At 39.1% G+C, this 115,374-nt stretch overlaps 3 protein-coding genes across 8 annotated transcripts; 2 read left to right on the top strand and 1 right to left on the bottom strand.

The window, feature by feature from the left end:
* Positions 1-4,416: 4,416 nt before the first annotated feature.
* PAK1IP1 (PAK1 interacting protein 1) lies at positions 4,417-14,187 on the top strand. 2 transcript variants are annotated; one of them, XM_058555276.1, is made up of 10 exons: positions 4,417-4,541; positions 6,666-6,828; positions 9,973-10,093; positions 10,169-10,243; positions 10,772-10,824; positions 11,223-11,368; positions 11,450-11,547; positions 12,581-12,680; positions 13,403-13,526; positions 13,681-14,187. In XM_058555276.1, the coding sequence occupies exons 1-10, from the start codon at positions 4,458-4,460 to the stop codon at positions 13,884-13,886; spliced, it is 1,170 nt and encodes a 389-aa protein (XP_058411259.1). In that variant the 5' UTR covers positions 4,417-4,457; the 3' UTR covers positions 13,887-14,187. The 2 variants fall into 2 exon arrangements, with proteins under 2 accessions (XP_058411259.1, XP_058411258.1); XM_058555275.1 differs by having other exon boundaries at positions 6,663-6,828.
* Positions 14,188-28,267: 14,080 nt separating this feature from the next.
* On the top strand, positions 28,268-35,304 carry LOC131414149 (transmembrane protein 14C). 3 transcript variants are annotated; one of them, XM_058555272.1, is made up of 6 exons: positions 28,268-28,358; positions 29,397-29,463; positions 29,780-29,856; positions 30,696-30,797; positions 33,780-33,867; positions 34,788-35,304. In XM_058555272.1, the coding sequence occupies exons 2-6, from the start codon at positions 29,441-29,443 to the stop codon at positions 34,843-34,845; spliced, it is 348 nt and encodes a 115-aa protein (XP_058411255.1). In that variant the 5' UTR covers positions 28,268-28,358; positions 29,397-29,440; the 3' UTR covers positions 34,846-35,304. The 3 variants fall into 3 exon arrangements, with proteins under 3 accessions (XP_058411255.1, XP_058411256.1, XP_058411257.1); XM_058555273.1 differs by lacking the exon at positions 28,268-28,358 and adding an exon at positions 28,390-28,525; XM_058555274.1 differs by lacking the exon at positions 28,268-28,358 and adding an exon at positions 28,548-28,724.
* Positions 35,305-43,265: 7,961 nt separating this feature from the next.
* On the bottom strand, positions 43,266-104,036 carry MAK (male germ cell associated kinase). 3 transcript variants are annotated; one of them, XM_058555268.1, is made up of 14 exons: positions 103,795-104,036; positions 99,051-99,380; positions 85,888-85,942; positions 85,083-85,204; positions 82,370-82,449; positions 79,471-79,603; positions 72,716-72,887; positions 71,567-71,734; positions 67,738-68,049; positions 63,208-63,380; positions 60,201-60,349; positions 53,346-53,477; positions 48,752-48,871; positions 43,266-44,821 (listed from the first exon to the last, which is right to left on the bottom strand). In XM_058555268.1, exons 2-14 carry the CDS (start codon positions 99,149-99,151, stop codon positions 44,667-44,669), a joined length of 1,872 nt encoding a protein of 623 aa, XP_058411251.1. In that variant the 5' UTR covers positions 99,152-99,380; positions 103,795-104,036; the 3' UTR covers positions 43,266-44,666. The 3 variants fall into 3 exon arrangements, with proteins under 3 accessions (XP_058411251.1, XP_058411252.1, XP_058411253.1); XM_058555269.1 differs by lacking the exon at positions 48,752-48,871; XM_058555270.1 differs by lacking the exons at positions 48,752-48,871; positions 53,346-53,477.
* Between the last annotated feature and the right edge of the window lie 11,338 nt (positions 104,037-115,374).

Here is a 115,374-nt window from a genome sequence, read left to right as displayed (position 1 = left end):
TCACAGGATGATAACAAGAGCAGATGTTCAGTAATTAGAGGTTTGCCCTGCCATATAAATAGGTCATAAAAATTTATTTCTGGTAATAACTCTTAATTTGGGCAAGGCCCCAATTTAAATTCTTTAAAGGAGAAGTAAAAGTTTCTTGAGCCTGCAGGGTCTTGATTGCCATTAGCTCAAAATATGTTACATGCCAAAGTGACACAACCTGGGGAGGCCTGTTCTGAACTCCTTCAGTGGTAAGGAGGCTGAGGGAGGGAGAGGCCAAGGAAGCATGTTGAAACCACCCAGGAAGATGGCAGGAGCTGGGCACAGAAGACTGGGAGCAAGGCTCCAGAGATGAAGATGGACGTACATGACAGTGACAAAGGGTTCACAAATGTTGTTTGCTCTCTAAAAGCATCAAATGCTCACTTTTCACATTTCACCTGGATTAATCCCATGAAGCAAGTGAAGCAAATTTATATCAGGGCAGACTCTTGGCCAGTGTCCAGGGGAAGTAGCCCGCTGTCTCTGCTTCCCTTAGCTCTATGTGCAAAGGAGACCGACGTCCTCCGGGAATAGAAGCACACACAATTTCTGCAGTCCTAAAACTTAACAGACTTGCTACTTGTCACATTGAGAAAAGAGGGTAATTGAGCAGGAATATTAGACTCATGATATTTCTAACATGGCTTATTTTTCTCCACTGTATCCTGCTTTTAGCCTAGTATATCCACCTTACCACCACCCTCCCCACCCCCCCAAAAAAAATAAACTGGCTGTTTTTTCTTTAGCAAACAGAGCCAGGCACTCAATAAATATTTGTTGAATGAATGAATAAATCAATGCACGGCTCAAGCATAAAAATCTTTTCAATAATTTAAAAGCAAAACTGAAAATCCTGTTGTGCTTTAGTGTTAATGAACTCAGAACAGTTGGTTGTTTCTTGGCAACTGCAATTTTCACAAGAATAAGATTAAATGGCTTTTTACATCCTCTGTTTGGAAACAGAACAGGAGCTTTTGCAGGAAGTGTGCTCAGTTTGAATCCAGTTGAACAGGTATATAATTTTGTATTGTGTGTTTTTCTTTAGACAATAAAAAACCACTTTTCTTTGTTAAACAGAATGTTTGAGCCCAAGGAAATAGAAAAAGCAGCAGCAGCAGCACTGGGTCTGTTGTTACTCAGCTGTGTGGTTCTGAACTTACAGCCTCAGACTGGATTGGTGTATTTTAACCTTAATGAAGCACTAATTTTTTTGAAAATATAATGAAATTTTATCAACGCTCCCGTCCAAAAATGTACATACACGATTTTGTATATAATTTCAGGGGATTCAAAGCCCCCAAAACATCCATGAACTCCCCTAGATTAGGAACATCTGAACTAGATGCCCTCTAAGGTCTTCTGAGCTCTACGATTGGTTCCACAAATTTCTAACAATTAAAAAAAAAAAGTAAACCACTTACACTATGGTTTTGATTCCAGAATTAACTATATTCTAAAACATTCCTGGTTGGAGCAATAGACTTTTTCAAGCCACAAGGGTCTTCTCTAAAATGTGACAAATACTTAAGCAGGTAAAAGTGTGACAATCTGGTAACAGATGCTGAATATAGTGATTATCCTGTTATAGTGATGTTAAAATTAATTTCAAAAAACTATTAAATGAATATTATTCTTCTCAAACAGCAGTTGAGATTTCCCCGGGGTAATGAGGCAGGGCACCATGGGCATTCCAGAAGCAAGAGAATATGTAATGCATGTGATTTTAAACACAGTTTTATTCAAAGTTTTTTTTTCTTTTTGGATGAGAGAATATTACCTTGACATTAAAATAAACAGGTATGTCATGGAGTAAAATTCAAAAAGTCATACTTTTTAAGATAAAATATGAGACTGCAAAGAAATGTGCTGCTTATTCACTTTGTTCCATGCCCAGGGGACACCCACTCCAGCAATTCTCACTCCTCTGACCTTAGTGGTTCTCTGATGGAAACAGTTAAGAAGCAGTAAATAGGAAAATAATTCAAATACTACAATAACTTGTGACTTTTTGTAACACAATGACGATAACTACCACAAAGTGAAGGAATTACTGTGAAACAGTGAATGACTATACGGGTTTCCAAGAGACTGGCAATTAGTTTGACTTGGGCATTTCAGGGCCTGAGGAAGGCTTACACATGGAGCCGCCAAAGTGCACAGAAGACAAGGCCTTCCTTGTGCTGCAATGACAACCTATGCATCCAAAATAAAATCATTTCTACAAGACCCAAACCAGCATCAACTAAAACAAACCTGAATTGAACATGTACTGACAATTCAGAACACCAGAGAACAAAGGTTCTCGGAAACAAAAGGCTCTTTAAGTGCTACAGGATGTATTACAGTTCAAATGGGGTTGAAGGATCCACATCCAGGTATGCACTAACCTCCTCCTCATCAAATCAACCTGCTATCACATTTATGAAACTAATTGTATGCTTCAAGATTTACTCTATTGGACGGCTTGCAAAGCTGTCATTTCTAACACATCTCTGAATCTCCTTATCTTATGAAAATCTGTTGTATTGGTTCCATATGCTTTCAAACCCACTTGTTTATGACAAAGACACAAAAAGTTGTTTTTAGAAGTTGTTTCTGATATAGGAGTGACATAAGCCGTGTCAGCATATCATCATCTCATCTGTTGTCACTGATAACACTCAGTAGCTCAGCTGACGACCAACACTGCTGAGGAGTTTATCAGTAAAATCATGTGAAGAAGCAACTATGACAAACGGACATTTAGACTATAAATCCTGAAAGACTGTGAGGCCTATTTGAGTTTCGATCTGGGTAAGGTGACTCCTTGTTGACCTAGTCATGTGCTGCATAATAACATCTCCGTCAACGACACTGGACCGCATACGCGACTTGACAGAGTTCCCTTAAGATTAATCCCACATAGCCTAGGTGTGTAGCAGGCTATACCATCTAGGCGTGTGTAAGTACATGCAACGACGTTCGTACATGCAATGATGTTCGCACAAAGACAAAATCACCTAACGATGTTTTTCTCAGAACGCAGCCCCGTCCTTAGGCAGGCTTGACGGTAAGCTCTCTGAAGACCCTTAGGGAATTAGCTACCGCCCTGGTAAAGGCAACTCTTTTACTGGCAGTGGCAAAAGCCAGGCAGCAGCCCCGATAAAATCATCGGGCTGCCAACACCAGCTGTTGCTCCCCAGCAAAGTGCTCGAGCAACAGGGGACTTCTCACTTTCCTTTTGAACTGGCAGCTGGACGCCAGCTCTCGGTTGGCCAAGATGTCTCTCCCCAGTGCCTTACATGTATAATACGGTACCCCTCAACTGATTTTGCACTTTATTTCTGTAATCTCTCCTTGCTTAGAACGATAGTATGATTAATATATCATTGGTTTGCAGTATATATTATGTTATGCTATTATTTTTATTGGCTAAGAGACATTACCCTGTATGCTACTGGCTTGAGAAACTATTATAAATCCCACAGCGAACTTGTGTTAAATGAAATATTGGCCAAGACAATCTCAGTCTCTGAGCATAATTTTCCCCTCCCCCAAACAAAAAAAAAACCTCAAATATAAATTAAGGCTATCTTTGTTTTTATTAACGTTTGACTTTGCACCTAAGCTGGCGAGGTAGTGAAACTGAGAAAAATATTTCTTTCTGGAACGTTCACCAAGGATGACTGTGGCCTTCTTCATCAAGTATTGTCTTTACACCCCTCAAGTAAAGAGTCCTCCTGCCTCCCCAGGATGTGCCATAACATTGGCTAATTGGAACCCAAAGGCAGACAAGCGAAAGAAGCTGGAAAGAAAGGTGTGCCGTGCGGGATCATCTGGCCCCGGGCAGGCAGGAACCGGAAAGCAGACCTCCCGGGACCCGACTTCGCCGCCTGTTCTGGTAACCAGGACCCCTAAATGCCACCCCTCCTTGCCCTGTTATAAGAGAGCATTCCACTGCTCCCTGCACAGAAAACAAACCTAACTCCAGCTCCCTGTACCACAACCCACAACAAGGAAGCCACACCACCAACTCCCAGTACAACAAGCCAGACACCGCCTCATCGCCTCCCGCCCCGGCCGGAAGCTGCCCCACCCCTCCCTCATACGTCACGGAAATGGGCGGCTTCCCCAGAGGATGTCCCGCCCCGCTCCCCTCTGACGCGCCTGGCTCACAGCTTCCTAGAATATGCCTGCTCGCCCCCCATTTTTTTATCCTTGCAATGAGAGCCTTCTCATATGGCATCCTTCCTTATGATCCTCTTGGAAATTCCGCGTGATCTCGAGCGCTGAGGCCATTTCCACGGATGCAGGCGCGTAAAAGGCAGCCCGGCGGTCTTGACGTAATTTGAGCGCCGACGCAGGAAGGACCCCCCCCCTTCCTGCATCCGCTTTCGTCACTTGTCTACGCGGAGCGGTGCTCGCGGAATAGGCACGTGCGCTACTGAATGGAGTTGGTGGCTGGTTGCTACGAGCAGGTCCTTTTTGGGTTCGCTGTACACCCGGAGCCCAAGGCGAGCGGCGACCACGAGGTAAGAGCCCGCGCGCGGAGGACTGACGGAGGGGATCTGGGGAGGGTCAGGTCTCGTTCCCACACGGCCGAGGTAAACACATCACCAGAGGTGAACACACTGTCTGGTCTTTTAGGGATTAATTGATGAATTAAACTCAGAAGACTCAAGTATAAGTTAGCTATTTTAAAACCTGGAGTAGGCGTTTCATAAGACGAGATGATTGATGTCTGTCTGTTACGGTAAACATTCTGACCACGGTGCACGAAGGAAGCTGGCGTTTCTGCAAACGGGCAAATGAGTCGTGGATTATGGAGTCGCTTCCGTAAATAGACGGCCAGTTTAGGTGTTCGGGATTTAATGAAAGAAGAGTTCGCGCTTTCACCGAGTTTCTGTCCTGGAATTTTACAAAATATTAGAGTTGAGTCAGAGTAAACTCCTCGTTGATGAAGTGACACCAGTTCATTATTATTGGGCCCTTATCGTGGGGCCATTATTTGCAGTGAAGGTGCAAAGAAGCCAAAGGCATGGATCCTCCACTGGAGATCTTCCCGACCTAAAGGGGAGACAAATACGTGGAGAAAAAATTACAACAAAATATGATAAGTATTTTACTAGACGTGTGAATAAAAAGGTTAAGTAAATTGCCAGTAGTCAAACAGCTAGTTAGGGCATACCTAGGAGTGGAAATAAGATCTCCTAATTTTTAGCCCAGTACTATTTTTACTCCTAAGCAATGTTAGGTATTGCTTAGAAACCTATTTCATTGGGTACTTTATGAAGTCAAAATGTCAGTCTTGAATTAAGCAGAAAATTGGAGGTATATGACTTGACTAATTGCTTTTGTTTATTTTGTTTTCTACTCTAGTTAGTAATTTTCTACTCTGGTTATTAATCTGCCTTTGGTGGAAAGGTGACATGTTTTGAATACTTAAGGATGATGGTACTGCTTGTGTTCTCTTTGGAATAATGTTGCTTATTATGTTCCAGATATATGGTAGTCCTGACAGCAACCCTCTGAGGCGGGTACAGTTATCCTCATTTTACAGATGAGGAACCTAAAGTTGAGATAGGTCAAGTGACCTGCGCAAGGCCACACAGCTAATAGTTGGCACACCTGGGGCTCAAATCGCCAGGTGTCTCTGACAATTGAGGCTCTTAACTGTTAGCTAATGCTGCTTCTAAACCTAGACAGACAGTAGCGCAGAGAACCGGCATTCCTTCTGTAATATGCACAAGCAAAGGGTATTCTTTGACTTATGGCCATAGTAGCCGATCGAGAGTGTTGTGGCTTGACTCAGAAGCAGCTCCTTTGGTCCTCATTGATGGAAAGACTATTGTTGTGTAGGAATTAATTTGCATAACACATCTTAAGTGTGTTCAAAGAAGTTTGGTGGGGCCTTGGTTTGTTTGTTTTTCTGATACTTCTTGATGCATCTCCTTCAATTTGAGGTGTAAATGTGTTTGTGTGTATATGTATTAAGCTGTCATTCTTTGCATTCAACCAGTCACACTTATCTGATCCGAAAGTTACAAGTCAGTAAACATAGAGTTCTTGAGACCTCATCGTTGGTCATTCTCTAGGGCTTATAGTAGTATTAATGAAAACATACTCTTATCTTGTTTATTTTTCTCTGTAGGACTTGACATTATACTTATCTCTATGTCACATCATATTAATGTGTTTATTGTCTATCTCTGCCACAGGAATGGCAGCTCCATTAGAATAAGGACTTTTGGTTTTTTTTTTGTTCGCTGCTATATATTAACTTACCTAAAATGATGCCAAGCACATAGTAATCATTCAGTATTTGAGTGAATAAATTCAAATCAAAATTTAAACATTTGAATGAATGAACAGTATGGAAGTCTCACATATAAGTAACTATAATAAGGAGTTAAAGATTTGAGTGGGACCTTTTAAGTCCCTGTAGTCCAGTCCCTGTAATTATTTTGGAGTCATGATACTCAGTGTTACCTTCCTTATTCAATTCTCAGTTTCTTTGTTTGAATCTACGTATCATTGCTTTGTTTTTTCTCCTTTTGTAGGACCCATTGGTAGTCATACATCGTGACACCACTTATGTGTTTCTAGAGAAGTATGATATGATTGTAGCATTGACTGTGTGTTTTATTCTTCAGCAGAAATGGACTGCTGTGGCTGACTTCACTCACCATGCCCACACTGCCTCTTTGTCCGCGGTGGCTGTAAATAGTCGTTTTGTAGTCACTGGGAGCAAAGATGAAACGATTCAGATTTATGACATGAAAAAGAAGGTAGACCATGGGGCTCTAGTACATCACAATGGTAAGAAAATTGTGTCCTTTAAGACAATAGTGTTGAAGTGTTCTTACTTTACAATTGGACTTCAGTTGAATGAGTCATTAGGTATCTATTATGTAACAGTCTGTGCTAGGAAATACAGAAATGAAAAAAACAATGTGGTTCTTTGGTCCTTAAGTTGTTCATAGTCTGTATTGGGAGACAGAATGGACACACTTAAGTCAGTCTAGGGGGAGAAGGGAGAAAGTGAGTTTTCACTGAAGACTTCCTTAAAATGACATCTGAATTATCTTAAAAGAAGTATCAGTTGTTAGCCAGGTGAAGTTTGCAAGGAGGGAGAAAGGGCAGAGCAGGCAGCGTGAGGAGCACAAGGAGCAGCATCATATAGTTAACTTGATTGAGGGTGTATCATGTACCCAGCATTGTGCCAAGAAGGTCAATTGTATCTTTAGTTCATAGAAGAGAAAACCTAACTGCAGAGATGTTCCGTGACTCGCCCAAGGTCACAAAACAGTGGAACTGGAATTTGAGCCTAGGTCTAGAGCCTGTATTTTTAACCGCTGGTGTGCATGAGAAACTGTAGGCAGGTTAATATTATGAGGTTAAAATGGAGATTGGGGTGGCTGGAGAAGTGGATGGTGCCGAATCCTGGTGGTCCTTGAGAGGAGGAGGTAAGGGATTGAATGGGAGGGAGAGAGCAGTGCCAGCTTGAGGAAAGTGCTGGCAGTTTGGATATGGGAGAGGTGCTGACTAAGAACAAGCAAAAGGACTGATGAGAGCCCGCCTGATTGAAGTTGGAGGCTATGGGTTGAGTAACATCAGTTTGCAATAAGCTACAGGCGTTTCTCTAGAGAGGGGAAAATTACTTGGTTTGTGCAATAGAAGGATTGATTTACAAGGGAATTGAGGATTGTGGTGAAAGAATAGTTTAGGTTGTCAGCCGAGAAAATGGGATGTCAAGGATCCACAGGTCTGAGATAAAATAGCGGGCGGAGTGTGAGTCATGAAAGGGTGGGAACGATGTGAGATTGCAATCAAGAGAACAGATTCTTCAAGTTCCTGAGTTCTAATGTGGAGCAGCTCTAGTTGGTAACAGTGTCTGGGCTGTAGGTGTGAGGGACTAAAATACAGAAGAGGCGAAGGTCACTGGAGTTGAGGAGGTCAGAGAGTAGTGATTCTGAAGTCCCAGCTGGGTTTTCCATGCTAATGGTGAAGTTGCCCAGGATAGTGGCACGACCAAGGGATAGAAAGACTAAGCAGGTCATTGTTTTCATTGCATTTTCCCAGGGGACAGAGAAGGGGGTTAACATGTGTTGGAGAAGGAGGAAAAGGGAAAGGAAGAACTGAAAATAGAAGCATCAGTTTAGATAAGTACTTAGTTTGGGAAACTCACCTAAGGCAGTTGGTTCCCTGCATGAAAGGCAGTTAAGACAGGTGCCCTTTTTCCTACTCTCTCCTCATGTATTTCAGAAGTTCCACAGGAAGCATTGATTTCTAGCAGTAAATTGGGAGTGGTCAGTGTCTGTCTTCTATTGGGTGGTCCTTACTTATTTTCACAAGTGTCTCTTCAACAGAAGCTGGGCTTTGAGTGATTTCCACATACCTTCCTTTCCCTCTGTCTCCTAATCCGAGTTCATACAAAGAAGCCTTCTGTCTCCCTTAGGCTTGGGAGGCATAAGTTAAACAAATCCGGTCTGTCCATACCCATTGGTACAGGTGTTCAACAATAAGAAAAGGACTTACTTAGAAGCAGTCTGGATGGGAGGTGAATGAAGTAGGGTTCCTGATTTCCTTCATTCTTTGTATAAATCCTGTTTTTCTAACAGTCAGTTATAGATAAGCTCTTTTCTGGGGAGCAGATGGAGTCATGGGCAGAAGGAATAGAAGATGTGGGAAAGCAAAATTTATGAAGTAAGAAATAGGATAATAGGGAAAGAGGAAAACATGGGCAAAGATGACTAACGTCTCCCACTTTGAGAAGGCCGTACCTAAGCCGACGTATTATTAGTGCTTTTTTTTTGGGTGCAGAAGTATTCAAAGATCTTTGGCTCTTGCACTATAAAGGGCAATGTAAAGGATTGACCAGGAAGTGTGCAGGTGGACAATAATGACCCAGGGGTTCACGTTCTTATTCTGTAAAGGACAAAATAGTAAATATTTAGGCTTTTTGGCCATATGGTCTCAGTTACAATTACTCAGCTCTGCTGTTGTAGTACAAAAGCAGCCATAGACATTTTTAAATGAGCAAGGCTGTGTTCCAGTAAGAGTGCATTTACAAAACAGGCCACCAGCCAGATGTAGCCTGCAGACGTAGTTTGTCGACCCCTGAGCTATAAGGTAGTTATGCTGGGTGACACAAGCTTCAAAGGCGAGGGAATTTTCCTTGAGGGTACATGTATAATGGCATGGACTGCTTTTGGGAGCTAGAAGAATGCTGGGTTCTTCCATCTTCTCACCTCCCTCCAGCCTTTTAATATTTGAGGACAATGAACACATCTCCCAGTCTCAGTAGCTGTAGGGGAAAGTCATGGGAGATGCAGGCTTCGGTGTGGGCAGAGGTGAGTGGAGTGTTTTGTAAACTTTGTGAAAAGGTATAGGAAAATTGTTAACCATGGGAAGGAGATTACAGAGAGCCTAGTTGATGAGTGTAACATTTTATAAAATTGTTCTGATAAATTCTTATGACTTGAGAGTGAATGATAACTGTGTAGAAGTTGAAAGAAAAAAAAAAAACCCAGCTCTGGAGTAATAATAATTGGATTGTGGATGATTGGGTAGCTAACTCATTGTAGAAAGTAGAAGTCATGTGGCTGTACATCTCGGTTTGTTCCCCAGATTAGTTGGTTAACCAGTTAGTTTGACTTCTGCTTAAACAATCCTAGCCAGCCGTCTCCTAAATTTATGATTATGGAAACACAGAGCAAGAAAGTGAATTGATTAGTTCAAGTCTATATCTACAACTAGAGAAACTGTCTACTGAAAATATTTGCATAAACTTGAAACTATGTTCTAATATGAAAAATTAATTTCTTCACCTAAGACTTTATGGTATATTTCAGTTATACTAAGACATTGGATGTTTTACTTATCACAGCATAGCCTTCAAATCAGAAGTGGAATTTGCATTCAAGATAAATATTAATTTTGCCTATTTTGGTTTTTCCACAGGCACAGTAACTTGCCTGAAATTCTACGGCAACAGGCACTTAATCAGTGGGGCAGAGGACGGACTCATTTGTGTCTGGGATGCAAGGAAATGGGAGTGCCTGAAGTCAATTAAAGCTCACAAGTGAGTCCAGCCCTCTCCCACTGGTGGTCTCCAGGTGCCAGTCAAGCTAGGGGCTAACTGTTGGTTTCCTTTTAGAGGACATGTGACCTTCCTGTCTATTCACCCATCTGGCAAGTTGGCCCTGTCTGTGGGTACAGATAAGACATTAAGGTGAGTCATTAATGCCCAAAGAGCATCTTTACTAAGTTAAGGTCTTTGTTTTCCGAGGACAACAAGAACCCACCACCAAGGTATCTTTTACTACAATAGTTAGATAGTGTTTCTGTGTTGTTTCATGGCTGTCAGCCACTTAAAGATATTGTGATGCAAGGAAAGGTTGGAAGCTAGCAAACCTTTTCATAATGGTAGGAAGATATCTAACAAGCTCTGTGTTCAAACATGCACATTACATTCCAGTCATTGTAAGCTGTGAAGAGGAGGGTCATCCTAAAAAGCAATATTTTAGGAGGTGAAACCTTTTGAAGATATGTTAAACATATTCAGTATAGGAAAGGGGCGTGGGAATGGAATGAGTTAATCTTGCTTGATAATAAATATTTCAGATATTGCTATAAGAAATGGCAGTTCTAAATACCAGCGTATTTAGTAAATTGTAATTTGAGAAAGTCTTCGTTATGCTCACCTTTACACCTAGTAAAAGTTAGTGATCATGCCATAAGTGAGCTTCCTGTTTTGCAGGACATGGAATCTTGTGGAAGGAAGATCGGCATTCATAAAAAATATAAAACAAAGTGAGTATTTTTGTTCGGAATGTATTTTCTAATAACTTGATGGAATATGAATATATGTACACACACATTCTTGTTTGTATCCATTTACACGTGTATTTCCCTGCATGATGGTGGTTACCTCTGAGAGCAAATGCTTCAGGTTACTTTCTTTTCCCATTTTAGATCAGGATTCTTGTTATGGCTCTGCCACTTACTAGCTGTATGACCTTTAATGATTCTTTGAGCTCATTTTATTGTCTAAAATTTAACTTGCAAAATATACATCATAAGTTTGTTGTGAAGAAAAAAGGATAGAGAAGGTGAAAATGTATAGTATAAATATTTGCTATTTTTATCACTACCCTGATCATTTTATTTTTTATTTATGAAATAAAATAGCTTTGTTTTTTAACTTACAGATGCTCACATAGTGGAGTGGTCCCCAAGAGGAGAGAAATATGTAGTTGTCATAGTGAATAAAATAGATGTCTATCAACTTGACACTGCTTCTGTTAGTGGCACCATCACAAACCAGAAGAGAGTATCTTCTGTTACATTTCTTTCAGTAAGTGATCAGAAATCAGTGGTGGAAGTCCAGAGTGTATGGTGATGACATTCTGGATGTTGTTATTTTCCTCTCTTCTAGGAGACTGTCCTTGCAGTGGCTGGAGATGAAGAAGTTGTAAAGTTCTTTGACTGTGATTCGCTGATGTGCCTCTGTGAATTTAAAGCTCATGAAAACAGGTATTTTTTGCCAGTCTTTGTGTGTATGTATGTGTAGAGTCTTGGTAAATGTTATATATGCAGTACTTTCATGAATCAGGGTATATGTTTTTTATGAGCAACTGCAGAGAGAGACATTTCTACATATATGTGATTTCTGACGTCTTGAGAGGATGGTGGAAATGTTGTCGTCTTAGCCCTAGTAATGCAAAAGTGGTGAAGTTGTCATCAGGACTAGTGATTTGCACAAGGTATTTTCCCAATAATTTTGTTCGACTTGGGGCCTGAAATCAACCATATTTGCACAGGAAGATAATAATAATCTTGAGCTTTGCCCCTGACAACTCTTGTCCTTTTACTTTATTTGGTTTTGTTTATTATTATGGAAAAATTTAAAGCAGGCAGATGACTTTAAGGAAGCAACCGCCGTAGACCCACCACCCAGCTTTAGCAGTTGTCAGTTTATGGCCAGTCTTGCTTCATATGTATCCCCAGCCGCTTCCTCCTCTCCCATGTTATTTGAGAGCAGATCCCAGCTTTGTTGGATTTAAGCCTGGGAGTAACATGATTTGGTTGACATTTTTAGAAGTTGTTAGGGGGCAAAAATGGAAGCAGAGAGGCCAGTCAGGCTACTCTGTAATCCAGAAGAAAAATGATAGGAGCTTAGACTAGGGCTGGTATCACTGGAGATGAGGGAAATGGATGCAAGGAGGAGGGCTTGATTCATCTCTGTCGTCTTACTTTTCTCTCCATACAGAACTTGTAGTTTCTGGAGGTGAGGGCTTTGTTTTAAGTATCTTTGTAGTTATCATCATCATCTTTTCAGCTTTTTCTTAAGATAGGATAAGAGTCAATTTTATCTTGGAGTTTAGACCCCAAAAATGACTGACTGACTCAGGAATGTGAAGCATAGTTACATGTTAGCACCGTTCATGGAGCAGTTTGGAAGCACTTAAAACAATGAAAAATCAAGAGACTGTGTACATAGAAGCTTTATAACAGTAGCGTACTATTTGGAAGAAAGGATCTTTTATGATGTTAATGTTTACCTTAGGGTAAAAGACATCTTCAGTTTTGAAATTGCAGAGCATCATGTTGTTGTCACAGCATCGAGTGATGGTTTCATCAAAATGTGGAAGCTTAAACAGGATAAGGTCAGTGACTTAACACAATATCAATACACTCTAACGCAAGTCTTACTTAATCAGTATTGCTTTAACTGAGGTGGAATTTTTCTTACGAGTCATAAGGCAGAGATCTTTAAATAAACTTTTTAAATCTCTTTCAGGCATGATTGCTATTCATAGTTTTAAAGTTAGGGTTCCACAGTATTGGTATTGGTGAGTCTGAGTTGGCAGGATCCCAGACTCTTGGGCACTTCAATCAGAAGTGCTTTCTTTTTTTTATATTGATGGCCTTTCTAAGATTTTGTTAGATAAAAATACTGCCGTTACTAAAAAAAAAAATTTGAAAATTCCTGATTGATTATGAAACTAACAGTAGTTTTGAACCAGATGATTGGACAATTTCCTTCAGTAGTCTCCCTCTTATAGATTCTTGGTTTATTATTTTTACTTCTCTCATAAACATATTCTGTGAATATGGCTTGTTGAGTATCTCCTTTGTGCAAGGTTCTTTGTTAAAACCTAGAAATGAACAAGACAGGGTCCCTTTCCTCATTGAATTTATAATTTCTGAGTATTCAGAAATTGGCTCTGCGAAGGACATAGTCAAACTAATCATATCTTAACAGCATATTTTATTCTCAAGAAAATACAATAAGTTTTAAATTAAGGCAACTTGATTATAGAAAAATAAAAGTAATTATTTAAAATTATCCTCAGTTAGTATGAATTTTTCTTTCCTCTCTTTTTAGAAAGCTCCCCCATCTTTACTCTGTGCAGTGAACACTAACGCCAGGCTGACATGTCTTGGAGTGTGGCTAGACAGAGAGACAGACACGAAAGAAAGCCTTCCTCCAGCTGCAGAGCCTTCTCCCGGTAAATGAAAGTGGTCATTTTAAAAAACTGAGTAATCGGTTATCTCTTGAATTGTTGAAGTGGAAGAGATCCACGTAATTTCACTTTGTTGTCAGCCTGTGTTTATTTCAAAGGGGAAAAACCGTCTTTAAATACACTGTCTGTTATCTTTTAGTAAGTAAAGAAGAACAGTCCAAAATGAACAAAAAGGAATCTGGTGATGTAGTGCAGGAAGAAGAAAGGCAGTCAAAACCCAACACGAAGAAATGTGCTGTAAGGGGTGACGGTAATAAGCCAACGAGAGGAAATAGCCTGGTGTCGACCAAGAAGAGGAAAGTGGTAGAAATGTTGGAAAAAAAGAAGAGAAAGAAGAAAATATGAATGATGTGAATCTCAGGTTTCTCCTAAGAGAAAAACTTTTTAGATAGATTGATTCTTTTCAAATGTGCCTAAATTTTTTTCATCTTTCTCTGTAAAAGCTAGGGAACTACTTCTTTTGAAGAAAATGTACAATTTAAAAAAAATCACTTTTAGGTGTGTGTTGTTTTTGTGTTTTTTTAAACAGTGGTAAAACTATCTTTGGTAAGCAACATTTTATTAAATATGGTGATATATAGTATGTTAATGTGTAATATATAGTTTTTACTGTTGTGTAAAGCAAATAAAGGTCTTTTTAAAAATATTGTGGTTTAAAATAATACAACATCTTGAACACATTCTTTCTCAGGGGTGGATAAAAGAGTTGTTTTTCAGATTTTTCTCCTAAATGGAGGAAGAATGAAAAATTTCCTTACTTTGGCTTCTTCGAATGGTTCTAGTAATTTTAATGCAGATTTTGTTCATTTTGGAAACAAACAGATTTTCGTTCCAGAAAATTTTTAAGACAAACTTAAAAATTAGACATATAAAATATGTATGTATAAAGCATATGCTTAAGTTTAGGGCTACATGCATAAGAAGATAATTAGATTGCTGAACTTTTAACTATTCTGCTTCCAAGGTGTGGATGACAAGATAATTTAAGGGGAATGACATAATTAAAGGGAAATGATATTTCCAATTGTTTTTTATTTCAAGCCATCAAAAAAATTCATTTAGCTAATCTAACAAAGGTAGTCTTAAATTCAGCCTATTGATTATAATCTTGTCATCTCTTCACACCTTGGCTTTCCTCAATAGATTACTCAGTGTTTTAAGAGATACATTAGTAGGGGATTCATAGGTTTGAATTAGCTGGGCAGATGCCGAGTACCTGAGACCATCAGGGGAATCCCTCCTGATTAGGCTAAATAAGACATCTGACACTCCAACTCTGGAGACACCCCTCACTTCATAGGAGGAAATTATCCATGGAAGTGAACCAAATTATGTCTAACATTTCAGTCTACCTCTTTGTTAACTTACTTCAGGCCCATAAACAACGATGAATATAGGTTTGGTTTTTTTGTTTTAAGACTTGGGGTTTTTTTAGAGCAGTTTTAGGTTTATAACAAAATTGAGAGGAAGGTACAGAGATTTCCCATACACCCCCTGCCCCCACACATGCCTAGCCTCTCCCATTATCAACGTCATTCCCAAGAGCGGTACGCTTTTTACGAAGGATGAACCATCGTAGACACATCGTAATCACCCAAAGTCCGTGGTTGGCCTTAGGGGTCCCTCTTGGCGTTGTACATTCTGTGGGTTTGGACAAATGTATACTGACACATACAGGCATACCTTGTTGTATTGCACTTTGCTTTATCGAGCTTCACAGATACTGTGTTTTTTACAAGACCCTTCACCAGCAAAAAGATAACTCGTTGAGGGCTCAGATAATGATTAGGATTTTATTTATTTAAACAATTTTTTTGTGTGTGTGAGGAAGACCAGCCCTGAGCTAACATCCGATGCCAATCCTCCTCTTTATTGCTGAGGAAGACTGGCCCTGGGCTAACATCCATGCCCATCTTCCTCTACTTTATATGGGACGCAGCCACAGCATGGCTTAACAAGTGGTGTGTTGGTGCACGCCGGGGATCCCAACTGGCAGACCCCGGGCCGCCACAGCAGAGTGCGCGCACGTAAGTGCTTGCGCCACCTGGCTGGCCCCCAAACAATTTTTTTTTAATTAAGGTATGTAGTGTTTTTTTTTTCTTTTTTTTGTGAGGAAGATCAGCCCCGAGCTAACATCAGCCAATCCTCTTTTTTAGCCGAGAAAGACTGGCCCTGGGCTAATATCCATGCCCACCTTCCTCCATTTTATATGGGACGCCACCACAGCATGGCTTGACAAGCAGTGCGTCAGTGCGCGCCTGGGATCCTAACCGGGGAACCCGGGCCGCCACAACAGAGTGTGCGCACTTAACCGCTTGTGCCACCGGGTCAGCCCCTGTAGTTTTCTTTTTTAGATGTAATGCTATTGTACACTTAATAGACTACAGTATAGTGTAAACTTTTCTATGCACTGGGAATCAAAAATGTCATGTGACTCGCTGTATTGTGATAGTCACTTTATTACAGTGGTCTGGAACTGACCCTGCCACATCTCTGAGGTGTGACTAAAGGTCTCCCCCACTATCTGAAAGTTTGCTTTACGCCACTTCACTTTACGAGAGACCTACGTTAATACCTGTTTTTGCTAACTGAAAGAAATCTGAAGCGACACATGACTAATATACAGTGTTTTCACTGCCCTAGAACAATTTTGTTATGCCTATTCATCTCTCCCCTGCCCTGACCCCAACAATCACTGATCTTTTTCTTGTCTCCATAGTTTTGCCTTTTCCAGTATGTCCTGTAGTTAGAATCATACAGTATTTTAGCCATTTCAGATTGGCTTCTTTCACTTAGTAATATGCATTTAAGGTTCCTCTATGTCTTTTTATAGCTTAATAGCTCATTTCTTTTTAGTGCTGAATAATATTCCATTGTATGTATGTACCACAGTTTACCACTCACCTGCGAGAGGACATATTGGTTGCCTCCAAGTTTTGGCAGTTGTGTGTAAAATTGCTGTAAACATACAGGTGCGTGTTTTTGTGTGGGCGTAAGTTTTCACCTCCTTTGGGTTGGGCTAAAGCTAAGGAGCACAATCACTGGATTGTATGGTAAAGTATGTTTAGTTTTGTAAGAAGCTGCCAAACTGTCTTCCAAAGTGGCTATACCATTTTTCATCCCCATCAGCTATGTATCAGTGCCCGTTGCTCCACATCCTCACCAGCGTTAGGTGTTCCGGATTTTGGCCAATCTAATAGGTGTGTAGTGGTATCTCATTGTTTTAATTTGCGTTTCCCTGATGACATGTGATATGGAGCATCTTTTCATATGCTTGTTTGCCATCTGTGTATCTTTGGTGAGGTGTCTGTGAAAGTAATTGGCCCATTTTTTATTTTGATTGTTTTCTCATTGTTGAGTTTTAAAATTACTTTATATATTTTGGATAACAATCTTTTATCAGATATGTCTTTTGCAAATATTTTCTCCCAGTCTGTGGCTTGTCTTCTCCTTCTCTTTATCTTTTGCAGAGCAGAAGTTTTTGATTTTAATGAAGTCCAGCTTATCAATTATTTCTTTCACAGATCATGTCTTTGGTGTGTCTAAAAAGGCTTCACCGTACCCAAGGTCATCTAGGTTTTCTCCTGTGTTTTATAGTTTTGTGTTTTATATTTAGGTCTATTATCCATTTCAAGTTAATTTTTGTGAAAGGTGTAAAGTCTGTGTTTAGATACTTTTTACTTTTTTTTTGCATGTGGATGTCCAGTTGTTCCAGCACCATTTGTCAAAAAGACTGTCTTTGCTTCATTGTATTTTTGCTCTTTTGTCAAAGATCAGTTGACTATTTTTGTGATGGTCTATTCCTGGACTGTCTGTTCCATTGATCTATTTGTCTGATTTTTTTTTTTTTTTTTTTTTTTTGCCAGTACCACACTGTCTTGATGGCATAGACTGTAGCATAGTAAGTCTTGAAGTCAAGAAGCATCAGTCCTCCAATTTTTTTCTTCTCTTTGATATTATGTTGGGTATTCTGGGTCTTTAGCCTCTCCATATAAACTTTATATCCATAAAATAGCTTGCTGAGATTTCAACTGGGATAGTATTGTCTCTGTGGATCAAGTTTGGGAGAACTGACATCTGGACAGTATTGACTCTTCCTTTGCGTGAACGTGGAATATCTCTCCATTCATTTAGTTCTTTGATTTCATTTATCAGAGTTTTGTAGTTTTCTTCATATAGATCTTGACATATTTTGTTGGATTTATACCTAAGTATTTCATTTTTGGGGGAGCTAATATAAATGTTATTGTGTTTTTAATTTCAAATTCCATTTGTTCATTGCTGGTATGTAGGAAAACAGTTGACTTGTGTGTATTAACCTTGTATCCTGCAACTGTGCTGTAATCACTTCTTAATTCTAGGAGATTTTGTGTTGATTCTTTCATATTTTTTAATAGACGATCATGTCAAATGCAAACAAAAATGGTTTTGTGTCTTTCTTCCCGATCTGTGTATCTTATTTCCTTTCCTTGCCTTTTTACATTAGCAAATACTCCTTAAAAAGGAGTAGTGGGTTTGTTTTTTAATTTTACTTTTTATTTTGAGATAATTGTAGATTCACATGCAGTTATAAGAAATAATACATAGAAATCCCATGTACCCGTTACCAAGTTTCCCCAATGGTAACATCTTGGAAAACAGTAGTAAAATATCATACCCAGGATATAGAAAATGATACAATCAAAATACAGAATATTTCCTTCACCACAAGGATCCCTCATGTTGCCCTTCTATAGCTACACCCCACCCTCTCCTTAACCCTTGACAACCACTAATCTGTTTTTCATCTCTATAATTTTGACAAAATTATAATAAATGGGGTTATACATTTTTGGAGAATGCCTTTTTTCACTCAGCATAATTTTCTGAGGATTGAGCCAGGTGGTTGCATATTCTAAGATTTTATTACTGAGTGGTATGTTATGGTATGGATGTACCACAGTTTAATCATCTATTGAAGGACATCTGATTGTTTCCAGTTTTTAGATGTTATGAACAAAGCCACTATAAATATTCCTGTACAGGTTTGGGAGAGCTCACCACTGCAGGGTGGGGGTGGGAGCTCTGGCTCCCCATGTGGTCTCCACTGACACGGTGGTGGAGAGGGCACTGGTTATCAGCCAATGAGGATGAAAGAGCAGGCTCCCTACTTGGTCTTTTCTGATACCACCCAGCAGGAGTGTTGGGAGCCTCATTATAGCCTTGTGACGATGGAAGTCGAGACTTCCACTAGGCCTTTCTGGCATGGTTTGGAGTGGGGCCACAGTTTTTTCTGTGGTGTTTGGCTTGAGTAGAAGGGTTATTGTCCAAAAATTTTCTATCTTGCAAGCCTGCCAGTTTCCTGCTCCTTTGGCTAGACAGAGCTGGATTTTGTTGGGGCTTTTTTTGTCTCTACCATTGTTGTTTCCAGGCTGCCAGCTTCTTCAGGTCTGAATCTGGAATATATAGGGGGGAAAATTTAGGGAACTCACTACCATGTTGTTCCTCTGATCCTGAAGTCCCTAGTTGGTTTGCCTTCTCTCTACCTTTCAGAATCTTACGTGTGATCTGTATCCAAGGTCCATGGTTTCTGGGTGTACTCAGGAAGAATAGAGGAAATTATGTCTACTCTATCTTCCCAGAAATGGACATCCCTGAATATAGTTTTTAGATTGAGTAAAAATAGATACAGATAGTTCCCCTATGCCATTCTCCTTAGAATCAATGATGTGGGATCAGCTTATTATAAAGAAGCTACTTGAGGAAGCTTCCATGTATTTAATTCCAGAGTCTAGGAGATGCATATGACAACATTCCTATAAGCTGTTAAAAATTCTTGATGGGAGCATTTGACTGAAAGGATGAAACTGGACACTTTAGCCTCTTCAACTCATTTTCATTAAGCTTAGGGTAAGACCTTAAATACTTACGTTGTATATTGTATGTTTGTGTTCTTAAAAAATATCGTATCTTGAAATCTTCAAAGTATCCTACTGTTATCTTTGCTTTTGCATAACATCATTGGACCTGGGATCCTTGTGAGTAATTCTAGTTACCTTATTTAGCTCATCTCATCCAAAGTGAAGACTTTTGATTAGGAGGATATAACTAGAAGGGTGACTGTGTTAAGCTCCCCAAAGAGAGTTTTTAATAAGCCTAGGAGAGGGCATTGGGAGACCTGTGTTTTAGTCCTCACTGTATCACCAAACTGCCTCCCTAACCCTGAGCGCTTTCTCTTTTCAGACCTCAGAACTTGACATTTATTCTATGAAATTTTGTCTTGTTGGTTGCTAGCCATCCCAACATATTAGCATGTTCCCATTTGTACTTCCCACCACCATCCATAAATTTGAGTCATTCGGCTTAGCAAGTTGTTAATGAAAGTAATAGATGTCACTGTCGGTGCAGCAGCATCTCCCTTTAGGTTGATGTTGATCCATGAAGCTTGTTATTAAAATATCTATTCTCATAGAGTGTACATATTTTTATATTCTAGTTAAATAGCCTATGTTAACTTGCTTCTTGATTTATATGGTAAAGTCAACTTAAGCTTTGAAATTTCACTTATTTATTTTGCCAATCCTTGACCTTTAAAAAATTTGTCAGTTTCAAAATAGGTTAGAGATTTGGGGATATTATAGGTGTTTTTTTTTTTTTTTAATTTGTTTTGTTTAGAAACACTTCCTGGGAGTGTTTCTCACAACTGGGGAGTTGCTGGCTTTGGAATTCCTACCCTCATGCCTAATCTCTGATACAGGATGTGGGATATAGGGAGAGTTGCCTAGTGATTAAGGGCAGGGGCCCTGGAGCTAGGTAGCCTGGATTCAAACCTTCGCTCTTCTATTTACTACTGTGTGCCTTGGTTTCCCCATCTGTATGAATATAACCATCTTTCCCTGCTTTATAGGATTGTCGTGAGGACCAAATGCGTCAACATGTTTAAAGGCTTTAAAACAATGCTTGGCATATTATCAGTGCTCAGTAAAGGCCAGCTATTACTACCATTATCATCTTAGTAGTAGAAGCATATTTTGTCATTTGGACAACAGATGTTAATAGATGTCACTTACCTTGATGTCTGAGATATCGAAGGGAAGGGAGCCTCAAAGGGGAGGAGTGGTATAAATAGAAATCAAAAGGAGATAAAATCTATGATAAAGTATGGTATAGTTATAAAAGGTGAGCCTGACTTTGAGAGGGGTTATTATAATAAACTTGCGGATTTTTCAGTATGTTAACATATAATGTAAATTGGAATCTCTGTAGTGCCAAAATCTTTGTAGCAATTGAGGATGGTAACTTCTTTGTGGTTTCACTGCAGCTTGGAGCCTTGACCTCTTCCTGGTGCATAGACGTGAGCTGCACCTTCCATCTGATTCCAGTTTATTTAGGGGATCCTTTGATTCCCGGTTTCCGGAATCTTGGTGCTGTCAGCCACCATCACATCCATGGTGGCAAAGAGGGGTGGTCTACCTAGAAATTAGATGCTGGTGAGAACAATATGAGATTGGTCTAAAAATAGGAGTTCAAGGCTCAGTGGAGGATGTTAAAGACTAAGGAATAAGTCTCCTCTCCACTTTCTGTCCCACTGGCATTGATTCTGAGTGTTGGAGAAAGGAAAGTTGGGGGGAGAGTAAGCGGGGGGGGAGGAGACATTAAGAGGAGAGAAATTATTCTTTTTAATACTTTACTTACCTCCTGCCCGTTCCTCACATAGCTTTGACTTGTAGCTTTTGGTTTTTGAGAGACCTCGGCACCTGTGCATAGCTTTAAAGAACAAGTAAAGGTGGCGTTATGGATCAGAATCATAGGCTGCCAGAGCTGGCAGGGGCATTAAAGTTCACCCAGTCTAGCCCTGTCCTTTTTTTTTCCCCTTAACTTTTTATTTTGGAATAATTTTAAGTTTATAGACAAGTTGCAGAGATCACACAGAAAGTCCCCATAGACCCTTCACCCAGCCCCCTCTAATGTTAACATCTTACATAACCATGGTACAATTTTCAAAACTAAGAAATTAACATTGCTGCAATACTTAACTAAACTTTTAGATTTCACAGGTATTACATTAATGTGCTTTTTCTGTTCCAGGATCCAATCCATGATGCTGCCTTGCATTTAGTTGTCACGTTTCTTTAGTCTCCTTCCACCTGTGACATTTTTTTCAGTCTCTCCTTGTTTTTCATGACCTTGACAATTTTTCTATTTTTTTATTTCAGTTATATATAACATAAAATTTGCCATTTAAACCTTTTTTTTTTTTTTTGGTGCAGAACATTGGCCCTGAGCTAACATCTGTGGCAATCTTCCTCTACCTTTTTTTTTTTATATGTGGGACGCTGCCACAACGTGGCTTGAGGAGTGGTATGTAGGGTCACGCCTGGGATCCAAACCTGCGGACCTCGGGCCGCTGAAGCAGAGCATGTGAACTTAACCGCTACACCACTGGGCCAGGCCTAAACCATTTTTAAGTGTACAATTCAGTGGCATTAATTATCAATGTTGTGCAATCACCACTAATATGTCCAAAATTTATTCATCACCCCAGACAGAAATTCTGTACCCATTAAGCAGTAACTCCCCATTCCCCTCTCCCTTAAGTCTCTGGTAACTGCTGTTCGACTTTCTGTTTCTATGGATTTGCCTATTCTGAACATTTTGTATAAATGGAACCATACAATATTGTTATTTTGTGTCTGGCTTATTTCATTTAGCATAATGTCTTCAAGCTTCATCCATATTGTAGCATGTATCAGAACTTCATCATTTTTTGTGGCTAAATAATATTTCATTGTATGTCTATAGCATATTTTGTTTATCCATTCATCTGTTGATGGACACGTGTGTTGTTTTCACCTTTTGGCTATTGTGAATAATGCTGCAATGAATATTGGCATACAAGTCTCTGTTTGAGTCCCTGCTTTCAATTCTTTTGGGTCTAGACCTAGGAGTGGAGTTGCTGGGTCATATGGTAATTCTATGTTTAGCTTTTTTTTTTGTGAGGAAGATCAGCCCTGAGCTAATGTCCATGCAAATCCTTCTCTTTTTGCTGAGGAAGACTGGCCCCTGGGCTAACATCCGTGCCCATCTTCCTCTACTTTATATGGGACACCACCACAGTACAACTTGACAAGTTGTGTGTTGGTGCGCGCCTGGGATCCGAACCCGGGCTGCCAGCAGCGGAGCGCGTGCACTAACCACTACACCATGGGGCCAGCCCGATGTTTAGCTTTTTGAGGAACCGACAAACTGTTTTCCACAGTGGCTACAACTTTTATATTCCCATCAGCAAGGCATAAGGATTCCAATTTCTCCACATCCTCACTAATGTAGTTTTTATTATTATTATTATTCTAGCAATCCTCGTAGATGTGAAGTAGTATCTCATTGTGCTTTTGATTTGCATTTCCTTAATGACTAATGGTGTTAACATCTTTTCATGTGCTTATTGGCCTTATGCATATCATTCTTTGGAGAAATGTCTATATAATTCTTTGCCCATATTTTAACTGGGCTGTTTGTCTTTTTGTTATTGAGTTGTAGGAATTCTTTATATGTTCTGGATATTAAGCTATTATCAGATATATCATTTGCAAATATTTTTTCCCCTATCACATGTTTTTAAGGCAACTCACTTATAAACTGTTTTGGTTCTTTTTCACACTTGTTTCCCAAGATAGCCCCATTGCCATTGCCCTCCTCTCTTGCCCCTTCCAGCTATGTGGCACATGGTTAGTCTGATGAAACCTGTTCCTCCTTTGACGGTAGCAGCATTAGGGGCAGGAGCATGCTGCCCTCCCTGGGCTCACACCTAATAATAAGAGCACTTCACCTTCTACCTCAAGCCACAAGAATGTGCAAATCTCAGGCACTAAATGTATTTGTTTCTCTTTTCTCACTTAAATACCTCTACTAGGAATTCTATTTTGCTCCTGAATAAGAGTGTTTGATGGTCTAATTAAGTGGCTCAGATTGCACCATCCAACTTGGACTTCGACAAAGGTAGCAGGGTTTTTTACGTGGCACTGAAAAAAAGAAGAGTTGGAATGAAATATTCAATTCTACTAAAGAAGATTAATGCATTTGTAAAACTTAGGGGAAAGCTTTTAGGATGAAAGGATAAGTAGTTAGTAAACAGAGTTTGTTAAACATAAGCGGAATTCATAAGGTGGGTTAAGATAGGTAGCTAGTAAATAAAGCAGGTGTTAAACATAGATAGAAAGGAATAGAAGGTCTGAGATATCCACTATTCCTAGGCACTAAATATACATGCGACATCTGAGCACTAAATATACAAGAGGCACGATACAGTCACAACACACGAAATACACATGAGTATGCACTGGTCATAAGGCTTAATTAGGCCACTCATTCTGTCCCCATGTGTCCCTGGCCCAAGAAACACAGTAAAACTCATGGCTGTTCTGCAGGCCAACTGGCAAAGTTGTCTTATTTGTACCTGCATCTCTTTGCTGGAACAGGTGTGTGTCACAGCTCATGGCGCCTTCCCCCTGCGGCTCTCCTTGCTCAAACCCCTGGTCTTCAGAACCACCATCAGCAGGAAGGCTGATGTTGCAGAGAGGAGTGGGGGACATGAACATCGTGTGATGCAGGATTTAGACAGCACGTTCTTCCAGCTGGCTCGCAGCCTCTCCTAATGGCGTTTGCTTATCCTGTCTCTTTCTCATTGCTTCTCTCTGGCTGTTTTAAATTAATTTAATAAACCATGTGATTCAAGCATTTTAATTTGGTCTGTGAGCCTTTCTGCTCCATGACCTCTGGCAGAGCTTGCCTGATAGTGTACCTGGAGGCCACTGCATTTCCCATATGACAATAATTCATATTGAAAAATATAATTCATTTTGGGAGAAGCAGGTTGATTTTGTTTCCTTTTTTTTCCTAGGAATGTATAGTTTACATACAGTCTCAACCATCTTATCTGTTGAATTTTCTATTTTGATAGTTATATATGAGCAGATTCTCATCACAAATTCACTTCTCAATATTTAGAATGCTCAAATGCCACCTATATCGCCCCCCTCCATTTGTTTATTCAGTTGAGCACTCACCTTGTGCCAGGCACTTGCCTAGATTCTGTGGGCAGAAAGGAAAAACATGGTCCCTGCCCAAAGGACAAAAGCTTTAGTAAATAATTTATTGCATGCAATCGCTGGGGGTGGTCAGGGGCAGCTTGACTGATGACTTGAGTAAAAGACGAGATCGAGCTTTTGGACAAGGCAAAAAAGGCACTTCTGGCAGAGGGAACAGGGTGCTATCTCAGTTAAGAAAGACGCTAAGTGTCAAGAAACAGGCAACTGGCTAACCAGAGGGAGTGGATTTATGATAAGCAAACAAGTGTGTCAGAAGCCAGGGCAGGAGGAGAACCAGAACTCAGAAAGGGGCAGGGTGCAGCCAGGGCAACGTCTCCCTCTTATCTCTGACACGCTGCAAGCTGTCTTGTTTTCTCTTTGCAGACCAGCCTCTCACTTCTTACTCCACCTCCACTCATCGGTTTAGCATGCTTATGCACTGTTCTAAGTGCTGCATAAAAATCCTCACTCGCAAAGAACTCACATGCTAGAGTGGGGAGGTGACTATACAATTAGTAAGTTATATAGCACGTTAGGAGGTAAGTGGCATGGAGAAAATTAAGCTGTGGAGGGAAATGCAGATAAGTTGCAGTTTTAAATAAGATGATCCAGGAAGGCCTGGCTGAGGTGACATTTCAATAAAAACTTAAAGGAGGTGAGGAGTGAGCCGGGAGATTATCTGGGGAGAGGGTGCCAGGCAGATGAAGTGGCACAGACGAGTACTCAGAGGTGGAGCAAGGAGGCTAGAGGAGCGTGAGCAAAGGCCAGAGAGGAAAAGGAGCTGAGGTCTGGGAAGTAGGTGTGTAGGCCTTTGCAGTCATTGCAGGAGATAAGGGAGCCACTGGGGGTTTTGAGCTGAGGAATGACACTTGTCGGACTTGTAACAGGAGTGTTCTGGTCACTGTAATGAGAACAGACTAAAGGAGTTAGGGCAGCTCTGCCATTTACTGTGTGACTTTATACCAGTTAGATAACCTCTCTCTCCTTTAATGTCCTCCGTGTGTAAAAGTGGGAGATCTAACAGTCTTTACTGCATAGGGTTGGTATGAAGATTAAATGCGTCATCTAAGTAAAGCACTTCAAACAGTGGCATATAATCATGTTTTAGCTGATATTATTATTATGGCTCTAACATATGAGGTCCTAGAAACATGGCAGATAGGGTAGGTTGAGAAAATAGGAGATTTTTTTCATAAGTTCATTTATTAATTTCTTGGAGAAAGGTTTATTGAATGGATGATGTCACTCTTCAAACAAAGCTATAAACTACTCCTAAAGACCTAAAAATTGGTATTGTGGATACTCGGTAGACATTAATTGACTTGAAACACTGCAACCTGGTATTTGCTTTTGATGTTTTTGTTTGGGGGATCTGTTAAAGTGTAAAGTCAACACAAATAAGGCTCCAAAATGATAAAACAATGCTTACATTGAAGCACTCTTCTTCACGAGGTCTTCTGTTGTGCCAGATCTTTACTGCTCTGGTTATGTGTGTGTACATGTGTGTTTAGCAGACACAGTCCTGACTTACAGCCTCTACAAAAAAGACAACAAACAAACAAAATAAATTGTTGATAGGCCCCAGTGACCAGAGACTAAAAACTTCTTCCCTCACACAATCTTCCTTACACCCATTGACACGTCTGTGGTTCTCAGTGGGTTCGTAGTTAGGAGCTGAGCTTTTGTGACTGGGAACCAGGCAAGGAAATGGTCATTGCGACTCTGATCAATAACTAACATGGTCTGTCAAGTGTTTTCCAGACAAGGAGAAAAATAAATGTGCTGTTTTTCAGAGGTTGATGTCCCTGTTTTTGCAGATGTTGTCATCCTACAGTGAAACTCACATGATTGCAGCAAGACCCCTGCAGTTTGCTCCAGCTCTAAGTGTCCATAAGTTACCACGGATCCGTTATGTAATGGCATGTTACATTGAACTCGTTATGTATTGGTACCTTGAACTCGTAACGTAATGGCCCACACATGCGCCTTGGTTGGGCCCAGTTGTTCAACAGTTGTAACATAGCCTCTGCACTCTCATGTAGAAGGTCTCCACCAGCACTAGGCTATGTTAATGCCAACTAGAAACATTACTAAACACAAATCATTGTGTGGAATTAATGGGATAGAGCAGAAACCAGCTCCTTTCACTTACTTTATGATATATTTTATGATGGATTACACATACAGAAGAGCTCTGTGTTTTGGTCGAGGAATGATACTGTAAGAGGCAACATAATATACAGTTAAGGGTGTAGGATAGACCTTATTTCAAATAACAGCTCTACCAAGGCCTAGGACTGCAGGTAATTTACTTAATTCTCTGTGGTTAATTTCTGTAAGTCTAAAGGGCAGGGGGAGGATCATGGTGGATATGACAAAGGTTTGAAGCTTGTACCTGCACAGGGAAGGATGAATCCCAAAATCCATTCCCAGCTGGTTAAGACAAGTCCCAGCTTTGGATGTTCAAGAGAGTCTTTCATTATGCTGGTGAGGGTCTGGCATACTGGAATTGCTCAAAGTTCTTAGTTATTATCAGCTTTGGCTGGTTAGAATCAGCTATGGTAAACACAGGCTTCAGTTTTGCTATTTCGGATGCAGGAGCTGCTGCAAGTGGAAAGTTTTTCTTTTAGAGTACGTATGTGCTGCAATTTCCTTTTCACTCAAGATTGTATTCATTTTTTTAAAATTTTATTTATTTATTTTTTCCCCCAAAGCCCCAGTAGATAGTTGTATATCATAGCTGCACATCCTTCTAGTTGCTGTGTGTGGGACGCAGCCTCAGCATGGCCGGAGAAGCTGTGTGTTGGTGCGCGCCTGGGATCCGAACCCCTGTCGCCAGTAGCGGAGCGCGTGCACTTAACCGCTAAGCCACGGGGCCACCAAGATTGTATTTATAAGATGTATTTATGTTGATACTTTTAGGGGATGAAGGAGCGACCTCAAGGATGACACCCAAACTTTGGTGAACAAGTTTTTTCACTTTTTTCACTTTCTGAGTGAATGGTGGCGCAGGAAAAGCAGGGAAGAGAAGCAGATCTGCAGTGGGAGTGGAGATAATGTCTTGTGGGCACCGGGGCATAGCAGAGATAGTTGCAAATTATATTTAACTTACCCTCTCTCCCCTTTAAGATGCTTCTCAAGTAGCCTAACTCCCTAAAACAAACATTGAAGTGAACCACATCGGTCTAGCCTGTGGCCACCATCTTCTCTGCAGGTAGAAAGTAGTGCCTTCCCTTTACAGGCAAACAACGTGACGGGGCTAGAGGGACAACCATCCCGGACGGCCTGCATCTGCTTTACACCTGGTAATGAATCCCTCCATTAATGAGGTCCTTCAGAATCCAGCCTCAGAAGCCCTCCTCCCGCTTCGATGACCTCCACCTCCGGCCTGCTCCAACTCGGCCTCTTGCAATACCGGACTCAAACTCTGGGTTTTCGCCTTTCGGCCAGACTGGCTTGGAGCTGGGAACGGAGCTGGTCGGTCCAGTTCAAGCCCCGCCCCCGAGACTCAGGGCGCGCGCTACGCCGCAAGCCCCGCCCCATGCCCCACCCCGCCCCGCCCCGCCCCCAGGACGCAGAGCGCGCGCCGCGGCGTTCCGCCGCAAGCCCTGCCCCATGCCCCGCCCCCGCCCCCCGCCCGCCCCCAGGACGCAGAGCGCGCGCCGTGACATTTCCGGCGGGACCGGGACTCTCAGCGGCACGGGTTGCACGCCATCGTCGACCAGCGCAGGCCTTCAGGAAAGCAGCTCGGGTATTCGGAAGTTATTATTATTGTTATTTTATACCAGTTTTGACTTTGGAGAATTATGTAAGAGGCTTTGCTGCCGCCTGCTCTTCGTCACTCGGATCGAAGCGGGGGCTTTAGGCTGCGTCGGAGTTGCTTTTCTAGTCGCGCATTTTCTGTTTTCCTTAAAATAGGTGGGGAATCCTGCGGGCACCTTGAGCTCTTGAGGCGAATGCTTACCGATGTAGCGTAGTGTCGTTTAGTTTTCTGGGATGTTATTGCTCTGTCTCCTTAAAAATGTCGACAACTGAATGCTACTTCGAACTAATGACTTTGGCACTATTCCAACAGCCCCCTTTTTTATAGACTTAATAATTTAACCAAAACAAAGAGGTATGTATTGCTTTCACGCTTAGCCTTAGTGGATACCAAATGCATTGCTTTAAGGAAGTAGGAGTTAGGCTTTGCTGAGGGTATAGTGTCCCACGTAATTATGACTCGGGCTTTCCATTATTTTATCCTCCCACCCTCCCCAATCTAACAAGAAATATGAGTTGGATGCAGAAGTAAATGACCGTCTACAAGTTTTACAAACGTTCAGTATTGAAATTATTCAATTCTTTGTCCGGAGTGAAAAGCAGCAACCCTCCCCCGCAAAAGGTGCAATTAAAATAGTTGAAAGGGCACGAGAGATATTTATTTTCCGATTAATAATAACTTGGTTAGCTGGTAAAAAGGTTAACTCATTACTTATACAGAGCTGGTCAGTGCATTTTGCTCAGTTTCCTGTGGGCCTTTGTGACTAGAATTGAGGTTGTTACCAAAATGCTTGGTGTCTGTCCAGCATTTACTTTGTTCCAAGCACTTTTGCCTGTTACCCCATTTAATGCCCACGACAGCCCTAGGAAATTTGTCCCATTGTGATCTGCATGGTACGATGAAGGAATCTGAGGCTTAGAGAGGTTGGGTAGCTTGCCATTACTTGAGCTGAAACTTGGACCCACTTCTCTCTGACTGCTGGAGTGCTGTGCTGTTAATCACTTTTGATCAACCCCTCCTCGGCAGGTGCCGGCCTGGTGTAGTCTTCTGTCCGCAGGAAGTGAAAGAACATGCAGAAGGACTCCGGCCCGCTGTAAGTGCACAGTGAATGAGCGTGGAATGGCCAGGAGCTTCTTAAAACCCGCGTTTCTTTCCTCATCTGCAAAGGGCCCTAAGAGTAGATTGCCGGGCAGCATGGGGTTTAGGATGGACATGTAGGCCGGGGACCTTGGTTTGAGGCCTAGCTCTGCCACTGACTCTCAGAGAGTCACCTAACCTCTCTTGGGTTTATTTTCATTTGTACGGTGATAGGATTCTTCTGGAATGCTGACCTTTTAGTCTCATCCTATGATTGTTATTATTATTTTTAACATGGTTGGTACTGATTTCTTACTTTTTTTTTGTTTCAGAGTGCCTTTACACTGGATTGGCTTTGGCTATGCAGCGCTGGTTGCTTCTGGTGGGATCATTGGTTATGTGAAAGCAGGTATGGTTTGTAGTTACTTAACCTGTTAGGATCTTCACATTGTTCCTAGTGAAGAGTGAGTCTCTAGGTCCCAAAGCGCAATCTTGTTTTGAGCCAAGTTTGTGTAAAGGCCGTCTAGCCTGAGTGCAGGCTGATTGTCAGTCCCAGTGCCTCCTGCACCTGCCCTTTGCTTATCTGGCTGAGCTAAGCCAGGCTTTTTATCGAATCACTTGTTTTTGCCTCTTTATCTAAAGATGCTGGGCAGGGGTGGTAGTAGATTGTTATTATCATCGACTGCCATACATCAGCCTTGACCCCAAAACGCCATCTCTGTGTTCTTCAGAGAGGGGGAAATCTCTAGTCTTCGCATACTCATTTTTTGAAGTAAATTAAACGGGTAATTAACTAGTAATTAAGCCTCATTAGACTAGGTTTGGGTGTGTTAGTGCACATGCTCATTTCTACCCTGTTCCTTGCCTGCATTCCCACCCCAACACACTCACCAGAATTCTTATTCTCCGCATCTTTTTTTGACTCACTGACTCTTTCCCTCTCCTTTTGGGATTTGCCCAAGGTCCCTCCCGTGGACAGTTCTAGCACTTGATGGGTTAATCGGGCCTGGTTAGGAGCCCTTCTTTTCTCTTTAGAGGAAGGAGGAGTGGTGTGGTGTGACGCTACCTTCTCTGGGGAAATAGCAAATGCCCAAAAACTTTTCCTGCTTGAGAACTCTTTGGTTAAGAGCTGTGTTGAGAGAAGTTCTCTTTGCTGGCTTCCTCCGTAGATGAGGGAGGTCTGGTGGATGCTGCTGGTTAAGCGAGTGTTTGGCGTGACTGCACAGCAGTGTGTTTGCTTCCATCTAGGCAGTGTCCCGTCCCTGGCTGCTGGGCTCCTCTTCGGTGGTTTAGCGGGCCTGGGTGCCCATCAGCTGTCTCAGGATCCGAGGAACATTTGGGTTTTCCTAGGTATGTCAGCCTCACTGTCTCCCTAGTGTAATTATCTATCCAGAATACTCTGCCAGAAGGCCCTGGTGTGGTGGGATGTGGCAGGTTCTTCACATTAAGACAGTTTCACTGCTTCTGCCGAGTCCTAGGGAAGTTTTAAAATAGGGGGTGTTTGTGCTGGTTTCTGTTTATCCTTTATATACAGAATATGGAAAGGTTTTCACACCTCATGAATTTAGATTTACCCAGTAAAATTAGTATTAAACTTGTACAAGGCGGGTACATGTCTGTTAACCATTGTGGTTGTCCACTGAAGACTGTGCTGAGCGTTACTAAAGGATCACGTGTCTGGGTTAGGTTTGCATCAATATTGCCTTTTTGCCAGTTGAAAATCATTAGCCCTTTAGCAGTAAGCTAAATGTGTAAGACGTAGGTTTGCCTTCAAGGAGCCTTCACCTTAATTGGGAACATAAAAAGTGACTCTGGGATTGTGGAGAAGTACCCTGTGAGCAGCACACAGAGGAGCTCAGGGAAGGGAAGATTACTTCTTATCAGGGTGGCTTTGGGTGCATTTTTCTTGAGTTCCACCCATGTGTCAGACACTGCTAGGAGTGTGGGCCTCTCACTGTCTCCACAAACCCACAGTGGGAGAAAACATGCAGTTCTGGCCCTTACAAGTGTGGTGGGGAGAACAAGCGTGTCAACAGAGTGGTTTGCACAAGTTAGCGTGGGCTGGGAAGGGATGGCTGATTTGGGGTGTGCTGGGGAGGGAGGGGGCGCCCAGCTCTCAGCTCTGCCTAACAGCTCCCTCACTTGAGCTCCGGAATGGAACGCCTTCAGACCTTTTTTTTTCCCTCTGATCCCACTCCTCCACTCTAGTGAATGACCTCACTGCCTCCTTAAAGGAAAAGCAGCCGCTGTCGTGTGGGGACTCCCTTCATGCGGTCAGCCTCCAGCCCTTCCCTTGTCCTGTTTCTCTGCTCTCCAAGGCCAGTCCCTCCACCCAGGCTTTGGGGTCTCCTCTCCCCTGCCTCCTCAGAGCTTCACACTGTCAGCCATCCTGTCTCTTACTTGCGTCCGTCTTTCAGATGGATTGATGTTCAAATGTGCTCATCTCTCACCTATTTAGAAAGAAAAAGGACGTCTCATGATCCCACTTCCTTCTCCAGTTGCTGCCCTTCTTCCCCTTCAGAAACTTCTCTAAAAACATCGTTATACTCCCTGTCTCCATTTCCCCATCTCTCACATTCTCAGCCCACTTTGGTCTCCATTTCTGTCCCCTTAGTCCACAGAAATAGCTCTTCCTGAGGCTGCCAGTGACCTGGATTTTTCAAAATCCAGTGTACATTTTTTAGTCCTCATTTTATTTGGCCTGTTAGCTGTTCTCAGCACGGTACACGGATCCATTTTCCACTCTCTTCGTTTTCCTTTTTATTTTCTCATTCTCTTTTGTCAACCAGTCTTCCCTTTGAGCCATTACATACTGTCAGGTGCCGCGTAATGACGTCTCGGTCAGTGACGGATGGCATGTATGACAGCAGTCCCATAAGATTAGTCCCATATAGCCTAGGTGTGTGGTAGGCTGTACCATCCAGGTTTGTGTGAGTACACTGTGATGTTCACACAACGAAATCGCCAAAGGGTGCACTTCTCAGAATGTATCCCCGTCGTTAAGCAACGCGTGACTGTACTGCAGTTCTTGAGGCCTGGCTCTTTTTATCTTCTTTATACTCTCTTGTTGACAGTGTCCTTGAGGCCCAGGCCTTAAATTACCACCAATACACAAATGACTCACAAACTGATTTCTCCTCCAAGCTTTAGTCTTATATATATACACATGTCTACTTGAAATCCTTTAGGTATTGCAAGGCATCTGCCCAAACCTGACTCCTGTCCTCCTGCACGTTCAGTCTTGTATTCTCCGTCTGTTCGGGTCTCAGTTGCTCTCTTCCTCTCCATCTTTATGTCTAATTCATCAGCAAGTCCTGTCAACACTACCACCAGCACATATCCTAAATTATCGCCTTCTCTGTCTCCACAGCCACCATCCTCGTCCCAGTCATTCCTCTCTCTTGCCTGCATTCCTGAGGAAGTTTCTTAATTTGGTTTCCCTACATGCTCCCTGGTTTCCCTGAAGTTCTCCATGGTACAGCTAGAATTATATTTTCAAAATGCAACTCGCTTTACATATCCCTCTGCTTAATATCCTTTAATGGCCTCTCATTGCTCTTAGGATGAAGACCACAATCCCTAATCTGGCCTTCACGGCTCTGGATGGTCTGGCCCCTCTTCCTCGCTAGCCTTATCTTGATTTCTGTGCCACACTGGCCTTCACCCCGGGGCCCCGCAGACATTGTTCCTTCTGCTTGGAATGTGCTTTCCTCTCCCTTTAGCTTATTAACTGCTGCTCTTCAGACCTCAGCTCTGTCTTCGCTTCCTCAGCAAATCCTTTCCTGATCTACCTGAATAGGCTGGATCCCCTATTTATTATGTTATTTGTATTGCATTAGTTGTACCTGTAGCACAAATTATACTTTACTTGTGTGATTCTTTCAAGTCTGTTCCATCAAACTTGAAACCCTGTTAGGGCAAAGACCTTTTTTGATGACGGTTGTGTTCTCCAGCTTCTAGTGCAGTGCATGGCATATGATGGGTATTTTAACATATTTGAGTGGGAAGAGCATACAGGGTAAACAGAATTGGCAAGGAGTAGGAAAAAAAAACTACAGCAAGTTTGGAGAAAATTAAAAAATTTATGTCTGAAGAGTGGAAGGAGATGAGTCTGGAAAGGCAGGCTGGGCTCAGACTGTGAGGGCCTTATATTTCAGTAATTGTACTTGGTCCTATAGGATGTGGGTGCCGTGAGGCTCCCCCAACTTGAGGAGGGAGGAGCTATGAGGTGGGGTCTGGCCCCTGAAAGAAGGGTTGGACTTCGGTCACTTCTTTTAGTTCTCCCTATTATAAGATATAATGGGCTTTGACTCTCTTGATCTTTCCCATCAGCTACATCTGGAACCTTGGCTGGCATTATGGGAATGAGATTCTACCACTCTGGAAAATTTATGCCTGCAGGCTTAATTGCGGGTGCCAGGTACTTTCTTTCTATTGCTGTTTTTGTCTAGTGGGGAGTTTAGTTTAATGCCCCAAATACTTTGTACATCCAAATATTTACTTGTTTTAGTATACTTGATGGGCATCAACTGAAATGATTTAATTTATATACAAATAGAGAAGGCTGCTAAAACAGTAGCTGAGTTAATGTCAAAATAAGTGTATTCATTCACTAAGGAAACAGTTTGCTCTCACATTTGCACTCGGGTCCGTCCTGGCTCCTCCCTGCAGTGGAAGAAGCCTCAGTGCAAAGCCGTGGCAGCAGCTCTTGTGTGACTGTCAGCATCGGTTCCATGTTTCTTAGTTGTGTGGGTGTCCTTTATTATTGACAATTTTGCTAGAAGAGAATTTTGATTGAATCCTGTTTTCTAATTAACTCAAATTATAAAACCCAAACCAGATTGTTATAAAAAAGGTAGTCCTTAAGTATAATAAAGAGATCCTGAAGATAAGGGAATTTTTAAAAATCTGTTTTGGAAAAAGATTACTTACCCAACTTTGACCGTAGTGATGATGCTGTCCAGCATAATGGTTTGTAGTCATGTAGACCAGGGTCAAGAACAGTGAACTGGGAGGCCGCTGACCTGCCGTTAAGTAGCTCTGACGTGGGGAGGCCTTGGTATCTCCAGCCTTCCGTTTTCTCATCCCTGAGTTGTTGCCCATTAGAGTAGGAGCTCCAACTCACGTGTACTGTTTTGAGGCCTCAGTACAAGACAGCTCGTTGGCATGGTTTTTCTTTTGTGCCTCCAGGGATGGAAGCTCCATCTCTGCGTGCTGTGCCTTGGCACCTCCTCCCCATGCGGTGAGGGACCTGCAGAGTCCTAGTCCCTTAAAACAATAGTCAAGTGCCTATTCTGTCCTTTACCTGACGTTGTTTGTTTATGTGTTTTTTTTGAACAGTTTGCTGATGGTCGCCAAACTTGGAATTAGTTTGTTCAGTAGACCCCATCAATCGTAGTCATGTCCCAGCTTGGACTCGAAGAATTTTAAAACTTCCACTATTCTTAGTGTATTAAGAGAAATAAGTGCAGCATTTTCACATATTCTGACACTTTACTTAAAAATAAAGACACTGAACTTTGCAGAGGAAAAAAATTAGTCATTATCATTACAGTCCTAAAGAAATGGGTAGTATGTAACACAAGAGCTTATTATTCTAATACCGTCTCACAGTTTGATTCTTGTATGTTGATGTTATCTCTTCTTTCTGTGTCTGTAGGTAAAATCTCAAGGGGTAAAATGTTAGGTATCAACACTGGGGGTCCTGAAAGCCCATGCCCTGCTCAAAGGAACAGTGTGAAAAAAATCTCTGGTGAGATTTAGGATATCTGTTCTTTTGCTCATCTTAGAGCACAGCCCTACTTTGAAATTATGTTAAATGAAATATCAATGAAAATAAAGTTTACTATAAATAATATTTTCCACGGTGTCTTCGTTGCCAGAGCTGTCTAGAACATAGAATGAGATGTGAATAGCAGGAAGATATAGGAACGCGGAAGTGTTTTGTTAATATTTTATTTAGTAATTACTTACTTTGAATAATTTAAGGACCAAGGAGAGTTGTTATTTGATTATACATTGCATTGAAGCTTGTTTTCATAATGATCCGTAGTGAGGATTTTTAAGATTAGGACTGTGTAGCCAAAAGAAAGAATGAAATTTTGGTTAACTAGTTAATCTGTAAAGGTGAAACTTTAAGACCTGTCTGGAACTTGAACCTGGTCTCTACATTGGACACATTAACGCCACACTGACACATTTTCACTTCACTTTATTGTTTTTTTCAGCATTGAGAATTAACTCATTCTGGTACTCCTTACTTCAGTTTTCCCCTCTTTAAAAAGGGAGGGATACTTGCTACTTAACTCCAGTCTAAGGAGTAGTATAAGTAATAAAGTAGTATAACCAATAAGTGGTATTGGTTGAATTTAGAATATAATTTAGGCACTTACTAAGTAATTTTATGTATTTGCTTAATCTCCTTGAGAGGAGTCCTAGTTTTCTCATGCTTGTTTTATATGACATAGTTTTGACATGTCTTACAGGGCCAATCTTAAGGCATAATACCCAGAGCTCTACACAAGGGGTGTGACCAGGGTACTGTATACTAGATTATGTATTTCTGTTAATTCTGCAACCAGAATCAAAGTAAGATTTTTGGACAGCTCCGTCACAGCAGTGACTCTTTAAGCTTTTGGTCTACTGAGACCACAGGTCTTTTTCTTGCATACTGCTATTAGTAATAACTACTCATAGATAGTGAAAGGGTTGGTGCTTGATATCATATACTTGCAAATACTTTGATTAAATGAAAAATTGTTCCATAGTTACTGGCATAGTCAATGATTGTCTTTTATCTTAATAGTTGTACCAGATTCATGATTTAAATAATAAAGACAAATATATTTACAAGTAGCTCATTGGTATGTGGTTTTATTTCATGCCGTGATGAATTGGATTATCATGATCTTCTAACCACGAGTCTTGTACAGTCTAAAGGAAAATGGACAAAGAAAATCAAGTAGGCAGAACATGTCATTGTCTTTTTGATATTTTAAAAATTTATTTTCATGGGAATGTGTTTGGGAAAAAAGAAACTACTAGTTGTAGTTACACAGTGTTACAAAGGTCCGAACACCCACAAGTGGCCTGGGTGTTCTCTTGAGCAGTGAAGAGCTGTCTGTGTATTACATATGATTACAGAGCTAACCTTCATCTTTATGCTTGTTTCCCCAAACCCTGCTGCTGTGTGAGGGCCAGGGAGAAGTGAACATCAGTTGTGACTTCTTGTTCCCCAGATGTTTGAATCATATGAATTGTAAGGGCAGAGGCACAGGAAAAGATTGTTCTAAACAAGAAAGCAGTACTAATTCTATATTAAATCAGACACATTTTGGGTTCTAAGCTAGCCCTTGGGTGATTATCATAATAGATCCTTTGTCACCTAATCCTTTCCTCATTGCTTTGAAATGCCACCTTTACCATGTACCAAATTTCCATATTTAGGACTGATTCTGGGTTTTCTAGTCTCTTCCATAGATCTACTTCTGTTTCAGTGCCAAATTGTATTAGTTACTGTAGATTTGTACCCATATTTTGATATTTGATAGGGCAAGTCTGTCATTGTTACTTTTCAGATTTTTCTTGACAAATTTATTTCCCAGATAAATCTAGAACTAGCTTTTTAATTTTCAAATGTATTTGAGATTTTGATTATGATTGCATGAATTGTAGATAAATTTGGCAGGAATTGAAAGTTTTAAAATACTAACTCTTCAATCCAGGAACACTGTATGTCCCTTCATTTAATTCAGTTTTTTTTTAATGTCTTAAAACAATATTTTAAAGCTTTATTTCTTTAGTTATTTGCATTTCTGTTAAGATCATTGCAGGATATTTTATATTTATGTTATTATGAATGGGAACTTTTCATACATATTTTCTACTTAGGTATCAGTCTGATCAAAATGAATTTCTGACATTAATGTAAATGCTTCTATCTACTCACTCAAGCATATTATTTGCCTTAGGTTTTTGTCAGCTACCCTTTATCTAGTCCCCTGGCTTTATCTTCAAGTTAGAAATAATAGGATGTTTGCTATCACTGATGAGATTCAACATCGTTCTAGAGACAGCAATTGTTCTAGACAAAGCAATAAAATGAGAAATAGATGAAGTATAAATTAGTAGTGAAAAAGGAAAGAAATTAAACATTTTATATAGATAATATAATTGTCTAGAAAATCCAAGACAAGCAACTAAAAACCTATTACAACTAATGAGAAAGTTCTATAAAGCAGCAAGAAACAAGATCAACACCAAAAACCAGTAGCTTCCTATCAACAGCCATAATCAATTCTCTTCCATATCATTGCTGATATCCAAGTCCAAGCCTTACCATCTTTGAAGCTTCTTATAGGACTCCTTGTTTTCATGCTTTGGCCCAACAATTCATTCTCTCCCTAGCAGGCAGAGGCATATTTCAAGTAGAAACTCCTGGACTTAAAAATCATTGTCATCTCTCACTACATTTATAGCCATTAGTCTCTCTGTAACATCCTGTTCTTAATAGCACCCATCATAATTTGAAAATATACAATTTTGTGTGTGTTTATTTAAAGTGTCTCCAGAACGTATGTACTATGAGATCAGGGAAGAATTACTCATTTGTTACTACCATATAAACTATACTTAGTAATAGTAGGCACTTAATATTTGCTGAATACATAGATTGATCAAATCTTTTTTTAAAAATAGACTTTATTTTTTAGAACAGTTTTGAGAATACAGTGCAGAGAGTTGCCCATACTCTATTAGTAACGTCTTACATTAGCATGATACATTTGTTACAACTAATGAACCAATATTGATACATTATCATTAGCTCCAGTCCATACTTATTAAGATTTCCATAGATTTTCACTAATATCCTTTTACTATCCCAGGATCTCATGTAGGACACCACATTACATTTAGTTGTCATGTCTTCTCAGGCTCCTTGTGGCTGTGACTGTTTCTTACATTTTTCTTGCTATTGATGACTGACAGTTGTGAGGACTACTGAGCAGGTATTTTGTATAACGTACTTCTATTGGAATTTGTCTAGTGTATTTCTCATGGTTTTAGGAGGAAAACTTCGGAGGTCAAGTGCTGTTTTCATCTCATCATTTCAGGTTACAGATATCCACATGATATTACTGTTGAAGTTGACCTTGATCATCTGGCTGAGGTTGTGTTCGCCAGGCTCCTCCACTGTGAAGTTAGTCCTTTTTTCCCCTTCCCTTACTGGACTCTCCAAAAGGAAGTCACTGCACATTCCACACTTCAGGAAGGGGGAGTTCTGCTCTACCTCCTCAAGGGCAGAGTGTCTACATAAATTAGTTTGGAATTCTGCTGCATGGAGATTTGTCTCTTCTTCCTCATTCATTCATTTATTTGTTTATTCCTATCAGTATGGACTCATGTATGTTTATTTCTACTTTGGGTTGTAATCCAATATTTCTTTATTGATTTTCTTGCTCAAACAGTTGCAGTTTTGGCCATTGGGAGCTCTTTCAGTTGGTTCCTGTGACCCTTTGACATAGCCCATCCATGTAGGCTTTTTTTTTTTTTTAAGAACTTCCTTACTTTCCGGCACTGTAAGGTGCTGCAGGCTCATCTTGTATATTTCATGCCCCAGTACTAGAATCAACCATTTCTCCAAGGAGCCGTTCCTTTTATTGGACAGTGGTATTAGAAACCCAGATCTGGTTGCTAGATAATACTCATTGCTGCTGGGGTGAAATCTTTTATCTCATTTTCATATTTTATTTCATTATATTCATATAGTTTTATCTTTAATTCCTTTTTACTTTTTAAGTTGTTACTCTTTTTTCTAGTTTCTTAAGCTAAGTGCTCAAATTCAGCATATTTTCAGAGCTCATTTTTTTCATAAATACATCAAGTGCATAATTTTTTTCTCTGCGATCTGTTTTGGCTGAGTTTTACAAGTTTTAATACAGTGGTCTATCCTTGTCCATTTCTAAAGGGTGTATATTTCATTTTGGATTTTTTCCTTTTTGACTTATTGTTTAGAACAACATTTTAAAATTTTTAAGTGATAGATTTTGGGGGCATACCTTTTTATTGTTATATTCTACTTTTATTACACTGTGGAAAGAAGTTGTGGCTTACATATTTCTACATTTGAGAATTTGAGATTTTCTTTGTGGCTTAATATAAACTCAATTTTTTGTGCATGTTACATGTATTTGAGAAGAGTGTATGTTTTTCCTTATTGGTCAAAGTTCTATATGGTATACTTATTGGATAAACTGTGTTTACTGTTTTATTTGAAGACTCATTTACCTATTTTTGGCCTCTAGGTCTGTTTTCTGAGAAAAACCTCCCACTCAGAATCAATAACCATTGATTCAATAACCATTGATTCTGGTTATATCAGTTTCTTCTTGTATTTGTGATAAATCTTTGCTTCCTATATTTATGTTGTTCTGTTTTGTTTTTTTTTTTGTGAGGAAGATCAGCCCTGAGCTACCATCCGATGCCAATCCTCCTCTTTTTTTGCTGAGGAAGACTGGCCCTGGGCTGACATCTGTGCCCATCTTCCTCCACTTTATATGGGACGCCGCCACAGCATGGCTCGACAAGCAGCGCGTCGGTGTGTGCCCGGGATCCGAACCAGCGAACCCCAGGGCCGCCTCAGCGGAGCACGTGCACTTAACTGCTGCGCCACCGGTCCCCCCCCATGTTGTTTTGTGTTAACATTTTATTTTGAAAATTTTCAAATCTACGGAAAAGTTTTAATAATACTCATGAGCATTCCTATACCCGTTATCTAGTTTCACCGATTCACCAGTTAACATTAGGTGCTCTACCTCCTCTCCCCCCCATACACACACACACACACACGCACACGTATGAATACAGGTGTAAAAGTCCTCAATGAGATATTAGCAAATCAAATCCAATAATATATAGAAAGAATTAATATACCTCGACCAAGTATAGGATTTATTCCAGGTATACAAAGCTAGTTCATCCTTTGAAAATCAATCAGTATAATCCATTACATCAACAGGCTAAATAACAAAACTCATATGATCAATGATTATATCAATAGATACAGAAAAAGCATTTGACAAAATCTAATACTCATTCATAATAAAAACTGAGCAGGGGCTGGCCCTGTGGCTTAGCAGTTAAGTGTGCACACTCTGCTACTGGCGGCCTGGGTTCGGATCCTGGGTGCGCACCAACGCGCTGCTTTTCTGACCATGCTGAGGCGGCGTCCCACATACAGCAACTAGAAGGATGTGCAACTATGACATACAACTATCTACTGGGGCTTTGGGGAGAAAAAGGGGAAAAAAAGAGGAGGATTAGCAATAGATGTTAGCGCAGGGCTGGTCTTCCTCAGCAAAAAGAGGAGGATTGGCCTGGATGTTAGCTCAGGGCTGATCTTCCTCACACAAAAAAAAAAAAAACAGCAAATTAGGAATAGAGAGGCACTTCCTCAACTTGATAAAGAACATCAACAAATAAGCTACAGCTAACATATGTAATGGAGAGAAACTAGTTGTTTTCCTGGTAAGATCAGGAACGAAACAAGGATGTTCATTCTCTCCACTTCTATTCAACGTTGTACTGAAAGTCCTAGTTAGTGCAAGAAGACAAGAGAAGTAAAAAAGGTATACTGATGAGGAAGGAAGAAATAAAACTGTTTTTGTTTGCAGATGACATGCTTTTCTGTGTAGAAAATGTCAAAGAATCAACAAACTCCGGGATTTAATAAGTGATTATAACAGGTATTAGGATACAAAAGTCAGTTGCTTTCTTATATATGAGCAATGAACAATTGAAATTTGAAATTAAAAATACCATTCACCATTAGCACTAAAAACAGAAACACTTAGGTATAAATCAAACAAATAAGCATGAGATCTATATGAGGAAAACTACAAAACACTGATAAAAGAAGTCAAAGAAGATGTAAATAAATACATAGTCCATGTACACGGATAGGAAGACTCAGTACTGTCAAGCTGTCAGTTCTTCCCAACTTGATCTAGATTCAACACAATCCCAATCAAAATCCAGTAAGTTATTTTGTGAATATTTGCAAACTGATTCTAGAATTTGTGTGCAGAGGTAAATGACCCACAATAGCCAACACAATATTGGAGGAGAGAAACAGAGTTGGAGGACTGATACTACCTGACTTTAGAACTTTTATAAAACTATAGTAATTAAGTGTGGTAATACAGTGTGGTATTGGTGAGAAAATAGACACATAGATCAGTGGAACAGAATAGAGAGTCCAGAAATAGACCCACACAAATAGAGTCAACTGATCTTTGACAAAGCAGCAAAGGAAATTCAATGGAGAAAGGAGAGTCTTTTCAACAAATAATGCTGGAACAACTGGACATAAACATGAGAAAATAAAAAGAATCTAGACACAGACCTTACACCTTTCACAAAAATCAACTCAAAATGGATCATAGATCTAAATGTAAAATGCAAAACTGTAAAACTCCTAGAAGATAACATAGGAGAAAATCATAGGTGATATTGAGTTTGGTGATGACTTTTTAGATACAACACCAAAAGCATGATCCGTGAGAGAAAAATTTATAAGTTGGACTTCATTAAAATTAAAAACTGCTCTGTGAAAAACACTGTTAAGAGAATGAAAAGACAAGTCACAGACTGGGAGGAAATATTTGCAAAAGACATATCTGTTAAAGGTCTTTTATCTAAAATATACAAAGAACCATTAAAACTCAACAATAAGAAAATGAACAATCCAATTTAAAAATGGGCAAAAGATCTGAACAGATAGTTCACCAGGGGATATATACAGATGGCAAATAAGCATCTGAAAAGATGCCAACATCATATGTCATTACGGAATTGCAAATTAAAAAACTACACCACTACACACTTATTAGAATGGCCAAAATCCAAAACATTGACACCACCAAATGCTGGCCAGGATGTGGAGCAACAGGAACTATAATTCATTGCTGGTGGGGATGCAAAGTGGTACACTTTGGAACACAGTCTGGCGCTTTCTTACAAAATTAAACATACTCCTACCACATGACCCAGCCATTATGCTCCCTAGAATTTACCCAAATGAGGTGAAAACTGATGTCCACACAAAAACATGCACGTGAATGTTTATCGCAGCTTTATTCATAATTGCCCAAACAACCAAGATGTCTGTCAGTGGGAGAATGGATAAACTGTGGTACATATAGACAATGGAATATTCTTCAGTGATAAACAGAAATGAGATATCAATAAAAGACATGGAGGAACCTTAAATGCATATTACTAAATGAAAGAAGCCAATCTGAAAAGGCTACATACTGCATGATTCCAACTTTATGACATCTGTAAAAGGAGAAACTATGAAGACTCAATAAAAAGATCAATGGTTGCTAGAGGATTGGGGGAGGGAGGGAGAGATAAAGGGGTAGGGATAAAGGGGTAGAGCACGGGATTTTTAGGGCAGTGAAAATGCTCTGTATGATACTGTAATGGTAGACACGTGTCATTATACATTTTGTCAAAACCTAAAATGTACAACACAAAGAGTGAACCCTAATGTAAACTATGGACTTTAGTTAATAATAATGTATCAATATTGGCTCATCAGTTATAACAAATGTCCCACACTAATGCAAGATGTTAATAATACGGAAAATTCAGGAGGGGGAGATGAGGTAGTATATGGAAACTCTCTGTACTTGCCAATCAATTTTTCCATAAACCTAAAACCACAAAAAATGACTAATGAAGAGAACAACAAATAGGCCTCAGAGTATAAATATAAAGTTTAAAAATGTAAAGAAAACACACTAGTTAACCAGATTAATTTTAATGTCTATTTGGAGTTTAAAAGTTTCCCAGCAACACAAAAGAATTTTTTAGCTTTAAGACATTAAAACTGTACAAATATATATATATAAAACCATTAATATATATATATGTAACCAACATAAATTACTCTTTAGATTTTAACATTTTTCAACAAGGTGCGCTGAATTTCTGTACAAAAATAACCATATTATTTTATAATGTGCCTTTGGATCATGTCCACAAGTTGATACCAATTGCATTAGCATTTGTTACAAAGTCATAAAATACATAAAAATATCTGCAGTTGATAACATTATTCTTTAGAAAGAATATACAGTACTAATGTCTGGTCCATAAAATGGCAGGTTTAAATAGAGTAGTCCTCAGTTTAAAATGTCTATTTTAAATACAAATTTAGAAATAAAAATAAGAAAAAAAATGTAGTAAGTGAAATCACTGCTATAGCAACTAAATGCATTTGCTCTCCTGAGCAAATGTGGTCAGAGCTGAGTCAGGGATCTGCAGCAGCAACAGTGTGCTTTGGGGAACCAGCTGGCACACCCCATCTTTATGTCTGCTAGGAATGAGAAACAGCATATTTTGAAAGTCTGATGAACACACATCACAGTTTCAAGAAGTTTCTTAATGATGTGAAGATGAGACAACCTTGACTTGGTTAATGGAAGTCATCAAGCCATTGGGTTTGACAGTCACCATGAATTCACAGCAGTTGTATTGGTCAAAATCAAACAATAGACTCTCCACTAAAATCAGGTGGCATAATTTTGAAATCTCTATGTTAAAGATAAATTTATTTCTAAGAAAGACATCCTGCTCAAGATTGGCATTACCATTGTTTTCATAATTACAAAGTAGGAAAACAAATGATAAATTACCACCTTTCTGCCATTGCCAAAGTGGCAGAGTAGAGCCTTAGCCAAACAAGAACCATAACTGACAGCCTGCAGAGATCTACCTAATTGCTGTAAAAAACCAAACCAAAACAAACCTGAGGTCAATCAATGAAATATTAAATAGTTTAGGCAAATACACAACAAACGAAAACTAAAACACTCTAAACACTTACTTTCTGGAGGCATTTTTTCAAAAGCTTCTTTTCGTACTTAGTATTTATTAATTTGTAGATGAAATACTTGATACTTTGGCAAATAGTTTATTCAATACTTTATAAAGTCCTACCCATATATTAGTACTGTGGGCAATGATGCTAAGAAAATGCATTTCATTTCTAGGAAAGAAATAAAATAGGAGATGATTTTTGCTCTTCAAAGTACCCACTATCACATATTTCTTCCAGAACTCAGCAGAAATAGACATCTGTAGACATTTCCCAGGGTCAGGGGACTTGCACGGACTCTATGGAGCAATGCTGTGGGGCTTCACACCAGACTCCTACCGGTGACCTCCGTACTTGGCTACCCAGTCTGTCCTCCCGTGCACTGAGGAAACGGGCTGTGCGCGGTTCACAATATTTAGATTCTTGGCTGTAGGATTGTAAGTAGGTCCTGAAAACTGCCCCCGACCAGTTTTTGTGTTCCAGGTGTATTCTGGAAGAAATCAGAATTAGAAATTAGAATGTTATTCATTTGATTATCAAAATCAAAATAAAGCAATTCATCCTCTCATTTTATGGGGAACTTTTGAATTTATATTTAAAAGATTAATTCAGTGGTCTCTAAGGTTTTTTTTTTAATATTAAAACCAAAAATTCTAGTGTAGTATTATATTGACACAAATTAGAATTTTCTAATTAGTAGCTTAAGAGCCAATATTGCTGGTTTATAGTTCTGACACTGCTATTTCTTCTTTGAGTTCACTGAAATGCCTATCACATTTGGATAGGCCACACCAACTAGGATGACCAAGAACATTCTTGGTTCAAGTTCCATGGGCAAAACCCACAGTGTACGTGACTGTAAAATCACACTGTGGTTACATCTAAACAATACTCAGAGTATCACTACAGACAATATATTCAGAATTGTGAATCCTATAAAGCTCTGGCTTCTTGGAGCTACACAGATGGGGTCCCATAATAGATTTCTTTTAAATGTGAAAATGTGGTTTTTAGAGTCAAGAAATTTCATTTTTTATTGGGAAAATGATGGGTGGTAACAGAATCTCTTTAAAAGGTGAGCCATTCCCAGGATCCCAAACCTTTCATCACAAGGTTTTGTTTTATTCATACATTTGGCTGGTTAAGTATTCATAAAAATTTTAATTTGTTAAACATTTATTGTTATCCGAACAATTTACAAGCTAAAATTGCTTAAACATCTCCAATGACAAAGCAGTAAATCATTTCAGAGAGAACATGAACATCTTCAATCCTTCCTTCACCCCCTCCTCACTTCAGATTGATAGCTAAGTATCACAGGTATTCTGAGGAGGGATGTTTGATCTTTCCATTTGGAGTTTAAATGTCTTTCCACACTGTGTGGTAGCTGTCATTCTTGGATTAAACTCTAAGTGTCAATTTTGAAATGAGTCTGACCATTTTGTACACTTAACACTAGCTGTACCATATTTACTTGCATGAGCTTCCCTGTTTTTTTCTTACAGTTTCACTGTAAAATTGGGAATATAGGGGGAAATTATTGGGAGCATGTGGGTCCGGATGTGCTGCTAACTTCAGCTTAAAGAGGACAAAGCATGAAGTGAGGAACTGCCTGGTAACAGTCACCCTGATGCTGTGCAGTTTGGCTGTGTCAGGGAAGCCAAGAGCTCTCCCCCTTAGTGGTTCAACAGGCCATAAAATTCTCAACGGTAAAGCCAATAAAAAGGTACCTAACAAAGGCAGGGACAAAGTGTCTAGAAGGGCCAGTTAACCCTTAACTGTTAAGAAACAGTTAAGGAAACACGGGTTAAACAGTTAACCATGTTCTCCAGGAACAGCCCTTTAGGTATAACCTACTGGAATACAGACAGGCATCAGTCTGTTATATTAGTGAGCTCACACATGAGGTCTGCAGGTCAAAATGGCCCCGTGGGCAGAGGAGAGAGCCTGGGAAGGGATTGGAGTTGAGCGAGGGAGGAGAAAGGCAGTAAGCCCTGGTGATTCAGAGAAGGGGAGAGGAAACACAGTCTTAAAGAAACAATAGGGGAGGCTCTTGGGGTGAGAAGTGAGGAGTTTGGGGAGGAACAAACAGAGAAGCTTTTTTCCAGGTCATGACAGTCAAGTCCTAAAACCATTTGAAGGAAATTGTGTCCAGGCCAATATTTGTCAAACCTTCTTTGAAGAGGGGATCATTTTGCCAAGAAGGTGGTAGTGTTGACTTTTAGGATTCCCTTCTGAGAAATAATAGAGTTTTAGGACTCAAGCACCCTTGGTGAAGAACTTCGTAGCTGACAAAAGAGCCAAGATCTCATGGCAGGGCAAGAAATGCTTTTGTCCCTTAGTGGGGCCATGACGGCACGTCACCACTCCCCAGAGCGGAGCAGGCAGCCCTGTAATGCTTACTGTGCATTTATTTGAAAAACTGCTTGTGTCCTATCCAAGACATTTAATTTCTTGTAGAAAATGTTTGCTAAAGGAAAGGCGTTTGCCTCTAGTTAAGAATTTAATCAATGCCACTACTATATAACTTTTAGCAAGATACAAAACCTCAGTAAAATGGAGATCATAAGAGTACCTTCTGTCACAGAGCCATTGAGGGGTTACATGAGTTAATGTATGCAGAGCTCCTCGACCAGGGCCCTGGACTTCTAAAGGGCAGCTGTGTATGAAAGAAGTCACTCCTCAAAGTCCTTGTTACTGTCAGAGCAGGGGGTGAGGGGTATTGGGAAGTTTGGGATGAGAGATTATATGTGGAGAAAGAAATTAATTTGACTCTTCTCCTCAAAACTTGAGGGTGAGGAAGAAGAGTGGAGAGGAAGACTGTGAGAGAAGGGGAAATAGTTGAGTAAATACGGTAATGACCTGGTTTTGTTTTCTTGTGGGAAACTGTCACACAAGTGGCAGGACTGGAAGACACATCTCTCACAGAACAGTGTTTACCTAAGGATTTGCATTGACCACTTGAGAATGATTAATGTGTGCTTTTTTTTTTACCTTTTCTCCTATCTCCACCTGTAGGAAAATCTGATAAGCAGAGTAAATGAAGAGATGAAAAGTTATGAGAAAGCATTTAGTTGAAAAAAATGAAAACAGGAATATGCATGCTAATCTGACAGAATAATTAATAATATAAAGGCCTTCAATATCTTATAAAATATGTTTAAAAATACCTACTTGCACTTTCTAAGAGCAGGTACTCAGATAAAAGAATTTGAAACATTATGATTTTCTGCTTTTATGTTAAAAATTGCTAAGCCATGGCTAATGGCTCATTGTAAGGTTGCCTTAAAATATTTGCGGCTTTATAAAAATTATTGCTGTATATAAAATGTTTATTAACATATTTTGTTTCAGCAGAGAGATGATAAAGCAATTCTTTTCACAGATAAGCTTAACTCAGTTTAAGTACTCAGTACTCAAACAGTACTCAAACTGAGTACTGTTTAAGCAGTTCTACTGTGGTAAGAAATAAAAAATTACAGGAGTCCAGTGCTTTTTACAATTTTAGCTTTAATACTGTGAACTTTAAAGATGGGCACCTCTAATCAGGAGTTTTAATATAAGATCCTTGTAGGACAGGCTATGAGAATACTTTTGGAGTCAACTTTTAAATTAAACTATAACTGGGTATCTTACCATACTCTTCTGATTATCTGCCTTAATGTTTACTTTAGGTGCTTTAATAAAGAAATCAGATTAAAATAATCTGGTTATCTCAAGTACAGAATCATTACCCTCAATTTCAAGACCTTGAACGTGGCTGTCACATGCCACGCCACTGCAGAACAGGCGACCTAATTAGTCACAACATTGGAGGGTGAGGAATAAACCCCTTCACCACCTAATACCTACCATTGCAAAGCACAAGCCAGTGCAGGTTATGCCACAGTTTAGTTCCACACTCTACAATAGAACCGTAGAGGACCCGCCTGTTAACTGCTACATAACAGCCTATCAACCTTGATTAAGTTTTCACTGTGCCAGGTACTGGGCAGGAAACTGAAAAATGCACCTCCTCACATCTCATTGTGTAGCACAGCACACTCGGTGGAATTAGACAAACCGAGTTTCTTTCCTGGCTCCACTGTACTAGGCGTGTGACCCCAGGTAAATTACTTAGTGTCAATTCCCTCATCTGTAAGAGATCTACCTCACCAGGTCATCGTCAGGATTAAATGGCACATCCACGTGTTTGGCAAAGAGTAAGCACTTAATTAGAGGTAGCTCTTCTTATAATTGTTAGACTCTCAAACCACATCTTTGGTAGAAAAACAGGACATTTTGCCAAAAACAATTAGAATTCTTATTACTAAAGTGAGACTAATTTAAAAGTCATCACTCGGGGAAAGTGACTGTATAAATTTAACAGAGCTCCTTTCTGATCAGAATGCTCAAAACCTGTATCTAAGGTTGTTCTTACCTGAGGCTGTTGCACCGAGAGGTGCTAAGTGTATCCTCTGGCCAGCTGACCCCACTTCTTTTTTGAGAAAGGAAGGAATATATCCTGACTGATTGTAAGTAGCATAGTTTCCAAGATTTCCTGGTGACGCATCATAAAGTTTCATAGTCAGAAGGTGAATATTTTAAAGCACTGAAGAGTAACTTTGAATACTCCCCCTACTAATTCTAAAGTCTGTTTTTTGGCATCTACTATATTTCAGGTGCAGCACTACAGTTTTACAGATATGCCTACTCAGTCCATATAACAACCCTCTTAGAGGCATATTGTTATCCACACTTTGTGGCTCTTAGAACTTGCCTGAGTTCTCACAGTAAGTGAGCGAGCTAGAATCTGAACCCAAGGCCGAGTTCACCCTGAACAGACCAGGTTTCTTATGATTCCAGTTCTTAACGTGAGAGTGTATTTCCTGCCAGGAAGTCCCTATCCCTGTGGGCTCTCTGTGCTCTTCTTAAGTTTGTAAAATCACTATATAAGTGAACCTGTTCTCATAGGGTTGTTTTAGGGACTGAATGAGATATAAGCAAAGAACTTAGCCTAGAATCTGGTGTTCAAGAAAGTCAGCTGTCATCCTCCTCCTCCCCATCACTATTAGTGAATGATCACTCTGGGTCAATACAGGGATGGGTTGACCGGGGGGGGGGAATCTAAAGGCAGGAGACCAGTCAGGAGGCCACTGCTATGGCTGAAATGAGAGCCTATGAGGGTCTGAACTAAGACCATCACAGGGGGATGGAGACGGGAACTGAGTAGGTGTACCGGGTGGGAGGGGTAGGGAAAGAGAGGACTATATACCCCTGAGTTTGTATCTTAGAACAGCAGTACAGGAGGAGAATCACGTTTGGGGGAAAGACATGGTGCCTGTGGGATAGTCAAGTCTCAGAGGTCGAGCAGGCCTGGAGGCTGGGAATTATCAGGGTATGGCAGTTATGGAGCTGTGGGCTTGGAGGAGCCAGCTCAGAGGGATCACAGGGATCTGCAAAGACCCAGAATAGAACCCCAGGGAACACCTGCATGAAGAGAAAGAAAAGAGACAGAATAGAGAGGTTGATGATAGGAAGAGCAGGGTCTGAAAATTCAAGAGAATACAGCGTGTGAAGAAAGAAGGCATAGCAAACGCGACAGAGAGGTCTGGTGGGGTTAGTGCTGCCATTGGACCTCGCCACCAGGATAATGTTGGGACCAGCAGGAGCTGAGGCAAGTGAGGGACAACCTACAGTAAGTTGAGGAGCAAACTGGAAATAAGGAAAAATGAATATAACTGCTCTTTCAAAGAGCCTAGCTATGCCAGAAAGGAGACTAGTTTGTCAGCAAGAAGGTGTAACAGGGCTCTGATCGCCTTGGTAGTTTCAAAGAACTGTTTATCTGGCAGCTAGAACTGAAGCATTTTTCACCAGGTGTTATTTGTTCACAAGTCTGGACTCTGAGCTCCTGGTCTCTGATGTCTGTCACGGTGCTATGCACAGTAGGCTCTCAGTAAGTGTTTGCTCCTGACACTTAAACAGCAATACTATTTATCAGAACCTGAAGGATTTTACAGAGCAAACACGTTGTCAGTTTATATAATTTTTAACACTACTGAATTTTGCCTAATTTGGCCTTTCTTTCCACCTCGAGTACCCATTCTAAATCAAGAATCAGCCCTTTACTTCAAAAGACTTTTTTTTTGTGTGTGTGAGGAGATCAGCCCTGAGCTAACATCCGCCAATCCTCCTCTTTTTTTGCTGAGGAAGACGGCCCCGGGCCAACATCTGTGCCCATCTTCCTCCACTCTACATGGGACGCCGCCACAGCATGGCTCACCAAGCAGTGCGTCGGTGCGCGCCCGGGATCCGAACCAGCGAACCCCGGGCCGCCGCAGCGGAGCGCGCGCACTCAACCGCTTGCGCCACCAGGCCGGCCCCTCAAAAGACTTTTTGAAAGGAAGTTCAAGGCAGTGATCACAATCAGTAGCAGCCTTAACATATCTCTTGCTCTCTTCTTTATCATCAGAGCAAACACTTATTAAATGCTTACTGTATGAGAAAAATCCTAGGTATGGTTATACAACAATACCTAGGTAAATATGATTTCCTCCATTTTATAGATGGAGAAATTGATGTAGGGAGCCTATGTGATTTGTCCAAAATCACAAAGCTAGTGAGTGACAGAATAGGGATATGTCCGAGTTTAAAAGCCATGTGCTGAAGAGTAATAGGATGTTGCTTCCTATTAGGGGAAGAAGTTGCTAAGAAAAAATGCATAGAAAATTAGGTCTTCTTAAATTATTTGGCTTTATCATTTGAAGTATCTTGTGAGCTGCAAATTTTTAGGTTGGAGTCAATAGTTAGCACTGTTGAAATCAGCGACATCGAACCTCAAGGAAATCCACCTTCTCTATTAACCTGGTTAACTTTTTCTTTTAAATGATTGTTAATGCTTAATAAATGAGTTTCAGAACTTTATAAAAAAATTTCCAGAAATATTAACTACAAAATTAGAAAATATTCTTTTAATTCTTTTCAGTAGATTTGCTTGATTTCTGTAAGTGGTCATAATTAATTTAAGAAGACGAGTATAGAGCTTTTTGAGAGCAAATTAGTCTTAGAGTCCCAACTACTGAAGAACGATGTTCTTGATGCCGTGGAATGCCCTTCTTTCTCTTAGTCCTGACCTGACTCCTAAAATCAGGTGACCTTGGCCTCCATAGTGGCTTTTTGTGACAAGATCTGGGGTAAATGTTGAGAAGAAAATTGGACAAGAGATTCAAAGAACAAGGTGTACTCATCAATAATGCCCAGAAATTACCTTGTGGGTCCTCTAATTTTTCAGGCAAACTTTCATTGCATGATAGTTTTTCAATTGGTTTAATTATACTTTCTTCTAAAGAAAAGGCAGATGGAAAGAAAGAATGAATAATAAGGAGAATGTTTTAGCAAAAGCAGAGAAAAAATGGATTAGCTGATTAATGAAAAGATCCAGAAGGAACAGTGAGACAGTGTTCTCATGTGTGGTCACAGCTTTTGTTTGATGCTGATTGCATAGTCCCTTGGGACTCAAAGTAGGAGTCGCATCATTTGAACTGATTTGTATTTAACCAGTTGATTCAGTGGATATTATTTTAAAATAACTGAGAATAAATAAGTAAATTATAGTGCTGCAGTGTTTGACATCTCAGCACTATTAGATGGATAAGTTGAGTCTTCAAAGCACCTGGACAACTTGTCCAAAGTGTGTTGATGTCACATCAGAACACCGCAGTCAACTACTCAACTGCTACACAGTGAGCATCAAACTTTTTTGATCCAATACCACCTACATTTAAAAAAAAAGAACTCTTTACCACTTCACACTCTTTAAGCTGCTATCTAAAATTTTTCATGTTTTACAGTTCTGAAGGATGTAATTTCTGGCATACTGTAATTACAGACATAAAAAAATACTATTACGTCTCTCCTTTAAATATAATAAGTGGAATCTAAATACCATAGTGATTTTATGCCCATCAATATCGACTTAAGAAATAAATGAAATTCCTTTTTAACAGTTGGAAATGTCACATTAATCCCTTTTCTCTCTAAAATTTTATTTTCATTCATATCTCAGCTCCCAAAGTTTATCCAAATATAATTTTAGGCTTAAAAGTCTTTAAATTGATCACTCAAAAATGTGTATAAATTGAAACCTTTAAAAAAATTTCTTATAACCATAAATATATTAAAATACTTTTTTTCTGGATTAAGTTATAATTACAAGTCATTGTATATAATTAATCAAAAACGATGAATATTATAAATTTTGATTACTAAACATGGTAAGTCAGTTGTTTTGGAAATGCCTCTCTTAATGAGAAAGATGGGATCTTTTTCAAGTAGTTCATGTATACACAAATGAATACTACTTATTGCTAAAATCAGGATTCAGCATCAATTTTCTTTTTTTTTTTTTTTTCATTTTTGGAGATGGAAGCAGTGAGAAACCTTGTTAACATAAGCAGAGCTGGGAATGAAAGATGCTTTCTTACAGCTTTGCCACTATCATCTCTGAACTCTATTCAAAGTTATAGACCAAAAATCATAGTGATCTCATAAAAAATGATTTTTAATTATCTGTCAGCTAATAACCCAACTAGGTTCTTCAGTTTTTTTGAAAGTTAAGAACTGGAAACCACTTAACCTAAAAAGGATTTGTTTCCCAATCATCAGAGTTACTCACTTGCTCAACATGACACCAACATATCAAATTGTCCCTTTGACTGGCACCCCAGATACTTTACACTTTGAGGAAATAGGAAACACGCCACAGTAAACAGTGAGAAGTCTTCTTTTCTCTGGTAAAGTAGGAGAATAGAGACACCTTGCTCAGGCAGATCCACTTTAGGAAAGAATCACTATGGAAGTTGATGTCTGGCAAATGATTCCTGTAAAACTATCTGTACTCAAGAACCAGTTGGAAAACCTTTGTGTACCCTTAAGGGGATCTTGGTTGGAAGAAGGTAACTGCAAGATATTTAAAAATAAAAATCTGCAGAAGGAAAACAAGGTAAATTTATACTTTAAATGTATTCTTGCTTTACCTGCATTACTCCTTTTGAAAGCAAGTTCTGCCCCAATGGGTCCCAGTGACTTGGGAAATAACTGATTATTCCACGTATACTGGTTTATATCCTTTCCACTGGCTACCAAGGACACGTTCTTAGGATTTACACCTTAAAGAACAAAACAGTCATTTCAGAGGTGAAAGTGTGATCATAAACTTGAAGGAAAAATATATTCTACATTCAAACCAAGACCAGAAATAACTTGGCAGAGGAGAATGGAAAAAAATTTAGGTTATAGTGTAGCAAATACTTGCTTTTTAATGAAGCTAACACGATCCTAAGCCCTAAGCACAATAAGCTGGAATCCTCACAGTATATTTTATAAACATAAGATGTTTTCTATAATGCAAGTAACAATAAACATTGGACATTTCTTGCTAAATGTCTTGTAAAAATTGAGGTGGCACAAAAATTTTCTTCAGAAAGCTATTTCCATGTCATTCACTTATTTTGAGTGTCTCTGTGCCAGACCTTGAGGAACACTTAGTGTAGCCAGGAAAACGGACATGTGACCAAGAGCTCAGGGGAACCTGAGAAGTTCGGAATAGCTGGGTAAAGACTCAGCTGTAAGGCTTACTTGTATATTAGCTATAGTAAAATCTAAATAGTTACATTATTTACAATTTTCTGAAATCTGTGAAATGTGGAGTCAGCTTTGGACTTTGGTACTAGTGGTCCAAGGGAGTTGTTTTAACCTATCCTTAAGAAATTTGAAAACTTCCTGAACTTGCCTTCCTTTTACTGATAATTAAATTGGATTCAACTTATGAGACGCTAAAGACATCACACAGTCTACGTTCCTGGGTCATACACGTAGTGTTGTCTTTAGTTAGACTAGGAAAGATCCTCACTGAGGACCACCATCGCTGTAGGAAGTTAGCAACTGTTTCCAGGCACTATGAGCTTATGCTTTTCACATTTATAAAGCATATAATAATATCTCTTGTTTTGAAGCCAGAAACAAGCCTCATCGTTCTGTACCAAGCCTCAAGGTTACCAGTCCTCTAAGGAAACACTCCATCAGGTAAATAGTTTCCCTTTCTTATAGGATATAGCTCCTTATGGATTTTAGTTTCTAACAAAACACCTACAAATAGAACTATAATAAGCAATTACCTGATGATAAAGAAGATGCACTAGGTAGCAATTACTCATATTAAGAACATCTTTAAAAAAAAATTTATACAAAGAGGAAGTGCAAGGTAAGGGAAAAAACTAAAAATCTCTTTAAATGAACAGTTTTCATAAATATGGTTCAACAAAGAATGGGCCCTGAATACTTAAATTATTTTGTTAATCCAGTTAGCCTTGCAGTATCCCTAGTGTTTTTTAAGTAAATATATACACTATTGAAGATAATTGCTTTAATTCTTTCTCTTTTTAAAGATTCCAGTTTTCTTGGAAATAGACACAATCTGGAATTTTAAATTATTTACGCATTAGTTTACAAGCTTTTATTGGGTGCCTTCTATATACCAAGCACTGTGTTAGAGAGAAATAGAAATTAATATACTTCCATCCCTCGCTTCAAAGGACATTAAAAAGTCAGTTAGCAAATATTTGTTGAGCACCTGCCCACATGCCAGGTGGTGTGTGTGGCACTGGAGAAAAAGTGGTGGAAAAAACAGACCAGTTCCTACCCTTTTGGCTCTTACAGTCTGCTCTAATGAGAAGGGAGACTTGAGTAGTTGTAAATAATTAGGTGAGTAGTAGCGATGTACAAATTGTTTAGAAGAATCTGGTGCTGAGGGGGTAAATAACAGAAGCAACTAAGCCAGTCTTTCTTTAAAAAACATAATTTTAAGCTGCAGTGTGACTCATGATTAGGACTGGATGGGGGTGGGGAGGTGTGTTCCTGGGAGAGGCAACAGTGCCCGCAGCAACCCTGAGATGGGAAAGAACTCCGAGACAGTCAGCATGGACGGAGCAAGAACAAGGACTGGCACACAGTGAGGCTGGAGAGGGGACTAGGGGTCAGATCACGCAGGAATTTGTGAGTCATGTTAAGAAATTTAAAATGCAGTAGGACAGGCAAGTATAGAAATGACACAAGACATTGAAGACACAGGTGGAAGGAAGGACCGTAGTGATAAATGGGGCTCGAGAAGGAACCACAGACTAGGGTTTCAAAAGTGCTATGGAGTGAGCCCCTCCTCCTGAGCCAGCTTGGTGGCATCAATTCACGCAAGAGTCCTGGTTCTGGGAGCAGGGAGTGAGACCAGAGGGCACCACTGAGAGGTCGTTAGTGCTTCCATTGCATACTGTGTTTGCAACCACCTTGCGATAATTAAGTACCTAAGGCTTACAGGGTTAGCTGATAGATGACTGCAGTCCCATTGTAAGTAACAGAAAACAGAGTCTCAAAGTCTTGCTCCAGTACACAGCTGGTCAGTAGCAGGTCAGTAACTATGACTCTTGCATCTGTCTCCCTGAAGGCCAGTGTCACAGATCTGCCAATCCTTGTAGTATAATGTCATGCTGCCCTGAAATTATATGGTACATTTCTAGAGCTCCCATGATCCTAAAGGTTGATGCTTTTTTTTAATTTTTTTTTTTGCTGAGGAAGACCGGCTCTGAGCTAACATCTATGGCCAATCCTTCTCCTTTTTTTTTCCCCTTTTTCTCCCCAAAGCCCCAGTAGATAGTTGTATGTCATAGCTGCACATCCTTCTAGTTGCTGTATGTGGGACGCGGCCTCAGCATGGCCGGACAAGTGGTGTGGCAGTGCGCACCTGGGATCCAAACCCAGGCCGCCAGTAGTGGAGCGCGTGTACTTAACCGCCAAGCCACAGGGCGGGCCCCAAGGTTGATGCTTAATAAGACCTTTTATGCTTGGCTTTATGGCAAAAAAGAGAGCCCCCAAAGATATTATTCTTTTTTATTCCTAAAGATATACAATTATAAAAGTAACTTTGGATAGCAAAAGTCAAGGATCACTTCTTATTTGGGTCTCTATCCTCTGCATTCGCTGGGTCATGATAGGTACTCAATAAATGTTTGTCCAAGTGACGGAACTGAGCTCAATTCTGGTTTCAAATCTCACCTCGCTCTAGAGGGCCATCTTCAAGTCAAAAAATGCCAGTAGGGTAACAGGAAGGCTCAAGTTTAGGTTTCAAACCATTCTTTCTCATTTTGAGTCTATTTCTTAAGTCTCCAACACAGCCATGCTTCTGATCCAAAGTAATTTGCAGAATTTGTTAGATCTTTCTGGTTAAAAAGGTAATGATCAGATGGGTCTCAAATATCCAGAAATATGTTCCTGAAAACCCCATTAGGGAGCAGAACTATGAAAGCAGTGCGCTTTGGATCCATTTATCCTCTGACAAAAATTTCCAGTAGCCTTTTCCACCACCAGAGGGCTCACTTCTACAGGTTAGGTAAAATACTGATTTGCAACATTTCAGTGAGTGAAATGTACTTGATTTTTTTGTTGTTGTTAAATAGGGAAAAGTGTCCCTCATGAATCTGTGTTTTGGAAACTTTCTTACATCCCTACTTTTGCAGTCAGGTCAGAACTCCCTCATGGTTTCAACACCAAAATTTACAAACCTACTGGTATCTAGACAGAGATTACAACACAAGTATCTTTGCTCTTTTCAAAAGTGCACCCCATCTCTTACAGTCTTAATTCCAACGCTTCTCACCTTCTGAAGGACTTCAATCCCTCATCCATTCCCCTCCTCTCCTGCACGATCAATCCCTCCCTCTGAAAGCGATCATTCCTATCCACATGCAAACCTGCTCCACAGTCCCAGAGTCACCACTGTTGAAGCGTCCCCCTGAACCCCGCTCCACTGTGGCTCCATTTCTAACCTCCTCTTCCCAGCACAATGCCTCCAGAGAGTGGTCGACATTGTCAGTCACCAGTTTCTCACTTCTCACCACTTTTCAACCCACTCCAACCTAGACCTCCCTCACCATTCCAGACGGAAACTGCCCATCGAGGTCAGGATGTCTCCACTGTCACACTTAATCAGACTTTTCTATCCCTTCTTATCCAGCTGCTCAGCAGCAAACAACTCTTTCAGGTAAACTCTCCCTTCTCGACCCCTGGAAACCACCTTTCCTCGTTCCCCCTCATCTGTCTGACTGCTTCCTTTCCCCTTTCTGAGCTCCTTCTCCCTACCGGTACCACTGCTCCCTCACAGTCTCTCCACAGGGGATACTATTCAATCCATAGATTTGAATACTGTCTGGGGGTCAGCTGGAGTCTCCCAAATCTGCTACCTTGGGCCAGATCCCTCCTCAGCATTCCTGGTTCTTCCCTCCGACTGCCTGCTTGGCTTCTCCACACTGGAATGTTCACAAGCATCTCAAATGTAACAGCCCCCAGACAGCACTGACTACCTCTTCCCCACCCAATCCTCTTCCTCCTAAGTCTTCCCTGTCTCAGAACACAGCACCACCATCCACCCAGGATTCAAGCCCCAAACTTACTTTTCCCTTATTTTCCACCAACATCCATCAGCAAGTCCATTTCCAAAATATATCAAGAGCCCATCTCCCTCTAAATCATCATTATCTTTTCCCTGGAGGACTGCAGGAGCTTCCCAACCAGCCTCCCCACTTCTAGCCTTGCCCTCATGTAATCCATTCTTTACACAAAGAGTCTTTTTAACACACAAGTCACGTTTCACTCACCTCCTGAAGTCCTCCCCAAGGCCTCCATTGGACACAGGATAAAACCCACGTTCCGTCCCCTGCCCTCAAGGTGTGTATCATCTGAACCCTGCCAGCTTTCCCCACCTCATCTTACACCACTCTCCCCCGAGCCCATTAAACTCCGAACGTGCAGCCTTTCGTTCTGTTTCTCAAATAAGCCAACGTCTTTTCCACCTCTGTGTGAAACATCTTTTCTCAGCTCCTCACATGACTTCCTCCTTCTCATCTTTCCAGTATCAGCCCAAATGTTATGTAATCAAGGATGCCCCCCCCGCCCCTCCAAGTAGTCATACTCAAGTTCATCTCCCTGTAATAGTGATAAATAGCACTTATCACTACCTGCCAATTTTCTTTTTCTCTGTCTCCACTAGAACGTAAGCGCCTGGAGAGCAGGGACCTCATCTGTCTTGTTCAATGCTATATATATATATAATCAATGCCTAGACTAGTAAGTACCTGGCACATATTAGGTAATAATATTACTGAGTGAATGAATAAAGCAAATGAATGAATCAACAGAATCAACAAATGAATGCTCATGCTACCCACGGGTCCTAGAATGTTTTCCCTCTTCTTCTGCATGGGGAAATGCTGCTCATCCATTAAAAAACAGCTGACTCACCTCCTCTGTAAAGGCTTTAAAAAAACCAAAACAAACATTTAACCCACTTAGATCTGTGGATACCCAGGGTCATGGTTTTAGCTCTGCCCTTGATACTTCATGCCAGTCTCTTCAACTTCTCTTAAATAGGATAGTATCATCCTCCTTACTAACCAGCAGAGAAGTGCAGTCCTAAAAGCTTGATTTGTGCTTCCTAAGTTTATTTCAACTTAGTCAACACCTGTGGCTACACCTCTGCACCACTATGCCTTCTGTTTTCTATCCCAGTCATTTCTAAACCCTTTCGTCAGTTTCATTTTGTTCTCACTTCAATTATTTACAACAGGAGTGGATCCCTATTAGATTCCTAGAACTGAAATTTATATGGTTGCCTAAAAGGTATACAGAAAAATGTGTTATGCATCACCCTCTTGCTAACAATCCAGTCTCAACCTTTTCTCTCATCTTCCTTATCCCTTCTCCCAAACAAGCTCCTGGGAAATGAAGACTAGGGCTTACTTTTGGAGACTCAGATGTGAAAAGCAAATCTTTCTCAGATGAATGCAATGGCCTGCTTCCTACATTCAGAAAGCTGTAAATGACCATGCCCACAAAAGCACAAGAGAAAAAGATCATTTCCTCCTCTTGTTGGACTAAAGATATATCTGTACAGATAGTTTAGAACATGATGATTTAAAAATTGATTCCCTTTTAGAGCAACTTGAATTTTAAACTTTTCTTTTTAAAGTGGATTTTGAGGAGAAAATTCTACTTGCAGGCACAATATAACTCCCCACCATCTGTCTAGATCTTTCTCCTAAGCTCCAGATTCACGTGTCCAATTGTCCATTAGATAGATCAACTCAGAGGTTTCATAGGCATCCCAACCTCAACTCCTGGTTCTCTACCTCCTATCCTCTCCTAATCTTCCCTTTCTCAGTTAAAGTCACCACCATCCACTTGATTGCCAAGTCAAAAACCCAGATGCCAACACTGATTCATTCCATCTTTACCATCACCCATGCTAATCTATCAGCAAGTCCTATCAGTTCCACTACCAGATACATCTAGATTTTATCTGCTTCTATCTACGCTTTCTATCTACTATGGAACAAGCCATTACTCTCTCTATCTGGACATATGCAGTGGCCTCTTGACCAGTCTCCTTGTCTCTCTTGAGCACCTAGCATGCTCTACCCAGCAGCCAGAATGATCTCTCAAAAATGGAAATCAGATCATTTACGAAACAGTATAAAATTCTACAATTTTATAAACTGTTGTAATGGGGATGCAGAATTGTTTTAATAAAATTTAGCATTTACTAAAGGCATAGCTTTGGTGGGTGAGGGTGGCATTTTTTTGAAGCACATTCTTCCTCTTGATTTGGGGCTACAGGCTTCACAGACGCAGGAGGTCCAGAAAAGCACTTGGTGACAAGGCTGAGCCAGCAAAGAGCACTGTGATTGTCCTTTTCATTTCACTGGTGCCCTTTCTGCAGATTCCAAGATACTTGAGCCTGGCCTATCTCTATTCTAGTTAGCAGTAAACACTTGATTTTCTCTACTTACCTGGAAGGTATCTTGATTGTTTCAAGTAGTACTGTTTAGCTGTTGAAGCAGTTGACAATTCAGAATCAGATTTTAGGGAAATAGCAGCAGGTACGCTCTTGTTTTCCCCTGGTGAGTGGTTGGAGCCTGAGGGGACTGACTCTGGAAGCCTTGAAAGTCAACATAAGGTAGCATTACAGCATGAAGAATGAGAAGATGACAGGTACCATGTTCTCACCCACCCTCTGCACATCTTTTCAAATGTGGTCAAGGTGACCTCACTTCAGTGGTTTCCATCAGAGTCCTTTGACTGATAGGAACACTAAATGACAACCTTTCTCCCCAGTAGATATTAGGCAGTGCATAAAATCATTTCTAATTTAGATATTATGTGACAGACAGCTTTGTCACAGAGCAGCAAGTTGCCTGTGTGTGTTTCTATCTTTCCTGCAACTGGTGCAGTTGTGGATTTATAATGTGGAAGATGGCATGTTGAAAGGGAAGACAATCATAGCCCCTTCACCTGTCTACTAAAGCAATGGATAAACAGGAAGGTTGTTTGGGACCCCCTTGGGGACTGACACTGGCTTGGTTGGCCCTCCGAACTGCTGGCTAGCCCAATCCGCTTTGTGGTAGCCCTAGACACAGGTAGGCCCCCTTCATTAGAAACAGCCGCACCCATTTCTGGTTTCTTTCCCTTCCCCTCAGCCCATTGTAGTTATACCAATTGTGGAAATTCTACCCATTTTCAAAACTGCTCACTCTAAAAAGACTTTCCTGTCCTCCTCAAAGTGGTCTGCCCATAAACCGACTCTTAGAGCTCCTTGCAGCTCCTTCATTAGTGGCACTTAATACACACTGTCTTGTGTTATAGGTACTTGAAGTCTTATTACTGCTGCTGTACATTTGATGGGCTCAAGACTGACCATGTCATGTTCATACCTTTGCTTAATACCAACTAGGTGTGTAGTAAATATCTACCGAGTATGAATATAAATAGCTAGCTTTTGTTCACTTAAAAAAAGACAATGTTAAGTAAAGGTTTTACATTTAGTATTTGGTACTTTGTATTCTTTATGGGGAAGCCCAGGCTGCCTGAGAAACTGAGCAGAGAATTGCAGAGTTCATTCAGTTCACCAAGTATTTGACCTCCTATAGCTTAAGTGGTAGTGTGGTGCAGATGAGAGAGAGAGCATTTGAATTAAGCCTCATCTGACCTTGAGCAACCTATTTATTCAACCTGAGTCTCAGTGTCCTATTCTGCAGATACTTTTATTGGAGTATGAAGATTATAAATAAAATTTACATAGGTGCTTAATAAGTGGTAGTATATTAATAATAATTATTATTATGTGTCTATATTGTATAAGGACATTTAATGATATCAAAAAATAAAAATAAAAGAAATATCTACATTAAAAATTCATTGTCAAACAGGTTTTCTAAAGAAATTTCAAGAGAAAAGGAATAATTGATGTTGAAGAAGTTTACCAATTGTTCCCTTGCCAGAACCAAATACATAGACTACAAACTGGATCTTAACTATAGGTTTTGATTCAAACCTCTTCCTTCCCTAAAAATATACGATAAAGTTCAGCTGGAATTAGAATGACATGGGTTTAAAAAAAAAGTTTTCAAGTCATCTACATACTACACCAACGGTCTTCAAATTCTTGCTCCCAGATGCAAAGAATTGTTTGGAAAAAAACACAACTGTGTAGCTCCCTGCACATATTTAAGTTGACATCTATCGTTTTTCATCATAAATTAAATAATTCTATTTCTTGTTTTTTGTTAATAGCAGATAGAAAACAGTAAATAATTTATAAGATGAAACATTATGAGGATTGACTGTAATTGGGGTATTTCTTGGTATGACTTGATAAAGTAAGCTGTAACTACCTTATTCTGTAAAACACTCTGAATCTTAAAAAAGTCATGTATAATTTATATCCGTAGGTTTTGAAAAATCAGGTGGTTTTACAGAACATTCTAGTAATTTTAAAAGAATAAGTATCACTAGGCTCTGGTGCTTCAGTGGTTCTGAATCTCCATGTTTTCCAACACAGGCTAATATACCCTATTTCTAAAGCAAGGTTTTCCCCTTAAGAAAAATATGTATATGACAAGGAACAACAGAAAGCCTTTGAGTTGAAGGTGCCAGTCTTCTGATTTCTCCCTTTTGTTTAACACCTCAAAGGTTGTTACATCCGAATGCCATGCAAGAGGTGTAACTTTCTGGCATGAAGTGGGAGGGGGATTAAGCAGGTTTGTTCTCAAGTTCAGTACCTATGGAACTTGAGGATCTGGAAACTGACTGACTAAGAATTATCTGAGCTTGTGTACTGCTTAGAGTCTTCATGTACCTTCAAAAGTATGTGTACCACAAAGTGAAGACTTCTGCACTATACAGTGCCCAACAGCTATTAGATACATAGATACTCATGCCACATCTTTTCTCCCTCTTCTCTTCTGTTCCAAAGAGGAAAAAAAATGAAAATATTTTTCCAAAATGTTCACCAAGAATTAACCCACCCTCACTTCAAAGTTGAATAATGTACTAATGATGATTCAACTTATAAAAAGAAAAGGTACTGCTAGAGATATTAAACTTCCAGAAAAAGTTCAGGAAATGATCAGAAAAGTTTAGAATAGCAAGCAAACAAATAATTGAATCTGAACACCATCAGAGGAAACCATCACTTTTGTAGATTGTGCTTTGCTTGCTGCAAACAGGCAAGTGAATTTCAAAATGGTGATCATAATTCAACAGGGCACACTAAAAATTTAACAAGAACCCCTCCCTCCACACACATGCAACACTCAACCACTAGTACTGAGAATCACTACTGTGAGAAGTAAAGATTCTTACCTTTTCAGAGGTTTGCATAGAGATTTGGGTTTTGTGGAAAAAAACAATATTAAGCTACTTATTATCTTTTAATATCTACATTCATTTATATTTAATGAGGAAAATAAAGTTGATACATGATAAAAATACATTTTCCCGAGGAATTTGAAATCTTACCGAAATGGAGAATCTTTTTTCCTCTTTTCTTTGAAAACACCCATGCTTGGCTTCTTGGAATGGGAAGCTCCAAAGTCACAGTCTTCAAACTCTTCCCAACCTTCTCCAGACTTGAACACAGTCTGACCCCAACGCCTCCTAGCAGTTTTATGACCCAGTGTGCCATTTGGCTTCTGTAGTGGAAAATCATTACCATCTTTAATCATCTGCTGAATGCCTTTAATGCACAAGCTATTATATTTGATACCAAGAGTCTCCATTCTCAAGGAGCCTTCCATATAGTTAAGAAGATAACATATATACACATTTAAAAGTATTAACAAAAATAGGTAGCACATGCTAAAAATACAATAGGAGTTCAGAGGGAGCAGAGCTCTCTGTGAACTTGGGCTGGGGGGAGACTTGAACACTTAGGAACAGAACTGACTCTTCATTGATGTGTAATTTAGAAAACTGCCATGTGTGACACTGTCTCTTTGAGCAAGTGATTTAATTTCTCAAAGCCTTAGTTTCCTCCTCCTTAAATGGGGATATGCAGTATTTATCTAAATATCTAACTTAGCGTTTCTGAATTTAATAGTAAAATATATTGAAAGTCCTTAGGACAGGGCCTAGCACGAGTTACTAAATGTTAGGTAGTATTGTTATTATTTTGATTGTTATTATTATTATTCTAGAGTTTGGAAGAGGAAATGTATAAACTATAGCTTTTTAATACAAAAGTGCCAGAGTATGTTCCAGGAAGAAAGAAGAGACTAAGTTTATCAAAGCAGACGGTCGTGCTGGGAGTAGTGGAGGATAGGATTGCAAAGACAGACTAATGCTAGAGTCTGAAGGGCCTTCAATGTCTGCCTAAGGGGTTGCAGCTACCCTATGGGCAATGGAGAGCACTGGATGTTTCTGAGCTAAAAAGTGATGAGCTAAAGGCAGCATTCTAGAAAGGTCAGGCTCTTCAGATAGGAGTCCTTTGCAGTTATAGTGGCATGCAGTGACAAGGGCAACAGATTCTTAGTGGTTGGAATGCTCACGGAAGAATACATTTGCTATTAACAAGGAATAAAAGGCCTGGACTTTGTATCTATCTGAACAGAGGTCAAAGGAGAGTGTGGCAGACACTGCCAGGTGCCCACTCAATAGCCCTTCTCCCCTGCTTCCTTACTAATAGATTTTGTTCAGTGCAACAATGTACCCAGTTAAAACACCTGAAATCCCAGCCTCCTTTGCAGCTATATGTAGCCATGTGACACGATCTGGCCAGTGAGCTGTCAGTGTGAGTCTATTGGGAGGGGCTTCCTGGAGAGCCATTTTTAGACTCCGCTGGCATGCGCCAGTTGTCTTTTACTCCTCCCCCTTCCAGAATGTAGATGCAACCCCAAAGGAGAAGCAGCCATCCTGTGGCCACAGGAATAAAAGCTGCCTGCTAAGGGTGGTGGAACAGGAAGACTGAGGCAGTCTGGTTCCTTTTACAAGCAGTACCATGGCGGGCTTGCCCACCACCTGACTTCTTGTTATGTGAGAAAAACAATCCCTATTGTTTAAGCCACAGTGGTCAAGTTTCTGTCAAAAATCACTGAATATAATTCTAATGGACACAGAGAAGGAAAGGCAGGGATGACTTTAAAAATTTGAGCCTGATTATCTCAGAATGGTGGCTCTATCAACAGAAATAAGGAATGAGGAAGAAGACCTGGCTGGTGGCAGACAATGAGATGGTTTTCTACAAATTTACATGGGGTGGTTTTGGGGCATGTAATATGAAAAATCCAAAAGGCAATTGACAATTAGGGAATTTGGAAGCAAAGTCAGCAGATACAGCTATGTTTGGAGCAAGATGATGCTTTAAGAATGGATATGCTATTGCTTGCAGCTGATCGTGTCATGATGGATGATGACAAAAAGTAGTATCTGCCAACTTCTATTATACTATTGTTTTATTTGTCTGGAAGAATGAGCTCTAGGCTAAGGAGAAAAAAAAAGACCTAAAGTCCCAGATGAGAAGAGTTAATCAAAAGTTATCTACTGAGCTGAGTTCAAGACTCTTATTTCAGTTGAAGTGTATTTTAGGGCACCGATGCTGTATGCTGCTGAACAATGCCAGTAATGTCAAGTAGTCTTGTATATCTGAGAAGACCAGAAAAGGGCAAATATAAATAATTTTTAAAGTAGAAGGTGGATTTTTGCAAACTCCACATTAATAGGTTTGGTATAGGATGAGGGCCAAAATTCTAAAATCAGTCATTAAAGGGAAAGTTTTTGAGCACTAAGGGAAAAAAAGTGGTAGATCATATAGGCCACCATTTTTCATAAAGGGCAATGAATACATGTAGTCTATATGGACTTTAGCAAAGTAGGTGACAGGGTCTTTCATGCTATCAATGAAATGAAGTAATGAAAGGACAACATAGGTGGATCAGTACTGCAATGGACTGAATATTTGTGTCCCCCAAAATTTATATGTTGAAATTTATATGACCCCCCCCCACAAAATTTATACCCCAACTCCAATGTGTTGGTATTTGGAGATGGGGCCTTTGGGAGGTAGTTGGGGATTAGATGAGGTCATGAGGCCCTCATGATGGGATTAGTGCCCTCATAAAGAGAAACCCCAGAGAGCTTGGTTTCTCTCTCCACCATGTGAGGACGAAGCAAGAAGGTGCTGTCTACAAACCAGGAAGAGGGCTCTCACCAGGAATCAACTTCCCAGCCTCCAGAACTGGGAGAAAATAAATTTCTGTTGTTTAAGTCTATGGAATTTTGTTATGGCAGCCCAAGCAGACTAAGACAAATACATAGTTCAAAAATCTGACCAGGAGTACTGATTAATGGATCAGTGTCAATCTAGAAGGTTCTAGTGGCCTGCTCAAGGGCTCTGTGCTATTGTTCATCATGAAGATACAGGAGAAAAAAACAAAGGAACAACTAAACGAATCCACAGCTGGCAACAAGCTGGACAGAGTGGTTAGTTAAACTGAGAAGACAAAATAAGGGTTCAGAAATACTTATTAGAAACTTGAGAGGTAAAAGTAAGGTCTTGCAACTTTTTGAATCCTAGAGCTCAGATATATGAGAGGTACAGAATATGTGATTTGGCAGAAGCACTTGTAAAAAGATTTAGTAATTTTAGTTGACAGAATGCTCAATCCCAACTCTGGAATTGACTGGCTATCTAAAAATTTAGGGCTAGGTTACTGGGTACTTTAACTTAGTGAATGTATACAGGGGACCTAGTATAGTGCATGGCACTTAGTAGCTATTCAATAAATATTAACTTCCTTTTCTTCCCTCTCAATATGAGTCAACATTTGATGTGCCTTCCAAGAAAAAACAAAAACAAAAATGTGATCCTTGGTGGTACAAGTGAACATATGGCTCTGGAATGTTGGAGGTGATTCATCCTGTTTTATGCTCCCTACCCACTGTCTGCTGTTAACTCTGGCAGCTTCATTCTAAGTGGGGAGCAGGTTGTGAGGGGACTCAAAGGCTCCTTCAGACTTGACTCATTCATTGGTGAATGATGTCATATGTGGAGCACGTGAGGGAATAGGAGATGTTTCTCTTAGAGTAAAAAGGGAGATAATACAGGGGCTATTTTCAAATATTTGAAAGGTTGCCTTTCTAGAAGACTTACAGGAAACTACAGAACACCAGATTTTAGCTCAGTATAAGGAAGAACTTTCTAACAGTGAGAACTGCCCCAAAGATGATGTGGACTCCTCAGGACCCTGTAGTTCAGAAATAGTGTGGACAATTACTCATTCATTCAACAGATATTTGCTGAGAATTTACCATGTACCAGGCACTGTTCTGGGCTCTGGGTCTATACTGATAAACAAAACAGACAAACATACCTGACCTCGTGGAGCTTACATTCTAGTAGGAAGAACCAGATGATAAACAATACACATAAGAAACAAGTAATTAACGGTATGTTAGAATGCAATTAGTGCTATTGGGGGCAGGGCTTACTTCTATGAGGATGGCAGGACTGGATAAGGAATTAGACACAGTTTCTTTAAGATCTCTTTCAGTCCTAAAATTCCCATAATGCAAATACACTTGGGAGTATACATCTCGAGGAGACAGCTAAAATAATACGGCACTTGACAAGCTCCCTGAACTGAACAAAAGAAATAGGAAGTTTTATACTATGCCTGACACTTAAAAAACCCATTCTGTTCATGTTCGTTAGCATTTAAAAACAGTATAAAATTACTGTTAAAATCCTTAAGATTTAGGATCAGTTCTTTTAAGTACCAGATTCTTTTCAATTCTTTCTTTGAATTCTTTTGCATCCAAGTAACTGTTAAAGTCCATAGCATGCAAACTTGATTACTTTCATTCTGAAAGTTTTTCTTTTTATAAATCATATTAGAGTTTTAATTTATCTCATGCCAAGCTCCTGCCAGAGGAAGCAGGAGCTTTAATGTAGAATAATCTTTTATATCTTCCCAACATTTTTAGAAATGCCTAGAAAGAAAATTCTAACTGAACCAAACTGTTGCCTCTAAAGAGTTACTGTGGGCTACTTACGGCTGGCACGTTTTTGACGATACTTGGAAATAGTGTCTGCGGCTGTTTCTGTTGACTCTGCTGCTTTGGCGCTGGCTGGGTGCTTACGTTCTGCGGCGGCTGGATACACTGCAGTGGCTGGTGGCTGTTTTTCAGCTGGGGCTGTCCGACAGTCTGATCATTTATGTCTGGCAGAGGCTTAGGTTCTAGATCAACTAAAGACGGCTTCAAGTCTAGGGGTCGCACCTGCTTAGTTAAAGACGGTTTCGATTCCAGATGATGTGAGGAAGGGCCTAATACTTGACCAACTTGAAAATACGGGTGTTTCAATGCCTATAAAAGCATGGAAATAACAAATGGAAAATGATTTCTTTTAAATATACTGCACATAGACTACTGTCAGGCGCTGGGCTAGGCATGTATCACTAGCCTAGGTTAGCTTCAAAGAGTTAGAGAACATCCAGTTTTCCCTTTATGTGGGGACTGTAAAAAGATAACCAGGAAAAAATGATGTGAGAAATAAATTTCATTCAAAAAAGTTAAAAAGTACGTTAATAGGAAGAATGTAAAACTCACTTGTCATTTTAAGATTCAGGCAAAGCAACTGTTCTACTTATTTAAAGCTTTTATATGGAAAAATCTAACTTATCAGCATTTGCTAAATTTGATGTGATTAATTCAGACTGAAATGCTAGATCCCGATAATGAGAGTCCATCCAAAGGCACTAAGAAATGAATTAAGAAAACCTTCTACATAGTTTATTTAAAATGATTAACTATAACATTATGTAAAATTCAGGGCTACTCTTAGCCTAAGTATAACAACATACCTACCAGCAACAAAATATTCTAAGAAAGGAGATTACAAACACATATGTGTATCGATATACCAGCAAAGAGCAGATATTTATGAGAAGAAAATATAAAAATACTAATTAAAAACAATCACTGTTTGAGTTTTAACTAGACCAGTCACCCAAGTGGTGCTATTGCATGGAGGGACCCTGATGACTGTCTGGTGACACGTCTAGAGCAGTGTGGTTCTCAACTGGGGGTGATTCTGCCCCTCAGGGGACATTTGACAATGTCTGGAGACATTTGTTATTATCACAACTTGGGGGGTGGGAGGTGCTACGGGCATCTAGGCATGCTGCCGGAAACACTGCTCAACATCTTACAGTGCACAGGACAGCCCTCCAACAAAGTGTCTGGTCAAAAATGTCAGTAGTGCCGAGGTTGATGAAACTTTGTCTAGAGAAGTTCTGAAGCCTTCTGTGCAGCTCAGCTGTGGATATTGATCCCCTTATCAGTATCATATGCCCGGAGAGAAGAGGGACGTTCCCAGTCCTGCTGTTTTTTTAGGGAGGTGGGGAAGAGGGGGGCTCCTTAAGATAGCCAAACCCTGTTCCCCTGCACCACCTGCCCTGAGCCAGTTCCCACCTATGTGTGAGCATAGCCCTGATCTACAGGTACCTTATTCTCAGGTGTGTAAGGGCAGATTCTAGAGGGACAGAGGCAGCTCTGTACATGGTCCCTGTATCCTACAACTTCACCTCTCCCTAGCTAGGTCTCCTTGCTTCCACTAAAAAGTAGGGCTATGAAACAGTGGACAAAAAAGAGGTTAAGGGCAGAGAGCTATATTTTGGCGAGGTGGTAAGAGTTTTTATTCTAAGATGTCTCCTACCACAACTGATGTATGTGCTAATTACATTAATATTGCTAAGAGGAACTTGACCAATATAGACGATTTAAATACATCAGTACCTGACACACAGAAGGCACTTAAATTCTAAATTAAGTCACATTAATCAATAATCCTAAATTAATAATGCATATTTTGGAGCTAGAACCTTCATGAATGTGTTTTGTAATTTCAAACCTTCATCTGTAACAACTTTTCCCCTTTAAGATATCAGCTATTATCCTTCAAGAAGAAGAGAATCTTTAAAAAAATGATAATTTGTTTTCCTGTTTATTAAGGAAATATTTGATCATTGCATAGGGTAAAGAATGTATAGAAAGTTCTCAAGAAGAAATTAAAATCATCTCTAATACCAACACCAAGAGATAACCACTGCTCACATTTTGATGTTTTTCTTTTCAGTATTTCTTTCTAGTCATATAACATGTATATATTTTTAATAAAGTCATAGCATAGGTATATAGTATTATAGCCTATTTTTAAACTTAGCATTTGAGCTTGAGAAATCTTGAAATGGTTACTTTAGTTTTAAAAATTACATTTTTAATGGTGGCAAAATAGTCCATATTAAGGATGTATATACTTTGTTTCCTTGAAAAGATTTAGGTTTATACTTCCAATAGCTTTGAACATCTTTGGGCATAAATCTTTATCCAACTTTCTGATTCTTTTAAAGTTTCTTTATATACATTGCAAAACTGCTTTCCATTACTTAGAGAAATAGCCTGTAAAGTGTTTTTGCTTTTTGCTAATTTGATGGATAAAAAATAGTATTTCATTTTTATTTGCATTTTATGATAATGAACAAGGGTTGAACATTTAAAAAATATTTTTAGTAATTTTTGTTTCTTTTTCTGTGATTTTTTTTCATGTCTCATGCCCACTTATCTTTTTAAGGTAAATTTTAAAGACTTTTATTATATTTTTATTACAAAAGTAATAAATGTTTAGAAACATTAGAAAATAGCTGTCATACTTGTTAAAAAGAATTCTCACTTTGTCTTTTCAATTTTAAGATTTTGATATAAGAGAAAAATTAATTTTTATGTGATCAAATCTTCTGAGTTTTCCTTTTGTGGTTTCTTCTCTACTGTTATACCCATCTGTTTCTTACCTTGAGATCAAATATTCACCTGTGCTTTCTTTACTTTTTAATAGTTTAGTCCTCCTTCTCATTATTTGAACCTTCTATGATTTATTTGTAAAGTGTAGTGAGAGGTAAGAACCTAAATTTACTTTTTCCCTAAGAGTTAACTCAGTGTCCCAGGAACATTCACTGTCCCCTCCCCGCAATGTGTGGTGCCATGTTTACCTTACGCTCACTTAACAGCTTCTGCAACCCTGAGCTATTTGTCAATTTGTATGCTAGTACCTTCACTGTTGTAATTACTATCACTTTACAGATTATTTTAATATTTGATAGGGCAAGCTGTCAGCCCCTACCACCATCCTCCAATTACTTATTCAAACCTGTCCTGAATATTCTTTCCCATTTGTTCTTCCAGATGACCTTTAGAAAACATTTTCTCAAGTTAAATTTTTAAAAAGCCAAATAAGTTTTTGGTAATTTTAATACTGAATTTATATTTAAATAATAACAATACAACAAAGCTTATTATGACTTTTGAAATTAAGCTCTTTTTAATTTAAGCCCATGGTTTTAGTTGAAAACCATGGTGTTTTAAAGACCATGAGAATTGAGATACATTTGAGGTCTAGTCAGTCACAAAGGAGCCAGCATGGGTGCCACGTGCTGCCCTCTTGTGGGAGCCCGAGAGTGAACAAGAGTCCCCAAACCATCAGGAAAGAAAGCTTCAGAAAGTCAACTGTATTGTATAATTGAAGAAATGCGTTTTTCCTGCCCATGACAAGTTTCTTCCTAACTAGCTTGTCACATGCCTGCATTTTTATCATTAGAGATGTGTTCCTTTCAGCTTCACCTTCATAGGTTACTCATGTGAAACACAACACACGGAAAATCATTGGATTGCTATTTTTGCAATTCTCCCAAGGGTCTAATATGCCTAGAAATTAATTCATTATATATACTGGATGCCTTGGAGCTTTAGGGCTTTACAAATGAAAATGTCCCTAATATTGTAAAACCTCAAAATTTAGAAAAAAGTATACCAAGGAGATTCATTTTACCTGGCTTGCTGTTGGGCGTTTCTTTGGATCCCAATTCAGCATTTCAGTCATAAGCTGAATAGCTTCATTACTGGCATTGGGAATAAGGGTTTTTAAGTTTATAGGAACACACTGGGGAAAGCGGAAATTCATAGAGGATGCAAGCTGGTACCCTTCTGGCCAGTCACTCTGTTTAAGGAATACGGGGGGGGGGGGGGCAAAAAGAGAATTGGTTTTAGTAATCAATTTAAAAACATAATAATATAAAAATCATTTGTGTGTGAAAATTTTAATGTTGATTCACATAAATAAATGTGAGAATGAAATACCAGATCACATATACAATTTAGTGCTACAAACAGTATAGAAAGAACATTGAACTGAGGGTTAGGAAAAAACGAGAAAGCACTTCTATAAAGTTCAAAATGTTAAGCTCTTGTCTGGTATTTGGATCTTGATGATGATGATGATTCCCAGGTGACTTTGAACGAATAAGGACAAGTGCTTTACAAAGAGGCTGATTATTACAAAGATCCTCATTCTATGGTGTGCATTGCATCCAGTGTTAAAAACTGCACAGAGCCAGGAAATGACAATTATGTTAAAACTTTAATAGCTATATTTACTTTTCTAATGTTAACTATAAGGCACATACTAATTTAATTAGAATGTAATTATATATACTTAAATATATTAAGTACATCTCAGAAAGTAAGGTCTAGCTGAATGCAGTAGTTGAAAAGTACTCAGTTCAAGAAATCAAATATCCACGGCAGAGGTATATAAAAGGAAACGAGAAAATAAGGCCTAGGACACCTGAGGTTAATGAGCTGATGCCAACGGACATTCACAGAGCAAGTAGGAAAGAGTCTAACCAAGGGTGTCTACATAGGCATCAGCTGGTCATCAACTCAAAGTTAAATACTATATAGAATCCCAAATATAGAGTATTTTTCCTTAGGTTCTTAAAGAAAGGTAAACACCTTTCTTCTTCAGTCTGGTGGGATTCTGGCTTCTTGTAATCCTCATCCCACCCAATAAAAAAAAATTAAGGATTATAAGAAAATTAACCATTAAATCATAAGGCTATTTGAAAATGAAAATATCAGATAGCTAGGCAAAAGTTATAAATAATCAAAAGTTATAACCAGGTAAGACAAGAGTACTTACTTTTTTGGGAGTCCCTAAAACTTGGCAAATCTTAAAGATTTCATCGACCTCACTTGTCCCTGGGAAAAGTGGTCTTAATGTATACAGTTCAGCCATTATACTCCCAACAGCCCACACATCAATGGGAGAGCTATAAACTGAGGATCTCAATAAAACTTCAGGAGCACGATACCTATGAAAATAAAAACAAAACAGGCTATTTTGATTGTCGTTTCAAAGATGGAGTGGCAGCAGGATTCTGTTCTGTTGGGTCATGCATTTCAATCAAGGAACAGGTATTAAGTGCCTTCTGTGCATCAGGCATTTGTACAACGTGCTGGGGTTAAACTGGACATAACACATTTTTCCTGACTACAAACACTTAGTGGGGCTGGAAACAAAGTCATGCACCACATAACAATGTTTCAATCAATGACGATCTGCATATACGCCGGTGGTCCCATAAGATTAGTACCATACAGCCTAGGTGTATGGTAAACTATACCATCTAGGTTTGTGTAAGCACTGCAGGGGAGAAAGAAATTTTCCTCTACCCTTGGGTTCTTCTGGCTGATCTGAGAATTCAGTTGACATGAGATAGACTAATAGGAGAAAAACAAACAAAAGTTTAGTAACTTGTACACATAAGAGAAACCCAGGAAAACCAAGTAACTCACCAAAATGGCCAAAGCCCTCACCTCAAATACCATCCTCAGCTAAAGACAAAAGATGTTGGGGGTGGGGACAGTCAGGGACTTCAAAGGGAAGGAAAGCAATTCACAGGTAGGTGAAAAGGAGCAAATGTTTCAGAAAACAAGTGTTTGGCCAACAGAAACAGAAGAACACAGAGGGGACCCCAACAAACAGGCTTTTCTGGGTTCCTCCCTGTCTACCACCTAGTTCATGTGATGCTAGGGTGATAGCTCACTTCCTGAGACAGGTTTTATTATCTGAATTCTTTCAGGCAGTTGAGGGGGAGGTAACAAGAAAAACTTTTTTGAGTCTCTTGTTTCTTAAAAATAATCAGCCTAAAATAATCCTCATGTTAAAGAGACACATTATGGGTGGCAAATTTTGTTCCCCTTTAGTACACTCTGTGATGTTCACACAACGCAAAAATCACATAAGGAAGCATTTCTCAGAACATATCCCCATTGTTAAGTGACACATGACCATATAAATGAAATATCCAAGTAGCCTAAGATAGGAACTCAAATTAACAAATATGGAAATAAATGCTATATGATATTAAGAAAAAGGGGTAGGGGGAACTCTGAATGGAAGCAGATATATTCTGAATGAGAATGGTTGTATAATGTTACAAAGCATTATATCCATAATATATTCATATGAACAACAGAAAACAAAAGATTAACAAAGATTATTCCTGAGTAGTAGATTTTTTTCCTTCTTTTTGCTTATCAGTTTGAAAGTGCTGATTCCCTCAATTGACAATATTTTTAATTGAGAAAAATACTCTATTTACAAGAGCAAAGGTACTTGGTGGAGGATATTCTTAATTCTAACTTTTTTCACATTGAAATGTGTAAGTATTTCAGCCCAAAAGTTTCAAGGTATTGTCTTTTTGCTTCCATTCAGAGTACCTTTCTCTGACAGCTTTACTGAGAATATAATTCACATGATATACAGTTCAACCATTTAAAAGTGTAAGATTCAGTGGCTTTAACTATATTCACAGAGTTGTGCATCCATCATCACAATTTTAGAACATTTTCATTACCCCCAAAAGAAAACCCACACCTCTCCAATATCCCTATGCCCCTAGCACTAATTTTCTTTCTGTCTCTATAGATTTGCCTATTCTGGACATTTCATATCAAAGGAACCATATACTATCTAGTCCTTTGTGACTGGCTGCTTTCACTTAACATGTTTTCAAGGTTCATCCATGCTGTAGCATGTATCAGTATTTCATTCTTTTTATTGCTGAATAGTATTTTCATTGTATGGATATACCATATTTTGTTTATCCATTTGTCACTTGATGGACAGTTGGGTTGTTTCCACTTTTTGGCTGTTGTAAATAATGCTGTTATGAACATTCATGTACAAGTTTTTGTGTAGATATGTGTTTTCATTTCTCTTGAGTATATACTTAGGTGTGGAATTGCTGGATAACATGGTAATTATGTGTTTAACCATTGAGGAACTGCCAGACTGTTTTGCACCATTTTACACTCCCACCAGCAATGTATAAGGGTTCCAATTTCTCCACATTTTTATCAACACTTGTTATTATCTGTTTTGACAATTTTTTTTTTTCCTGAGGAAGATTCACCCTGAGCTAACATCCATGCCTATCTTCCTCTATTTTTTAGTATGTGGGCCACCAGCACAGCATGGACACTAACAGAGTGATATAGGTCCATGCCCGGGAACCGAACTCAGGCCACCAAAGCAGAGCGCACTGAACTTAACCACTAGGCCACTAGGGCTCGCCCTTGACAAATATTTTTATGAGACAAAATTAATTGTTTTGAATATTTTGCCAAATTTAGATGCTAAAAACAAGTCTTCTCAATTTCATTCCATTTCAGCGTTGAATCTAAATTTACCTGATGAAAAATAGAAGCTCCTTCAAAAGATTCTTCCTGCAAGAGGAGATTTTCCAAATCTAATTATACCTTTAAAAAATAAAACTAGTACACTGAGCTCTTATCATTTAATTTGTTCAGTTCCTCCTTTCCTTTTGTGGGGATAAATATCATTGTCTTCTTATTTTTAATAATCACAATTGGCTGTGAGCTTCAAGATCTTTGGGTTTTTGGCACTCCATTTATCAAAAATTCTGATTGAAGATTTTCAAGTGATTTGGAACAAAATGGAACCACAGTGTAAAGGACTTGTTTACAAAGAAGCTAGATACCACTGTAAATCACTTAAATTGATTTACAAAGTAATTCTTCAGAGGCTCAAACAATTCTAAAATTCAACTGACAGACAGAAAAGAGAGAAAGCACATACTGCCACGCAGAAGTATTTTTTGTAGTCAACATCAATGCCATCATAAAAATTTTATAGTCCAGTTACACTCTGTATATCTATATGTGTAATTTGTAAATTCTGACAACTACAACTTGTATTTTGATTGGGACAATACAAATCAACTGCTTATCCCAATACAAATCAACTGCTTATTTAGATACAGTTACAAAATAGATATACATCTTAACTGATCCAAATACATTTCTACTTTCCAGGTTTCTTAATTTAGTAAGAACACTGTTTTATGATGCTATGCTGTGCTCCACTAAAATCTATACTTGTATTGTCACCAGAAAAACAATAATTTTACCTTCAATTTTGAACTTTTTAACTGAAATTACAATAGCATTTGTGGTAATATTAGAAATTTCACCTTTCACAGCATGAACTTTCAGAAGCTTGACTTTGTTTCTATGCATTGTGATAAAAAAATCAAACCATTATTAGAAATAAGGTAACTGATTTTTCTCTTTGAAGCATTTGATGACTCTCATTTAAAATTGGCATCATTGAATTGTGAAGTCCTTCCTCTGCTAAAGAAGCCTACACATTCATAGCCAATTGCTTTACTTTTCATACCTGCATAAGAAAACTTGGAATTAAAAAAGAGTGAAATTAATTTAGAATATTCATTTCATCTAAATGAAAAGCAATGCCTCACAGAGTAATGTGTAAACCCATCTTCTAAAGCTGCACTTGCTAGTAGCTGTCTTGGGCATAGTCTTCTTAAAATAGCTGCTAACTTCTGAAACAGGTGCCGGTGCTGCTTCGGCAGATTTGTGTGTTCTGGTTTCCATCAGGTCAGTGACTTATGGCCCCTGTGGTGGATGGCAAATGCCACTGAACATTTTAGGTAAGTTCTCCAGCAACCTCTCTTTAGAAAAAGAAAAATACTTAATCTTTCACTAAATATGCACTTTTGTTTTTTGGAGGTCATTGTTGATAAAAGAGTTCATTGCAAAATAATTTTTTTAAAAAGCATTACCAAATGGGTTAGTTTCCTAGGGCTGCTGTAACAAAGTGCCACAAACTGAATGGTTTAAACCAAGACAAACATATTCTCTCACAGTTCTGGAGGCTGGAAGTCTGAAAGCAAGGGGTGGGTAGGCATGTTCTCTCTGGAGGCTGTAGGGGACAATCTGTTCTGAGCCTGTCTCCTAGCTTCCGGTGTTGCTGGCAACCCTTGGCGTTCTTTGACTTGTAGATGCATCAGTCCAATCTCGGCTTCCACCATCGCACAGCCTTCTCCCTGTGTGTCTTCGCATGTCTCCCCCTGTGTGTCTGTCTCTGTGTCTCTCCTCTTCTTATAAGGACACTAGTCATACTGGATTAGGGCCCACCCTAATGACCTCATCTTAACTTGATTACATCTGCAAAGACTCTATTTCCAAATGAGGTCACATTCACAGGTACTGGGACCAGGACTTCAACACATCTTTTTTGGGGACATAATTCAACCCATAACACCAAACAGCAAAATAGTTGTAGATTTATACTATGTAATAATCACTATAAAAAGAATATTCAGACTACTACTTTCTATATGCCCTACAAGTACACTGCTGAGAGTTTGTCTCCCACACATATTTCCTGTACGCCTAACCTGTGACTTCTGTTTCCCATGGCCCCACTAACTGGTATCTCAAAGGTTATGGCAAAGGACTTTGCACAAGTGGTGCTTGTATGTATACCAGCATAGCTGGTATGCTATGTGCCTGGCAGGGGGAACAGTATCAAATACTACTCCTGTCAGCACCCAGGATGAATGAGTTGGCTGAGGACCACTCCTGTCTAAGGACATTTTGTTACATCGCTTCAGGAAAAGAGTTGGAGAAAGAGACAGGAAATCTCCGAATTAGCCATGGTTCACTGTTCATGTGTGTCTCACATAACCAGGTAAGACCTCAGAGGAGGCAGGAAGCATACAGGGGGCGTCTATCGGACCTGTTCCAGCTCATTTTATTGATGACGGGCATCAGCTGAGACTGTCCTGGGCAAACTGGGACATATGGTCCCTCTATCTAGGCTCAGTCCTCGGACCTCTTCTCTACACTCGCTCTCTTACTGACTTAATCCAATCTTGTGATTTTTGACACTGAGGTCTAAGTGTACACCTTCAGCCCAGCCCTGTCCCCTGTACTCCAGATCATACATACAGGGGCTGACTTTGACATATCCCCTTGCTTGTCTCAGAGACATTCACTCAACCTAAAATGGAACTGTGCTTCCCCCAGAGCTCCACAGCACCCCCATCCCAATTAGTGCTGACTCCATCCTTCTGGGTGCTTGGGAAAAACCTTGGGGTCTTTGACTCCTTTGTCTTATACCCCACATCTGATCATCAGGAAATCACGTTTGCTCTACCTTAAAAACACAGCGAGCATTCTACACCTCTCACCACCTCCACGGCCAGCAGATCCAAATCACTATCATTTCCTGCCCGAATTATTGTAATAGCCTTCTACCTGGTCTCCCTGCCCTGCCCTTGCTCCTCTAAAATCTATTTTCAATACAGCAGCAAGAGTGATGCTTTTAAAACATGTCAGATCTCGTCATACTTCTCAAAACCTCCAGGGGCTCCCTAGTTCGCTCAGATTTAAAAAGCCACCACAGTCCTTACCAGGACCTATGAAATCTGGCCACCCTGTAAACCCTCTGGCCTCATTTCCTACTACTGCCCTCCTTATCTCTGCAGAATTCACACGTGGCGCTCCTGTCTCAAGGCCTTCGCACTCAGCATTTGTGCAGCCTGAAAAGCTCCTGCTTGCCCCAGCATCTCCTCCCTGGCTCTTGTCAGTGAGACCCTCTATTTAAAATAGCAACACTCCCTCTCCCTACCCTATCTCTTCCAACTCCCTGTGCCTTTCTATATTGTATTTTTCCCAATAATAACGTATCACCATCTGATGTACATATATTCTTAACTTGTTTTTATTGGAGTATAATATACGTACAGAAAAATGCACCTATCGTAAGAGTACAGCTTGATGAATTTTCACAAACAGAACACACCCATGGACCCAGCACCCAGATCAAGAAACTGCTTGTTATCAGCATCCCAGAAAGCCCCCTCCTGCACTCTTCTAGTGCGCACCTACCCTCCACCCACCTGTCATGTAACTGCTATCCTGACTGACCAGCATAGATTAGTTTTGTCTATTTTTGCACTTTATGTAAATGGAATCATACAGTGTACGCTCTTCTTCTGTTTGGCTTCTTGCTCTCAACATATCTGTGAGATTCATCCAGATTGCTGCCTGTAGTTGTAGATCATTCCTTCTCATCTCTGTAAAGCATTCCACTGGGTGACTATTTTATGCCACTGGGGATGGACATTTGGGTAGTCTGCAGTTTTGGACTATTACATGTCTTTTGATGAACATGTGTGTGTCTTTCTGTTGGTGACTCAGGATACTTTTACCTTGTTTATTGTGTATTACATGTTGTCATGTAAGCAGCATGAGGCAGAGATTTTTTTCCCTTTAGTTCATTTCTGTGTTCCCCAGTGCCTAAAATAGTATCAGCACACGGTATGTGTTCAATAAATATTTGTTGCATGAATGAATGAATGAAATCCTTTCTCCTTCTCTTATTTCATTAATCAGTATAGTCATGACCAGTCCTTCTTTTTCTCCAAAGAATACAAAATTCACTTATATACTTTGTTTTAAATACTCGATATGGAACCTCTAGAAGGATATGTCACAATCCATCATAGGAAAACTTCAACATAGACATATGCCTCTGGAGAGTCACATGAAACTACTCACCATCTGGTAGATACATAATCAGTATATGGTGGCTGTGACCTTAATTCTCTCGCAAGTCCAAAATCAGCAATTTTGACAAGTTCTGGACCCATACAAAGCAAGTTTTCTGGTTTCATATCCCTATGAAAAAAACCTTGGTAATAAAAAGAGGAAAAACAATAATAAATCATCATGTTTAAATATATTTGATTTATAAACAAGATATAACTGAGCCTCTCTGTTGTAATTAGGAATGTGAACTTGGGGAAAAAATAAACTATATTTAAATAATTGACAAGAAAGTTCATGCATCATTAAAAATAACTATCCACTTAACACGTATTTTTATTTGTGAATCCAGTAAGTTCAGGTCCTGGGCTAGATACTGCCATATGATGATTATCTCCATTAATTTGCACAACAACCTTAAGGAAGTATCATGGTCACTATTGTGTAACAGATGAGGAGGCTGAGGCCGGAGAGAAGGAGCCTAATTAAACCTGAGGAGGGCTTCGTGATCAGACTTGCGTCAATGCAGCTGGTCTTATACTACCCTATCACGTTGTGGGGTTTTTTTTTTTTGTGAGGAAGATCAGCCCTGAGCTAACATCCGTGCTAATCCTCCTCTTTTTGCTGAGGAAGACCGGCTGTGAGCTAACATCTATTGCCAATCCTCCTCCCTTTTTTTTTCCCCAAAGCCCCAGTAGATAGCTGTATGTCATAGTTGCACATCCTTCTAGTTGCTGGTCACGTTGCGGTTTAACATGAGATTCCTTGAGTATAATCACTTGTTTGAAAAGTCCATTAAACAAATATGGAACTCGACACATTTTAACTAATCCCTTCATTTAAAATTATTTTACTTAACAGCTCACTTCTCCCCTGGCAGCTGCTTTATTGAAAAATCCAATAATTATAATGCTTATATTACCAATTCAATATATAAAACAAATGGTTAGTTACAGACGCTAAAGGGCAGCCCAAAGAAAATGAGGCAGAAAACCCAGGAAGAAACACGTAAAAGCTTCCTTGCAGATTTCTATGGGAGATCTAAAGCACACTAATTGTGCACAGATGGCTTGTATTCCAATGACCTTGCAAAGAACAGGCCTGGTCATGGGTCGTAGGTGATCATCATGAGAGGGTTTTCATACTTTAGGTTACGAAGACTTTCTAAGCCTAAACTTTTTTAATCCCTTCAAAGCCAGTGTGGGCTCTATGCTTGTGACATCTACAACAGTTCTGTACTCAGTTTCCTGGTATTTGTTACTCAAAATAGCTGTTGAGATCCATTTCACTAACTTTCAAGAGAAATACATTGCATTTTCACAATATGAAGACAAGAATGGGAACATATGTGATGGTAAAGTGACTTAATCTATAAAATCTTAGAGAATTAAACCAATTACATATTTGTACAGTGGAAGTTTTCCCATTCTCACTAATATAAATATATTGGTAACTTGGTCCATTTTAACTAAAATACTAGTCTCCTTTTTTGACAGCTACTATTTTAAAAATACCTATTTTCTCAAAGTGTTACATCTGAGATCAACTATAGAAGAATAATTTAGCTTTTATAAAAATGTCTATTGTTCTCGGGGTCTGGTTTCCCAAATCACTATGCAGTCAATTATAAAGCCAACTCCAGATTATTCATACGTTATTTACTTTCAGCAACAATTTTTAAATCCCAAACTAACTTCTTCCTTCAATCCCTTATGCTCTGAAGTTGCTGATAGTTGACATACATCCAAAGAATCTAAACCAATTTTATTACTAGCCTAAAGAGTATTAGTAAAACACAAAGCTGTTTCCAAAAATCAAAGAATTCACAAGGCTTTTAATTTTCCACATCACACTTGCTTCATTAGTATAAACTAACGCAGGCAAATAGCAAGAGTCACCACGCTGACCAGAGTTTACAGATGGGCTGAAGATCAGGAATCCATTATGAACAATTAAAATAGCATGTATCATTTATTTCCATGTAAAAGTCCAATAAATGACTTTTACCAATGGATTGTAATATATTATCATGGGTTTTATACTTTCAAAGACCTTGATAGTGTATATAAGACAAAAAACTGGGGATTCAGGAATGTTCTGACAATGCTTATATGGAATTCTGCATAGCATTTTTAGAAAATAAATTATTTCCTATAGCAGTTAAAGGAGAAAAGAGAAAAGAAAATATAAAATATAGGATGAAACACAAAAGGAGACTAATGATGGTGATTTTTGACTGACTGTGTTCAGAATGCAGCAATGGTATGGCACAAACTTTTCTGATTTAATATCTAAACATCTAGTGATTCTAAATGAATGTTTGCTAAACATTTTCATAATAATCATATTAACTTTTTGAACTAATTATTTTGGTTTGATATGCAAAAAACTATATAAATTAAGATTACATAAATAAGAAATTCATAAAAATAAGTACAAGCACTTGCTTTAATTTCACTCAAATAGAAAGAACTAAATGTAAATACTAACGAAAACTATAAAATACCGTAGCATGGGTGCTTTAAACTATTTAAACGTTAATAATTGGTCATGGTAGATCAGAGCATTCCAATCTTTTCCAAAAGAGCGGCCTTATTATTTTTTTCATTTCCATGGTAAAATTAGGGGGAATGAGGTTGCAGCATGGGTTTATGATGACTGAGACTAAAGGCTGATGATGATATTGTTAGAAAAATTCTGCTACAAAGATAGTTATAGATTATAGAAATTCTATTTTATACAGAATTATAGAAATTCTAAATTTTTAAAATAAAAATGTCAGTGTGTATAGGCACATACTCCAAACTTGTACTTATCCAAGATAACTTTATTTAAGTTTATATACAACTCCTGTGCATGATCCTGACGATAATCTAAAGAGGCAGAGAAATGACACATAAAAGAAACCTACCATGTTTGTGGATAAATGCCAGCCCTTGCAATATTTGATACATAATATTTCTGATGACTGACTCAGGGAACAACTTGTTTCTGTAAAGAAATGAACAAATAAACAGTCATATAATTCTGTTAACCAACCAACCAACCAACCAAAACAAACAAGAAGCTAGGTGTTCCTCCTCCCTTGGAGCCTGTGGCCTCATGAGACTGGCTAAAGGTATGATTTATAGCTTCATAGTGTTAAAGGTCATACATTTAAAATGTGACAATTATAATTTATTTTTTGGTGTTTGGTAAAAACTCAAATCCAATACTGAAGTATTGCACAAATATTCAATAGCTAAATTCTAAACTGTCCCAAGAGGAGCAAAGTAAATTGGAAAACTGATAAATATCAGATAAGCCAAGTGTGCAAATCTGTATTATATAGGCTTTAAGAGTCTTAGGGACAAAACTGCTTCAGTTCGGCACTGCATATAGAAATATGTCCAATAGAAATATACTAAGAGCCATAAATGAGAGCCACTTATGTATTTAAAATTTTTCTGGTAACCACATTAAAAAAAGGAAATGAAACAGGTGAAATTAATTTTTAACAATCTATTCTATTTAACCCAATATATATCAAATATTATTTCAAAATGTAATCAATATAAAATATTATTAGTGAATTTACCTTTTTTTGTACCAAGTTTTCAAAATCTGATATGCAATTTATTTTACATTTACAGCATAGCTCAATCCAGACTAGCCACATTTCAAGACTCAACAGCCAAGTGTGACTAGTAGCTACTGTACTGAATAGTGCAGATTTATATGTATTTACATAAAGCCTAAAGTAAGATCCTAACAAGGGCTATATTAAGGCTGAAAAATATTAATCTCTAGCATGCCACAAATTAATGTGATCAATACATTAATTCTTTGACCCTGAAGCCATTCCATGTTTTGGAAGTATTCATTTTAAGTTTTTAAACTTAATCATAATTTCAACATTTTCTAACATCTTTATTTCAGCATGATTGATTGGATTAATTTAGCATGTTTATTCAAGATGTTTTCAACATACGAAAAATGGCCTATTTTTCAATATTATATTGTTAATTATATGCTGATATAATGTTCTAAAATGTCCCACCAAACGGGCTAGAAACACACAAGAGAAGATAAACACTGGTCTTATATCAAATTTGAAAATAGTATTGATCATATATTATTGAAATATTTTTAAAACTCACTTTTGTAAACTATAAATAAATTTTCAAAGAAACAAAATATTTTTATGCTTGACAACAATTTAAATTTGTAAAAAGAATGCTATATGCTGAAGGTACAGTTAGTATCAGAGCAAAGGTTTAGGTATATTGGTCTTCAATGGAAATGGAAAAGAAGTTTACAGTCATGCATTGCTTAACAACGGGCATACGTTCTGAGAAATGCATCGTTAGTCAGTTTCATCATTGTGCAAACATCATAGAGTGACATACACAAACCTAGATGGTATAGCCTACTAGACACCTAGGTATATGGTACTAATATAGGATTCACCATCATATATGCGGTCTGTGGTTGACTGAAATGTCATTATGCCTATAATTACTAACCTATTCTCCCACTGATAGTTATTTCTTTTAAATAGTTCAGAGAGATAAGTGAAGCTTGGTATAGTCATTTAACAGAATATAGTAACTATGGTAACTATGAATATTATGTATCAGCATTAAAAAATGCTTTTAAGTGAATTAATCAAATAAAAAAATTTATCACCACTAAAATTACAGCTATGTAAAAAGCATGCATGCCTGTATACAAGGGCTAGAAAGAATGCTAGAGAAATAAACATTATTTTGTGGGGTAGAAACTTTCTTTACTTTTATTTTAATTGTTATTAATGTTATAATGATATCAGCCTGGAACATAACAGGCATTTAATAAGTATTTTTTGAAAGAAGAAAAAATAGGATTAAAGAAAAATTAATCACCATCCTTAGACGTTGAGTTTGTATGTGTGTGTGTATGAAAGAAATTCAGAGAGAGAAATAAACGTCATTCCACTGGGAAATTTACTTCTAAAGTATTTTAGGATCTTTTGTTGAACAACTCTAGCTTTAAAAGCAGACAGAATGGACATTAATCTCCCAGATGTGACCAGCAGTTACCACCGAAATATTATCTTCTCTAAGCTCATGGCAGATGACTGAAGCTCTCTCTCTTTAGAGATTCTGTTCACAGGTTTAAAAATTAAAATGAGAATTTCCTTGGGATTGGTAACACATTACGTTTTATCATTCACTTATGCATTCTAATGAACGAGTGTATTAGATCCTTTCTTGAAAGCTACTTTATTTCTTCCTCCATTCTTTCATTAACTTTCACGAGATGCTTGGGAGAACAACGAAGATAATTTTCTCAATTTTAGCCAAGGCCACCTTTATTACTGAGTATTAAACTATAGATAGATCTACTATGATAGATAGTATGTATGTTTATATGAAATATTTATCTTGACTTTTAAGAGATTACAACAGAAAAACAGTGGCTATGTCGTAGCTGGTTCTTCTTCAATGTTAGATGTTATCCTTTGATAAAGATAACTCATTTAAATCCACCCCTTGGAATGATAAATCTGTATATTGTAAAGTGTGACAGTTTGAAGGGATCCCAGGAACTATGGAGGAGATAACAGGGAAAAAAATTACAGTTTTCATAAAATAAAGACATACCTGTCTTTCATTAATTGATAGAGGTTTTCTTTCATATATTCAAATATAAAATAAAGATGGTCATTTTCTCTGATAACTTCTTTTAGTTTAATCACATTGGCATGATTAAGTTTCTTCAGAGACTGCAACACAGCAAATAAGCTTTAAAATTCTTAAAGAAAAGTTATAGAAGTTGGCAAAATCTCATCAATGCTAGGTATGATAATTATCGTAATTTTCCAATTCTTATGAATTCATTAAGGAAGTTTTAATATATATATTTTACATGTCTAAAACATCTTAGAACACCTATCTAAAATAAGCAGTAACTGTTTTAAGTAATGAATGTAAGTACAAAAATAAACCAGTCAACAATAGCTACCAAACATTTCAATATGTCACTTTTTTTTTCCTCAGTCTATTAAATAGGTCTAACTTTTTTTCTGACTCAACTATGTACAATTCAATGCAAAAGTCTCCAAAAATTTATCCAAGTCATACAGCATAAAATATAAAGAAATGGTATGTAGTAATTTAAAAAGTTGTCTTTCCTTTGATAATATGAATTAAAATGCTCTTTTAAAAGTGAGGGCATACTTTCAAATATGAAGGTATGATTATTTTCTATTCTCCACTGATGTTCTGATGAAAAATGAGAAATTACTTTACTTTAGGAAGATAAAGGAAAAACATAAGAAACATAAGTATCTTTCTACTGCTTCCCACAGAGAATGGAATCATCTCCTTGGCCACAGTCCTCAGAAATGAGACAGGCGTGAGGTAGAGTTAAGGCCTTCTTGGGTTCTTTTCATCTCTAGGATTTTACCTTAACTTCTCTCAAGTTCATACATTCATCCCAAGAATAGAACTTTCTCTTCATCCTGAAGATAAAAGAAAAATTTAGTGCAGAAGGACTGAGGATTTGAGAACACAAATTACACTGTTGGCTTCCTTACTCTATTATTAGTTTACTTGGGGCAAGACATGATATCTCTCTTCCCTCCTCCTTAAAAAGAAATCACCTTCCTCCTGTAAATCTCAAGGCTATGTGGTACAGGTTCACGACTATGTCATATCTGAAATTCTGCTTTAACACAAAGGTAAAAGAATCTGGGTGAGTTCTTACATTTCTCGAATCAGTTGAATTGTGTTTTTATAAAAGGGTCCCTTCCAAATTTCCTCTTTCTAAAACTTAAAAGATAAATATGAAACACTATACTTAGGTGGAGTGGGGAAAGAAATCACAAATTTGGGTAGCCAATTTAGTGAAATGATTTGATCTGACAGCTTCTATATCATTACCTCAGCTTTAAACAAGAGGTCCGCAAAGTTAAGTAATTTAAGTCAGCAAAAATTCAGTAGTGGGGCCGGCCCCGTGGCGCAAGTGGTTAAGTGCACGCGCTCTGCTGCGGCGGCCTGGGGTTCCCTGGTTTGGATCCCAGGTGCGCACTGACGCACTGCTTGGCAAGCCATGCTGTGCCGGTGTCCCATATAAAGTGGAGGAAGATGGGCACGGATGTTAGCCCAGGGCCAGTCTTCCCCAGCAGAAAAAGAGGAGGATTGGTAGATGTTAGCAGAGGGCTGATCTCCTCACAAAAAAATAAAATAAAATAAAAATTCAGTAGTAACCAAACTTTAGAAATAGCTTTCTTGAATTTTGTTCTTTACTTGCCCTCTTCCTTCCTAATGTTGGTCACCATTAGAGATAAATATACTGGAAGTGAATTTAGCGTAATAAAGTAATTCCATTATATACATCATAGATAGAGGTTATATTTTTATTTGAATGGATTTTTAGCCACCACACAAAATGGGAGACAAGAAAAAAACATGTTTTAAAAAATATTTCTTCAAGTATAGAAATTATAAGGCTGAATTATGAAAAATGAAAACCCTATATGCCCTACTGCTTTCATTCACTATTGTAATCTGTGGAGATGTTCTAGAAGTTCTCAGGCAGCTTCAAGTTACCTTTATAAACTAAATTAATTCCTGTAGGGACTACTCTGAGCCTCTACAAGAGCGTGGCACGCAGAGGTGAAGGGGCTGCGGCTCACCATATAGTCGGGAATGGGGACTGTGGGAGGGGGAGTCGGGAGGATGGCGGTGTAGGAGGATGCTGGGCTTGTCTCCTTCCGCAGACACAGAAGATCTGCAACTACCTGTGGACTAACTTCCCCTGGGGGAGATCTGAAAACCGGATGAAAAGAGCCTCTTCAACAAGGGACAACACAAGAGGGGTGGAAGAGGCGGAGGTACGTTCCACTGAGGAAAAAGCCACACCCTAGCCACAGTGTTTCACGGTTGGGAACAAACAGGGCAGGAGAGACGAGACCCCAAAACACCTGGCTTTGAAAATCAACAGGGAACACACCCAGGACAACTACAGAACTACAGGGAAAGGAAAACCACTCTTAAAGGGCCCACGCACAGACTCACTCAACCAGGAAACCAGTGCAAAAACACCAGATAGAAAAGTGCGTAGTCCAAGAGACCCACTTACTAGGCTTGGAGTGCCTCCTACAGAGGCAGGACTCCCCGCAAGGACCCAGACACTGGCAGCAGCCATTTTAGCCCCCTCCTTCAGCCATGCTGACACTGGTGCCAGCAGTCAGTATTTGGGAATCTTCACTGTAGCCTATCAGCACAGGGCCTACCCTACCCACCCACATGCCAGCTGCAGTTGTGTGCTGCCAGGTCTCGTAACCAGCCACACTGGGCATCTGCCCCACCCACCAGCACACCCGAAACAGTCTGCATGCCACTGGGCCTCACAACCAGGGGTCTGCCTGGCCCACCAGCACACCTGCAACGGTTGCATACCGCAGGGCCTCACAGCCGGCTCCACCCCTAGCAGTTGTGTGCCATTGGGCCTTGCAGCCAGCTGTACTGGGTGTCTGCCCCATCCCCCCAACACGCCCACAGTGGCCACATGCTGCGGGGCCTAGCAGCCATCTGGCCCAGGGGCCAGGCCCACCTACAAGCATACCCACAGCAGTCTTGGCCCCATCACAAGAGAAAGACACATGCAGCCCACACAGGGGACACCCCTGGAGCATCTGGCTCTGGTGACCAGAAGGCAGCGCACTGCTAGGTGCCACAGGATATCTCCTATGTAAGACTACTTCTCCGAGATTGGGAGATGTAGCCAATCTAGCTAATACATAGGAAAAAACACAGCGAGTTAGGCAAAATGAGGAGACAAAGGAATGTGTTTCAAATTAAAGAACCAGACAAATCTTCAGAAAAAGAACTAAACAAAACAGAGATAAGCAATCTACCTGATAAAGAGTTCAAAGTAATGGTCATAAGGATGCTGACCAAACTTGGGAGAAGAATGGATGAACACAGTAAGAACTTCAACAAAGATAGAAAATATAAAAAAGAACCAATCATAGCTGAAGAACATAATAACTGACATGAAAAACTCACTAGAGGGAATCAACAGCAGATTAGATGATGCAGAAGAATGGATCAGCAATCTGGATGAGAGTAGAGGATTTCCCCAAGCTGAACAGAAATAAGGAAAATGAAGATAGTTTAAGGAACCTCTGGCTTCCATCAAGCAATCTAACATTTGCATTATAGCGGTCTTAGAAAGGGAACAGAGAGAGAAAAGGGCAGAGAACTTATTTGAAGAAATAATCGCTAAAAAATTCCTTAACCTGAGGAAGGAAACAGACATCCAGGTCTAGGAGGCACACAGAGTACCAAACAAGATGAACCCAAAGAAACCCTACCAAGACACATTATAATTAAAATGTCAAGAATTAAAAATAAAGAGAGGCTCTTAAACGTAGCAAGAGAAAAGCAACAAGTTATGTACACGGGAACTCCCATAAGACTATCAGCTGACTTTCAGCAGAAATCTTACAGGCTAGAAGGGAGTGGTGCAACATATTCAAAGTGCTGAAAGGAAAAAACCTACAACCAAGAATACTCTACCTGGCAAAGTTATCATTCAAAATGGAAGGTGAGATAAAAAGTTTTGCACACAAGCAAAAACCGAGAGTTCATGGGGCCAGCCCTGTGGCATAGTGGTTAAGTTCAGTGCATTCCACTTCAGTGACTCAGGTTCACGGGTTCGGATCCAGGAGAGGACCTATACCACTCGTCAGCCACGCTGTAGTGGTGACTCACATATAAAGTAGAGGAAGATTGGCAACAATCTTAGCTCAGGGCTAATCTTCCTCAAGCAAAAAAAGAGGAAGACTGACAACAGATGTTAGCTCAGGGCTAATCTTCCTCAGCAAAAAAACCCCAAAAAAACAAAACTAAGAGTTCATTACCAATAAGCCAGCCTTACAAGAAATGTTAAAGGGACTTCTTTAATCAGAAAAGAAAAGGTCACAAATAGAAATAAGAAAATTATGAAAGAAAAAAATGGTGAAGGCAAATATATAGTAAAGGTAATGGATCAACCACTTAAAGCTAGCATGAAGGTTAAAAGACAAAAGTAGTAAAATCATCTATATCTACAATAAGAAGGTAAGGGATACACAAAATTAAAAGAGGTAAAATATGACATCAAAAACATAAAATGTGTGCGGGGGGAATAAAAATGTTGGGTTTTTAGAATGTACTCAAACTTAGGAAAACATCAACTTAAAATAGACTGCTATATACCTAGGTTGTTATATAAAAACCTCATGGTAACCACAAACCAAAAACCCGTAATAGATACACAAAAAATAAAGAAAAAGGAATCCAAACATAACACTAAAGAAAGTCATCAAATCACAAGGGAAGAGAGCAAGAGAAGAAGAAAAGAACAGAGAAGAACTACAAAAACATCCAGAAAAAAATTTTAAAAATGGCAATAAGTACATACCTATCAATAATTACTTTAAATGTAAATGGACTAAATGCTCCTGTCAAAAGACATAGGGTGGCTGAATGGGTAAAAAAACAAGACCTATATATATGCTGCCTATAATAGATACTTCAGCTCTAAAGACACTCACAAACTGAAAGTGAAGAGATGGAAAAAGATACTCCTTGCAAATGGAAACAAAAAAAACCTGGGGTAGAAATACTTATATCAGACAAAATAGACTTTATTTTATTTATTTTTTTTATTGGTTTATAACATTGTAAAAATTTCAGGTGTACATCATTGTACTTCTATTTCTGCATGGACTACATCATGTTCACCACCCAAATACTAATTACAACCCATCACCGCACACATGTACCAAATTATCCCTTTCACCCTCCTCCCTCCCCCCTTCCCCTCTGGTAACCACCAATCCAATCTCTGTCCCTATGTGTTTGTTTATTGTTGTTATTATCTATTACTTAATGAAGGAAATCATACGGTATTTGACCTTCTCCCTCTGACTTATTTCACTTTGCATTATACCCTCAATGTCCATCCATGTTGTCACAAACACCTGGATTTCATCATTTCTTATGGCTGAGTAGTATTCCATTGTGTATATATACCACATCTTCTTTATCCATTCGTCCCTTGATGGGCACTTAGGTTGCTTCCAAGTCTTGGCTATTGTGAATAATGCTGCAGTGAACACAGGGGTGCATGTACCTTTGCAAATTGGTGTTTTCAAGTTCTTTGGATAAATACCCAACAGTGGAATAGCTGGATCATATGGTAGTTCTATCCTTGATTTTTTGAGGAATCTCCATACTGTTTTCCATAGTGGCTGCACCAGTTTGCACTCCCACCAGCAGTGTATGAGAGTTCCCTTTTCTCCACATCCTCTCCAACACATATTGTTTCCTGTCTTGTTAATTATAGCCATTCTGACGGGCGTGAGGTGATATCTCATTGTAGTTTTAATTTGCATTTCCCTGATAGTGAGTGATTTTGAACATCTTTTCATGTGTCTGTTGGCCATCTGTATATCTTCTTTGGAGAAATGTCTGTTCAGGTCTTTTGCCCATTTTTTAATTGGGTTGGTAGTTTTTTTGTTGTTGAGATGCATGAGTTCTTTATATATTTTGGAGATTAAGCCCTTATCAGATGTATGGTTTGCAAATATCTTCTCCCAATTGTTAGGTTGTCTTTTCGTTTTGTTGATGGTTTCCTTTGCTGTGCAGAAGCTTTTTAGTTTGATGTAGTCCCATTTGTTTATTTTTTCTATTGTTTCTCTTGCCCGGTCAGATGTGGTGTTTGAAAAGATGTTGCTAAGACTGATGTGGAAGAGCGTACTGCCTATGTTTTCTTCTAGAAGTTTCATAGTTTCAGGTCTTACATTCAAGTCTTTAATCCATTTGGAGTTAATTTTTGTGTATGGTGTAAGGTAAGGGTCTACTTTCATTTTTTTGCATGTGGCTATCCAGTTTTCCCAACACCATTTGTTGAAGAGACTTTCTTTTCCCCATTGTATGTTCTTGGCTCCTTTGTCAAAGATTAGCTGTCCATAGATGTGTGGGTTTATTTCTGGGCTTTCGATTCTATTCCATTGATCTGTGTGTCTGTTTTTGTGCCAGTACCATGCTGTTTTGGTTACTATAGCTTTGTAGTATATTTTGAAATCAGGGAGTGTGATACCTCCAGCTTTGTTCTTTTTTCTCAGGATTCCTTTAGCTATTCGGGGTCTTTTGTTGTTCCATATAAATTTTAGGATTCTTTGTTCTATTTCTGTGAAAAATGTTGTTGGAACTTTGATAGGGATTGCATTGAATCTATAGATGGCTTTAGGAAGTATGGACATCTTAACTATGTTAATTCTTCCAATCCAAGAGCACAGAATATCTTTCCATTTCTTTGTGTCGTCTTCAATTTCTTTCAGAAATGTTTTATAGTTTTCGGTGTACAGATCTTTCACCTCTTTGGTTAAGTTTATTCCTAGGTATTTTATTCTTTTTGTTGCAATTGTAAATGGGATGGTATTCTTAATTTCTCTTTCTGCTACTTCGTTGTTAGTGTACAGAAATGCAACTGATTTTTGTATGTTGATTTTGTATCCTGCAACTTTACCATATTCGTTTATTACTTCTAAAAGTTTTCTGGTGGATTCTTTAGGGTTTTCTATATATAAAATCATGTCATCTGCAAATAGTGACAGTTTCACTTCTGCCTTTCCAATTTGGATCCCTTTTATTTCTTTCTCTTGCCTGATTGCTCTGGCTAGGACTTCCAATACTATGTTAAATAGGAGTGGTGACAGTGGGCATCCTTGTCTGGTTCCTGTTCTTAGAGGGATAGCTTTCAGTTTTTCACCATTGAGGATGATATTAGCTGTGGGTTTCTCATATATGGTCTTTATTATGTTGAGGTACTTTCCTTCTATACCCATTTTCTTCAGAGTTTTTATCATAAATGGATGCTGTATCTTGTCAAATGCTTTCTCTGCATCTATTGAGATGATCATGTGATTTTTGTTCTTCATTTTATTAATGTGGTGTATTACATTGATTGATTTGCAAATGTTAAACCATCCCTGCATACCTGGAATAAATCCCACTTGATCATGGTGTATAATCTTTTTAATGTATTGTTGTATGCGATTTGCTAGTATTTTGTTGAGGATTTTCGCATCGATGTTCATCAGTGATATTGGCCTGTAATTTTGTTTTTTTGTGTTGTCCTTGTCTGGTTTTGGTATCAGGGTAATCAAAATAGACTTTAAAACAAAAACTGTAACAAGAGACAAAGAAGGGCACTACATAATGATAAACGGAATAAACCAACAAGAGGATATAACACTTGTAAATATCTACACACCCAACATAGGAGAACCCAAATACATAAAGCAAATATTAACAGACACAAAAGGAGAAATAGACAGTAACGCAATAATAGTAGGGGACTTTACCACTCCACTTACATCAATGGATAGATCATCCAAACAGAAGATCAGTAAGGAAACACTGGCCTTAAACAATACATTAGACCAGATGGACTTAGTAGATATATACAGAACATTCCATCCAAAAACCACAGAATACACATACTTTTCAAATGCACATGGAATTTTCTCCAGGATAGATCACATGGTAGGCCACAAAACAAGTCTCAATAAATTTAAGAAGACTGAAATAATACCAAGCATCTTTTCTGACCACAATGGTACCGAACTAGAAATCAACTACAGGAAGAAAATGGAAAAGCCATAAATATGTGGAGATTAAACAAAACACTACTGAACAACGATTGGGTCAACAAAGAAATCAAAGGAGAAATCAAAAAATACCTGGAGACAAATGAAAATGAAAATATGACATGCCAAAATTTATGGGATACAGCAAAAGTGGGTCTAAGAGGGAAGTTTATAGCAATACAGGCCTACCTCAACAAATAAGAAAAATCTCAAACAATCTAACAATCTAATCTATTAAATTAAATAATATAATCTAAGGAACTGGAAAAAGAAGAACAAATAAAGCCCCAAATCAGTAGAAGGAAGGAAATAATAAAAATTAGAGCAGAAATAAATGAAGTAGAGACTAAAAAATAAATAGAAAAAGCAGTGAAACTAAGAGCTGGTTCTTTGAAACAATAAACAAAATTGACAAACCTTTAGCCAGACTCACCAAGAGAAACAGAGAGAAGGCTCAAATAAATAAAATCAGAAATGAAAGAGGAGAAATTACAATGGACACCTCAGAAATACAAAAGATTATAAGAGACTACTACAAAAAGCCATACACCAACAAATTGCATAATCTAGAAGAAATGGATAAATTCTTAGAATCATACAACCTTCCAAAACTGAATCAAGAAATAGAGAATCTGAATTGACCAATCACCAGTAAGGAGATTGAAACAGTAATCAAAAACCTCCCCAAAGATAAAAGTCCAGGACCAGATGGCTTCCCTGGTGAATTCTACCAAACATTCAAAGAAGATTTAATACCTATCCTTCTCAAATTCTTCCAAAAAACTGAAGAGGAGGGGAAGCTTCCTAACTCATTCTATGAGGCCAACATTACCCTGATACCAAAACCAGACAATGAGAACACAAAAAAAGAAAATTACAGGCCAATATCACTGATGAAACATTTATGCAAAAATCCTAAACAAAATACTAGCAAATCAAATACAACAATACATTAAAAAGATCATACACCATGATCAGGTGGGATTTATTCCAGGGATGCAGGGATAGTTCAACATCCACAAATCAATCAACATGATATACCACATTAACAAAATGAAAAATAAAAATCACATGATCATCTCAATACATGCAGAGAAAGCATTTGACAAGATACAGCATCCACTTATGATAACAAGTCTGAATAAAATGGGTATAGAAGGAAAATACCTCAACATAATAAAGTCCATATATGACAAACCCACAGCTAATATCATACTCATCAGAGAAAAACTGAAAGCTATCCTTCTAAGAATAGGAACCAGACAAAGATGTCCGTTTTTGCCACTCTTATTTAACATAGTATTGGCAGTTCTAGCCAGAGCAATCAGGCAAGCAAAAGAAATAAAAGAGATCCAAACTGGAAAGGAAGAAGTGAAACTGTTACTATTTGTAGAAGACATGATTTTATACATAGAAAACCCTAAAGAATCCACCAAAAAACTTTTAGAAATAATAAATGAATATAGTAAAGTTCTAGGATATAAAATCAACATACAAAAATGAGTTGCACTTCAATACAATAACAACAAAGTAGCAGAAAGAGAAATTACAAATACAATCCCAGGGGCTGGCCCGGTGGAGTAGTGGTTGGGTTCACATGCTCCGCTTCAGCGGCCCAGGGTTTGCAGGTTCAAGTCCCAGGCAGGGACCTACGCACTGCTTATCAAGCCATGCTGTGGCAGCATCCCATATAAAGTAGAGAAAGATAGGCATGGATGTTAGCCCAGGGCCAGTCTTCCTCAGCAAAAAGAGGAGGATTGGCAACGGATGTTAGCTCAGGGCTAATCTCCCTCACACACACCAAAAAAAGAATACAATCCCATTTATAATTGCAACAAAAAGAATAAAATATCTGGGAATAAATTTAACCAAAGAGGTGAAAGACCTGTACACTGAAAACTATAAAACATTGTTGAAAGAAATTGAAAAAGACAAAGAAATGGAGAGATATTCCATGACCTTGGATTGGAAGAATTAATAGAGTTTAAAATGTCCATACTTCCTAAAGCCATCTACAGATTCAATGCAATCCCTATCAAACCTCCAACGACATTTTTCCGAGAAATAGAACAAAGAGTCCTAAAATTTACATGGAACAACAAAAGACCCTGAATAGCCAAAGGAATTCTGAGAAAAAAGAACAAAGCTGGAGGCATCGCACTCCCTAATTTCAAAATATACTACAAAACCATAGTAATCAAAACAGCATGGTACTGGCACAAAAACAGACACACAGATCAATGGAACAGAATCAAGAGCCCCGAAATAAACCCACACATCTGTGGACAGCTAATTTTTGAAAAGGGAGCCAAGAACATACAATGGAGAGAGGAAAGTCTCTTGAATAAACGGTGTTGGGAAAACTGGACAGCCACATGCAAAAGAATAATGAAAGTAGACCATTACCTTACACCATACACAAAAATTAACTCCAAGTGGATTAAAGACTTGAATGTAAGACCTGAAACCATAAAACTCCTAGAAGAAAACATAGGCAGTATGCTCTTCAACATCAGTCTTAGCAGAATATTTTCAAGTACTGTATCTGACTGGGCAAGGGAAGCAATAGAAACAGTGAACAAATAGGACTACATCAAACTGAAAAGCATCTGCACAGCAAAGGAAACCATCAACAAAAAGAAAAGACAACCTAACAATTGGAAGAGGATATTTGCAGTATCTTCTAACCCCCCTGATAAGGCGTTAATATACAAAATATATAAAGAACTCATCCATCTCAACAACAAAAAATAAACAACCTAATTAAAAAATGGGCAAAAAATCTGAACATTTTTCCAAAGAAGATATACAGAAAGCAAACAGGCACACGAAAAGATGTTCAACATCACTAATTATTAGGGAAATGCAAATCAAAACTACAATGAGATATCACCTCACACCTGTCAGAATGGCTATAATTAACAAGACAAGAAATAACAAATGTTGGAGAGAATGTGGAGAGAAGGGAACTCTCATACACTGCTGGTGGAAATGCAAACTGGTGCAGCCACTATGGAAAACAGTATGGAGATTCCTCAAAAAATTAAGAATAGAACTAGCATATGATCCAGCTATTCCACTGCTGGGTATTTACCCAAGGAACACGAAAACATGAATGCGTAAAGATATATGCACCCCTACGTTCACTGCGGCATTATTCACAATAGCCAAGACTTGGAAGCAACCTAGGTGCCTATCAACGGACAAATGGATAAAGAAGATGTGGTATATATACACAATGGAATACTACTCAGCCATAAAAAAGATGAAATCTTGCCATTTGTGACAACATGGATGGACCTTGAGGGTATTATGCTAAGCAAAGAAAAAAGTCAAATACCGTATGATGTCACTCATAAATAGAAGATAAAAACAACAACAACAAATAAACACATAGATACAGATATTAGATTGGTGGTTACCAGAGGGGAAGGGGAGGGAGGAGGGTGAAATTGGTGACTGGGTACACGTGTATGGTGATGGATGGCATTTAGTCTTTGGATGGTGAATATGGTGTAATCTACACAGAAATTGAAATATAATGATGTACACCTGAAATTTATATAATGTTATAAACTAATGTTACCTCAATAAAAAAAATTCATAAAAGGAAAAATTCATCCCTTAAAGGAAAAAGAAAAAAATACAGAACAATGGTAATAACTTTATGTGATCCCACCAGACCCAACTCTCATTCTCATTTTCTTACCCCCTCCCCAGAAGCCACAACTTTCATGAATTGTATGTATATTTTTCCAGTCCTTTAAAAATATTTTTATATATAAATTTATTTATATAATTAAGTATTTGTGTGAATTCATACAATCACTTAATCTATAAATAAGGATGATTTTATCTAATTTTGGCTAATACTTATGCCTCATTTCCTTTTTTTTCTCTTATTGCATTAGTTAGGATCTCCAGTGCAATCTTGATCAGTAGGTGATATAGCATGCATTATGGTCTTAAAACCAACTTTACTGGAAATACTTCTAATATTTCACCAAAGATGATGAATTACATGTCTTATCAGGTCAGGAAAGTTTATTTTTATTGCTATTTGCTAAGGGTTGCATTTTTTTTCTTCAGTCGTGAATGGATATTGAATTTTATTAAGCCTAATCAGTAAATTTTCATTTCAGTTATTGTACATTGTACATTTATTTATTTGATAATAAGGGCTATTGACAATATTTTATAAAACTATTTCCTTATACATGTAATGTTTTAGATCATGATATTTTAAAGTTTTTAACATTTGATAAACATTTGTTAAAGCACTTAAATTTTAGATTGTCATCACTTGGTTGATGTGGTAATCAGTCTCCAAGACTCATCCTGGTGGCAGCCAACTGTCATGTCATGAGAACACTGAAGCAACTCTCTATAGAGGCCCATGTGAAGAGGAACTGAGACTTCTTGCCAACCATGTGAGTGAGTGTTATGGGCTGAATTGTGTCCTCCTCAAAATTCTTATGTTGAAGTCCTAACCCCCAATACCTCAGAGTGTGGCCTTATTTGGAGATAGGGCCTTTACAGAGGTAATCAAGTTAAAATGAAGTCATTAGGGTGACCCTAATCCAAAATGACTGGTGTCCTTATAAAAAGGGGAAATTTGGACACAGAGATATGGATAGAGGGAAGACAATGTGGAAGAGATATAGGGAGAAATGCCATCTATAAGCCAAGGAGAGAGACCTAGAATAGATCATTTCCTCACAGCCTTCAGAAGGAACCAACCCTGCTGACACTTTGATTTTAAATTTCTGGCCTACAGGATTGTAAATCAGTAAGTTTCCATTGTTTAAGCCACTCAGTCTGTGGCTTAAACTCTGTTACAGCAGCCTGTTATGGGCCAAATTGTGTTCCCTCTCCCAAATTCATATGTTGAAGTCCTAACCCATAGTACCTCAGAGTGTGACTATATCTGGACATAGACCTTAAATAAGGTTAAATGAAGTTTGTAGGGTGAGTCCTAATCCGATAGCATTGGTGTCCGTATAAGAAGAGGAGATTAGCACACAGACATACACAGAGGAAAGACCATGTGAGGACACAGGGAGAAGACAGCCATCCACAAGCCAAAGAGAAAGGCCTCAGAGAAACCAACCCCGCTGACACCTTAATCTCAGACTTCTAGCTTCCAGAACTATGAGGAAAAAAGTCTGTTGTTTAAGCCACTCAGTCTGCGGTGCTTCGTCATAGCAGCCCTAGCAAACTGATACAGTGAGCCAGCTGAGAAGTGGGCCCTCCAGCCCGTCTAGCCTTCAGATGACTGCAACCTTGCCCGATATCTGACAGCCACCTCATGAGACACCCAGAGCCAGAACCACCCAGCTAAGCTGCTTCTAAACTCCTGACTCTCAGAAGCTGTGTGAGATAATAAATGTTTGCTCTTATTTTAAATCACTAAGCTTTGGGATAATCTTTTATGTATGAAAGACAACAAATGCAGTAGATTTAAAAGAAATAAATTAGTAATAATTAATTCTATTTAATTGGTAAGCTTAGGAAAATACCATATGCCATTCAGAACTCAATTTGATATTGTGAATATCGTCTCATTTAGAGGCCTACTGTTTTAAAGAAATAATAAACTCTACTCTGTACTCAACTTTAAATTCTAAAAAAATTCCAAACATTACTTTCAGGTTTAGTTCAAATGTATTATGCATAAAAAGCAGAGCATTTTTAATTTTTTGATATCTCAATGTAACTGGATGAATCAAAAAATTAAAATAATATAAGTGGGGATCAGCAGAATTACTTTTTGGCAATGTTTTCCCAGAATGGCATTCCACCTTAGCTAAACAAGCATGAGGTCTAAACCAGACCTCTTTCTGTGCTTGTATATATTCTCAAGCAAGCAAAGGAAAAGAAAGATCAGTTTCAAAGGTCAACTTTGCAGGATTGCACACGGTACCTTTTGATGGCCACCAGCTCCCCAGACTCGTTACTCTTGCCCATCAGCACACTCCCATAGGTGCCATCACCCAGCTGTCTCATGGTTGTGTACCGATTCATCTTGGAAAAATAACGCAGCTGAAGCTGCTGGTTGAAATGACTTGTTTGTTGAGTATAAATTTAAATGCTTCTTTATTTTTATTTGTTTTTGTCCTTAGACTGTTGTTGCTACACTGGTGACAGGTTTGTCATCATTAAATACAGGCTCTTCCCCAAGATTATGTCGGTTCATGAGATACAACAATAAGGAATCTGGTAAGGAAACAGTGCCTCCATTCTTATGAACACCCTGTAAAAAAACAAAACAAGAATAAAAGGAATTTTTATTAAAGGATGTTTTCAAAAAATTTACTGGTAACCTACAGCACAGAGAAAAAATTATAAATAATATAAATACCAGTGTGTTAAACATTTCTCAGTAAATCGTTTGTGCTATGAATGAATATTCATATGAACGAAGTTCAATGTAATAGACTGGTAATACTCATTTGGTAAATGCTTCATTTACATGGTACTGTGCTATTTATCTCATGAATGTTCAATAAATATTGGCTTAATGATTTGTATGATTCCTTTTTTATTGAATATAATCTATAATATTCCAAATCGAACCCTGGAAAATCAGACATCTACACTATATCCCTTCTTCAAATCAATTTTTGCATATTTCATTTGACCTACAATCCCTTATGTGAAACTCTTGGGCCAGATGTGTTTGGAATCCAGGAATTTTGATATTTTAGAAAAGTAATATGGTGCATATACCATATGTTATGTAACACCTCCCAAGCACTATCTTAATGTACCTGCATAAAAATGTATGAAAAGTATACTAAGCAAAATAAATGAAGACTACAAACGGCCTCATGTCATTCAGGTCACGTTTTGTTGCAAATGAGTTTGCACAAATTTATTTTAAAAATTTCATCTTTCAGAGCTTTGTGGATTTCAAAATTACAGGTAAGGGATTGTGGATCTGTATATATTAGAAGAGTACAGGTTTCGATAGGTTCTGACTTTATTCCTAAGATTAAAGAAAAACAAAGCACTAGCCTTAGTGTCTACCTCATTACAACATTCAATAGTTTCCTCCCATTGTTCTGTCTTAGTTCCACATTTCAAGGAACATTTCTCAATTCATACCTATTTATCATTCTTACTTTGCTTTTAGAGATCTTTATCATTCTGTTACAAGACTCTGTGCTTAGCTGCAGATGGTAACAAATGGTTTGGCACCATTAAAATAAATACTTTGCTTTCAAATGCCTTTTATAATTTGGTAATTCATTCAAAGATTATTTTTCTTTCACTGTAGCACTGTCTTATTTCCACAAAATAAAATAAAATCATAGAAATTGCTTCTCTATTATGTGCAGAAATTTAGGACCAACAAGGGTATGCTGTAGTTGTCAAAGTACCTAAGACTTCCAAAAACAGGCTTTCTGGAGAAACAAACAAACATGTGCAGAGAATTACAGTCAAACTCGGTTGTTTCCTACAGGAAGTATTTGTCCACAGGAAACTTTGGAAGAACGCTGTGGGGCTTTTCGATAACAGGGAGTGTGTACTAATTTATCATTTATTTTATTTCATACAACTAAGAACCCCTTCAAAGGCACATGTGAAATAATTTAGGCTATGCTAACTCACTCTGTGGCCAATATCTTGAAAAAGAGATCACGATAGTAGATTCCAGTTCTATTTAGGGGTTCCTTCATTTTTCTTAGCTTAAGCCTAAGTAAATGGTCTTAACAAATGGTTCCCAATTTGCCTGAAAATCAAGTTTTTTGTAAGTGGTCCTTACATTATACATAGACTCAGATTCTAAATATTAAGACATTACTATAGAGAAAGCCAACGACCCTCTACAGGGTTCCTGACCAAAACATGTATTTGCTTTTCTTAATTTGTCCTTTATCTGTATAAAGAAATATAATTTTGAATGATCTTTTGGGCTGTTTGTTTTGTACTATGTGCTATGATTAAACCAACTATGGAGTGAAATGTATTTCTTCTGATCATTTAGAATTTTATTAAATCAGTATTTTGCAATTTATCATTAACATGTTAAACCGGTTGAATTCCTTTCTAGCTACCCTATTTAAGGTGACATACACTTATCTCTTTTAAGGAAATGTGCTCTCTATAGGTTGACTGATTCTTTCTGGTTAAGTAACAATAAAGAGAATATATTTGTCCAAAAGGCCATAATGTTCATCATATCAGTAAAATTGTAAAATAAAAACATAGAAGGATTAAATGACCTATCTGTGATCAGTCAGAGAATCAATGACAGAGTCAGTCTAATACTTGCATTAGCTTGAAGCTGTTTGGTTTTTTTAGTGTAGACCCCAACTTCTAAACAACCCATTCTCACTAGCTTTTATAATCACTGATGCAGCTAAAGGAACCACCCTTCTTTGCTCCCAAACCATACAGAATCTACCCCACAATCAAAGCTGCCTACCCCCCACTGCCACCTTAAGACTCCTAACCCAACTCCTCACCTTAAAACACTAAGATACTAAGATGCTACTGACAAACTGTAAAATGCAAATGGTGCTCCCTACCCAGACTAAACCCTGGGGCAACATCTGGCTCATCCTATACCTGCAAAGACATTGTAAAAATAAGAAGCTAGAAACAGTGAAGGGAAAGAGAGTGTGAATAAGGGAGAAGGTAGTCTACCTGGAGCTCCCCTCATGAAAATTATTATTATTTTTTACCCCACCCTGAAAATTATTTAAGAAATTTGCCCTGAGCTAACATCCATTGCCAATCTTCCTCTTTTTGCTTGAGGAAGATTCATCCTAAACTGACATCTATACCAGTCTTCCTCTATTTTGTATGTGGGTCACTGCCACAGCATGGCTTGACAAGTGGTGTAGGTCTACACCCGGGAACCGAACCCAGAACACCAAAGCATGCCCCGAACTTAACCACTAGGCCACAGAGCCAGCCCCTAGCATCGTCTTTTCTTTGCAAATTTGTTGCATATGCAAATTGGAGTCATATTAATATGACTCTTTTGAGTCATATTAATTACAAAATACATAGTTCTCCAGGGTGACAAGCTGATCATTTCAGCTGTCCCCTTATCTGCCTGAAAATGTAAAGACAATGGCCTAACGTAAAGACGCATAGATATAAAGGTGAAGTGGGGTTTTTTTTCAATCATTGTTCCCACATACCTACTTACTGATGGCACATAAGCAACTACTTGTATCAGTGTAGCATATCAAGGCCCTAAACTGATTACTAGTCAAAAAGCAGTGTATATAACTTAAGAAACATAGACTGCCTATAGGTCCCCAGTTCACACACAATAATATTTCTCTACAAGTTACATATATCTTCTCCGTTGATCTATGAAAAACTAATTCTGCAAAATAGGGATATATTAACATGATTTCTTATGTACATGACTATTTCCATATATATGTATATATATGCAACAGGGCTAAAGCACAAGTAAATGTAATATAACTATGATCTTCAATTAATTTAAAAGAATGGTTAGGAACTTGGAATTTTCTACAATCAAGCTACAATATTTACTGACTTTCCTATAGGTTAAACAAACTTCATATTCTGATTTAAAGAAAAAGACATTTATTTAGAGGCTCAATTTTAGACCTACATTAAATAAATACCCATATAATTCCTCTCCTATTCTAGTTTTCTAAATGTACAACTACTGCTTATCTAAGTGTGCAATTACTGTAAACTTGAGCTTTATTCTCCACAGCTTCTGCCAGCTAATAAGGGATTTAGAGAGGATTAAAGAAGATTAACATAGAGGGCAAACGGAGGGTAAAATGGTGTCTGCCAATCACAGGACAGGTAACATTTGGATGTCTTCACCTTGTCTTTGTAGAACCTACTGTAATGGTATCACTCCAAGGCTGGCATTAAAGTTTGTTAAAAAAAAAAAAAAGCAATTAATGTCTTACAAATCACTAAGTTGTTTAAAAAGCAAAAGAAAAAAGATTTCAAACTAACCAACTCAAATGTTTACAGAAAATAAAAGGGGCGCTTTTACAATGGGAAAACAAAGATTCTGTGTTAAAAAATAAAAGCATAGTGCTTTGTGCTAAGATTCACAAATTACGTATTTTAAAACGAAACAAAACAAAAAAAACCACCCCAACGAAGAGATCCAACATCCTCGCAGTAGACGGCAGCCTGCGGGAGAAGTTTCTCCATTCCCCATCAAGCTGCGGTGAACAGGAGGATGGGGGAGGTAAAGGAAGACCAAAAGGCTGGAAAGCAACTTTCGCCTCTACCACTATATGGACACAATGGGTTGTTTTTCTATTAAAATGAGTCCGATAACTTTGACTCTACGAGAATTCCGTTATCATTAGAACAAATGTCTGCTCATTTAAAAAGATTATCTAAACACAATTACATACATCTCTTTCCTTTTAGAACTGCGATTACAAACCATTAAAAACCAGTTTTATTGCTCCCCCCCGACCCCCCGCCAACCCTGTCCCTAAATTAAAACGTCTTATTTGCAGTAAAGAAATAGTATTCGTTACACGGACCCTCTGATCCTTTTCCCCAAGCCAGGGTTTGCTCGCAGGGGGCGGCTCCGAGGCCCTGAGTGTGCCTCCGCCGGCGGGTGCTCTCCCTGCTCCCCGCGGCCGGCTCGGCGGGGCGCCCCCCAGGGCCACCCTGTGCCGGAATTCCGCTTTTACCTGGGAGTCATTTGGGATGCACGAACAAGGACTGGATTTGGACCCAGTTTTCTCCTTCTTCTCCCTCCTTTTTTTACTTGGCAGCAGTACTGAACGCAATTCCGCTGCCTTCTCGAGCCCGATCCCGCCCCTTACTCCTGAAAGTAGTTTCCGCTTCAGCCCCAGCAGCAGTGGGAGAGGAGGAGTTGGAGGGTTGGGGGGCCTTATGCGGAGAGATTCGGGAAGCGAGGTGCCTCAGACTGATGGATGCCCCGCCGTCATCCTCCCACCCGGGACCGAGCTCACCGTCTAGGACGCAGGAAAGTGGTCGAGGGGGCGTCGGAGAGCACCGATCGCAGCAGCACCGACCCCCTCCCGCCCGCTCCGCCCCTCCCCGATCTCCTCCCTCCAGTCCCTCCCCCTACCAGTGTCCAGGCCCCTTCTCTTGGCGGAGGTTGGCCCTGGTAGGACACGGCGCCGAGTGGACATGCCAGGCTGGCCTCGTAGGAAAGGCTCGGGCTGGGGCGGACGGAGGGTGGCGGCCCGGCAGCCCTCTCGGGATTACCTGCCCGCGCCGGCCGCTTACCTCCTTCGCTCCCGGGTGAAGCTCTGGTGTCTTGTGTGTTTCATCTCCTAGGAAACGGCGGGGGTGCGTAAGCTCCAGCGCAGCTGGCCCACGTACACCCCGCCCATTGGGGCGTGGTCTAGCAGGGCAAGCCCCGCCCCGCCCTGCTCGCCCCGCCTCCTTGAGGGGCGGGGCTTTCGGGAACACCTGGGCATCTATTGAGCTAGTGCTCTACCATTTAGATTTGGGGCTTGGGAGAGTCTTAATTACCTTTTCAGTTCTTTATGGGAAGTTGGTGGTTTGCCCTTTATTTTGTTTGGGTTTTGCTCCGATTCATTCTACAAAGTCTTGATTCGTTAAATCTGGTTCCCAGACTTAGGAAGGGCAAAAGGAAGGCATATGTTTGCCTCTAGTACTTGTATTTGTTTATGCACATACTGCCCTGGGAAAAACTGCTGTTGGATTGCAGTTCCTTATGTTGGCAATTTCTCAGGGTGTATTATCTCCTAGACCACACTGCCAGGTTCATTTTCATTTGTTCATTCAGAGAACCTACTCAGTACCAGTCACAGGGTTAGATAGTGGTAATTCCAAGATGAATGAATGAATGAATGTGTGAATAAATGAGTAAATAGTAACTAGCCTAGAGTTGTGACGGGAGGGCACACTTGTGTTGGTGCAAAAAAAGTTCAGATTGGCCAGCAAAAATGGTCCATAAATTAGAAGCATGAGACATGAAGCAGTGATGTATCCATTTAGTGATTAGGCCAAAAAAAATAATTGAAGTAACTTTTGAAAACAGTACTCTGACAATATACCTTCAATGGGATATATTCTAAGGACAAATAAAACTGCAATATCGTGTATATGTATATATATAGTTTTCCAGATTTTTTTTTGGTGAGGAAGATTCACCCTGAGCTAACATCTGTGCCAATCTTCCTCTATTTTATATGTGGGTCGCTGCCTCAGCAAGGCTGATGAGTGGTGTAGGCCCATGGCCGGGATCCAAACCTGTGAACCTGGGCTGTTGAAGTGGAGCGAGCCGAACTTAACCGCTATGCCATGGGGCTGGCCCCTGCAATATCATATTTTATGTACTAACCAGTATATAGTACATAATATTCTGAATGCATATGGAATCTTACATATTAAGAGACAATTAATCCAGTAGAAAAATGAAAAGTGAACATGAATATGCGTTTCACAGTAAACATTAAAGGTACATAAGCTCTCTAGATTAGCAAATGTGTTGGCAGGGATGTGGTGGAACAGGAATACTGATACAATGCTGGTGAGTATAAATTGCCATGGCCAGTTTTAAAGTTGAACACTCAGCTACCCTGTGACCCAGCAAATTCACTTCCAGGGAAATTTTTTAAAAATTTTCCCAAGCCATACCTCAGACGAATTAAATGAGAATTTCTGAGGGTGGCACCCTGGCCTCAGTGTTATTTAAATATCCCCAGATGATTCCAAAGTGCATTCAAGGTTGAGAATCAATTCCCTAAAGAAACTCTTGCGTATGTGCCCCAGGCATCATATACCAAAATGTTCACATATACAATATTTGTAGCAGTAAAAACTAAAAACAACCCATGTGTAATCAGCAGAAGAATGGAGAGACCAATTGTGGCTTAGTCACCCAAAGGAATATTGCAGTAATAAAAATGATCACCATAGATTAATCTTAGAAACATAATATTGAGTGAAAAATAAGAGTCACACGAAGCTACGTGTAGTATGCTACCATTTTTATAATGCTCAAATACAAGCAAAACTAAACAACACATTGTTTAGAAATTGGGTCATGGGGCTGGCCCAGTGGCTTAGCCGTTGAGTTCTTGTGCTCCACTTCGGCGCCCCGGGATTTCCTGGTTTGGATCCTGGGTGCGGACCTACGCACCGCTTATCAAGCCATGCTGAGGCAGTGTCCCACGTAGAAGAACTAGAAGGATGTACAGCTATGACATACAACTATCTACCAGGGATTTGGGGAGAAAAAAGGAGGAAGATTGGCAACAGATGTTAGCTCAGGGCCAATCTTCCACGAAAACAAAAACAAACACACAAACAAAAAAGTTTAAAAAAAAAGAAATTGGGTCAGGAGTTGCCAACATCCCCCCAATGTTCAGAGATCTGCTAGGAGGACTCCTGGGACTCAGCATATAGTTGTACTCATGGCTAAGATTTATTGCTGTGATGTAGTAAGGAGGCACAGCTGGATGGTTAGAGGAAAAGACAAAGACAGAGTCTGAAAGAATCCCTGGGCAGGCTTCCTTCTGCTTTCTCCCCCCACGAATAGTCACACAGAGCCCATTGTTCACTCAGCAATGAAAACGCAGCAATACGTGTGTGATGTTTCTGCCCAGGGAAGCCCATTAGTGACTCGGTGTCCAAGGTTTTTATTGGGGGCTAGTCACATAGACATCCTCTGCCTAGCACATACCCAAATTCCAGATTCCCAGACAGAAAGCAGGTGTTCAGCCTAAACTACATTGTTTGTACAAACAGTTAAGGCACAGTGAGCCACCTGTATGTTAGGGAACAGTCAGACCCTCCTGAAATCCAAGTTCCCAGATGCCAGCCAACTGCCAACCTTGCAAGCAGGCCTGCCTAAGGATAGTAGCCTCAGGCCTGCTGTGTTAACCTTTTTCTGCACAGTGACGCATACATGTGCGGCAAGACCATACAAATCAAAAGAATGCTCAATCCAAAATTCAAGATAGTAGCTATCTCTGGGAAGCGGCAGGGGTACAGAAAGGAGCGCATAGGTAGATGTAAAAGAATTGGTGCTGTGGCTTGTACCATCATCAGTTTCCCCGTCATGCTACCTTACTATAGCCATGCAAGATGTCAGCACTGGGGGGAGGCAGGGTGAAAGGTTCAAGGGACATCCTTGCACATTCCTTTGCAACTTCCTGTAAATCTATAATTATTTTAAAATTAAAAGTTAAAATATTTAATTGAACTGAACACTTGAAAACACGTGCGCTTCATCATACGTATAAGTCAATAAAAATTGACTGGTAGGTTCATGGGTATTTTATTCTGATTATGCCTCATAACATATATATATTTCCATATATTCTTTTGCGGGTATCAAATGTTGCATAATAATATTAAAAGGAAATGGTGAATAAGAATATCAAATATTACGAAGAGATCAAGCAAGATGAGGAATAAAGAGTGTCCATTAGAATTGTTATGTAGAATTCACTGGTGACCTCAGGGATGGACATTTCAGTGGAGACAGCTGGGATAGTTGTAAGTACATAAACTTTTCTTCTAATCTCTCTACCACCTCTTACTGACTATGGTTGTTATTTTTCTCTCAGCAAAGTACTTAGTATCTCTGATACTCAGTGTCCTTTTCTGTAAAATGGGCTAACAATGCTTAACTTTGAAAATTGTTGGAGAAACTGGAATATTGCCCAGCTCATACTAATCATCACTTAATATCTATTATTACCATTATGATTAATATTTTCATCATCGCTATTTGTTATTTTAATGAAATGGAGGCAAGATTAGGGTGGGGTGGGTAATGAATAGATAGGCGCAATTGAAAATAGTGAGTGTAGATACTCTTCTTACAAGTTTTGCTGTGAAGAAAGGGAAGAAAGATGAATTGGTTGATAAAGAGGGAAAAGAGGGCTGGCCCGTGGCTTAGCGGTTAAGTGCGTGCGCTCCGCTACTGGCGGCCCGGGTTTGGATCCCCGGCACGCACCGACGCACTGCTCCGGCCATGCTGAGGCCGTGTCCCACATACAGCAACTAGAAGGATGTGCAGCTATGACCTACAACTATCTAGTGGGGCTTTGGGGGAAAAATATTAAACAAAACAAAACAAAAAAGATTTAAAAAAAAAAGAGAGAAAAGAGATTTTTCAAAAAGGAAGAGACTTGAGGAAGTTTATAAGGTTGAGGGGCATGACTGGTAGTGAGAAAAAACAGAGATATAAGAGAAGCAAGAATAACTGAGCAAGCACCTGGGGTAGGGGCCGGGGCTGTAGATCTGGACTGGGGCTGGAGGAAGAATCAGCCCTTCATGGGGGAAAATAACTCTCCTTCTGAGGTAAGTCTGGAGGTAACTTGACAGTCACTATGCCCTGGTTGAGTTTGCATTTGATCAGTTCAGAGTAGGGCCGTGTATGCAGCTGTGTTCTGTTTCCTACTGAAGCATCGTCAATGGTATCATTCACTCCTTATTTTTGTGGGTTTTTTAAAAATTATTTTATTGAGGGCATATTGGCTTATAACATTGTGTAGATTTCAGGTGTACATTATTATATATCAGTTTCTGTATAGAGTGCATCATGTTCACCACCAAGAGTCTAGTTTTTAATCTGTCACCATATATATGTGCCTCTTTACCCCTTTCTCCCCACACCCCCTTCCCCTCTGGTGTTATTTTTTGAGGTGTGAAAGGGAAAATGAAGCCATCCATCCCCAGTATACTTATTTATCAAATCCTCACTGAGCACCTGTTCCAGGTACTGGGAGTACAACATTGAACAAGACTCCCAAAAGCCCCCTCTCAAAGTCCTGTCTGAGAAGGAACGCTTAAGGCGAGACCCGAGGGACAGAAGGCAGCAGCCGTATACAGACCAGGCAGAAGGTCTGGCAGAGGAAAGAGCGAGAAAGGCATCTGCTAGAGGGGAGAATGGTATGGGATGAGGAAAGGGAGGTAAGATGATATCACATAGGGCCTTGCAGATCTGGGAGGAGCTTAGATTTTATTTTATGTGTCAGGAAATAAAATTCATTTTGCAGGGAGTTAAGTAGAGCTTGATACAATCAGATTTACATTTTAAATACCGCACCCCCCGCCGTCTGTCACTCTCCTAATCCAAGCCAATTTCCTCTTTCCCCTGGATTACTGCAATAGCCTCCTAACTGGTCAGCTGCTTCCGTCCTTGTTCACTTCAGTATATTCTCATGGCAGCCAAGTGATTCTGGTAAAACATAAGACAGATTTTGTCACTTTGTATAAAACCCTGAAACAGGCTCCCAAGGTCTTTTTCATGGCCTATAAAGCCTATAAAAGCTATCTGACCTCCTTTTGTCTACGTGACCTCATCTCCTACTGATCTCCCTTTGTTTGGTCTGCTTCAGCCACACTGGCCTTCTCACTGGTGCTTGAAATGGGAATTTGCTCCGGCTGTCCCTCTGCTTGGAATGCTCATCCCCCAGATATCTGCATGGCTTAGTCCTTCACTTCCTTTTGGTCTTTACTCAAAAAATTGATTTCTCAGTGAAGCCTTCCCTGGCCACCCTAACTACTCCACTGCTAACACTTCATGCATAGCTCTTTGCTTTATTTTTGTCTTTTTAGGACTTATCACCATTTAACATATCCTGTATTTTACCAATTTATGTTATTTTCTTCCTCCCTCACTGGAATGGAAGCTCCCTGAAGGCAGGGCTATATATGTTTTGGTCATCAATGTATCTATCCCTTTAACAGGGCCTGAAATATACCAGGACCTCAATAAATGTTTGTTGAGTGAATAAATGAATGTTTCCTCTGGCTGCTCTCTGGAGAATGAATATTATTTAATTAATTAATTTCTTTTTTATTGCAGTAATATTGGTTTATAATACTATATAAATTTCAGGTGTACACCATTATATTTCAATTTCTGTGTAGATTACATCATGTTCACCATGCAAAGACTAATTACCATCCATCACCATACACACGTGTGAATCACCCTTTTTGCCCTCCACCCTCCCCGCTTCCCCTCTGGTAACCACCAATCCAATCTCTGTATCTATGTGTGTGTTTGTTGTTGTTTTTATATTCTATTTATGTGTGAGATCATACGGTATTTGACTTTCTCCCTCTGACTTATTTCACTTTGAATAATGGCCTCAATGTCCATCCATGTTGTCACAAATGGCTGGATTTCATCGTTTCTTATGGCTGAGTAGTATTCCATTGTGTATATATACCACATCTTCTTTACCCATTTATCCCTTGATGGGCACCTAGGTTGCTTCCAAGTCTTGGCTATTGTGAATAACGCTGCAATGAACACAGGGGTGCATGTATCTTTACGCATTGGTGTTTTCAAGTTCTTTGGATAAATACCCAGCAGTGGAATAGCTGGATCATATGGTAGTTCTAGTCCTAATTTTTTGAGGAATCTCCATACTGTTTTCCATAGTGGCTGTACCAGTTTGCACTCCTACCAGCAGTGTATGAGAGTTCCCTTTTCTCCACATCCTCTCCAACACATGCTGTTTCCTGTCTTGTTAATTATAGCCATTCTGATGGGCGTGAGGTGATATCTCATTGTAGTTTTGATTTGCATTTCCCTGATAGTTAATGATGTTGAACATCTTTTCATGTGCTTGTTGGCCATCTGTATATCTTCTTTGGAAAAATGTCTGTTCAGATCTTTTGCCCATTCTTTAATTGGGCTGTTAGTTTTTTGTTGTTGAGATGCATGAGTTCTTTATATATTTTGGAGATTAACCCCTTATCAGATATATGATTTACAAATATTTTCTCCCAACTGTTAGGTTGTCTTTTCGTTTTGTTGATGGTTTCCTTTACTGTGCAGAAGGTTTTTAGTCTGATGTAGTCCCATTTGCTAATTTTTTCTATTGTTTCTCTTGCCCAGTCAGACATGGCACTTGAAAATATTCTGCTAAGACCAATGTTGAAGAGCGTACTGCCTATGTTTTCTTCTAGAATTTTCATGGTTTCAGGTCTTACATTCAAGTCTTTAATCCATTTTGAGTTAATTTTTGTGTATGGTGTAAGATAATGGTCTTTTCATTCTTTTGCATGTGGCTGTCCAGTTTTCCCAACACCATTTATTGAAGAGACTTTCCTTTCTCCCTTGTATATTCTTGGCTCCCTTGTCAAAAATTAGCTGTCCATAAATGTGTGGGTTTATTTCTGGGCTCTCGATTCTGTTCCATTGATCTGTGTGTCTGTTTTGGGGCCAATACCATGCTGTTTTGATTACTATAGCTTTATAGCATATTTTGAAATCAGGGAGCGTGGTACCTCCAGCTTTGTTCTTTTTTCTCAGGATTCCTTTGGCTATTCAGAGTCTTTTGTTGTTCCTGAAGAATGAATTGTAGAAGGCAAGAGGGGAGTAGGGAGACCAGTTAGGAGGCATTTGCTGTTGCATAGTTAAGATACGATGGTGGATTGGAGAAGTGTGAAAGCAGTGGAGACAGAGGGAAGCATTGTGGTGTCAAATCACAAATCAATCCCTAGACTGACTCAGTTGATTGATTGAAACCTTAGAAATGCAAGTCTTTGATCGAACTTCCTATGACAGAATGCACTACCTCATCCAATCTCATCTTGGCATGGTTCTGATTGTTTAAATTGTACTTTTATTGAATGGTTACATGTTACTTTGTGGTTCCTGACTGTTACTCTGAATTTTACCCTATATGATCTGCAGTGGACCTCTTGTTTGGCCTGTCCAGCATTTACTCCTCTCTGTCAGGTTTTCCTCAATTTTCATTTGGGGAGACACCCTCCATCCATTTGTCTATGTGGTTCAGCTTCAGGGATGGGCTGTGAGCCACTCAGAGTCTCAGTGCCTGATGTACATACCTGGGCTCATGATTGTGACATACTGGGGAAAAGGGACTCCATTTCTGCTGGGGACGCTTAGCAGTAAGATGAGGGCCTGGAGCAGCTGGCAGCCATCTTTGCTGCATATCTTTGCTGAGAATGACACAGAAGAATGCAGAACTAAGAGGGAATGAGATTGTTTCTAGATGACAGCCTTTGAGCACCTGCATCAAGCCATGCCTGAATCTATTCTTGGTCTTTTCTACTGCAAAAGCCTGAAAATTTCTTTTTGCTTAGTCATTTGATTTTCATTTCCACTTAGAGTTGAAAGTGTTCCTGATTTATACAGGAACAGAGAGAAGACTTACATTTTCTCTCACATGTTAACCCTTCTGATACTTGAAGTTAGCTGTCCCACCTCTCCATGCCTTCCCCTGGCACCCCAGAATTGCAGGGTGAAGAGTCATCTGGTCAGTCCAGCCCCCCACTGAATTCCTCCCTCAGTCTCAATGCCAGGTGCATGACCCTGACATTCAGTTAGTGACTAAGGGATCAGAACATCCCCAGTTCAACTTTTTACTATGCTGTCCTCTTTCATTTTTTCCTCAACTGCCAACTCTGATCCAGCCGGGATCAATTGATGTGTTTGTGGGTTATACCCCACTTTGGATTTAAATTAAATTATTCTTTAAAGAAATGTATCAACTATATAAGATCATGATCAAATTTTAACCCTAAACTCAAAACAAATTTTATATGGTCATAGTTCTAAGAATGACCCTCCTTGCTTTATTTTCCCTCAGAACACTCATCACCTTGTAATATACTATATAATTAGTTATTAGTTTATTGTTTGTTTTCCCCTCCATCTGCACTAAATTATAATCTTCACAGGGCAGGGATTTCATGTGATTTGTTTGTTGTTGTTTCCATAACATGTAGAAGAATGCCTGGCACACAGTAGGTGCTCAATAAACATTTGTTGACTGATACAGGTTCTGCCCTCGAGCAGCTCATGCTCTAGAATGGGGATTTGCGTTTTGCTAGAGGAATGTACAGTTTGTAGAGGCAAAGTCTTTTAGGTTTTATTCACTTTCATTTTTACAGAGATGTTCCTGACAAACTGCTTCTTCGATTTGTTTTTCTGAGCAACTGCTTTGCATTAGAAGCATTTAAAATTTTATTTTAAAAATATAACATTTATTTTCACTTTTTAAAATATAAATCAATTGAAAAAAATTGGAAAACAGTTAAGTTTAAAAGGAGAAAATGAATATTATCTTCTTCTGCTTACTGTTTAAGATTTTGCTGTATTTCTTCCCACTTTATTTTTAAACCAAAATTTTATTACAAAATAAAAGCAGATATCACTGAAGAAGCCAGTTCCTCAAACAAATAAACAAAAAAGTTTCCACTCTAAAGGAAACCGTTTCAGATCACCATTTAAATAGATTTTCCGCTAAAGCAAGAATATGTGGATGTGTTGGTTTTTACCAGTGTTCATGGCTTGTTGCTTTTTAGCAGAGCAAGGATGTCAGGGCATTCAATGATATACAACAGCATCTTGGTAAGTGCCATCCCAGTACTAGGACCCTCTGCACCTACCTCAGAGAGATCTCAGAGGTTGCAGGCAGAAGCCAGAGAGGGCCCATATCTAGGAGATCAAAAGACAGTGAACCCAAAACCCTCAACTGGAACTTCAGGCACAAAACATCCCTATGGATGACCGTGCCTGTCTTGAAGGGCCACGGGGCAGGGTTGGGAACCTGAGACTGGGGCCATCTGTCAAGAAGCAGCTAGTTCACTGTGTTATGTTTGAACAGACTGTTCAGTTCACTTCATTTCTTTCACAAATAAGAGGCTGTCCTGCTTAGGAGAAAGTAATAAATTATATCACCTCAAGTATGTCTGCTTCTGTCAAATGGATTTGTGGAGCTGATCTTTATCAATGTTTCTAGGTCCAGCAACTTTGTTTATATGTTTTATTCACTGACTGAGAAGATTTTACTGTAATAGGATATCTTATCAAGTTCCAACCCAAAATGAAGTTCAAAAGCTCGGAAATAAAATTTTAAAAATACTAGAGGGACATCATAAAGACAAGTGACTATTGAAATTCGAATTTTCATTCCCAGATTTTTTGATTTCCTAAAATGCATCTTCTTGATTTGGGTCATAATGGGAAATTTAGGGGAAGTTATGTTAAAAAACTCAGGTAATCAAGGCAGCATTTTAAGCACAGGAAGTAGATGTAAGCTTCACGTTTTTAAAACACCAGACAAGCCTTTGATTGGAAGTGTAGTTTTTAATCAGCTTCATACGGAGATTTTAGAGGTATTTATTTAGATATCTGATTTTATTTAAACTTATAGTTCTTTTTATAGAAAAGAGTTTGTTCTCTTAAGTTTACCAGTTATAAATTAAAAATTAGACTTAGCCCAATCCACGAGAAACTTTAACAGCAACTCATGCTCATTTTTTGTTTACTTGTGAACAGTTTCACAAAGCCTAAATCTTGAGTGAATTAGGAAAAGTAATGTACTTTTTCCTGAAGATAAATGCTCACCCTTTCAAAGTAAAAACAAAATGCAAAAGGGAAGGAAGCTGATTCATGGTGCCAAACTCAGATGAAGTTCATCAACTAGGTGTTTCAAGGGACCCCAGGGAAGGGCTGGCGTGGGGCTGAAGAAAAGTGGATTGGCTGAAAGCCTAAAAGAAACAGTTAGACCCCCCAGATCTTATCCTCTAGCCCACCCAACCAGCGACTGCCCCTCCCTAGCACAGTAGAAGGCCGGATAAGGCACTGGCTGAAAACAGGACGATTAAGAGAACTACTTACTGCATTTTCAGTGGCGACACCCTAGGCCACCTTCTCTGCTTGGCTCCCAGAAAGATGGCAACAGGTTTATGCTGTTGGTAATGGATTAAAACAGCTGTCTCTGGGCAAGTGGATTGGAATAAGAAAAAAATCCTGCAGATACTGACAGGGAGGCCTCCTAGTTGACAAGCGTCACCCACCCAAATAAGGAATGTGAGACACTTGAGGGAATTCTGGGACTCATAGGAAACAAAAATAATGCAGGGAACATTAAAAAAAAATCAAAACAAATCTAAACTATAATTAATACTCTCCAAGACATAAAAGAGAAAATGTATCCATGAATGAAACAGGAAGAGAATTCTGTAAAAGAAAGTAAAATTTAGGGAACGATAAAGAACTCTTAGAGAATAAAACTAGGATAGCAGAAATTTAAAGTAAATTAATGGAATAGTTGAAGATAAATTTAAGGAGAACTCCTGGAAATTGGAACAAAACAACATACAGTTTTTAAAAAATAAACAGGAAAGAAAAGATTAGAAAATAAGAGGATCAAGTCTTTCGTCCTAACTAATGAATGTACAGAAAAAAAACGAGAGGAAATAGGATCAAAAATCAAAGAAATAATACAAAAATAATACAGAATCAAAGGACACTTGCTTTCAGATGG

Source organism: Diceros bicornis, chromosome 14 (genome assembly GCF_020826845.1).
Source record: "Diceros bicornis minor isolate mBicDic1 chromosome 14, mDicBic1.mat.cur, whole genome shotgun sequence".
Classification (NCBI taxonomy): Eukaryota; Metazoa; Chordata; class Mammalia; order Perissodactyla; family Rhinocerotidae; genus Diceros; species Diceros bicornis.
The sequence above is the reverse complement of the archived record's forward strand: the minus strand, read 5'-3'. Positions and strand labels throughout refer to the sequence as shown.

Excerpts from the sequence above, each read along its gene's own strand:
- PAK1IP1 (XM_058555275.1), top strand. The coding sequence starts at position 4,458 with ATGGAGTTGGTGGCTGGTTGCTACGAGCAGGTCCTTTTTGGGTTCGCT. Across the intron at positions 10,825-11,222 it reads CATAAAAAATATAAAACAAA|ATGCTCACATAGTGGAGTGG; the intron begins GTGAGTATTTTT and ends TTTAACTTACAG. Across the intron at positions 12,681-13,402 it reads GGAAGCTTAAACAGGATAAG|AAAGCTCCCCCATCTTTACT; the intron begins GTCAGTGACTTA and ends CTCTCTTTTTAG.
- LOC131414149 (XM_058555272.1), top strand. The coding sequence starts at position 29,441 with ATGCAGAAGGACTCCGGCCCGCT. Across the intron at positions 30,798-33,779 it reads GAACATTTGGGTTTTCCTAG|CTACATCTGGAACCTTGGCT; the intron begins GTATGTCAGCCT and ends CTTTCCCATCAG. Across the intron at positions 33,868-34,787 it reads GGCTTAATTGCGGGTGCCAG|TTTGCTGATGGTCGCCAAAC; the intron begins GTACTTTCTTTC and ends TTTTTTGAACAG.
- MAK (XM_058555268.1), bottom strand. The coding sequence starts at position 99,151 with ATGAATCGGTACACAACCATGAGACAGCTGGGTGATGGCACCTATGGG. Across the intron at positions 85,943-99,050 it reads GAGCTGGTGGCCATCAAAAG|GATGAAGAGAAAGTTCTATT; the intron begins GTACCGTGTGCA and ends TTTTATCTTCAG. Across the intron at positions 60,350-63,207 it reads AAAAAAGATTCTCCATTTCG|GCTTCCAGAGTCAGTCCCCT; the intron begins GTAAGATTTCAA and ends TTGACTTTCAAG.